The following is a 144,179-nucleotide window of genomic DNA, read 5'->3' on the forward strand; positions in this document are numbered from 1 at the left end:
TTCTTCATCTGGAGTAGTGTAGAAGTTGGGAAAAAAATAAGTAATGTGTTCTGCAAGCAGTGCTCTAGATAACTGTGTTATTTCCTGTAGAGGCGAGCCCTGGCTGTAAGAAGTGATGGCGTCTGTGCTGGATGAAGATTAAAAGCAAAGATGAAGGACTTCACCTAGAGACGTCACTGGTGAGTCAATGTGTTACCTGTACCCTGACACTATATACTGTATACTATATTCAAACAATGTAAAAAACATATAGCCAGCTCACCATAAAGGAGTTCCTCTTAATGCAATAGTCGGTGTTCACCTTATATTCTGCACGGATCCAGGCAGGGAGTATGCCCCAACAAATAGAAATATAAGAGAATTGGGATCCAGCAAAAGATGAAAGTTCACCAGAATTATAAAATCTTCTTCTTTATTTATCCATTAAATCATATAAAAAATATATGAGGAACTCCAAACAATTGGTAACATTCCAGCAAGGGACTACATGTTTCAGCACTATGTGCCTTCTTCACGGTCCTATTTGAACTGAGCTCCAACACTGACAATATATCCTCCTTTGTGGAACATATTCAAATGACCCTTAATTAAAAGCAGTGAAACAAACCAGTTAAAAACACCTGAGTAGATGGTTGAAACTCAGTTCAAAAATATTGCTAGAAAAATACATATATTGAACATGTTTTATACATAGACCAATGATATAAACATTTGGTAATAAATCAACAGTGATATGGAATAACTGCCACAAAAAAAAAAAAAAAAATATGAAAAAATACATCATGTAGTAGGCACGATCTAAATATCAGAGACAATCACAAATATAACTCTCAAAAGGAATAATATATTGAAGTAGGTTTAAGATAGAGATATAATCTTTTAAAAGCTAATAAATGCACTCTTTTTTTTTTTTTTTAAAGATAAATTCTTCTCTTATTTTCTTACTTAATATTGTGTAATAAGATCCATTCTACTGTTCAATCCGTCAGGAACTCTAGTCTCTAATAAAAAGATCCACCTACTTTCTCTAGAGAGGATTTTACTTTTATAATCACCACCCCTACGTGGTTTTGTAACCACCTCTATTCCCCTAAAGGAAAAGCTTTTTAAATCTCCTTTATGCACATTAGCAAAGTGTTTGGAAACCGCAGAGGCTCCTGCAATAGGCAAATTAACTGCATCCGACAAATGTTTTCGCATACGCTGTTTCAATGAATTAGTGGTGCAACCCACATATTGAAGCTTTAAAAAAAAAAAAAAAAAAGAGTGCATTTATTAGCTTTTAAAAGATTATATCTCTATCTTAAACCTACTCCAATATATTATTCCTTTTGAGAGTTATATTTGTGATTGTCTCTGATATTTAGATCGTGCCTACCACATGATGTATTTTTTCATATGTTTTTTTTTTTTTTGTGGCAGTTATTCCATATCACTATTGATTTATTACCAAATGTTTATATCATTGGTCTATGTATAAAACATGTTCAATATATGTATTTTTCTAGCAATATTTTTGAACTGAGTTTCAACCATCTACTCAGGTGTTTTTAACTGGTTTGTTTCACTGCTTTTAATTAAGGGTCATTTGAATATGTTCCACAAAGGAGGATATATTGTCAGTGTTGGAGCTCAGTTCAAATAGGACCGTGAAGAAGGCACATAGTGCTGAAACATGTAGTCCCTTGCTGGAATGTTACCAATTGTTTGGAGTTCCTCATATATTTTTTATATGATTTAATGGATAAATAAAGAAGAAAATTTTATAATTCTGGTGAACTTTCATCTTTTTGCTGGATCCCAATTCTCTTATATTCATACTGTATACTATATACAGCAGTCCTGTGTATAATGCCACCAGTGCTCACTGTATTACCTTTATATTATACACTATATACAGAGCTCCTGTGTATAATGTCACCGTGATCACTGTATTACCTGTACGCAGACACTGCATACTAAGTACAGATCTTCTGTGTATAATGGCACTTATGGTGACATTATTATTGTGTTTTTTTTATTGCTGATCAGTATTGTAGTATTCAGTCACTATGTGGTGGTAATATGTTGTCCTGCCATGGTGGGGCGGTATTTGTTTCTTGTAGGAGGTATTATTAAGATAATCCTTTAATCGTCCCACAATGGGGAAATTCAGAGCATTACAGCAGCAAGGCAGGAACAAGTACAGCTACAGATGCATAAAGGCATTACATTGACAGTAAGTAGGTACATATACGAAAAAAAATATATATATATAACCGGACTATCACAACTTTGGATCTATCAGTTCACTGTTTGGGTCGTTCTCCGTTTTGGACAGTGCTGGTTATACAGCCTAACTGCAGCAGGAAGGAAGGACTTTCGATAGCGCTCCCTCTCACATTTAGGATGAAGTAGCCGGTCACTGACAGTACTGCACATCTTTGTCACGGTCTCATGCATGGGATGGGAATCATTCTCCACCATGTAGCTCACCTTGGCCCGTATCCTCCTGTCGCCTACTTCCTGAACTGGATCAAGGGGGTATCCCAGGACAGAGCTGGCCGTTCTAGTCAGTTTGTCCAGCCTATTCCTGTCCCTGATTGATATGCCACTACCCCAGCACGCCACACCAAAGAAGATGACTGATGCCACAACAGAGTTGAGGAAGGATGCAAGGAGTGCCCCCTAACTCCGAAGGCTCTCAGCCTTCTGAGCAGATAAAGCCTACTGTGGCCCTTCCTGTACACTGCATCCAAGTGATGGGCCCAGTCAAGCTTATTATTGAGGATCACACCAAGGTACTTATAGGTGTCGACTATCTCAATGTCATTTCCCTGAATATTCACCACTACTGGTGGATTTTTTCCCTTGCGAAAGTCCACCACCAATTCCTTGGTCTTCCCGCAAATAATCCTAAGGTGGTTCCTCTGACACCACTCCACAAAAGCTTGGTTAGTATCTCTGTACTCTCTTTCATCTCCTCCTGTGATGAGGCCTACTATTGCAGAGTCATCAGAATACTTCTGCAAGTAGTAGCTAGATGAGTTGCACTTAAAATCCGCAGTGTACAGTGTGAAGAGAAAAGGGGAAAGAACTGTACCTTGAGGTGCCCCTGTATTGCAGATCACCGTGTCTGACACACTGTCCCGAACCTTTACAAACTGAGGTCGGTTCGTGAGGTAGTTAAGGATCCAGGTGGAGAGTTGGAGGTCCACGCCAACAAGGCCCAGCTTGTCTCTCAGTAGACCTGGCTGTATGGTATTAAAAGTACTAGAGAAATTGAAGAACATTATTCTCACAGTGTTCCCAGGTTTCTCCAGGTGAAAGAGAGTCCTATCTAGAAGGTGGATAATGGCATCATTCACACCAATGCCCGGCCTGTAGGCAAACTGGAGAGGGTCCATATCCGAGCTCACTAGAGGACGGAGACGTGTGAGAACCAATCTTTCTAGTACCTTCATCAGGTGTGATGTCAATGCTACAGGTCTATAGTCATTAAGGTCATTCGGATAAGGTTTCTTCGGAACTGGTACCACACACAATAATTTCCACAGTTGTGGTACTATACCTATTCTCAGGCTCATATTGAACAGATATGTAATGATCTCACTCAGCTGGTGCCCGCAGGTTCTGATTAGCCTTGCACTGATGCCGTCAGGACCTGCAGCCTTCAAAACTTTGATCTTATTCAGTTCTTTTGCAACCTGGATACTTGTGAAGAACAGACCCTGGCTCAGTTGACAAGTTGCAGCAGGGGGTGAGGTTATTGTAGCAGAGAGGTGTGAATGGTATGCAGGGGCAGGAGCAGCCAGTGTGTGATTAAATCTGTTAAAGAATAGATTAAGTTCATTAAGCCCCTCTTTATCTACAACCATCCTGGAGACAGTCTGTCTATGCCCAGATATAGACTTTAGACCCTCCCAGACTTCATGAATCCTTTTCTGTGACAATTTCAGTTCAATCTTTCTCTTATAATTAGCCTTTCCCTGCCTGATTAGATTCTTCAGGTCTTTCCGCACCTCTCTCATCCTGCCCTTGTCACCTGATTTGAAGGCCAACTTCTTCTCTTTGAGAAGAGCCTTTATTCCAGGCTGATCCATGGTTTATTGTTAGAGAAGCACCTCACTACTTTTGTGGGTACCGTGTTGTCTACACAGAAATTAATGTAGTCCGTTATACAGTGTGTGAGACCAACCATGTCATCACCATAGGAATCTTGCAGCACATCCCAAGTTGTTGTTTCAAAGCAGTCTCTCAGAGCATCATCACTCTCCTCAGTCCATATCCTCACTGTGCGAGTAACAGCAGGTTCTCTCTGTACAAGTGGCTTGTACACGGGTTGGAGGTGCACTAGGTTGTGATCCGATCTTCCAAGGGGTGGTAGGGCTGACGAGGCATATGCCCCTCTCACATTGGCAAAGAACAAGTGCAATATTTTGTTGTCTCTAGTGAGGCAGGTAACATACTGTGTGCAACCGGGTAGTATGGATGCTGGAGACACATGATTGAAGTCTCCCCTCCCAAAACCAGGAGTGCTTGGGGGTGAAGGGACTGCATCATGCTCACTGTGGATTATAGGACCTCAGTGGCGGCATCAGCTTTCGCAGAAGGGGGGACATATGCAGCTATCATGATTACATGCAATAGTTCCCTCGGTAAATAAAAAGGTCTCATGCCCACAGCTAATAGCTCAATGTCCTTACGGCATGTTTGTTCTTTGACCACGATATGCCTAGAGTCACACCATCTATCATTCACAAATATCGCCAGCCCTCTGCCTTTCCTCTTACCGCTCTCCCTTGTCCTGTCCGCGCGAATGAGTTTAAAGCCATCCAACGAGACAACAGTGTCCGGAGAACCTTCGGTGAGCCAGGTCTCTGTAAACAGCAACATACTGCACTCCCTTAATTCCCGATGATGTCTGGTCAGCGCCGACAATTCGTCCATCTTATTCCCGAGTGACCTCACATTGCCCATAATGACAGAGGGAAGAGCAGGTCTATAGCGCCTTCTTCTAGCTTTCCTGAGGGCTCCAGCTCTGCAACCTCTTCTCTTAGTCCTCCTTATATCTGGTAGAATGTCCTCTGGTCTATTAGCAGCATGCTGCCTTGCTGTATCCCTAAAACAGCAGTATAGCTTCTCTGGAGTAGACAATAGGGTCTTTTTCAGTTCCTGGATTTCCCAACACAATAGATCAAAGTAAAAACAAGGTAAAAAGTCCATCGAAGGTCCAGGTCCTCTTATGGTTTTCCATAGTGCAATGTCCTTTGGAGTAACAATAAAAAAGAGAAAGGAAAAATAGAAAAAATAGAGAAAAAAGGAGAGCAAAGAAGGAGCTACTGTAAAAGGCTGCCTCTCCAGCGGCGTCAGGAAGTAATGAGATAGCACTGATCCTCATTGGTCATCATATGGTGATAGCACTGATGCTCATTGGTCATCTTATGGTGGTAATATGTGGTCTGGACATGATGTGGTGGTATTTGCTCTTTGCATGTGGTATTATTTTGTCACTGTGGTGGTAATATGTGGTCTGGACATGGTGTGGTGGTATTTGTTCCTTGTATGTGGTATTATAGGTCACTATGTGGTGGTAATATGGTGTCTGGTTATGGTGCGGTGGTATCTGTTCCCTGTTTGTGATATTATTGGTCATATTAAAAATTGAAAAATAAATAAAAATTTACCTAAATTGTATTGGATATTTTAAAATATGTTTAATAGGTTAGAGTAGAGTAGGGCCCAGCCAAAAAAGTCTACCTTGTCATGGTGGCTGTTTAAAAAATCTTTTGACTGTGGACAGTTCGAGGGGTGGAAGCGGGGCTGGGGTGCAGTCTCAAGGGGGCCCTGAAAATGTTGCCAGTATTGGGCCTCAAAATACCTAGTGGCAGCCCTGATACATCCTTTCCATTCCAGTGTCCGTTGAACTCCAACCAGAGTACACCTCATTCTACTTAATGTGCTTCTGATTAGGTGATCACCTGAGACAAATCTTATTTAACAAAGGAAAGTATAAAAAACCCTGCTTGATGTTCACAATCCTCTTGTTATAGGACAAGCTGGATGGCAAAACAAGTGCTATTAATATCCCAAAATTAATAGGAATGAAAAAATAACTTTTAATCATGTCAATGGAGTTGAAAAGTCTTGAGTGAGGAAAAGAAGGGCTCAATTCTGGCTTTACTAGCAGAGGGATACAGTGAGCGTCATGTTGCCTCCATCTAAGATGGCGGTACATTATAACAAGTTCAAGCAGACATACATACATAGTAACATAGTAACATAGTTTTGAAGGCTGAAGGAAGACCTTATGTCCATCTAGTTCAGCCTATTTTTAGTGCAGCTGTTCTGCATTTTTGATCCTGGGGAAGGCAAAAAACCCACACAGTAGAAGCCAATTTTCTCCACAGGGAAAAAATTCCTTCCCCTAAGCTGGGTCAACCATCTACCTATAATATTATGTAATTCGTAACCTTCTATACTGTTACTCATGAGAAAAGCATCCATTCCTTTCTTAAATTCATTCAGTGAGTTGGCCATCACCACTTCCTCAGGAAGAGAATTCCAGAGCCTCGTTGCTCTTACCGTGAAGAACCCTCTTCTATGCTGGTGCAGAAATTGTCTTTCCTCCAAACGAAGAGAATGCCCCCTTGTTCTTGTCACAGTCCTTGGTAAAAACAGTTCATTGGAGAGATCTCTGTATTGCCCTCTGATATACTTGTACATATATATTAAGTCTCCCCTAAGTCTTCTCTTTTCTAGAGTAAATAGACCTAATTTTGATAACCTTTCTAGGTATTGTAGTGAACCAACTCCATTTATCATTTTAGTAGCCCGCCTTTGAACCCTTTCAAGTTCAGTAATGTCTTTCTTGAGCACCGGCGTCCAAAATTGCACACAATACTCCAAGTGTGGTCTGACGAGTGATTTGTACAGAGGGAGTATTATGTTTTCATCTCGTGTCCCCAGACCTCTTCTAATGCATCCCATGACCCTATTCGCTTTGGTGGCAGCTGCCTGACACTGGGCACTCCAATTTAGCTTCTTATTGACTAAGATGCCTAAGTCTTTTTCCATGCCTGATTTCCCCAGCAGTTTCCCATTTAGTAAGTAATTGTAGCATCTGTTTCTCCTTCCCATGTGCATAACCTTACACTTATCTGTCTTAATCCTCATTTGCTATTTTCCAGCCCAATTCTCCAATTTACTCAAATCTGTCTGTAGTTGCAAACTGTCTTCCTTTGTGTTAACTACCTTACATAGTTTTGTATCGTCTGCAAATACTGATATTTTACTGTGTAAGCCATCCACTAGATCATTAATAAATATATTAAATAGTAGGGGGCCCAATACAGAACCCTGTGGTACCCCACTAGTAACCCTGGCCCAATCTGAGTATGCACCATTAATAACCACTCTGTTTTCTATCACTAAGCCAGCTACCTACCCATCTACACACATTTTCCCCTAGCCCAAGCTTTCTCATCTTACTTACCAATCTTTTATGTGGGACAGAGGAGTCAAATGATTTAGAAAAGTCGAGATAAATGACATCCAATGATTCTCCTTGGTCCATTTGAGAGCTTACATCCTCATAGAAGCTGATCTGGTTAGTTTGACAGGAGCGATCCTTCATAAATCCATGTTGATATGGAGTTAAACATTTATTAACATTGAGATATTCCATAATGGTATCCCTTAGAAACCCTTCAAAAATTTTACCCACAACAGATGTTAAGCTTACCGGCCTATAGTTTCCAGGTTCCCTTTTACACCCCTTTTTGAATATTGGTACCACATTTGCTTGCCACCAATCAAAAGGAACAGACCCTGTTTCTATAGAGTCTTTAAATATAAGGAATAGAGGCCTGTCTATCACATTACTTAACTCCCTTAATACCCGAGAGTGAATGCCATCAGGGCCTGGTGATTTGTCAATTTTAATCTTACTAAGGCAGTTCTGCACTTCTTCCTGGGTTAGGCAGGTAATACTTAATGGGGAGTTTACATTATCACTCTGCATTTCCCCTGGCAAATCCTCTTCCTGTGTGAACACTGTTGAGAAAAAAGTATTTAAAACATTTGCTTTTCCCACATCGCTCTCTATGATTTCACCCTCATTGTTCTTTAAAGGGCTGACACCATCAATTTTAATCTTTTTACTGTTTATATAATTAAAGAATAGTTTGGGGTTTGTTTTACTTTCCTTAGCAATGAGTCTCTCAGTTTCCACTTTTGCTAAATGTATTTGTTTTTTACACATTTTATTTTTTTCTCTATAACTTTTTAATGCTTCTTCATTGCCTTCTTGTTTTAGCATCCTAAATGTCTTGCTCTTGTTATTTATTGCCCTTTTTACATCCTTATTTAGCCACATTGGTGTTCTCCTGTTCCTAGCTCTTTTATTTCTGTACGGTATGGCTAGCTCGCAGTGGATGTGTAAAACTGATTTAAATATTTCCCATTTATTTTCTGTGCTCCTATTTTTGAGGACATTGTCCCAATCAATTCGGCGAAGGTCCTCTCTAAGCTGACTTTGCTTTCCTGAAATTCAGCGTTTTCGTAACCCCCTTCCAGGGCACCTTACTGAAGGACAAGTGGAATTGTATTATATTGTGGTCACTGTTCCCTAGGTGCCCATCGACTCCTACTTCTGTTATTCTATCCGGCCTGTTGCTTAAAATTAAGTTCAGAAGGGCTGTCCCTCTAGTTGGGCCCTGCACAAGTTGTGACAGATAATTATCCTTGGTTACTGACAGAAATTGGTTTCCTTTCTGAAATATGCAGGTTTCAGTTTCCCAGTCTATGTCAGGGTAGTTGAAGTCCCCCAAAATAATCACCTCATTGTGATTTGCTGCTTTGTCTATTTGTTTCAATAATACATTTTCCGTGGTTTCTGTTATATTTGGTGGCTTATAACAAACCCCTATGAGGATTTTATTACTTTTCTCTCCTTGTATCTCCACCCATTGAGACTCCACCTCTTAATTTCCCTCTTGTATATCTTCTCTTAGTGTGGGCTTTAAAGTGGACTTTATATATAGACATACTCCACCCCCCTTTCCTTTTCTTACGATCCCTCCTAAACAAATCATATCCTTGCAAGTTAGCCGCCCAGTCACAGCTGTCGTCTAACCATGTCTCAGTTATTCCTACTATGTCATATTTTTCCTCATACATTACCAACTCCAGATCTTCAATCTTATTGGTCAGGCTTCTTGCGTTGGTCAGCATGCAGGAAAGAAGTTTTGCTTCATTTTTCTTAGCTTCCTCCTGAGTACCCTGTCTTGAGTCCTCTTTACCACATCTAGTATCATTGATTTGTTTGTCCTTCTCCTGCATGTTCTTGTCTGCTGTTTTTCCTCCCATCCCCTCTTCTTCTAGTTTAAAGCCCTCCTGATGAGTGTGGCAAGTCTTCTGGCGAATGTGTGTTTCCCAGGTTTTGTTAGGTGTATCCCATCTATTGCGAGAAGTCCATCATAGAGGTAATTCACGCCATGGTCCAAGAATCCAAATCCTTGCTGCCTGCACCACCATCGTAGCCAGTTGTTCACCTCTAGTATCCTATTCCATCTTCTGATGCCATGGCCATCGACTGGGAGAACTGATGAGAAAACAACCTGTACGTTCCGTTCCTTTATTTTCTTCCCCAGAATTTCAAAGTATTCGCAGATAGTTGGTAGGTCATTTCTTGCCGTGTCATTTGTGCCTACATGTATCAGTAGGAATGGGCAGTCGTCCTTGGATTTGAGGATAGTTGTTATCCTGTTGGCCACATCCTTGATTTTTGCTCCTGGGAGCAAAGACGTTGGGGACAACGAAGCTACAGACCAGCAGAGGGTGAAAACAACTCTCCACTGCCAGGAATCACCATCATCTTATTCGAATGTCACTCAGCAACCTCAGGATGACATCAAGTGACCTGCAAAAGGAATGGCAAATGGCAGCCGGGGTGAAGTGCATGGCAAGAACAGTTTGTAATAAGCTCCTAGAGGCAGGGCTCAAGTCATGTAACGCTAGAAAAAAAGCCTTTCATCAATGAGAAGCAAAGAGCCAGGCTGAAGTTTGCCAAAGACCATAAGGATTGAACCATAGAAGACTGAAGTAAGCTAATCTCTGATGAATCTAATTTTCAGCTTTGCCCAACACCTGGTCATCTAATGGTTAGACAGAGAACTGCACCCACTGTGAAATTTGGTGGAGGATGGGTGATGATCTGGGGATGCTTCAGCAAGGCTTGAATTGGGCAGGGTAATCTTTATGAAGGACTTATGAATCAAGCAGCATACAAGGTTATCCTGGAAAAACAGTTGATTCCTTCTGCTCAGGCAATGATGTTCCCCAACTCTATGGACTGGTTATTCCAGCAGGACGATGCACCATGCCACACAGCTAGGTCAATCAATGTGTGAATGGAGGACCACCACATCAAATCCCTGTCATGGCCAGCCCAATCTCCAGACCTGAACCCCATTGAAAACCTCTGGAATGTAATCAAGAGTAAGATGGATAGTCACAAGCAAGCAGACAAAGAAGAACTGCTTAAATATTTGTACCAGGAGTGTCTTAAGGTCACCCAAAAGCAGTGTGAAAGACTGGTGGAAGCAAGACGCATGAAAGCTGTGATTAACAATCATGGTTATTCCACAAAATAATGATTTCTGAACTCTTCCTGAGTTAAAAAATTAGTATTGTTGTTTCTAAATGATTATGAACTTGTTTTATTAGCATTATTTGAGGTCTGCAAGCACTGTATTTTTTTTTGTTATTTTGACCTTTTTTCATTTTCTGAAAATAAGTACAAAATTTGGTGCTTGAACATTAGGAGACATGTTGCCAGTAGTTTATAGAATAAAAGAGCTATTTACATTTTACTCAAAAGCATACCTATAAAGAGAAAAATCAGACAAACTGAAAATTTTACAGTGGTCTCTTAATTTTTGCCAGAGCCATATATAGTCATTTTTTAAACTTTCAAAATTTCAAAAAGGAAAATGGGCAGATGCAAAAGTTTGGGAACCCTTGGAGATTTGTGTACCTATATAACTTTGACTAAGGTTTCAGGCCTTAATTAGCCTGTTAGGGTTATGGCTTTTTCACTATCATCATTAGGAAAGGCCAGATGATGCAAATTTACCAGCCTTATAAAAACCCAGCCTCCTCTAAACTTGGGCCAAAAAACAGCAGCCATGGGTTCTTCTAACCAGTTGTCTAGCACTCTGAAAATGAAAATCGTGTAGGCCCATAAAGCAGGAGAAGGCTATAAGAAGAAAGCAAAGCGTTTTCAAGTTGCTCTTTTCTCAGTTCGAAATGTAATTAAGAAATTAAGAGTTAGCAGGAACAGTGGAGGTCAACATAAGGTCTGGAACACTGAGCAAAGTTTCAGTGAAAGCTACTCGTAGGATTGCTAAAGAGGCAAATCAGAACCCCTGCTTGACTGCAAAAGACCTTCAGAAAGATTTACCAGAGTCTGGAGTTGTAGTATACTGTTCTACTGTTCAGAGATACTTGCACAAATATGGCCTTCAAGGAAGAGTATTCAGAAGAAAACCTCTCCTGCGTCCTCACCATAAAATTCAGCATCAGAAGTATGCAAAAGAACATTTGAACAAGCCTGATGCATTTTGGAAAAAAGTCCTGTAGACCAATGAGGTTAAAATAGAAGTCTTTGGCCAAAATGTTCAAAGATATGTGTGGAGGAAAAAAGGCACATAATTTGATAAAATGAACATCTCACCAACCATTAAGTATGTGGGTGGATCCAGGGCATCACCACCTGGCACACCTGGGCAATTATCAGGGTCCTAGATGAATGGAGTCCATAATACTGTATGAAGCATTATATGTGGCCCATTATACTGTATAGAGCAATATATGGTGCCCATTGTAATGTATGAAGTATTATATGGTGCACATTTTACTGTATGGAGTAATATATGGGTCCCATTATACTGTATGGAGCAATGTATGGGGCCCATTATACTGTTTGGAGCACTATGTGGGGCCATTATTCAGCATGGAGAAATATATGGGGCCACTATGCTGTATTGAGCACTATGTGGGGTCATTATACTGTATGGAGAACTATGTGGGGCCAATTATACTGTATGGAGTAAAATATGGGGTCCATTATACTGTATGGATCAACATGTGGGGTCCATTATACTGTATGGAGCAATATATGGGTCCCATTATACTGTATTGAGCAATATATGGAGCCCATTATATTGTATGAAGAAATATATGGGGATCATTATATTGTATGTAGCAATATATGGGTCCATTATACTGTATAGTGCAATATATGGGGCCATTATTCTGTAAGGCACAATATATGGGGCCACTATACTGCATGGAGCACTGTGTGGATCCATTACATTAAACTGTATTATACTGTATTGGGCATTATATAAGGTCCATTATACTGTATGGGGCATTATGTGGGTCCATTATACTGTATCGAGCATTATGAAGGGCCCATTATACTGTATGGAGCAATATATGGGGCTCATTATACTGTATGGAGCAATATATGGGATTCATTATACTGTGTGGAGCAGTATATGGGGCCATTATTCTGTATGGAGCAATATATGGGGCTATTATATACCAGGTGTGTGAAAAAGTGTTTCCCCTACCTGGTTTCCTATTCTTTTGCATATTTGTCAAACTTAAATGTTTCAGATCACCAAACTAGTTTAAATATTAGGCAGAGATAACACAAGTAAACACAAAATGCAGTTTTGCAGTTTTTAAATGAAGGTATTTATTATTAAGGGAAAAAGAAATCTAAACCTATAGGGCCCTGTGTGAAAAAAGTGATTGTCCCCCTACCTTAAAACATAAGCTTACTGTGGTCTATCACATCTTTGGGAAGCTGAGTTCATATTCCCTAGCCACACCCAGGCCTGATCACTGCCACAAATTTTCTCAAGCAAGAAATCACTTAAATAGGACCTAAGTGACAAAGGGAAGTAAAGCAAAAGATTCCCAAAAGCTAGACATCATGTCACGATTCAAAGAATTTCTGGAACAAATGAGAAACAAACTAACTGAGATTTATCAGTCTATAGAAGGTTATAAAGACATTTCTAAAGCTTTGGGACTACAGCGAATCACAGTGAAAGCCATTATCCACAAATGGCGAAAACATGAAACAGTGGTAAATCTTCCCAGGAGTGGCAGGCCAACCTAGAGTGCAGCGACGACTCATCCAAGAGGTCACAAAAGACCCCACATCAACATCCAAAGAACTGCTCTTCCCTCATAACATAATGGCTCTTCTCAGTTTTGCTAGAAAACATCTTAATCTTCCCCAAGTCTTTTGGGAGTATACTCTGTGGACTGATGATAAAAAAATTGAAATTTTTCTAAGATATATGTCCCATTACATCTGGTGTAGAAGTCACAGCATTTCAGAAAAGGAACATCATACCAACAATAAAATATGGTGGTGGTAGTGTGATGGTCTCGGGCTGTTTTGATACTTCAGGCCTTGGAAGACTTTCTGTGGTAAATGAAACCTTGAATTCTGCTGTCTACCATAAAATCTTGAAGGAGAATGTCTGGCCATCTGTTTGTGACCTCAAGATGAAGCGCACTTGGGTTAAGCAGCAGGAAAATAATCCAAAACACACCAGCAAGTACACATCTGAATGGCTAAAGAAAAACAAAATTATGACTTTGGAGTGGACTAGTTAAAGTCCTGACCTTAATCCGATTCGGATGCTGTTCCATAACCTTAAATAGGTGGTTCATGTTTGGAAACCCTCCAATGTGACTGAATTACAACAATTCTGCAAAAATGAGTGGGCCAAAATTCATCCAGAGCATTGTAAAAGACTCATTGCCAGTTATCGCAAAAGCTTGACTGCAGTTCTTACTGCTAAGGGTGGTCCAACCAGTTATTAAGTTTAGGGGACAATCACTTTTTCACACAGGGTCCTTTGGGTTTGGATTTCTTTCTCCCTTAATAATTAAGACTTTCATTTAAAAACTGCATTTTGTTTTTACTTGTGTTATCTTTGTATAATATTTAGATTAGTTTGGTGATCTGAAACATTTAAGTGTGAAAAACATGCAAAAGAATAGGAAATCGAGAAGGGGCAAACTCTTTTTCACACAACTGTACTGTATGAAGCAATATATGGAGGCATTATACTGTATGGGGTATAATATGGGGGCGTTATACTGTTTGGAGCACTGTGCGGGGGCATTATACTGTATGGAGCACTATTTGGGGCCCACTATATCGTATAGAGTAATATATGGGTTCCATTATACTGTATGGAGTAATATATAGGGCCCAGTATACTGTATGGCGCAATATATGGAGCCATTATACTGTATGGAACAATATATGGGGTCATTATATATGGTAGGAAGCAATATATGGGGGCATTATACTGTATGGAGCATTCTATTGTCTCCATTGTACTGTATGGAGCAAAATATGGGGACCATTATACTGAATGGAGCATTATATGGGGTCCATTGTACTGTTTTGAGCAATATCTGGGGGTCCATCATTCTGTATGTAGCAATATATGGGGCTACTACACTGTATGGAGCACTGTGTGGGGACATTATACTGAATGGAGCATTATATGGGGGCATTATACTGTATGGAGCATTATATGGGATGCATTGTACTGTATGGACCAATATATGAGGCCGATTATTCTGTATGGAGCATTATACTGTATGGAGCATTAAATGGGGACCATTATATTATTTTTTTAACAAATTTTGATATTTTTTATCACTTAAATAGAAAAGAACAAGACATGTTTGTTATCTATGAACTTGTAATAACCTGGAGAATCATAATGGCAGGTCAGTTTTAACATTTGGTGAACATGGTTAAAAAAAAACACTTGTGGAATTGCACTTTTTTGCAAATTCACCACACTTGTAATTTTTTTTTCCAGTTTTCCACTACATTATATGACAAAACCAACGCTGTTGTTCAAAAACACAACTCGTCTGACATGAAAACAAGACCTTGTAAGACCATATTGATGCAAAAATGAAAAAGTTAGGGCTCTGGGAAGAAGGTGAGCAAAAATGCAAAAATGGAAAATGGCCTGGGATGAAGGTATTAAACTCAATTTCCTGCCAACTAGTCTGGGTTTCTCCTCTATTCTGCTGTTGATGACATCTCACATTGCTCAGTACAATGAAACTCAGCTGTAAATTGAACCATAAAATGTGCATGTTATTATCAGGATTATACAGCCATTCTGACAGTTTACAGTAAGTGCTGCAGCCTTATCAATGCTGAGAGTTATTTATTACTGTTTGTAGTACTTGTATTGGGAAATCCAGTGACTGATCTGCTTTAACAACCTAGGACCAAGTAAAATGTTAACTAGTTCTAATAAACTTTGTGACACATATAATAATACATACTTTCCATGAGAAAACATTGGGAACATGCTTTCTTACTTTTCTTCAATAGTGTTGCTATATAAGGGTTCGGGATCATTTACGTATAAATTACTTAAATTATCATTTTGATTTACATATGGGTGTCCGTGTCCTGGTTTATGACAAAATTCCCCACTTGTAATTAAGTCATTATAATAGCCTTTATCTTTAGAAAAATGGGTATGACGTGGTAACAGTTCTACTTTTGTGTATCTTGCTTGAAGGGTAATAAAAACATTCTGATTTTTTACTGGAATTTGTTTAGTGCCATAAGTCGAGTTTCTTAGCTCCACCGCTTTGTCAAGGAGACAACTGGGATCGATGTCTTTCAGTCTACAGTTGGCATAGTCTTTTCCCCAAGTTTCAGTGGAGACATAGCGCTTGTTTTGGAGATCTTCATTGACATTCTCATCTGATGGAGGAATATATTTAGAGAGCTCCATGCCTTCAAATATAGAAGGGACCATGAAGGTAGCATCAGATTTGTTGTCACTTGGTTTTGATTTTTCAGTATTTAAAATCTGTTTTAAAGAAGCAAAAAAGAGTTAGAGTTAAATGGGGTTAACCAGTTATAATAAAAGTGAGGGCATAGCTGGAGCCAGGGAATGCTAAGATACCAGTTAAACTCTACCTTGGTGGCCAAGTGGCCCAGAAGCCTCCCTGTCACATAATAGGACACTACTACTATGGATTTTACAGCCCGAGATCTTCAATTTATCATTCTGAAGGAGACTTTTTTTTATCAGTTCATGACCAGGATTGTTTCTGGCCAAGCATATATTCATTTTTTATTTTACATTCACTTTTAACAGGTGTAAAAATTTTAATGATTTATAATAATTTAGATATACAAATAATTTTTGCTTCTTTTTTCACAATACATGAGTGTTAGGAGTCAGATTTCTGCCCTGACTATGTAGGAATCTAGACCCTCACATTCTGCAGTCTCCTGCTCTCTGTCCACTGTAGAAGAGATTGCAGAGGAGATTGCTTTGCAACAACTCTCTCCGGAGGTAAAGTCCTTAATCCCATCCACTGAGCATGCTCGTGGGACGATCTCCCATTGGAGTTCGGCGGTCAGGTGCTCAGGTCCTGCTCCTGATTCCATTGGTCCAGCTCAGGGTTCTGGAGACTTCCGGAAGGTCACGTTCGCTATAAAAATTGCGCATGGCTGTTCCGCCATGCGCTAGTATAGTCATACTTGCTGCTGTGTGTATGTTGATAGATGCATGATCTGGTGAATGACTCATTTGAAACCCCTTTCCTTAGATATTACAACTGTGTGTGGGATTGAGTTATTTAGCCAGTATCAGCGCCAGCGCGCCATTGCTCCTGGCACACTTGCTAGCGTCAGACATCGCGCTTGCTGTTCGGCGGTGTCACTCTGCGGCACTAGTCACGCCGCGCTGTTGTAGCAGCTTATTTGGGCATCCGCTGTTGCGACGCTCGACACACGAAAAGCTACGGTAGGTCTAGACGGACGTAGTACCACCATTCTGGGCTATACTCCTGTGACCGCATTACCGCGTGTGTTACTCTGAGTACCTGTGACACTAACAGGCTCAGACTTATTGTGTTTCTCTCTGTGTTGCAGCTCTGTGAGTTAACAGAGATTGCCTGTGTACTCGGGTGACGTCAAACCCTGTGCACACTACCGCCATATTGCTCTGTCATCACCTAGCTGCGGTTTTTCTATCGACCGCACGGTGGACCCCGAGCGGCGAACACACTTTATTTATATTTTTATTTAGTGTGTTCCGCCGTTCTTAACAATGAGGTGTAAGTTTTATGTAATTTATAATTTTTTATTGCTGATATTGTGCGAAAGTACAAAGAAAATTAGGAAATATGTGTCTATTTTTAACTTTTTTTATTATTTTTTTTCCCACTATAAAGGATCATTAAAAACACTTGAAATTGCGTGATATATTGGACATACAGTATTTGGATTTGAGAGTGCAGAGTTTACTGGATTCTTTCGGGGCGCGAGGAGTAAATGCTTTTCCAGAACCTTTGTGCTACCAGTAACTTGGAAGCCCCCTTTATTATCATTGACAGATGACGGACCTAAGTGGGGGCTTTTTTGTAAATTGAGTTGAAGTTTTTATTGGGTACATTTTGTATAACATTTTTGATCACATTTATCCTGCGCTCTATGCTCCTGGCATGGTCTAAGCAGGGCACCATGGCTGGCAGACCCGGAGATCATCATGACCATCTCGGGTTGCCATGACATGGATCGAACCCTCGCAATGACATTGTAGGGGTGCTGATCAGAAGAGAGAGGGAACCCCCTACTTCTGCTAGCCTCCCAAAATGTTGCAATCAATATAGATCGCGACACTTATGAAGTTAAACTGCCAGGGGCAGTACAGGCACCACTCCTGACAGTAACAGCTGTAACTTGGCTACCATGCACAGATCTTGTGCAACATACGATCGCCATGGCTTCCCCATACATGAAAGGTCGGGAATCTCTACCTGACAGTGATATATGAGTATGTTAAAGATTGTAAAGGGGTTAATTGCTGATATCCCCTACAACTGTGGCTAGTATACTAGTCCAGTTACAGGGGAAATTCAGATTCCTGACTGTATAGACAATGTCAGGTTCTTCTAGTACCCAACAGCTCCTGTTCCCTCTCTACACCCAATGATCACATGATCGCTCCATCTGGAGGATAAAGCATCCTCAGTGCTTCCTAATCTATGTACTGTATAAAGTGCCAGTTTATCCCTGTGTAAACAGTGATCAAGAATATAAGCAGGGAAATAAACCATATCAACCAAAAAGAAAGAGAGACATACAAAAAGCAGGGATCACCTTAAACAATAGCAATTTGATTAAATAGGACACACAAGAAAACCACAAATGTATTTAAAAACAATTAAAAATGGTTACCACTGTGACGACCAAGGAAGGCAACAGCCGAGAGTGGACCCTCTGGATCACGGAACTGGAGCTCCTGGGGGTGAACGCGCCAGGTGGAGCCGACCCCTATACAGGGACCGTTAGGGGCAGACCCTCGGAAGACAGATACCGCGACAGCTAGAACCAAGAGGGGTGGCTCAAGGGACCAGAGAACAACTGGGGGAACCAGAGCACAGGAAGAAACCAAAGATACAGGACGGATTAGGAGCACAGGGCAGAGTACGGAGTACAGGATGGAGTACGGAGTATGGAGTACATGACGGAGTATGGGGTACTGAATGGAGTACAGGACTGAGTACAGAGTACAGGACGGGGTACGGAGTACAGGTTGGAGTATAGGACGGAGTTCGGGACTGAGTGAGGAGTACAGGACAGAGTACGAAGTACAGGATGGAGTACGGAGTACAGGACGGAGTACAGGACTGAGTGAGGAGTACGGAGTACAGGACTGAGTACAGAAAGAAGTTGTAGGGAAGACCCCTACAAATCGATCAGAATACCGCAAGGGGTAGCACACGATAATCAGGTGTCTCCACCATCTTGGAGACGCCAGATATACCATACGCCGCTGGATGACTGGGCGGCCAGGGCCTCTGGGCGGGCACTGCAGGGTTAAGAAACCTGCAGAGCGCGCGCCCGCGGCCTAGGGCGCCTGCCCGGGACAGCCACGCGCCGGGAGGATGGGAGCAAGGAGGAGGAGGCGGGCACAGAGCAACGAGCCATGGGCGGGTAAGTGGAGGCGGCGGCGGACCCCGCCACTGCTGGAACGGCGGCGATCACCACCGACGTGACAACCACAAGTAAAATTTGGTATGTATCTGTCAGCTGGCTCCCCACCAGCAGAGCTACACAATTTTGTGCAAGCAACTTACACTGCCTGCATTGATGGTTTAGAACAGAAACATAAGTGCATAGCAAATATGGACTGCCCAGTCATTTATAGTCTATGGACAATAGACTATAGTCCTTAAAGTAATTAAAGGGAATCTGTCAGCATTTTTTTGCTATCTTGATTGAGAGCAGCATGATGTAGACAAAGAGACCCTGAATCCAAGTATGCATGACTTAGTTTACCGTTTGCAGTGGTTCTGACACAGAGATTTTAGATTTAGAAATGCAGCAGAGCTGAGAAAGCTAACCCAGCCCACACCAGGCATTCCATAGACAATTTCTATAGACAGTGATGTACTTATCATGGAAAGGGGTGGAGTCAGACCAGGAGACATATGCTGCTGTGTCCTAGCAATAATAAGCTCCTGGTGCTAAAATAATCATTGCAAGTTAGCAAAGACACAGAGCTTGATAAGAGAGGCAGTGCTGAAAACTGAGTTTCAACCCCTACAGCATGCTGTCTTCAGATTACATAGTGAAAACCTGCTGACAAATTTCCTTTAAGAAGTAGTTACATAAATGTTTTTTAATGTATTTAGTATTCAAAACCAGATGTGTGATGTTGTTTTGGTTTATTTGCTAACCAGGTATTGATAAGGAGGAAGGGGGAGGGGTCTTGAACACTGTAATGTTTATTCCAGTTGTACATTTTCATTGAATTTCATTTTCTACATTTTGCTTTGCATATCTGTTATCTTTATATATAAATTAATAAAACATTTCCATACAATAGTTTTGGAAAAAAAAAATTCCTGAGTTTAGGAAGATCAAGATTTCTGAATGAATGGGTAACAGTTATTTGGAAAGTTATGCTTGAAATACTGTATCTATTTCCTTCGTACATTCCTTTTACAGTAAAATGCACATTACATGCATACTTAAAATTCATAACTGATATGACATTGAATGCATGAAGCATTCCCCAGGAAATTGTGGGCAAAAAAGGTGGGGTGTATAAAAGTCGGAGGTGCGTTGGCATTTGCTACAAATATGTGCATATTTTAAATTGTTGTCTGTGTGGGCTTCTACATTAAGCCCACCTTAAATATTCTGGGAGTCTGATGCCGTGGGGGTAGTGAAATTATTTGTTTTTCTTTTATATGCCAGCCAATCACTTCAATAGAATATCATCATCTTTATTCCTTCTTATCTTCTTGATATTTTACTTCCCTTCTCTTTTTTTAGTGGCAGGGCCTGGTGGACACACCATTAGTGCAACCTGTGCAGCTGTATAGGGGCCAAATAGGCACGAGGGCCCAATGTGACCTAGCATCTTATTTCTGTTTATTAGATTTTCTGTAAATGCCCTTCCTTGGGTTGAGACTTTAAAGGTGTTCTATAATGACCTATTAAATAACAAGGGGTGCAAATTTTATCTTTGTACTGAGGTGCTCAGTTTTATGTGCCCCACTCTGTTTAGGGTTTTTGAGCTAAATAGTTTTTTTGAACCTGTGAACAAATATTCAGGGCTGAATATAGATTATAGTTTCTTTATTGTATTTTGAGTGATGATGGAATATTTGGAGATTTATCTTACTACTATTAACCTGTAGAAGACAATTCATGAATGCATTTCATGTATTGTATATACATCACAGGAGACAGTGGGGTTGGAGCATATACAATAGGAGACATTGGGGTAGAGTATATAAATCACTGGAGGTATTGGGTTCTGAGCACATACAATAGGAGACATTGGCAGTGGAGTATATACATGACAGGAGACAGTGCGGTTGGAGCACATACAATAGGAGACATTGGGTTGTGGAGGATATACATCACAAGAGACAGTGGAGTTGGAGCATATACCATAGGAGACATTGGGGCAGCAGCATATACATCACATAGTAGACACTAGGACTGGAGCATATACAATAAGAGACATCAGGGATGGAGTATATAAATCACATGAGACAGGGGGTTGGAGCATATACAATAGGAGACATTGGCGCAGGAGCATATACATCAGATAGTAGATAGTGTTGAGCATTCTGATACTGCAAATATCGGGTATCGGCCGATATATTCGCTGTATCGGAATTCCGATACCGAGTACCGATATTTTTTCAATATCGGATACCGGAATCAGAAGTCCCCATAATGCAATGAGCCACTGTTGTGGCTGTGATTGGCTGCTGAAATGATGTCATCATGATGCGCGGTCTGTGCGCATCATGATGCGCGGCCTGTGCCGACTGCTGGGGGGCCTGTACGGGCCTGCTGGGGGCCTGTGCCGGCTGTCGGGGGTCTGTACGGGCCTGCCGGGGGCTTTGCCGGCTGCCGGGGGTCTGTACGGGCCTGCCGGGGGCTTGTGCTGGCTGTCGGGGGTCTGTACGGGCCTGCCGGGGGCCTGTGCCGGCTGCCGGGGGTCTGTACGGGCCTGCCGGGGGCTTGTGCCAGCTGCCGGGGGTCTGTACGGGCCTGCCAGGGCCTTGTGACGGCTGCCGGGGGTCTGTGCAGGCCTGCCGGGTGCCTGTGCCGGCTGCCGGGGGTCTGTGCGGGCCTGCCGGGGGTCTTGTGTGTGTGCAGGCATCGTTCGATGGGACTACAAGTACCATCGGGCGATGCCTGCTACAATGACAGTGATTGACACATTAGCCAATGATGGGACAGTAGTAGTCCCATCATCCGGCTAATGTGTTGAATGTAAAACAAAAAAATATATATATATACATACTACATACATACTACATATATATTACATTCATACTACATACATACATACTACATACATACAACATGCTACAGACATACAGTACATACTACATTCATACTACATGCATACTACATATATACTACATTCATACTACATACATACAACATATATACTACATTCATGCAACATACATACATACATACTACATGCATACTACATATATACTACATTCATACTACATACATACTACATATCTACATACATATTACATATATACTACATTCATACTACATACATACAACATACATACTACATATACACTACATTCATACAACATACATACATACTACATTCATACTACATACATACTACATACATACAACATGCTACAGACATACAGTACATACTACATACATACTACATACATACTACATACATACTACATATATACTACATTCATACAACATACATACATACAACATGCTACAGACATACAGTACATACTACATAGATACTACATATATACTACATTCATACAACATACATACATATATACTACATTCATACAACATACATACTACATACTACATACATACAACATGCTACAGACATACAACATACATACTACATACAACATACATACATTCATACAATACATACATACTACATACAATACATTCATACAATACATATAGACATACAGTACATATAACATAGAGTACATACTCACCAATACTTGTCACATTGTTCCCCGAAGCCAGTGTCATCTATGAAAAAATATGAAAATAACAAACAAGCCATATACTCCCTGATCCGCAGAAATCCATGTGTCCCACGCCGATTTCCCGTGGAGAACAGCAGCATCAGCTGATGCGACCGCTCTCTACGGGGCTCCAGGAATCCAATGACGGGAGGTAGGTATCCTTCCGCACTGTATTCCTTCGCCACTGTAAAAAAATAGTCTCTGGTCTCACTTTATGGCAAAAGCTGCGTGGGAACTTTTTCACACAGCAATGCCAAAAGTGAGACTAGGGACTATTTTTTTTACAGTGGCGGAGGAATACAGTGCAGAAGGATACCTACCTCCCGTCATTGGATTCCTGGAGCCCCGTAGAGAGTGGTTGCATCAGCTGATGCTGCTGTTCTCCATTGGAAATCGGCGTGGGACACTCGTGGATTTCTGCGGATCAGGGAGTATATGGCTTGTTTGTTATTTTCATATTTTTTCATAGATGACACTGGCTTTGGGGAACAATGTGACAAGTATTGGTGAGCATGTACTCTATGTTATATGTATTGTATGTCTATATGTATGAATGTATTGTATGTAGTTTGTATGTATTGTATGAATGTATGTATGTTGTATGTATGTTGTATGTCTGTAGCACGTTGTATGTATGTAGTATGTATGTATGTTGTATGAATGTAGTATGTATGTAGTATGTATGTTGTATGTCTGTAGCATGTTGTATGTATGTTGTATGTATGTAGTATGTAGTATGTATGAATGTAGTATGTATGTATTGTATGAATGTTTGTATGTTGTATGTAGTATGTATGTAGTATGCATGTTGTATGTCTGTAGCATGTTGTATGTATGGAGTATGTACTATGTATGTATGTTGTATGAATGTAGTATGTATGTTGTATGTCTGTAGCATGTTGTATGTATGTTGTATGTATGTAGTATGTATGTATGTTGTACGAATGTAGTATATATGTATGTAGTATGTATGTATGTATGTATGTAGTATGAATGTAGTATGTTTGTTGTATGTATGTTGTATGTCTGTAGCATGTTGTATGTATGTTGTATGTATGTAGTAAGTATGTAGTATGTATGTATGTTGTATGAATGTAGTATATATGTAGTATGTATGTTGTATGAATGTAGTATATATGTAGTATGTATGTATGTTGCATGAATGTAGTATATATGTATGTAGTATGTATGTTGTATGAATGTAGTATATATGTAGTATGAATGTAGTATGTATGTTGTATGTCTGTAGCATGTTGTATGTATGTTGTATGTATGTAGTAAGTATGTATGTATGTTGTATGAATGTAGTATATATGTAGTATGTGTAGTATGTATGTATGTATGTTGTATGAATGTAGTATATATGTAGTACGTATGTAGTATGTATGTAGTATGCATGTAGTATGCATATTTTTTTTTTTTACATTCAACACATTAGCCGGATGATGGGACTACTACTGTCCCATCATTGGCTAATGTGTCAATCACTGTCATTGTAGCAGGCATCGCCCGATGGGACTTGTAGTCCCATCGGACGATGCCTGCACACACAGAAGACCCCCAGCAGGCCCGCACAGACCCCCGGCAGCCGGCACAAGCCCCCGGCAGGCCCGTACAGACCCCCGGCAGCCGGCACAAGCCCCCGGCAGGCCCGTACAGACCCCCGACAGGCCCGCACAGACCCCGCCCGCACACACAGACATGCACAGTGTCCGCCCACGCACCGCCCACACTCTTCCCCCCTCCCGAACTGGATGTGCAAGTAAAGAAAGGGGTTTTTTCATTCCGATATTTCTGTCCCATTGGCTTGAATGGGACTTCCGATATCGGAATCGACGATACCCGATACTTTTTTTGTATTGGGCCGATCCAATCAGATCTGATATTTCTCTATATCGGATGGTATCGCTCAACACTAATAGTAGACACTAGGACTGGAGTATATACAGTAACAGACATCAGGTCTGGAGTATATAGACCACAGGAGACAGGGGGTTGGCGCATATACAATATGAGATATTGGGGGTGGTGTATATACAATAGAAGACATTGGGGGTAGAGTATATACATCACAGGAGACAATGCAGTTGGAGCATATGTAAGGGTTGGCCAGGACTATAATCGTGGCCAGAGACACTATAGCATCGGTGTCCCTGCCTTCCCTGACAGAAAATTGCAATCTACTTTTCCAGGTTCGGGTCCCCCTGGGCACTTCCCAAGCAGTGATGACCCCTCTCCGAGGCGACTCCAAGTAACTGAGACACAGTTCATGGTAACTTGAATGGTTTCTTTACTGATAACTTCACACAATATATCCACAGTTGGCACATCATAGATTACACATTCGTCTTTACTTGCTTCCTCAGCTTTCCCTACTTTGCTGACGCATCCATACGGCACGTGCCCAGACCAGACCGTCTTAGGCTAGTTTCACACTTGCTTTTTTTTGCAGCGCGTTTTTCCCGCAAAAAAACGCATTGAAAAAACGCATACATAAGCATACAACTGCTGCGTTTTTTTCAAGCATTTTTATGAGCATGCATGAAAAAAACGCAGCGTTTTTATGCGTTTGTATGCGTTTTTAGTGCGTTTTTACCGCGTTTGCGTTTTTTTCCAACATTTTTAGGTGGCCCCTCACACTACCCAAACCATGACTTTACTAACCCTAACCCTGACCCTAACCCTAACCCTAACCCTGACCCTAACCCTAACCCTAACCCTGACCCTAACCCTTAACCAAATCATACTTAACCCTAACCCAAACCCTAAACCCTAACTAACCCTAACCCTAACCCTAACCCTGACCCTAACCCTAACCCTGACCCTAACCCTAACCCTAACCCTAACCCTGACCCTAACCCTAACCCTAACCCTGACCCTAACCCTTAACAAAACCATACTTAACCCTAACCCTGACCCTAACCCTAACCCTAACCCTAACCCTGACCCTAACCCTAACCCTAACCCTGACCCTAACCCTTAACAAAACCATACTTAACCCTAATCCTGACCCTAACCCTGACCCTAATCCTTAACAAAACCATACTTAACCCTAACCCTGACCCTAACCCTAACCCTGACCCTAACCCTAACCCTGACCCTAACCCTAACCCTAACCCTAACCCTTAACAAAACCATACTTAACCCTAATCCTGACCCTAACCCTGACCCTAACCTTTAACAAAACCATACTTAACCCTAACCCTGACCCTAACCCTAACCCTGACCCCAACCCTAACCCTAACCCTGACCCTAACCCTAACCCTAACCCTGACCCTAACCCTTAACAAAACCATACTTAACCCTAATCCTGACCCTAACCCTGACCCTAACCCTTAACCAAACCATACTTAACCCTAACCCTGACCCAAACCCCAACCCTAACCCTGACCCTGACCCTAACCCTAACCCTAAACCCCCTTAACTAACCCTAACTCTAACCCAAACCCCTAAATTCCATGGTTAAAAAAAAAAAACGCATATGCAAAAAAACGCATACATGAGCATGCCAGTGCGCACATATGCGCATCCATAGGCTATAATGGCCATTTTTAGCGCAAAACGTGCGCATATGTGCGCATGCGCTTTTTTGCAGGGCCAAAAAATGCAACATGCTGCGTCTGGAAAATACCAACGCACACCCCAAAAAAACGCAGCGCATGAAAATCGCATACATGCGCTTACCAGTGCGCAGGTATGCGCACCCATGTTAAATATAGGGGAAAAAACGCATGCGCAGGTATGCGTTTTTTTCCAGCGCTAAAAAACGCAAATGTGAAACCAGCCTTAGACTGCTTCCCAGTGTCTTCCTGGTCTAACCTAGACATGATGACAATTCCTTCTGCCTGTTTCACCCCAGACTTGAAATCATCCGCCACCTGGTTAGTTTGCCTCTGGAAAAGCATCTGACCCGTCTGTACCACTCCCTGCGAAGCTACAGTATCCGTCTGTTCCTCACTCCATCCGACTCCCGCCCTAAGATCATCCACCCAGGCTACGAGTCACAACATCTTCTCTACTGCTTTGGTTCACTAAACTGATGTCCAATGGATGTGGATAAATTGTACTGTCACTGCTTAACGTTGCGTGGCTGCTGAGCCGTCCTAGGCCTATAGCCCATGTGGATACTTTGGGCACTCTGGCCCTGTCTGAATTCACTTCCTTCTCATCTAACCTTAACTCCCAGCAGCCCCTCCTACGCTTAACCCTATCCTACTAAGAGCTCTATATACTAGAGTGCCCCCCTCTAGTGTCCAAAGGTAGCACTACGCTTTCCCTATTCTGTAGATGGCAAATCTTGAAATGCAGTAAACATTATCACCACTATGTGCAAATAAAACAAACAATAGCAATAAAACATAAAGACAAACAATGGAAATACCCAGAAAGGAGTCGCAGTGCCATTTAGCAATGAGTAATAAATACAACGTTGAACATCTTACTTAACCCCTTTACACATATACAATAGGATACATTGGGGGTGGAGGATATATATCACAGGAGACAGTGTGGTTGGAGCATATACAATAGTAGACATAGGGGTGGAGTATATACAATAGGAGACATTGAGGGTAGAGTATATACATCACAGGAGACAGTGTGGTTGGAGCATATACAATAGGAGACATTGGGGTGGAGGATATACATCACAAGAGACAGTGGATTGGAGAATATACAATAGGAGACATCAATGCCGGAGTTTGTACATCACAGGAGACAGTGGGGTTGGAAAATGTACATGAAATGAGACAGTAGGGTTGGAGAATGGATATCAAAGGAGACAGTGGGGCTGCTGCTATCTTCATCTGTGGGAAAGGAGCACATCACACGCTAACTCCGCCCACAAAATAAGTCCAGACACTGCATCAGGACGGAAACCTTCAGCACATGTGCCACAGTGTTCAGTACTAAACGCTGTGTGCACATGCAAGAAGGAGTTTAAAAGACTATTGGACAGCAAAATGTGGCCACCAGCCCAACCCTGCATTCCCAGGGAATCTGCTCGGATGTCAGGGAAAGGGCTTAAGGGCCCATTTGCAGGCTCAGGGCTCACTTCCCCAATAAGTAAATGTTAATTCAATTTAAGAATGGACACCAGATTACTGTTTCAGAAATGACCAGACAAACAGAATCAAAACCAAGTAAAAGATTAGAGATTTCGCTTCTACAATATCAGCATGCATCTATTGTGCAAACTTAACAGTGAAAGGCTTAAAGGTGTATTCCCATCTCAAAGATCCTATCCCAATATGTAGTAGGTGTAATAATAATAATAATATTAGCAGCAAATGTCTCCAGTTAGAAATGTAGTGTAGTTCTTCTGATTTGCTATGCTACTTACCATGTGCAAGGTATTACAGTAGCTTTGGTATCCATGGTTACAACCACTCACATAGTGACAGTTAGTTGCTAGTGATCGTAACCATGGATACCTAAGCTACTACAATGTCCTGCATAAGAGGTAAGCGACATGGTGAATCAGAAGAACCATACTACATTTCTATTTGGAGGTATTTGCTAATATTACATGCTATTACATATACTGCAAATTGGGAAAGGCTCTTTCAGATGGGAAAATACCCCTTTAATGAAAGCTTTTGTGGAGAGAACCCAACCTGAAGAGTAAGAATCTTTTGCTTGTTAGTGGCTTTTCATTCTGGCTCATAAAGAAGGAAGTTTGAGTGGAAAACGCTCACATTATTTATTTCAGCATATTTTCAGCTTACCAGGTTAGAAGGAAGAGGTGTCTTTGGATACAATACGTTTCTGTACAGAATAAGATAAATGGTCAGAATGGCAAGAATGAACACCGAAGCCATGACAGCCAAGATGGATCCTATGAGGACTTCCTGAGCAATTAAACCTAAGGAAGATATGTATCAAAATGAGTAATTACGTAAATACATAAAAATATATATTTTAGCTGTAGGTATATTGAATAATCATCAATATATTGTGTCCAATAACTTTAAAGGATCCTTTTAGATATACCCAGCCCTCGCACGTTGATTCGTTCCTGAGTGGTACAAAACTCCTAGAAGGAAACTATTAGTATAACTTTTGATATGTTTATGTTTATTTTTATCAAATACATACATACCTACGTATAAACACATACATATTTATGTAAACATTACATTACATTGTATATACATATGAAAAAAAAGAAAAATGGAAGGAAAATGAGAAAAAAAAATAGAAAATAAATGATATCATCTTATATCATAACTATAGAATAGACATGGACCACACATCCAAAACATACATATTGATTTATTGTGGCGAAGCAAAAATTTACAAAACAGAAAATGAGGTTATTATTTTTATTATTATTTATTTATATAGTGCCATTAATTCCATGGTGCTGTACATGAGAAAGGGGGGTTACATACAAAGTTATAGCTATCGATAACAGTAAACAAATTTACAATGACAGACTGGTACAGAGGGGAGAGGACCCTGTCCTTGCGGACTTACATTCTATGGGATAGTGGGGAAGAGACTGAAGGTCAGAGGGGGAAGCAGCTCGGGCGGTGGAGAGGCGGCAGAATGGTCATTGCAGGCTGTAAGCTTTCCTGAAAAGATGGGTTTTCAGGTTCCCTTTCAAGGATCCGAGGGTGGTGGATAATCGGACGTGTTGAGGCATGGAATTCGAGAGGATGGGGGATATTCGGGAGAAATCTTGGAGGCAGTTGCATGAGGAACGAATAAGTGTGGAGGAGAGTAGGAGGTCTTGGGAGGATGGAAGATTACTCGAGGGAAGATACTGGGAGATTAGTTCAGAGATATAGGGAGGTGACAGGATATGGATGGCTTTGAAGGTCAGTGTTAGTAGTTTGAATTGGATTCATTAGGGAATTGGGAGCCAGTGGAGAGATTTGCAGAGGGGGGAGACAGGGGAGTAGCAAGGAGAAAGGTGGATTAGTCGGGCAGCAGAATTGAGGACAGACTGGAGTGGTGCAAGAGAGTTAGCAGGGAGGCCACAGAGGAGAGTGTTGCAGTAGTCAAGGCGGGAGATGATGAGGGCATGTACGAGAGTTTTAGTAGATTGAGGGCTGAGGAAGGGACGGATTCTGGAAATATTTTTGAGTTCAAGGCGACAGGAGGTGACAAGAGTTTGGACATGTGGTTTGAAGGACAGGGTAGAGTCGAGAGTTACTCCGAAGCAGCGGATTTCAGGTGCGGGAGAGAGCGTGATGCCATTTACCATAATAAATAGATCGGGTAGGGAAGATATGTGAGATGGAGGAAAGATAATGAGTTCAGTTTTGTCTACATTGAGGTTTAGGAAGTGAGAGGTGAAGAAGGAGGATATGACTGATAGACACTTCGGGATTCTGTACAGCAGAGAGGTGACATCTGGGCCAGAGAGGTAGATCTGAGTGTCATCTGCATACAGGTGGTACTGGAAGCCATAGGACTTTATGAGTTGTCCTAGGCAAAGGGTTTAGATGGAAAAAAGTAGGGGCCCCAGGACAGAGCCTTGGGGGACTCCAACAGAGAGAGGGCAGGATTAGGAGGTAGTGTGGGAGTGGGAAACGCTGAATGTGCGGTCAGAAAGGTACGAGGCAATCCATGACAGGGCAATGTCTTTGATGCCAAGGGAAATAAGAATCTGTAGCAGTAGGTAATGGTCGACTGTGTCGAAGGCAGAGGACAGGTAGAGAAGGAGGAGGATGGAGAACTGTCTATTAGCTTTGGCTGTGAGTAAGTCATTAGTAATTTTGGTCAGGGCAGTTTCGGTGGAGTGGTGGGGGCGGAAGCCAGATTGGAGGATGTCAAGGAGGGAGTTAGATGAGAGGTGGGAGGAAAGTTGAGCATTGACATGCTGTTCAAGGAGTTTGGAAGCAAACGGGAGCAGTGATATGGGGTGAAAGCTGGGCATAGCAGTTGGGTCAAGGTTTGTTTTTTTGAGCATGGGTGTGATGGTGGCATGTTTGAAGGCAGAGGGGAAGGTACCAGAAGATAGCGATAGGTTGAAGAGATGGGCTAGGGCTGGGATGAGCGTGTTAGTGAGGTTGGGAAGCAGGTGGGAAGGGATACGGTTAAGTGCACAGGTGGGGAGGTGTGATTTGGAGATGAGTAAGCTCTCCTTCAGTGATGTTGGAGAGGGAGGTTATTAGGGAAGGATAGAGGTCTGGTATGTGGAGTGGTTGGGGAGGTGGAACAGTAAAGGTTTGCCTTGTTTGGTCGATCTTGTTTTTGAAGTAGGTGGCAAAGTCCTCAGCAGAGATGAAGGGAGTTGGAGTTGGCAGTGGTGGGCGGAGGAGAGAGTTAAATGTGCTGAACAGTTGTTTTGGGTTGTGGGATAATGAAGATACAAGGTTTGTGAAATAGGTCTGTTTGGCAGAGGTGAGGGCTGATTTGAAGGCAAGTGTAGCTTGTTTGAGAGCAGTGAAGTTGTCTGGCAGGCATGTTTTCTTCCAACGTCGCTCCACAACCCTGGATGCTTGTCAAAGTTTTTTGGAGAGGTTGTTGTGCCAGGGATGCCTATTGATTCGTCAAACTTTGCCATGAGTGAGAGGGGCGACTGAGTCTATGGCTGATGTGAGGGTGGCATTGTAGAAAGCGGTAGTGGTGTCCGTATCGTGGAGTGAAGATATGGAGGACAGAAGTAGAAGAGAGTCTGAGAGTCTGTGAGTGTCTAGGTGTGCAAGGTTTCTGTGAGGATGTGCTAGTGGCTGGACATGGGGGGCAGGTGAGAAGGACAAGGATGAGGAGGTGAGTAGATGGTGGCCAGATAGGGGGAAGGGAGACGTTTTGAGAGGTAGGGAACAGAGGCGGGTGAAGATGAGGTCTAATGTATGTCAGTCTGTGTGGGTGGCTGTGGAGGACCACTGGGGAAGGATGAGGTAAGTGACAGGAGTTTGGAGGCTGCTGGCTTGTGGGTGTCAATGGGGATGTTGAAGTCCCCCCTGATGATGGTGGGGATGTCAGCAGAGAGAAAGAGGAGGAGCCAGGTGGAGAATTGGTCGATGAAGGTAGTGGCTGAGCCCGGTGGTCGGTATATGACAGCCATTTGGAGATTAGAGGGAGAGTAGATACGGACAGAGTGAACCTCAAAAGAAGGGAGGATGGGGGAGGGTAGGGGGTGGATAGGGTTAAAGGAGCAGTTTTTAGAAAGAAGGAAACCCACACCTCCACCATGTCTGTTGCCTGGGCGAGGAGTGTAGGTAAATTGGAGGCTGCCGTAACTCAGTGTGGCAGGGGAGGCCTTGTCAGGGGGTGTCAGCCAGGTCTCAGTGAGGGCCAGGAAGGAAAGGTTGCAGGAGGTAAAGAGGTTGTGAATCATGTGGAGCTTGTTGCAAATGGAGTGGGCTGTTGTGAGTTCGCTTTCTGGCCTCCCTCTGGTTATTACTGAAGGTAGTGGAGCTGGTCAGATTGACAGAGGGATTGCAAGTTCTCTTTCTGGGCTCCCTCTGGTGGTTACTGGAGGTAATGGAGCTGATCTGATTAACAGAGGCTTGCCACCTGATAATGAGGACGACGATTGGAGATCTGGGGTTTCAGATTGGGATTTAAGACAGCTGACTCCCTCTATCCCTGCTGGTGATTTCTCCTTGCCTCCTGAGGTCTGATGTTTCCAGCTCTGTCCCTGCATGTTAAGCTAAGTGTTCATTTGCTATTCTGTTTTCATTTGATCTGGTTTTTCTATCTCAGTTTTGTGTGGTCAGCCAGCTACGGCTAGGGCTGTGCTGAATCACCGTCCATATGTTACTGCTTGTGCCAGTTTGTTTTTGTCCCTTGTTTGATTGGCTTCTTTTTGCTCTGCTTTCAGAATATACCAGAGTGCTGATATAGTGGGCGAAATCATGCGACTGCAGTGTTTTTTGCATCAGACGTGTTGGACTTTTGGCAGGGTTTTTTGCATGATTGCAGACAGCGTCTTTCCTTTCCTGTCCTGTCTAGTCAGTGTGGGCTCCATCATTTGCTCAGTCTATTTTCCTGCCTGCGTATGTGTTTTCATCTTGTCTGACAGACAATATATGTTTGGGGGCTATCTATTCCTTTGGGGTCTGCTCTGGGGCAGTTTAGATTTCCCCTTTCTTGCTTTAAGCTTAGTTAGTTCTCCGGCTGTGCCGAGGTGTCTAGGATCATTGTAGGTACGCTCCACGGCTACTGCTAGTTGTGTGGATGGGATCAGGGGTCTGCAATCCACTTAGTTACCAACCTCTCTGGTTTTCTGTGGCTTAGCTTGGGCTTGCTCTCCTCCTCGGTGACCCAATCATAACAGCGGGCATTCCAAAGTGCTCCAGAGAAAGGGAGCGGGAGGGTGGGGGTCAGTGGCACATGTTTTAAGTGTTGGGGGATTGCTGTAGTTTCTCTTAGTGTGGGAAAGATAGGGGTGAGTATTAGTGGAATGTATGAGGCGGAGGGGGGCAGGATTGGGGGATATGTCACCAGCAGTGAGAAGAAGCAGAGAAAGGGAAAGAAGGTGCGTGAAGGAGAGTGGTAGACTTGTATTATATTTTAGTAGGAGAGGTCTGAGGTTAAGGAGTATGTCTGCAGGTGAAGCGAGGTGGGGGGGTAAGAGAGAGGGCGAGATAGTTATTTGGTTTGAGGGTGCAGGGGTTTGGGGATAGCGAAGGAGATTGAAGATTAGTGGAGCAAAAACGGTGAGGGCAAATGTGAGCATGGTTAAAGAGCAGGGTAAGAAAAGAAAGGCAAATAAAATTAGAAAGCAGTGGTTATTCTTACCTTCTGACCAATTACTGGACTATTTCTGGTATTTTTCTGATGTAACACTTTAAAGATGTCACACTTCTAACCTAAGGTTCTTAGTTCAGCATTCTAACCAGACTGTATGAAGCCCACTGCCACTGGTTGTGGATGTCCGGTCCATGTCTTTTTCTACAGCTATGGTATAATATCATCTTGTTCAACATTCTTAAAGGTGTGATAAATCCATTTTGATTCAGAAGAAGACATCTGCTCCAGGTATTAAAAAAACATACTTTTTCAGATTTTGAATACACTATGACTGCATACAAGCTGAAAGGTTTTTTTTTTTTTGCTCTTTTTCTACCAGTTGCAGCCAAGTCCAGTTGCTGGGTTTGAATGGATGAATACATATTTACAAATCACATTCCTGATCATCATTCCTGACATCACCAGGCGGCTCCCTTAGCAGTTAGTTGATCAACAGATTGTTCTTCCATAGAGAAAGGTCTAAAAAGAAATGACTATCATTAGACACTATGTGGCTGATTCATCAAAGCTTTTATGCCTGAATTCTGGCATATAAAATTTTGAAAAGGCTCGTCAAATTCATGACAAGCGCTGATGTTTGCCATGTCACAAATCTTACTCCAGCCGGGACTAGAGTAGAAGCACACACACAGGCGTTCTTCACTTGTCTAACGATCCTGAATCATTAAGAGGCATGAGCCTCTTAATAAATCTCTTAAAGGGAATCGGTCAGGTGATTTATTGTTATGATACAAATGGTATTATCCTGAAATAGGGCTTGGACATCCCTTTCAGAATATGTAACTTTCATTGCTGTAGCTTCTCCAGTTTTCTTGCTGTAAGCAAGATTCAAGAGGATCTTAAAGAGAATTCAGAAAATTCACAGCCACACGACTGCTAGTCAAGCAAATGTAAATCCAAAACGAATATGCACTGTTCCCCATGCCCATAATCTATGCCTGTCCATATAACACTAACATGCATTCTACTGTACCCAGTCTCAGGCTGGGTCTAATAGGAGAAGCAGGATGGAAGGCATGGGGGCCAGTTGCTATCATCGTGTAGTAATTTTCTTGGGAAAATTAAAAAAAATTTTAAAAAAAGTTCAAATCACTCCCATTTCGCCCCATTCAAACTAAAACAATAAAAAAAACAAATATACACATATTTGGTATCACTGCATTCAGAATCGCCTGATCTATCAATATAAAAGAAAAATTAACCCGATCGCTAAATGGAGTAAGGAGAAACAAAGTAAAAACGCCAGATTTGTTTTTTTTGGCCACTGCAAAATTACATTAAAATGCAATAACAGGCGATCAAAAAATCATATCTGCACCAAAATGGTATCATTAAAACATCAGATCGACGCACAAAAAATAAGGCCTCACCCAACCCGAGATCACGAAAAATGGAGACGCTATGCTACGGGTATCGGAAAATGGCACAATTTTTTTTAAAGAAATTTTGGAATTTTTTTACCACCTACATAAAAAAAGTATCTAGACATGTTTGATGTCTATGAACTCATAATGACCCGGAGAATCATAATGGCAGGTCAGTTTTAGCATTTAGTGAACATGGTAAAAAAAACAACTGTGGGTTTGCACTTTTTTTGCAATTTCACCGCACTTGAAATTTTTTTCCCGTTTTCGAGTACACGACATGATGAAGCCAATGGTGTTGTTCAAAATTACAACTCATCCTGCAAAAAACAAGCCATCACATAGTCATTTTGTCCAAAAAATTAAAAGGTTATGACTCTGGGAAGAAGGAGAGCAAAAAATGAAAATGCAAAACCAAAAATGCCTCTGGTCGTTAAGGGGTTAAAGAACCGGAGGGCAGTGCCAAGTGCAATTTACGTACAGAAGGGAAAGTGTGCTAAAATAGAAAGAGATTCCATAGGGATTAAAACAAAACATGGAAGTCAAAATAAAGGATTAAGTATGTACTGTTAGAGAATATGCCTCCTACTTTCTAAAATGAAACAGAAGATAGGTGCAGAGTAAAGAACATAAACAGCAGAATGTAAGTCCCCGTCGAATGTAAGTCCGCAAGGACAGGGTCCTCACCCCTCTGTACCAGTCCATCATTATAAATTTGTTTACTGGTAACGATATCCATAACTTTGTATGTAACTATATCTATAACTTTGTATGTAACCCCCCTTCCCATGTACAGCACCATGGAATTAATGGCGCTATATAAATAAATAATAATAATAAAATAATAATAATAAACAGCAGAGAGATAAACCCTACCTGGTCTTTCACTAACTGACGTAAACTACGGCACTATGGCTAGACATCCAAATGAGACTGTCACCAGCAAGAAATACCAGCAGGGGAAAAGTATATAAAGCTGCACCCAAAAGGTGATAGGGCAGACAAATGAGTAAATGAAAACACCTGTTACCCTAAAAAGACTGAAGCAAAGATAACAGAAACTAAACACTAGGAGAAAAGGTGTATCTGCTGTGGCTCAGCAGACAGAGAAGCTGAATACAAAGCACAGGCTCAAGGGTTAGAACCCAAATGCATGACACCAGTGTTAGGTCCCTATCTGCCATAACATTGCATTTTTCAACAGAACTATGCTTGTGCTATTATAAACTGTTTGCATGACCTAAATATGCTACTATGGTCAGCAATATATCTGGGCTTGTCCCCCCATTGAGCGCATCTGGAATGTCATTAGTCAGCAATTACAGAGGGAGCTGTCACCAGTGGATCTTGATGATTTTCATGCCGAAGTGCATTCCATGTGGCAGAACATTCATCAAACATTAATAATCTCATTGATAAGAGCCAAGCTAGTGAGTGCGGGTATTTCTGCACATGGCGCTAATAGTCAATACTAAAGAAATAAAAATGTTTTGAAACATCTGCAAATCAGTAACATGTTTATCGATCCTGTGATTACAATCATTCCGCATCTTTTTCTTCTTGGTGTTCCAATTTCAATGTTGAGGAAGATCTGCTTTTTAGTAAAAACAGCACACTGTATGGTACAATTAGGCATTTGGATTAATGAATGCTATCACAATCTTGCCAAACAATCTACTGTAACTATTCATTTGATCCTCTGGGTCTAAATCAACTTGCCTCACCTATATAGTTTTTTTTTAAAAAATGACAGATTGTGACTGATGGCAAAAAACTGATGTGTGAAAAAGGCCTAGTGGAAGTGAGTGGGTCTCCAGAGAAAGATAATGGTCTCACTCAGTGACTGACAGCCTTTCCTGAGTGGTTGTGCACTTTACATGAAAAAGTTCTAAATTAACAAACGGGATGAAACATTTGCAGAATAAAAGATTTGAGTGAGCAAAGTGAACATCATACCTTCTATTTCCACACATTCCTGTGGACTTGAGCGACTAGTGATTTCCCCATACTTCATATTTACAGTGATGCAGTAGTTCCCAAGTGGCAAATCTGTAATATTCCATTTTGTCTCCTCTGTGTTTTCAGTCTTAATCAACTGGAAAACATAAAAGTTTAAAATTATTTAGGTAAGTTATATTGAAAGCATCAAATGTAATGAATCTATGTCATATTTATATATTTACACATAATAAGCAGACTTATCATGTAATGTTAGTTCACCCATTAACCATACATACAGTAATGTTAACCCTCATTATTGCTATACCAGATTATTTGTTGAGCAATATTTACATTATAGGGAATGTCCTTACTATGATATTGATGACCTATCATTAAATTAGTTATACAGGCTTGATGTTCAAGCTTGCAGACACTCTGTGATTGCAGACTTATCAAATCTCACAGCGTGCATATTGCAAGCTGTCAGGATTCTCAGGTGCCAGCACCAGGAACAGGCAGGCATGAGACCACAAGGATGAGATTTGCATGCAAGTGGTCACATGCCAACTAGACATGTGCATCCTCGCTCAATACAAGTGAATTGAGCAAGGCCAAATACGTCAAGTTGGAATGTGGCCTGAAGTATGCAAATCACATATGTTTGGTCAAATGACCAACTGCTCCCGACTCTGGCTCCAGAGAATCCTGACAGTGTACACTGTGCGCACTGTGAGGATTCACAAGTCTGCAGTCACAGAGAGTGTCTTGACCCTCAAGCCTGGAAACCACTTAAAAGAAGACTTTTACACAGTTTTATTATATTAAATTAGCCACACAGTGGAATAGTGGATGCAGAATTCTAAGGCTGGAGTCACACACAACGTATAAAAAGTTGGTCTGTTTTACACGGATGAGAATCGCAGAAAAGTTCCCTGAACAGTGATCCATATGTCATTCGTGTGCAATGCAATGATGCATTTTCTCGCATCTAAGCATCCGTGTGACATCCATATGGCATCCGTATGCCAAGATTTTCGCGGAGGCTTGCAAAATGGACATATAATGGATCCATGGCCTCAAATATTCGTAAAAACGTATATATATATATATATATATACACATACACTGTATATATATATATATAGAGAGAGAGCATACAAAGCTAGATAGCAGAATAGCTGATAATTCAATTGTCGGCTTCTGTAAAATCATTACAGTGACGTAAACGGTAGTCCCTGAGGCTGCGCAGACTCCCCGCATGACCTGTGGTGAACTTGACAGCGTGGGAAAATGTTCAGAAACTTTCCCATGCTTCTGAGTTCATGTCCGGTCAGGCGGGGAGGCTGCGTAGGCAGCTTCTCATTCATTCCTCCGTGGTTTACAGTCGGGGCGGGCGCATTAGCACCACTCCCAGTTGTAAACTATTTAATCCCTTGAGATGGATTGCAGCGTGGGACTTGACTGTATGGGGATAGGTATGGGATATTGTTGCTTTTTGATTTTTTACAGGAGAACAAGGGCTTCCATTGGATTGGGAGTTTAATAAAACAGCAAAAGTGCGTGTTTAATTATTTAATTAAAAGACTATTTTTAATGTGTGTGGGTTTTTTTAACCCTTTCATACTATTGGATTAATAATGGATATGTGTCTTATTGACACCTCTCCATTTCTAAGCCAAGCTTAATGTCAATTTACAATAGCAAGGTGACATTAATCCCTTATTATCCCATATGCCACCCGCTACAGGGCAATGGGAAGAGAGAGACTAAGTGCCGGAATAGGCGTATCTTGCAGATGCACCTTTTCTGGGGTGGCTGGGGGCAGATGTTTTTAGCCGGGGGAGAAATAACCATTGTCCCTCTCTGGGCTATTAATATCTGCCCTCAGTCACTGGTTTTCCCTCTTTGGCGGAGAAAATTGCATGGGAGCCGACGCCAGTTTTTTCCGTGAATTCTTTAATTTAACATCTTGCAGATGCGCCTTTTCTGGGGTGGCTGGGGGCAGATGTTTTTAGCCGGGGGGGCAATAACCACAGTCCCTCTCTAGGCTATCAATATCTGCCCTCAGTCACTGGCTTTCTCTCTCTGGCGGAGAAAATTGCGCGGGAGCCCACGCCAGTTTTTTCTGTGAATTCTTTAACACCTAGAGCTCCAAAATTTTACACACACACACTAATAACATTATTAGTGAGGGACATATATAAATCTTACAGATATGCAATAGTTTACTGTATGTAAACCGTGTCTCCTATCCTGTCGGGTTCTGCATTGATTTGACAGAAGCCGACAATTGAATTGTCACCTGTTCTGCTATCTATATCCTAATGAAATATAAATATATATATATGTGTCAATGACATATATATATATACCTATACTATGTGTATACATGTATTCCATCTATTATATTTTAACATGTCAGTGTGATTTTACAGTATAGGGCATTGAATTGCCGGGTTTTCTAAAGGACACCGATGCATATTTCTCGCAAGTCACACACAAGGTCCGTGTGTAATCCGTTTTTTTCTCGCACCCATAGACTTGAATTGGCGAGTCTTGGGTGTAATACGGCGCAAATCGCAGCATGCATGATACGGGCGAGAAAAAAATGGATGATGTGAGCTGTCACATAGATTAACATTGGTCCGAGTGCTATGCGATCGCATAGCACACGTCCGTATTTCCCTCTAGTGTGACGCCCGCCTAACTATTGTCACTATTATTGGATTGGAATAAGTCAGAACTTTACCTGACTCTGCCATAAGCATGCATGCTCAGCTTGGTAGACTGTGTATGTATTTTAAAGTGGGAGAGAAAATAAGCTACTGCTTAGTGACAAGTGGGGAAATACAAATCTAAGAAAAAACTTGCAAACATTTCCATATTCTGTTTAGCAGAGATGTTTTACATTTCTATATGTTTTTTAGACTGCAGTAAGCAGAGACTGAAAAACAGGAAAAATGCTGACTATACACTAATAACAGTTTTAATAGATGATTTGAGCTCCCTCTGTTGGTAAAAGTCTATTTGTGCAGGACTCTTCATTCCAAACAAACAATGCTTTGCAAAATATATCATTTTAGTGCTATAAAAAGAAAATAAAAGGTTGATTCCTAGTGACTACAATACATTTTTTTATATAATTTATAAACAGAACAAGTCGCTAATCTAACACACCAGACCATGGTCACTGGAGAGAAGGAGTTTCCACACAAAGAGCAATGTGTGTCGAGAATCTTTAATCACAATATTTACTTCTATTATCCTGTAACTAAGGAAAAGCAACTAAGGATGCACCACATTTTCTTGCTAACCTCTGTTTACCTCTGGGGTCTTTTTACTGCTGTTCTGCACAATCACTCAATTTGCAGGGAAACTGCTGCAGTGGTGTAGTGTGGTTTACCAGCGCACACAGCATTAGGCAGGAATTGTTGCACCTAATAATCCATGGATCGTTAACCTGTAGTCCCTTCCACCAGTCCAGTTATACTTTGTTAAATTTTTTATTTTTACTTTTTATCACATTTTAGTCTTTTATGCAACTAATTACCCTAGCCCTAAAAGTAACCATATCCCTTACCTTACTACTATCCCGAACCTTAGTCCAACCTTAACAATAGCCCTAACCCTTATCCTGTCCTAACCCAATCTCTACTAAGATCTATTCTTAGTTAGGGTTAGAAAATGTATGTCAAGATTTAGTTTACTATAACGTTGTTATTTTTTTTTTACAGAAACAATTTTTACATTTGGGACAGCTGCACCAACAGTTCTCTGCCTCACTTGTTACAAAATTACAAGTGAGAGGAGAGTTTAAAGGAATCTGTCACCCCATTTTTGGACTATCAGCTGCCGGCACCACCATCAGGGGCTTATTTACAGCATTCTCTAATGCTGTAGATAAGCCCCCGATGTAACCTGAAAGAGAAGAAAAACAAGTTATATTATACTCACCCGGGGGGCGTTCCGGTCTTGGTCCGATGGGTGTCGCTGTCCGGCGCCTCCCATCTTCTTTGCTTCCTGTCGTGGCTTCGACGCAGGCGCACTGCTCTGCCCTGTTGAGGGCAGAGCAGAGTACTGCAGTGCGCCGGTGCCAGACCAGGTCAGAGAGCTGTGTGGGAGTGCAGCTGGTGTCATCTCAGTTGCTGTTAATTGTTGCCAATGGAGGGCGCAGCAGTCAAGATGAGTTTGTCATTGGCTGCTGTGCTCTGCATAGAAATCAACTGAGATTACAAAACTGACTTTATTATACTTAGAGCTTTCTCATCAGATTGCTAACTGTGCAAAACACATCTTGACTGCTGCACTCTGCATAGGAACCAGTGTCACTGGCAGAAATATCAAAGCAGCACTTGGATGCTTTACTCATCAAGTTAAAAGACTGCCAGAAGAGCACTTACTGAGCCCCTGCGCTGCACCAAGAAGAAGTGAGTGGCAGTGAACATCAAAGTTTTAACTCCCCATCCTTGATGCTACACCTTAGCACAGCTATTTTACTAACAAGACCAGATGGCAACTAGTAATGGCCATGCAATTATACAAGGGAAACAGATGTTAAATTAAGTGATTTTGCAGGCAAGCAGTGACTAGACCACAGTTTCAGCAGGCCTGAAGCTGTGTGTGATGTAGCCTTGGCCTACAAGAATCTCCCATACAGAAATGAATTAATCTTGTGAATGAGGTGAAAATGTTTTGCACTTAAGTATGTATTTCCATTTTCCCGAGGATATAAGGCCCCCCCGTGATAAAGTTACTAGCCACCAACCAGTTACCAGTTCCTGTCTTCGGAGTAGCCTGGATGCAGATTTCATAGTGCGGCAAACATCTCGGCCGGCGAGGTGTGGTCCTGACCCAGGGAGATGCCGGCGAAAGACACACTGTCACCGTGGGCATGAATATATTGAGAGAGTTTGGCAACCTACTCCTTATCGAACCAACACAAGAGACTTTGAGACAATGGGGCCCCCGCACTAACCAAGGGCAGGTCTTCCAACAGCTGGTGCGGGGGGCGCGGGTCCTACAGGACTGCCAAGAGGGGGAGGTGCTGGGAAGAGTGGTCGCGCCTGTGGCCCCTCGGCTCGTGCTGCTGCCATGACAGACGTGGTAGCCCTGTCCGACCGGGCCCATGTACCTCTGGAGGGAGTAGAGGTGCAGGTGGAGCCGTGCTTCTCGGAGCGCCTGGCCCCTGGAATCCTAGTGGCCCATGCCCTGGCCACCGTGAGGAAGGGGACAGCCCTTGTGCGCTGTGTCAACTTGGAAGATCGAGACATCATCCTAAAACCACGCACCGAAATGTTGCAACTGGTGAAACCTCTGGAGGAAGTGCTTCCGGCCCCGGCGTTACAGTTGAAAGTGAATGCGGGAGACCCTTGGGCGGTAACTATATGTTCCATCCAAACCACTGGGTCCTCGACTGAAGAAAAGGGTCGAGCCATCTTGAGAAAATGCGAGCAGAACTTTTCGGTCTAACCCCGGCCCAAATACACCAAGTAGAAACACACCTGGGCCAGTACTGTGAGGTATTCGCCAGCCATGAAGACGACTTTGGGTGCACCACGGCAATCACGCACGGCATACCCACCGAAGGAACGGCCCCTATCAGAGAGTGATACCGGAAGATTCCTCCACAACTATACCAAGAGGTAAAAACACTACTGGGACAGATGTTGCGGAAAGGAGTAATCCGGGAAAGCCAGAGCCCTTGGGCAGCCCCCATTGTGTTGGTACGAAAGAAAGACGGCACCTTTGCAGTTCAGAGTGGATTACCGAAAGTTGAATGCATGTACCATCAAAGACTCATACCCGCTGCCCCGTATAGAGGAGTCCCTCTCGGCCCTGGGGAAGGCGATGTACTTTTCTACCCTGGATCTGGCCAGCGGGTACTGGCAGCTGCCAATGTCGGAGGAAGACCGTGCCAAAACCGCTTTCATCTTGCCCATGGGACTGTTCGAATTTAATTGCATGCCCGTTCAAGCTAGCCAACGCCCCTGGGACCTTCCAACGGTTAATGGAGCAGTGTGTGGGAGATCTCAACTTTGAGGCCACGTTGATATACCTGGACGACATCATCATCTACGCCGCCACGTTTGAAGACCACTTGCAGCGGTTGGGGCATGTGCTCAGTCGGCTGCAAAAGTACGGGTTGAAGGTAAAACCCCAAAAATGCCACCTGTTCCATACACAGATCGAATACGTGGGGCATGTCGGCTCCGCCGAGGGCGTCAGCTCGTCTTTGGAGAAGGTTGCCGCAATACAGGGGTGGCCTACTCTGGAGACGGTAAAAGATGTACAAGCCTTCTGGGGTTGGCCCGATATTACCGTCGCTTCGTAAAAACTTCGCCCACCGGGCCAGAGCCCTGCAGGATCTGCTGAAGGGGACCCCTGCCGGTGCCAATGGTTGGAAGATCCAATGGCAGGACCCACAGGAAGAGGCCTTCAGAGATCTCAAAACCAAAAGGAAAAAAAAGGAAAAGCAATATAACTACATATGGGAACTTCACAGAAATGTAAAAAGGGTAAATTTTATTTATACATCAATATCTGACACATACACAAAACAGCAAAAAACATTAAAAACATTAAAAGATGCAAGAAAATTGCAATCATCTCAAATCATGAAATAATGATATGATTATACTCCCACAGCAGAAAAACCCGACATAACAATAATGACACTGAGTAAGTATCAAACAAGCCACCTCAACATATTGGATATCGCAAACAATATATATATATATATATATATATATATGTAGTGTAGTCATACATGGACCAAAAGGTCTGTGTATGTGAGGTGTAAAAAAACGCTATTCACAGCACCATATGGGCCAAAAAAAAAAAGTTAACAGGGCAAAAAGAGTCCACACAATAATTCAATACCTGACCCAGAAAGGAAAGCTTATAGACCCTGTAGATGCATGGGGACCAAGCGATATTCAGTATGAAAGTATAATGCCAAAAAATGCTGGAAGCAGCTGGTGGGGTAGGGGAGTGGGGGGAGCAAGGCCCCTTTTGGGGAAGAAGCCGCTTAAGCGATCTGTAGGAACTTTACTCAAGTGTACGGCTGCCCCCAGTGAATACATTCAGACCAAGGTGCGTGTTTTCTGGGGAAGGTAATGGAAGAATTACATCGCTTATACGGCATCGACAAATCTCGAACCACACCATATCATCCCCAAGGGAATGGTGCCTGCGAGTGATTTAACTGGACCCTAATTCAAATGTTGCGCACCCTGGAGGACGACCGAAAAGCCCGCTGGCCCGAATACATCCCCAAACTGGTCTAGGTATATAACAACTGGGTACACTGGGTCACCGGCTACACTCCATATTCGCTACTGTTCAGCCAGGAAGGCAAAGGTATCACCGAGGTGGAGTTGAACCAAGAGGAGGAACAACCATGGACAGGAGTCTCCTCATGGGTACAGAATCACCGGTATCGGCTACAAACCCTACACCGGATCGTCCATACAAAACTTCAGGACTTGGAACATCCGGGAAAGACTCCGTCCCAACCCACCGGATTCCTAGCAGCGGAACGCGTACTTGTACGAGATCAGCACCCCCAAAACAAATTGGGACCCCGCTGGGAAGAAAGTCCCTACCGAGTACTGCGACGAGTACGCCCAGATGGGCCAGTGTATGAGATACAATCTGAAAAAGAAGGGGACCACCCCGCCAGAACAGTACATCACAATATGTTGAGACCCTGTACGCCCACAGACCCGGAACGACCCGGGGCCTCTCCTCAGGCCCCAGAACCTTCGCCAGTTATATGGAATGAGGACGATGAGGAAGACCTTCCGGCAGCACAAACGGACACTTCTAAAACTAGTATTCCAGTGGCCCCAGTCAACCAACCATCTTCAACCACCCCAGAAGACTCCACCACAGTCGAACCGCGATGCTCTGAGTGATCTACAGCCGGAAACCCCCCCGAACCCTATGAACAAGATCAGTTTGTGTGGCAGAAAAGTCTTCAACACCAAAAGGCAAGGTCAAGCCCCTCCAAGCTCTCGCCCGAGGACTGGCAAGCATACAGTATGGGTGAGTGTAGGGGGGAGAGTTCCCCCTGTGTAACTGGGCCGGAACCAAGGGGACTGTCACCAAGGTTTCTAGGGGAACTGTTTCCGGAGGACATAATTAGAGGACGGACTGGAGACAGTTCTAGAAGGAGTGGGGGCGGAGCCATTATAAAAGGGACTGAGAACGTCAGCAGGGGCAGAATACAGGATGGCAGAGAAGGAGCAGGAAGCCTAGGTGGCACCAGAGAGCAAGAAGGAGCAAACGTCGACCAGGGAAATTGTACAGGGACTCACCAGCATCAGGGAGCAGACAGCGCCGAGCCGCCCAGCAGAGGGACACCGACCGGACGACCGCGCTCACATTCTTGACACTCAGACCCACGGTTGCGGCCTGTCCGCTGCCACCCGTGGCCGCCACTGCCCGACTTCGGCCCACGGCTGCAGCCTACCTGCCGCCATCCACAGCCTGCTTGCTGCTGCCCGGCCGCCACTGTCCGGCTCCAGCCTGCTGCTGCAGCCTGCCCATCACCATCCCCGGCCTGCTCGCTGCCACCGCGGCCGCCACAGCCCGACTCCAGTCTGTGGTCTGCCTGCATTTTATGAGGGACCACAGGTTCTCTATAGGGTTCAGAACAGGTGAACAAGGGGGCCATGTCATTATTTTTTCTTCTTTTAGACCTTTACTGGACAGCCACGCTGTGGAGTATTTGGATGCATGTGATGGAGCATTCTCCTGCATGAAAATCATGTTTTTCTTGAATGATACCGACTTCTTCCTGTACCACTGCTTGAAGAAGGTGTGTTCCAGAAACTGACAGTAGGTCTGGGAGTTGAGCTTCACTCCATCCTCAACCCGAAAAGGTCCCACAAGTTCATCTTTGATGATACCAGCCCATACCAGTACCCCTCCTCCACCTTGCTGCGTCTGAGTCGGAGTGGAGCTCTCTGCCATTTACTGATCCAGCCTTGGGCCCATCCATCTGGCCAATCAAGAGTCACTCTCATTTCATCAGTCCATAAAACCTTAGAAAAATCAGTCTTAAGATATTTCTCGGCCCAGTCTTGACGTTTTATCTTATGTTTCTTGTTCAAAGGTGGTCTTTTCTCAGCCTTCCTTACCTTGGCCATGTCCCTCAGTATGGCACACCTTGTGCTTTTTGATACTCCAGTAACGTTGCAGCTCTGAAATATGGCAAAACTGGTGGCAAATGGCATCTTGGCAGCTTGACGCTTGATTTTCCTCAATTCATGGGCAGTTATTTTGCGCCTTTTTTTATCATCACGCTTCTTGCGACCCTGTTGGCTATTTGCCATGAAATGCATGATTGTTCGGTAATCATGCTTCAAAAGTTTGGCAATTTCAAGACTGCTGCATCCCTCTGCGAGACATCTCACAATTTTTGACTTTTCAGAGTCCGTCAAATCTTTCTTCAGACCCATTTTGCCAAAGGAAAGGAAGTTGCCTAATAATTAAGCACACCTTAAATAGGGTGTTGATGTCATTAGACCACACCCCTCATTACAGAGATGCAAATCACCTGATTTACATAATTGGCAGTTGACTTTCAAGCCTATACAGCTTGGAGTAGGACAACATGTATAAAAAGGATGATGTGATCAATATACTAATTTGCCTAATAATTCTGCACACAGTGTAAGATTCGGGAGGGGAGAGAGATATTTGGTTGGGGGATAGAGGTATTTGATTGTAATATTGTAAACTTCTGTGCTGTACCGCAGACGAGCCCATACATTACATTTAATTGTCTCAGTTCCCAGGGTTTTAACAGATAAAAGGTAACAAGCAGCCGGTTTAGACAAGCACACCACTAGGTAGATTTATTGAAAGTATAGTAAGTACAGATTGCTTGGGTGCCACACTGACCAGCACAACAGTTTCAGCCTCCTGGCTGAATGTCTCTATAATGTTTTGAATGTTTTCTATTTTCTGGTGAAGTCCTCCACATAACTAAGTAAAATAATTATGGTGAATGAACTGTGTATGAGTCATTTTTCTCGCAGGTCACTTTGCTGCATCCTAAAGAACACACCCCAGTACACGACAGGCACAGCGCTGCAATAGACTTGCCAGCACTACCAGAGGAAAACTGTAGATTCAGATATGCTTGTAATGAGACAAAGTTCACTTCTGTTGTGTAAGCTCTGCTGTACTGCATTAGTTCTGATCTCACTATAGAGCTGTGTGTGATTATGAGAGCAAAGTATCAGTCATTACTTAGTTTACATTAGTAACTCCCCCTTATATTTAAAATAAGCTCTGGAGACATATTCTAATACAAATCAATGTCCTGTCCATAGAACTTAACAGCTCATTAGCATGTAAGAACAACATAGATTTCTCTGGAAAAAGACATTGAATCAAAAATATCAAGATATCATATTCCACTTTCTATGACCTGCATGCTCATATAGACAGCTTAGGGGGGTTGATTCTATTAACAGATTTAAAATTGCATATACACGTAATATAATGATCTAATGTGTTGGGGTGCCCTGATTGTGCCAATATCCCGAATAGGGGGCCTAAGTAGGGTCTTCGAATGATAACATAGCACTCCCCTTTTACTTTCTACAATAAAAGGTTTGGTTTGGAATTAGATCAATTTAGTATTGATACCTTCTGTGCCAAAGAGTTTAGTTTTTCCAAGGTCCTAATGCTACTACACTCCTAAAGATTGAAATATCAACACCAAAAAGGTAAAATTGTGGAAATATGTCAATCACAGATTTGAGAAATGTTTTAATGATGTGCCAATAGTAAAATAAATGGAAACTAAATTTTCAAAACATCTCGATTTTTTCCATAAGTTTTGATTACACTGATTACTTAAAGTACATATATGTAGCTTTGTGTAAAGAGGTTTATGGTTGTTTTAAAGTGATTTATGATTTTCTAGATTATAAAAAAAAAATATTTGTAATATTTTTAACATTTTATTGCTTACATGTACTGCTGCACCCAGACTATGAGGATATTGTTGTTATTTTATTTTAGTTTTATTACAGGAGACGTGGGATTCAGAGGAAATAGGCGTTAGGCGAGTATAGCTGTGTATGTTATTTTTTAATAAAAAAGTAAACCTGTTTTGTTTTATTTCTAATATAAGACTTTATTCTTGCTATGTCTTTATTTGCCATACAACTATAGGATTAGTAATGGATAGGTGTCTTATAGACACTTCTCCATTACTAAGCCGAGGGCTTGATGTCATATGACAATACAAAGGTGACATCAACCCCACAAATATCAACCCCCCTTGCCACCGCTACAGGGCAAGTAGGAAGAGCTCAGCAAAGTGGCGAATCTAATAGATGTGCCTTTTATGGGCGGCAGCAGGCTGCTATTTTTAGGCTGGGGCGTGGTCAATATCAATAGACTCTTACCAGCCTGAGAATACCAGCCCCAGCTGTCAGCTTTAAGTAAGGCTGGTTGTCAAAATGGGGGGACTCCACCTCTTTTTTAAAATTATTTATTTAAATATTCTAAAATAAACAGCATGGGGACAGCTCTGTTCTTGAAAACCAGCCTTGCTGGAGCTGAGAGCTGAGGGTTGCAGGCCCCAGCTATGAATTTTGCTTGGCTGGTTATAGAAAATAAAGGGGAACGCAAGCCAGATTTTGTATTTATTTAATTATAGTGCAGGCGGTGAGTGATGAATACACCAATCAGCTACTCCTGCTGTCACTGTTATTAGAGGCAGTAGGTGTAGGCTGATGGGAGTAATAGCCCCATCAGCCGCCGCCTTCTCTCATTGTTATCACTTGAGTATGACTCTCATCATTATCCCTTGTTTGCGCTGATCACCAGCAGAGCAGGGGAGAATGATGCGAGCGGTCTTCAGCATCTGGCACCGGAGAACAGTGCTTACTGTACCGCTGCTTCTCAGGCGCTGGGTCGTGTCACATCGATGACATCCCAGTGTGTCATCCGTCTGCACGTGTGCGGGACGTTTTGAGGCCCGTGCTGCCGGTAAAAAAAGTGACAATTCTATGTGTGGGTCACACAAACACACGGTGAACACACAGACATGTGCACAGCAACGTACAGTAGATTTCAATGTGTCTACATATGTAAGTGTCTCCGGTACGTGTGAAAACTGTCACCACACGTACCAGAGATATGATGGACGTGTGAAAAAGCCCTTAAGAAGACTTTTGCAAGTGTTAATTTCGGTAGTTATAATTCTAATATTTACTCTACTGTACAAAACAGAATGAATCATAAGGGCTCTGTTAGTTATACATTTACTTTTCTTATCTTGTAATGCACCTACATCTGTTTGACTATTTCTATTTTAACAAGTGGATTGGTAAAAATCAATTACTCAATTTCTGCTGAGATTTAGGGAAAATATAGCCAGCAGAGGTCTTGAACTAGGAGAAAAAAAAATAATTACTGAAAAAGTTTGTCTGGTTCTAGCCCCCACTCCGAAAGAGGTTCTGATGGGGACAGGACTATAAGATCAAGGGTTCCAAAGACTAAAGGTTAATACTGGTGCTGTACCTATTGATTGTAAGGGAGAGTCAGCGCATTTACAGTAAATGTGCTAAGGATGTAAAAGATGGTTTTGAAATCTTTGTCTGCTTCAATAACCACATAAGAAACAGGCCTAATATGACCTTACTGCACACACATCTTTTTTTTTTCAGTGCCGCGTTCCAGGAGCCATATTTTTTTAAAACCATTTCTGTTGACATAGCTCTATGACAGCTTAATTTTGTGGGATGAGTTGTGATTATCAGTAGCACCATTTGGGGACACATAGAATCCAATATCTAAATTTTATTATGTCTTTATTGGAAGAAAAAAAATAAGCTGGAATTTTTGCTGTTGTTTTTTAACATTTTACATTTTATATTTGTCATTTGCTGCAGAAAATGTTTTTAACATTATTCTATTGTCAGTATGATACCAAACTTATTTTTTTTATGTATTATAAGTTTTGTAGAACAAATGCATTCATTTTTGTGTCACCGTGTTCAGAGAGCTATCAGTTTTACATTTAACCTTCACCAGACATGTGTGCGTGATAAGATGTAATTTTCTTAGTTCCATTTTGAGTTACATTTGTCTGATTGATAATGACTATTACACTTTTAAAGAGATGGAATAAACAAAAAAAAATAAAAACAATAAATTGTGGGGGTTTTTTTAAATTATTCATAAGGGTACCTCTCAGCAGATCTATGTACCCCAAAAGTAATAGCATCTATGTTACATCACAGCAGGGCCGGACTGGGACAAAAAAGCAGCCCTGCCACACAAACCCCACCAGCCCACAAACTATAACACTCCTCACATGATTGACCACAGCTGCATTTACATGCTGCACTACAGAGCTCCGATTTTCATGATCATGGGGGTCCCGGCAGTCAGATTTCCAGCAATTTTAAAGTTATCCCCTATCCAGAAGAGATTGGATTACTTGGAATAATCCATTTAAACAGCTTTCCCAGTATTTCATTTTTATTTGGCCATTGTAATATTGAAAATACTAAACCAATATTGACCCTCCCAAAGTCCAATGTTGCCTCTTTGACAACAAGACAGAAGAGGCAGTGTGCAAGTCATACAGGGTCGGCTCCAGGTTTTTGTGGGCCCTGGGTAAAAGAGTCTCAGTGGCCTCATTAACACATGCCACAATTCATAATGCACAGATACAGCAGACAAATATAGGGATAGTACAATGCCAATGATTTCACTTCTTACATTACATGAGTGATAACTATTGTACAATAGGTCAGAAACCAGACAGTATATTGCTCCATACAGTATAATGAGCCCCATATAATGCTCCATACAGAATAATGAGACTCATATAATACTCCATACAGTATTATCGGTACCACATAGTGCCCCATACAGTATAATGAGCCCCATATATTGCTCCATACAGTATTATGGGTACCACATAGTGTTCCATACAGTATAATGAGCCCCATATATTGCTCTATCTATAATGGGCCCCATATAATGCTCTATACAGTATAATGAGCCTCATATAATGCTCCATACAGAATAATGAGACCCATTTAATACTCCATATAGTATTATGGGTACGACACAGTGCTTCATACAGTATAATGAGCCCCATATATTGCTCCATACGGTATTATTGGTACCACACAGTGTTCCATACAGTATAATGAGCCCCATATATTGCTTTATACAGTATATTGAGCCCCATATAATACTCCATACAGTATAATGAGCCCCATACCTTGCTTCATCTATAATGGGCCCCATATATTGCTCCATACATAATGGGCCCCATATAATGCTCCATACAGAATAGGTCACATATAATGCTCCATACAGAATATGATGGGCCCCATATATTGCTCCAAACACCAAACAGATTGGGCCCCATATGATGCTCCATATATGATGGGCCCATATGATTCTCCATATATAATGGGCCCCATATGATGCTTCATATATAATGGGCCTCATTTGATGCTCCATATAAAATGGGTCCCAAATGATGTTCAATATATAATGGGCCCCATGTAATGCTCCATATATAATGGGCCCCATATGATTAGCCCATGTGGCAACATTTCAGTTCCACAGCAGAGAAAGGTTATGTTATAGATCTGAAACATTGCCACATGGGCTAATTAAGAGTCTGCCACTTCTTTCACAATTTTTCAGAGCGAGATAGATGTACAGTATATATACATGATATGTATATATGTACAGTATATATACAGCTATGGCAAAAATTAAGAGACCACTTTCAAATGTTCAGATTGTCTGATTTTTCTCTTTATAGGTATATTTTTGAGTAAAATGTAAATTGTTCTTTTAGTCTATAAACTTCTGACAAGTCTCCGAATTTCCAAGCAATAAATTTTGTATTTTTTTCTGACAAAGAAGAATGGTCAAAATTAAAAAAACAAACAAACCCCAGTGCTTTCAGACCTCAAATAATGCAAATAAAACAAGTTCATAATCATTTAGAAACAACAATACTAATGTTTTAACTCATGCATCTTGGCATGCTTGCCCTTTCACACTGATTCTGGCGCAAAAATGTAAGCAGTTCTTTGTTTGATGGCTTGTGACTATCCATCATCCTCTTGATTACATTCCAGAAGTTTTCGAAGGGGTTAAGGTCTGGAGAATGGGCTGTCCATGACAGGGTTTTGATGTGGTGGTCTCTTAATTTTTGCCAGAGCTGTATATATATACAGGACCGGAGAAGTGTATACAGCATACACAGCTCCACAATATATACTGTGGTAAGGAATATAGAGTGGAGCTGTATATATAGTATATAGTGTAGAGGTGTGCCAGTGTATATAGTGTAGATTCCACACTATATGCTATATACACAGCAACATAACTATATTAACACCTGTATATTATATATTTACACACACAACTCTACATTATACACTATATTAAGACAGCATTATACTATATATTATATTATGTTGCATACATCACATAGAGGTCACACATAAAGTATATATAACGTAGGAGACACCACGACTGCTAAATATATCACATTGCGACTGTTGTATATACATTATATATGTGATACTGTGACTGCTGTATATACATTATATTGGTAGTTCGGCAACTATACATAGCAGTCGCAGTATTACCTGTATAAGATATATAGACAGTTGAGTATATATTATATAGGTGATACTGTGACTGTAGGTATAGTCACAGTATCACCTACGTAGCATATACAGCAGCTTCACCTATATTTTGTATTTATAACAGTCACAGTATCCCCTATACAATGTATATTGACTGCTGTATATCTATATATATAAAAATGAATGTATGTGTGTATGTATGTGTGTATCAGCCACGCCCACTCCACATAGCCACACCCAATCACTAAGCATCTTTCATTTCACCAAAGCTGTTTAAAAGAAGCTGAGCTGTGATTGGTTGCTATGAGCAACAGTTTTCCCACTCCACCTCAGCAGACACTGACCGGGTGGGAGAAATCTAGCATCCCCAGAAACATAAGCTCCCAGCTATTGTCTGCCCCCAGAAAGGAGCAGAGAGCACATGACAGAAATGAATCACCCCCTCCCATGCGCATATCCCCATCACACATCCTCCATCCCATAGGCACATCTTCCCTCTTAAAGGGATCTCCGGTATGGAAGTTAAGGCAAATCCCTCAGCGCTCTGATTCTGACCCCAGGCCTCTCTTAAAGGGATCTCCGGTATGGAAGTTAGGGCAATTGAACTCAGCGCTCTGGTTCTGACCCAAGCCCCTCTTAAAGCGATCCCCGGTACGGAAGTGAGGGCAAATCCACACTGCGCTCTGGTGCTGGCCCCAGACCTCTCTTAAAGGGATCTCCAGTATGGAAGTTAGGGAAAATCCCTCAGCGCTCTGATTGTGACTCCAGGCTTCTATTAAAGGGATCATTGGTATGGAAGTCAGGACAAATCCATCCAGCGCTTTGGTTCTCGCCCCATGCCTCTCTTAAAGGGATCCCCGGTATGGTAGTTAGGACAGTGCCACTCAGAGCTCTAGTTCTGACCCCAGGCCTCTCTTAAAGGGATCCCCAGTATGGAAGTTAGGGCAATTCCACACAGCGTTTTGGTTCTGACCCCAGGCTCTCTTAAAGGGATCCCTGGTATGGAAGTCAGGGCAATTGCCTTCAAATGCTCTGGTACTGACCCCAGGCCTCTCTTAAAGGGATCCCCGGTATGGAAGTTAGGACAATTCCATTCAACGCTCTGGCTCTGAACCCAGGCCTCTCTTAAAGGGATCCCAGGTATGGAAGTTAGGACCAATCCACTCTGCGCTTTAGTACTGACCCCTGGCCTCTCTTAAAGGGATCCCCAGTATGGAAGTTAGGACCAATCCACTCTGCGCTTTAGTACTGACCCCAGGTCTCTCTTAAAGGGATCTCCGGTATGGAAGTTAGGGCAAGTTCCTCAGTGCTCTGATTCTGACCCCAGGCTTCTATTAAAGGGATCACTGGCATGGAAGTCAGGGCAAATCCACTCAGCGCTCTGGTTCTGACACCAGGCCTCTTTTAAAGGGATCCCTGGTATGGAAGTTTGGACTATTCCACTCAGCGCTCTGTTCTGACCCCAGGCTGACGGGATGATGTGGGATACTAGGGGTAATAGTCCAGCGGCTCTGACGGGATGTTGTGGGATATTATGGGAAGTAGTCCGGTGGCTCTGGCTGACGGGATGATGTGGGATATTAGGGGTAGTAATCCAGTGGCTCTGACAGGATGATGTGGGATATTAGTGGTAGTAATCCGGTAGCTCTGGCTGACGGGATGATGTGGGATATTAGGAGTAGTAATCCGGTGGCTCTGATGGGATGATGTGGGATATTAGGGGTAGTAGTCTGGTGGCTCTGATGGGATGACGTGGGATATTAGGGATAGTAGTCCGGTGGCTCTGGCTGATGGGATGATGTGGGATATTAGGGGTAGTAATCCAGTGGCTCTGGCCAATGGGATGATGTGGGATATTAGGGGTAGTAGTCTGGTGGCTCTGGCTGATGGAATGAAGTGGGATATTAGTGGTAGAAGTCCGGTGGCTCTGACGAGATGATGATGTGGGATATTAGGGGTAGTTGTCCGGTGGCTTTAGCTGATGGGATGATGTGGGATATTAGAGGTAGTAGTCCGGTGGCTCTGACGGGATGATGTGGGATATTAGGGGCAGTAGTCTGGTGGCTCTGGCTGATGGGATGATGTGGGATATTAGGGGTAGTAGTCCGGTGGCTCTAACGGGATGATGTGGGATATTAGGGGTAGTTGTCCAGTGGCTTTGGCTGACGGGATAATGTGGGATATTAGAGGTAGTAGTCCGGTGGCTCTGACGGATGATGTGGGATATTAGGTGTAGCAGTCCGGTGGCTCTGATGGGATGATGTGGGCTATTAGGGGTAGTAGTCTGGTGGCTCTGACGGGATGATGTGGGATATTAGTGGTAGTTGTCCGGTGGCTCTGGCTAATGGGATGATGTGGGATATTAGGGGTAGTAGTCCGGTGGCTCTGATGGGATGATGTGAGATATTAGGGGTAGTAGTCCAGTGGCTCTGACGGGATGATGTGGGATATTAGGGGTAGTAGTCCAGTAGCTCTGGCTGACAGGATGATGTGGGATATTAGGGGTAGTAGTCCGGTAGCTCTGACTGATGGGATGATGTGGGATATTAGTGGTAGTTGTCCGGTGGCTCTGGCTGATGGGATGATGTGGGATATTAGGGGTAGTAGTCCGGTGGCTCTGATGGGATGATGTGGGATATTAGGGGTAGTAGTCCAGTGGCTCTGACGGGATGATGTGGGATATTAGGGGTAGTAGTCCAGTAGCTCTGGCTGACAGGATGATGTGGGATATTAGGGGTAGTAGGCCGGTGGCTCTGGCTGAAGGGACGATGTGGGATATTAGGGGTAGTAGTCCGGTAGCTCTGGCTGACGGGATGATGTGGGATATTATAGTGAATCTGGCTATGCAGAGTGGGCGGGGCTATACACTCAGCTTTATATATATAGATATAATCATTATAATTTGTTACAACTAACCGTAGTTAGTTACTATGCCCGGGAAACGTCAGGCTCTTGAGCTAGTACATTATATAGGTGATACTGCAATTCTGCCGTATATACATTATATACAGTAGGTGATACTGCGACTGCAGTATCTACATTATATAGGTGATACCGTGACTGGTGTGTATAGTCGCAGTATCATCTATGTAACATATATACAGCAGTATCACCCATATATTGTATTTATAGCAGTCACAGTATCCCATATATAATGTATATAGACTGCTGTATATACATTATAAAGGTGATACTGTGATAATACACAGATTTAGCAACCAGTATCACCCATATAATGTATATAAAGCAGTCTATATACATTATACAGGTGGTACTGCAAGTGCTGTATATACAGAAAACTAATTTTCCATATTGAGACTCACCCAGGTCCCTGAGCAGGGGGGAGGATATAGAGCTCTGAGCTGAGGTGGTTGCATCGTTGGGCTTGCAGAGGAGCGGATCCCTGGCTGGGACTGGTGAGTACAGCAGGAAACAAAAAAAAGATGCTCTAAGGCCGGAGTCACACTGGCGAGGAATACGGGAGAGTAAGAGGCGCTAAAAGCACGCATTAGACACGGACAAATGATTCTCTATGGGGTCACTCGCACCAGGCGTATATTTCTCCTCCGTATCCTACGCTCCGAGCCACTCGCAGCATGCTGCGATTGTCAGCGTACTACGCCCGTAGTACGCCAATGCAAGTCTATGGGTGCGCAAAAAATACGCATTACACACGGAACACACGTGTGACCTGCGAGCAATACGCAGGTCTTTTGGCTGGTGAACAGGAAATGGGCCAATCCATCATCAGTAAGCCTAGACATGCAAATGAGCTCAAAAAGCGCTCCAGACATCCAGGAAGTACGCCTCCACGGAGTACAGCAGCAGCATGGCGTCCACATATATTAATGTAGAGATGCTAATTGTGCTGGTGCAGGAGCGTCCAGAAATATGGGACCCACGCGACGCAAACTATGCGAACCGCACAAGAAAGGAGGCGTCATGGAGGCGCATCTGTCGCCAGATGTACCATGACTTTGGTGACAGACCACGTGATGAGCAGCATAAAATTCGTAAGTGCAACCATAAAAATATAATTAACGTTAGCGCGCGCTATAAAATGATTTTACAATCAGCACCCCCCTTCCTGGGCATGTACTTTTATTAGCCTCATGAGGCCGTTACATTAGGATGTGACACGTGGCTTCACACAGCCATAATTAGGGGTTAGGCCACAAGCTCCTCATCCTCCTAGCCACTAAAATTAGTTTCAGGGGAGCTAATGAGACCCTGGGTATCGGCCCAATTACATATGCCACCATGGGTAGAACGCACACCCCATAAGGCCCCATGCCTAGACTACTGTTTGAAAATGTGACCTCTCAAATATGTGATTTTGCCAATCTTTCCTGTCACATTGCAGTGGAAGATGTGATGAAACGGTGGAGAAGCATCCGGGACCAGTACCGCCGGGAACGCCAGCAGCGGTCCAGGAGTGGGGATGCTGGCCATGTCAAGCGCAAATATATCTATTATGACCGGCTGAACTTCCTCGCCCCAATTCTGGCTCTGAGACCGTAAGTACATACCTCACACCACATGACACAAAAACATTACACAAAAACTTTACAGGGACAAAAATATTGATGTATTTTTGCCTCTGTTCTATTTCATAACAGAACTCAATCCAACCTTACGGATCGAGAAACGGCCTCAAAGGCAGAGCCCATTATAGATCCTGTAGGGGATGAGGTGGCTGGCCCATCTTCTCCCCCTACAAGAAGGATGGCTGAAGAGGAGGCATCACCAGAACACACAATGGCTGCCCGACACAACACACCACCAGGACGGTCTGCAGCTGCAACCTCACCCATCCTGGAAGAGATGGGCAACTTGAGCAGCAGCCCAACTGCCCAGATCAGGCCCTCCCCACAGGCTGCTCTAGCATCACGGCGAATAAGAAGAAGGCGCCAGGTCACCATTCAAGAGAGCAGGACCAATGTGGACACTGGGGAGCTGAATTACTTGTCCAGAGTCACTACAGATGATGGTGAGGAGGCCTATGCACGTAGCCTCACCCGTATACGGTCAGGCTCCGTATTAGGGGGTGTATTCAGATCCTGCTTGATGCAAGCACCCCCCCCCCCAATACCCCATATGAGGTATTTGAATTTCTGGAGAGGTGGCAGCTCTCACCAAGAAATTTAATGCGCATGAGACCATCCACACAGATGCTTGCTCAAGCAGGGTCTGAACAGCCCCTAATACGTGGGCCAACACCTCAACCCCTTCCTCCCCCTACCCATCCTTCTATTCCACAGCCCCAAATGTCTTCATCAAGCCAACCCCACCAATATGGCCACTTGTACCCACCCAGTGTTGGAGGCTGGTCCCAACCTGGTTGGGGACGATCTGGCTATCTTGGTGGGTATGAGCCACGGGCCTACCAGAGCCAACAAGAAGCCCCTCACCATCATCATTATTACTCTGGGCAGTATCACCAACAGGCCCAGGAGGCTGGACAACAACAGCATCATGGGCAACAGTATGGCCCCACACAGGGCGATGTTGGCCACAATGTCCAGCAGCACCCACAGGCTGTTCCTCCCCGTTCCCCTTCCCCTACATATGAGGATTTATGACTCAAAAATTTGGAGATGTCCAGTTACATGTAAATGGTGCTTCTAATCTAGACAAAAAAAACAGGTGTTCTCCTTCACCAACATTTAGAACATAATTTAACACTCACATTTTTAAACAATGTTTTCCAAACATATGAAACAATCCATCATGACAGGCAACGCTACCTCACGCCTTTCACACAGATATTACATGTGTGTATAAAAGAGAATATTTAAATGCGCTATACTGTTACCTGAAAGGATGAAAATACACTAATCACTTGCTAATGCATAGGAAAGGCGTGCTTGCCTTTAGTTAAGTAGTCAACTTTGTTATTAGCATTCTCTAGTAAACCAATTTGAAGCGACCAGCATTCACAATATCACGCTCTCTCAATGTCTTAACAAGTGAGTTTTGTATTTTCATCCTTTCCAGTATAGCATGCTTAAATATTGTCTGTTCTACAGACAGGTAATATCTGTGTGAAAGATGTGAGGTAGCCTTGCCTGTCATGGTGGAATCTTTCTATGATTGGAAAACATTATGAGGAAATGTGAGTGTTATCTTATTGACTTTATTTAGGTGATGGAGCTCACCCTTTGTTGCCTAATCAAGGTTAATGTAGGCATGCAGCAATGTTGTTATTGCATAATGTTTGTTGCAGTTTTTTTCTGTAATGTTAATGTTACACCAAGTTAAAGAAGGCCCAAAGGGTCATTTTGGCCATTGCCAAATTTGTGTTATGGCAAAATTATGTTTGCCTTTAAGCAAAACCAAAAAAAAAAAGCAAAACTAAAAATTTGTCTACTCTAGTTAATGTCTCTGTGTGATTTCTCACTATCCCTCACAACATACTAACAGACACCAACCAATGCAAAGAAACACTCATAGAATCATAAAAAGGCTTGAGTAATATATATTTAGACACACTTTGAAAAAAAGAAAATTATAACATAGACACAGCATTCTCTTGCCAAGAAGTTGCCCCCTCAGGTGAGATAAAGTAATTCGTGAATATATCACGCACTTTGAGGCCAGAGAGCGGTCTACGTTGAGGGATGATAGGTGGTCTCACCCTGCGCACATTGTCCGGCCTACGCACAACACCATCAGAGGAGGAACAATCATGTATCCTGGTGAAGTTATGCAGAACAACACAGGCTTTGACAACTTCATTCACATTTTGCTCATTCAACTGAATGGCAGACTGGAGTACCCGCCATTTGGCACAAAGAATCCCAAAGGAACACTCCACCAGTCGCCTAGCACGTGATAGGCGCAAGTTAAAAATTCTGCGCCTGTGGTCAAGGTTGCGCCGGGGATATGGCCTCATGACATTACGTGATAACTGAAAGGCCTCATCTGCCACAAGGACATAAGGGACTGATTGTTCGGGGGAGCCTGGTAGCTGGCGTGGTGGTGGTAGATCCAACTGGTTGGTGCGTAGCCGCCGACCCATTATGGAAGTAATGAAGACTCTAGAGTCTCCCGTCCTTCCATAGGCCCCAATGTCAACAATTATAAACTTGTATTGAGGGTCTACCAGAGCCAACAATACAACAGAAAAGTATTGCTTATAATTGAAGAATTGGGAGCCTGAGTTCGGCGGCTTACGCACCCTGATATGTTTGCCATCCAGGGCCCCAATACAATTTGGAAACTGGCAGTCCTCCTCAAAGTCCCTTGAAATCCTTAACCAGTCTTCCATCCTGGGCTCAGGTAGGACCACCTGATGGAGTCTTGTCCAGATTTCTGCACATGTAGACCTCACTATGCCTGAAATGGTTGACTTTCCAATGAGAAACTCATGGTGGAGGGCGGCATAAGACAGGCCAGTGGACAGGAAGCTGTAGAACAACAGAAATAGTACAGGTTAGAATGGCTAAAGTAAAAAAAAATCAGTTACATGCCGACCAAACTTGGTAGGAAATGAGAGAGAACAACACACACATATTTGGTGGCACAATGACTAAGTGATATGCAGTACATATTAGATGTAACATTCTGCTGTGTCAAGTGAAACATATTTTGAGTAAGATGAGGGCATTCAACTTTGTCCAAGAAGGCCAACAAACATAAATTAACACACACATTATGAACATAGAGAATGTGGTTGTGTAGTACATACCGTATTGTGAGTAGAAGTCGCTCCTCTGCAGATATGGCTTTGCGCATCCTAGTGTCCTGAAAGGTGATCCCAGGGCGCACTGTCTCCAAGAGGCGATCAAATGTGGAAATGCTCATTCGACAGTACTGGTAAAATTTGTCCGGATGCTCCCGCAGAGACGAATAGAGGCGGTGAAAATGACCTCTTGTGAGTCGTTGCCTCAAAAGTGGATGTACCCACATGCGTCTCCTCCTCCGCGGATCCACTATCACAGGATATGGTTGCCCAAAGCGCCGTGACAAAAGCCAGGTAAAGAGAACCTGCTCGGTTGTATTGAATGTCAGACCCTCTGCCATGCTGCACAAAGAACACCAACACACCTCGTGAAAGCAAGGTGAGAAATGTACAGAATGTAGGCAGCCACCTGTTTCTGAGTGTCTAAATAGGGTGCTGGCTAATGATTTAAATTGTTTGCAGGCCTCAAAACCGTTAAATGTCCATTTTGCAAGGCTGCGAGAAAATCTCGCCATACGGATTGCATACGGATTACATACGGATACACACATGCGCAAAATACGCGACCTCACCTTGCTTACGGATGACCTACGGACCACTATTTAGTGGTCATTGATCCGTATTACGCATGTAAAATACTGACCGTATTTTGCGCAGGTTAGTGTGACTCCAGCCTAACGCTGGTACTGGCCATCGTCAGACAGAAGAGCCCTGCGCGTGCCACGGCGGCCCTTTCAAACTTTTTACTGACGGCCCTGTGTACTCGCACTCATGCTTGCACACACTGACAGTGGCCGCAGCTGCGTGCGTGCACATGCAAGCTGACAAGGGACGCTGCGGCAAGTACATACTGACAAGTGCCATAGCGGCCCTTGTCAGCACATGCAAGTAAGAGAGCGTGCACACACAGGGCCTTTAGTAACATGTTTGAAAGGGCCGGCGGCCCACTTTCTATGACAGAGCCGCCAGCCCACCAGGCATCTGCCGGCTCAGCAGATTAGCAATCCAGGCCTGCATCACAGTCATGCTAAATAAATTCATACCTTCATTTTAACAATTGATGTTTCCATTTCTAAGATGTCTCTTGCGAGCTTCCCAAGATCTTGTGAAAATGTATCCTTCCGGGGCCAAAATTCCTTGGGAATTTTGGTGCTTGTATGAGACCTCGGGTGGGGAGTTAATCACTGAGAGAAGAGTGACTTGTCAGTCACTGATGGGAGGCTGGCAGTGAGTGGGGAAGAGGCTGACAGTGAGAGGACAAGAGGCTGGAGAGCTCTATGTGCAGGGATAAGACCCCTGCACTTGCAGCTCATTTGCATAAAAATTGCAAATTGCATGAGTGATTTCTCTGAACTGTTAACCTTTTGAGCACTGTTCACCATTCAGTTTAATTGACATTCTATTTTTTTCTGAAATTTGATTCAATAATGACAGTATCACATTTATTAGCTTTTTATGTTTTACTACCTTTACTAAAACAAAACTTTTTCATTACCATTTTCCGAGTCCCATAACTTTTTCATTTTTCAAAAGAGTCATGTAAAAGCTTATTTTTTTTGTCAATTCACTGTGCTAAATAAATAAATATATAATTTTATAGTACAAGTCAATATGATTACATTGATACCCAGTTTATAACGTTTTTATTATGTTTTACTACTTTGGAACGGGAAGTCACTTTAAAAAAAGCTATTTTTTTGCCTTCACATTCTGAGTGTTGTACTTTTTCCATTTTTCTGTTCATAGAGAAAAAGGAGGGTTTATTTGTACCATTTTGGGATACATGCAACTGTATGGCCGACACAGAAGAGTTCCCTTTGCAAGATTAATATAAGGGCTCTTTTCAGCCATCATAATGAGTTCCTCCTGCTTTGTAGATGAAAATCGGCCTCCTTAGGCCTGTTTCACACACCAGTTTTTGTGTTCAGTCAAAATCCGCTAAAATGGCGGATAGCGGATCCGTTTCTGAACTGACCACAACGTTTGTCACCGGACCGTTATTTTAACGGATCCGTGAAAGGAAGAATTTTACAGGAACGAGAGAGAGAGAGATTTTCCAGCCACCAGAACAGAGTTTAGGGTTAAATTTCAGGCTGAGTGAAGTCTTTCAGCCATGCGCAGTGAGAAGTGCGGATCCTGCCGCCCGAAAAAACGTTACATGCTCCGTTCGGGCATGTCAGCGGACGTCAAAATTTTGGCGGATCCGCAAAAAAACGGATCCAACAGATGGCCATCCGTCAAGATCCGCCGGTAATGCAATTCAATTGGAAAAAAACAGATCCGCCAAAAAAAATGGCGGATCCGTTATTTTTGCAAAACGGTGGATTTTGACTGATAAACAAAAACTGGTGTGTGAAACAGGCCTTACCCCTTGGGACCCTGTATGCATCAATGATATTTCTGCCCCTTTGGAATACACTGCAGAAGAATGGCATGCATGGGTGTTGTCCACAAAGGAAGCCTCTCATATATGCACAAAAAGCCCACATACAATTTGCTAGGGCCCATGCTGAAAATTATGAATACTACTGAGACTCTATACTGTGGTTTAATGAAACCTATAAATGTTTTTAAAAATGATGGTTTCAAAATTGTGTGTCAGTAGAAAGAAAAATTTATGTTGTCTTCAGTGAAACATGAAGGGGTCCTTATTTAAGGATGCATAAGTGCTGCTGTTGTCAGTGAGCTACATTTCTTTGATGGTTTAATGAATTCACAGACATACTGCTCTATATTGAAAGAGAATATGGTACCATCACTTTCTGCATTTGATGTCACGCAGCACCTTGGGACTGTGGGTGCTAACCAGGTCCCTAGAACTAGGGGTACCCTAATCTATCCATGTCTCCCAGATTACTCCTGAAGGTGGAGATGCCGAGTTCTCATGCCTTGCTATGCTCCTAAATCAACTCTTATCTGTCCCCTCCCCCACCCACAGAAGAGGGAAGCAGAAGTGTATAGGATAACACTACCAAGACAAACAAGGGAAGACAGACAGGGATAAATGAAAATAACAATCACACAAAATACACTCACCAAACAACAGAATGCAACACAGAGGAGTTAAAGGAATGAGAAACCAAATAGGAGAGGATGAGGATGTGCACAAACAAAACTTCAAGCAACAATCTCCAGAACAAATCTCCAAATGCCCACTCCAACCACGAACTACACTTCTAACTCCAAAAAATAGCAGCACTGGGTTCTCCTAAGAAGCTGCCTAGCACTCTGAAAATGAAAATGGTGGAGGCCCAAAAGCAGGAGAAGAATATAAGAAGATTGCAAATTTTGACGTTGCCGTTTCCTCTGTTCAAAATGTAGTTAAGAAATGACAGTTAAAAGGAACTGTGGAGGTCAAGATAAGGGGTGGATGTCACGAGCGCTTCGGAGGTGACAGGCTATCATCCTGCGTCAGGCTTCAGAAGGTCTGAGCGCCTGTCCATACAGACTGCTCCCTGAAACATCTGCCTCTAGGACCCAGCGTCAACCTCCTTCTGCCCTGAGAAGTTTGGATCTATTTAGTTAGAGGCTCAGCTGTGACCCAGTGTGGGTAATAGCTTAATTTCCACTTCTGCTTGCTAGAGTGTTGGACCTTTTCAGAGTGCTCCAGTTTGGTGTCTAGAATCCCTCTTCTGGTATCCGTATCTGGCGATTCAGCTAAGTGTTCCCCTGTCTGTCTCACCTTACCGTCTTAAGTTTAGCGGAGACTGCCTAGCGCGCATCTCCCTCCTGTTCCCTTTACAGGACTAGGCCACAGGGAGATTCAGGGCCCTAGGTTCCGGCTCGGCTATTGGTAAGGAACCAATATAGGGACTCGGTAGGAGTTCTAGGGAGAGATTAGATCTAGGGGTCTCCAATTCCCCTCCTTAGTGTCTGGGCCCCCTTTTCCATTTCTCTTTATGTTACACTTGGTTTTCCCTCACCGTGCGTGACATTATTACCCGCTGCACCGTTTAAAGAAGAAAAAAAACTTGTGGTTCATTTGGGCATGTGTTTTGTTTGTTTTGTGTTTGTTTTTGGTTGGGTGTTTTTTTTTCTCTCTCTATCCCTTTGGAGATGGATGCAGTCACTGAGTTGGCTGAGTGACTATGCTGTCTATCTCTGGAAGTGACTGATCTCCATCGGGAGGTTCTGCAGCAGCAGCAGCTGCAGATCGCCAGTGTTGGGGCCGCTGCTGCTGGGCCGGGTCGGCCTGAACCTAAGATTGCTCTCCCTGACAGATTTTCAGGTGGCAGGGACAAATTTTTTTTGCTTACAGAGGCCTGCAAATTGTATTTCAAACTTCGTCCCTACTCATCTGGCAATGAAGAACAAAAAGTAGGGATTGTGATTTCTTTATTGCAGGCATATCCACAATCCTGGGCTTTTTCCTTACCACAGGACTCTGTTTGTCTCCAGTCTGTGGAGGGATTTTTTGGGGCCCTGGCCCTCATTTATGACGACCCTGACCGAGTTACCTTGGCGGAGTCTAGACTTCGCCGCCTCCTGCAGGGAAACCGGTCAGTAGAGTCATACAGCTCTGAATTCCATAGGTGGGCAACTGACACAAAATGGAATTATGTGGCTCTTAAGAGCCAATTTTGTGAGAGTCTTTCTGAAAGACTAAAAGATGTTCTGGCTATGTATGAGGCTCCTGTGTCATTGGAGGCGGCAATATCGCTTGCTATACGTGTGGATAGACTCCTTCGGGATCGGTGGATAAGACCACTTTCCCCAGGTCCCTCTGGTGGGAGTCGTTCCAGTGTGTCCGGGGATCAGCCTGGCGGTGAACCTGTGTTGGGGGAGGAGGTAGGACCCATGCAGTTAGGATGGGCCGCCACCCCGTACTTCTCCTCTGAGAGTCGCAAGAAAAAAGATGTTTGTTTTTTCTGCGGGAGAAAGGGTCATTTTATTGGAGCCTGCCCTTTAGTACAAAGGCAAAAGGGTACTCGGTTAACCCATGGTGGTCTGGAGCTAGATAAGCAAGTTGTGCATTTTTCTTTTGCTTGCAGTTCTCGATTTGTCCTGTCAGCAGAGGTGGTGCAAGAGAGCAAGGCCGAGAACATTTCTGTGTTTGACAGTGGAGCTGGAGTCAGTATGGTCGACGCCGAGTTTGGCAGAACGCATGGTCTTGCTTGCTGTACATTAGCTAAGCCTATTCCCATTTTCGCCATTGATTCAGCACCACTTGTACAAAAGACTCTCACACAAATTGTTCATAATATAAAACTGAGCGTGGGGCCGACTCATTCTGAAATAATTCCATGCTATGTTTTAGAGGGGCTCCCCACTCCAATTGTGTTGGGCCTACCTTGGCTGGTCAGACATAATCCGGTGGTGGATTGGCAAGCCAGGTAAATCATGGAATGGGGAGATTACTGTCAGGAAAACTGTCTGAATGTTTTCCTCTCTGCAGTCTCTGCTGAAATCTTGCCAAGATTTCTGAAGGGCTTTGAGGATGTCTTTTCGGAGACGGGGAGTCAGGAGCTACCCCCGCATCGTGCATACGACTGTCCCAGTAACCTGATCTCCGGTGCTAAACTGCCCAAATCCAGACTGTATAATCTTTCTGGCCCTGAGAGACAGGCTATGAAGGAGTTCATTGCCAAAGTCTGGAGAAGGGACACATCAGACTCTCATCTTCGCCCGTTGCGGCGGGGTTCTTCTTTGTGAAGAACGATGGCGGCTTACGTCCCTGTGTAGATTTCCGGGAGTTAAATCAAATCACCATCCAAGACCCATACCCTCTGCCTCTGATTCCAGATTTGTTCAGTCAGGTGGTGGGAGCTAAAGTGTACTCCAAGTTGGACTTAAGGGGGGCTTACAATCTGGTTAGGATCAGAGAGGGTGACAAATGGAAAACTGCATTCAACACCCCTGAGGGGCATTTTGAGAGCCTGGTTATGCCATTTGGTCTCACTACTGCCCCTGCAGTTTTCCAGTACTTCATCAATGACATATTTCATCACTTGGTGAGCAGGTTTGTGGTGGTCTATTTAGATGACATTTTGATTTATTCGCCGGATTATCAGACACATCAGGGGCATGTTAAACAGGTTTTACAGATCTTAAGAGAGAACAAACTGTACGCCAAACTGGAGAAATGTGTTTTTGCCATGCATGAGATACAGTTTTTGGAATATTTGTTGTCATGTTCAGGTTTTCGGATGGATCCGGAGAAGGTCCGTGCTGTCCTGGACTGGGACCGTCCTGAGAACCTGAAGGCCTTGCAGCGTTTTCTGGGCTTTACGAATTTTTACCGAAAATTCATTCGGAATTACTCTGCAATTGTTAAACCCCTTACTGACATGACAAGGAAGGGGTCGGATTTTTCTAATAGGTCAGAGGCCGCTTTGAATGCTTCTTCCTCCCTAAAAAACTGTTTTGCCAAGGCACCCATACTCAGTCAACCCGATGCCTCTCAGCCATTTATTGTAGAGGTTGATGCATCGGAGGTGGGGGTGGGGGATGTGTTGTCTCAATGTCCGTCTCCTGGTAAATGGTACCCATGTGCATTCTTTTTGAAAAAATTGTCCTCGGCCGAGAGGAACTATGACGTGGGCAACAGGGAGCTGTTGGCAATTAAATTGGCATTGGAGGAATGGCGACATTGGCTGGAGGGGGCTGCCCATCCTATTACAGTTATTACTGATCACAAAAATCTCGCATATCTGAACCTGAGACAAGCAAGGTGGTCGCTGTTTTTTACAAGGTTCAATTTCGTGGTCACCTTTCGCCCCGGGGTCAAAAATGTCAAGGCGAATGCTCTGTCTAGGAGCTTCCCGGGTGGGGAGACCAAGAGAGACCAGTACCGATATTGCAGGAGGAGGTAGTTGTTTTGGCACTATATCCTGAACTGGAGGCTGAGGTGTTGGAGGCACAGAGGGACGCTCCTGTCTCCTGTCCTTCAGGGAAGCTATTTGTACCGCCCAATCTGTGCCGCCACCAATTTTGGTAGATGGCAATTTGGAGTTCGAGATTTCGAGGATTGTTGTCTCCTTCGTCGTTGCAGTACTTGGTGCACTGGAGGGGTTATGGTCCAGAGGAAAGGACGTGGGTGTCAGCAGCAGAGGTGAATGCCCCCAGGTTGGTTAGGGCATTCCATACCTCACATCCCGAGAAACCAGGTCCAGAGTGTTCAGAGGCCACTCATAGGAGGGGGGTACTGACACGAGCGCTTCGGAGGTGACAGGCTATCATCCTGCGTCAGGCCTCAGAAGGTCTGAGCGCCTGTCCATACAGACTGCTCCCTGAACCATCTGCCTCTAGGACCCAGCGTTGACCTCCTTCTGCCCTGAGAAGTTTGGATCTATTTAGTTAGAGGCTCAGCTGTGACCCAGTGTGGGTAATAGCTTAATTTCAACTTCTGTTTGCTAGAGTGTTGGACTTTTTCAGAGTGCTCCAGTTTGTTACTGGAGTTAAGTTACACTTGGTTTTCCCTCACCATGCGTGACAGTGGAAGACCAAGCAAAATTTCAGTGAGAGCTGCTTGTAGGAATGCTAGAGAGCCAAATCAGAATCCCTGCTTGACTGTAAAAGACTTTCAGAAAGATTTAGGAGACTCTAGAGTTGTGGTATATTGTTCTTCTGTTCAAAGACACCTGCACAAATATGGAGTTCATGGAAGAGTCAGCTGAAAAAATTCTTTCCTGCATCTTCGCCATACATTTCTGCTACAGAAGGATGCAAAAGAATATCTAAGCAAGCCTGATGCATTGCGGAAACAAGTCCTGTGGATTGATTAGGATCGATTAGGTTAAAATATAACTCTTTGGCCACAATGATCAAAGGTACAGTACATGTGGAGAAAAAAGGGCACAGAATTTAAGGAAAAGAAAATGTCGCCAACCATTTAACATTTGGGTGGATCAATATGCTTAGGGGTTGTGTTACAGCCAATGGCAAAGGGAACATTTTACGGGTAGAGGGAAGAATGGATCCAATGAAGTTTCAACAAACTCTTGATGTAAACATAACACCGTCTGTAAAAAAGCTGAAGTTGAAAAGAGTATGGCTTCTACAAATAGATAATGATCCTAAAACACGTTAAAATCCACAATAGACTTCTCAAAAGAAGGAAGCTGAAGGTTTTACAATGGCCCTCACAGTCCCATGATCTGAACATCATTGAAAATATGTGATGTAAGGGGTTGACACACTTAGCTGCTTCCTCAGGTAGACACAGGAACCATTCTGGTCGAGAATCACCTGCTAGTTTATTGAGGATGACATAAACCTTGGCAGGGTTCAGCAAAATAAACAGAGCCTTCCTGACATAATGGTAAACAAACAAAAACTCAGTCCTTATGAGTCCTTTAGCTGCAGGGTTCACCTACAGTTTTCCCACACAGTCCTTTAGCTCCTTCAGGAGCTATGTGTTAGTTCCTGCTCTCCAAATACATAACACACACTGACTATCATGGCCAGGTATTTAACACCCATTTGATGGTTAGTCACATAACCTTGACTTCACACAGGTCCTGTCAGGCATCTTCATGTGGAGATACGGTGGACCTCCGCCCACCCGCTCTATGAAGGTCCACTAAAATCAGCCCATAAAGTAAGTTCCTATTAACCCTTTCAGCACTTAGCATGCTGGAGGCAAAAACACTCTGGTTTTACATCACTGACCGCAGTATGCGCAGTGACACGTATCTCCCTTCACATACTATGCCAGTGACTCTGTCACGTATTCCCCCCGTTTGCCCAAAGCTGAGGATTTTGGCACCGTCAGATATCAAACAGGGAATTCGGGAGAGAGCATCCGCATTACCATGTAACCTCCTTGGCCTATGCTCTATGTGAAAAGTGAAGTCCTGAAGGGCTAAGAACCACCTAGTCACCCTGGCATTCTTACCCTTCCTCTCTCTTAACCATCGCAGAGGGGCATGGTCTGACCCTAACTTAAACCTATGACCTAGCAGGTATTACTTCAGGGTGTCTACCACCCACTTTATAGCCAAGCACTCTTTCTCAATAATGGCATAGTTCTTCCCATAAGCAGAGAGTTTCCAACTCAGATATAGGATGGGATGCTCTTCACCATTTATTTCCTGTGACAGCACGGCTCCAAACTAACCTCTGAAAAATTGGTCTGGACTACAAGTTCTTTGCTAAAGTCTGATGCAATCAGAATCGGGTGCTTACACAGAGCCTGCTTGAGTTCTTGAAATGCCATCTCTTTGTCAGGAGTCCATTTCACCATCGTCGACTTGATGCCCAGACGGAGATCCATTAACAGAGCGGCAATTATGGCAAAATTTGGGATAAAACACCGGTAATACCCCACAATCCCAAGAAACGCCCTCACTTGTTTTTGTATAGTGATTGCAGCCATTTCTGAATTGCCTATATCTTATTCAGCTGGGGCTTGATCTCACATCTCCCGACAATGTAGCCTAAGTACCTGGCCTCCTCCTTCCCTTTGGCACACTTCTTTGGATTTATGGTAAATCCTGCTTTCCTCAATGCTTCAAGGATCACCTATACCTTGGGCAGGTGCGAATTCCAGTCAGGGCTAAAGATCATAGAATCATAGAATCGTAGAGTTGGAAGGGACCTCCTGGGCCATCTGGTCCAACCCCCTGCTCAAAGCAGGATTCGCTAAATCATCCCAGTCAGATGTCTGTCCAGCCTCTGTTTGAAGACTTCCATTGAAGGAGAACTCACCACTTCTCGTGGCAGCCTGTTCCACTCATTGATCACTCTAACTGTCAAAAAGTTTTTTCTAATATCTAATCTGTGTCTCCTCCCATTCAGTTTCATCCCATTGCTTCTAGTCTTTCCTTGTGCAAATGATAATAAAGTTGATCCTTCTACAATGTGACAGCCCTTTAGATATTTGTAGACAGCTATTAAGTCTCCTCTCAGTCTTCTCTTTTGCAAACTAAACATTCCCAAATCCTGCAACCTTTCCTCATAAGACAGGGTTTGCAGACCGGTCACCATTCTGGTCGCTCTTTTCTGAACTTGCTCCAGTTTGTTGATGTCTTTTTTAAAATGTGGTGCCCAAAACTGGACACAATATTCCAGATGAGGTCTGACCAAAGAGGAGTAGAGGGAAATAATGACTTCACGTGATCTAGACTGTATGCTTCTGTTAATACATCCTAGAATTGCATTTGCCTTTTTTGCTGCTGCATCACACTGTTGACTCATATTCAGTCTGTGATCTATTAGTATACCCAAGTCTTTTTCACATGTGCTGTCACTTAGCCCTATTCCTCCCATTCTATATATGCTTTTTTCATTTTTATTGCCCAGATGTAGTACTTTGCATTTCTCCCTGTTAAAAACCATTCTGTTAGTTGCTGCCCACTTCTCCAGTTTATTTAAATCTTTTTGAATCCTCTCTCTCTCTTCTCTAGTATTAGCTATCCCTCCTAGCTTTGTGTCATCAGCAAATTTAATCAGTTTACCCTCAATTCCTTCATCTAAATCGTTGATAAAGATGTTGAACAATACAGGGCCCAGGACAGAGCCCTGTGGTACCCCACTTGAGACATTCTTCCAACTGGATGTGCAGCCATTTACGACCACTCTTTGGGTCCGATCACTAAGCCAGTTATGAATCCACCTAACAGTTGCCTTGTCCATTCCATACTTAGTCATTTTTTCAATAAGGATTGTATGAGAGACTTTGTCAAATGCTTTGCTGAAGTCAAGATATACTATATTTACAGCATTTCCTTGATCCACCCAATCAGTGATACTGTCATAGAAGGAAATTAAGTTAGTCTGACATGACTTATTAGTTACAAACCCATGCTGACTCTGTTTAATCACTTCATTCTTATCCAGGTATTGACATACATGTTGTTTAATAATTTGTTCAAAGATCTTTCCTGGTATATAAGTCAGACTCACCGGCCTATAGTTGCCTGGGTCCACCTTCTTCCCCTTTTTGAAGATAGGAACAACATTTGCTCTTCTCCAGTCTTCTGGCACTTCTCCTGTTCTCCAAGAATTTTCAAAGATTATGGAGAGGGGTTCAAAAATTTCTTCTGCTTTCTCCTTCAGTACTCTGGGGTGTAATTCATCTGTACCTGGAGACTTGAATTCATTTAGGTTAGCTAAGTGTTTCCTCACTATCTTTCTGTTTATAGATATCCTGGATTCTTCTATTCCCTTAATAGGACAGTGAATAACAGTTGATGTTACATTTCCTTTCTGAGAGAAAACAGATGCAAAATAGGAATTTAAAAGTTCAGCCTTCTCAACATCCTGTCTTACCATTTCATCATTTTCATCCTGTAAAAATCCTATAGCATCTTTGACTTTTCTTTTACTTTTGACATATCCCCAAAATCCTTTATTATTGCTTTTGACATCTCTTGCAAGCCTCAATTCATTTTCAGCTTTAGATAATATGATTTGTGTCCTGCAGGTTCTGCAGACAGCATTATATTCTTCTTTAGATATGCCTCCCTCTTTCCATTTTATAAACATTTTTTTCTTCCTTTTTAGCATGTGCTTAAGTTCTGTGTTCATCAATCCTGGTTTCCTTAAATGCTTCCTATTCTTCCCTCTTTTCGGAATTGTTAACAACTGTGCTTTGAGAATTTCATTTTTCAAGATTTCCCATCCCTCCTGGACATTTTTGTCTTTTAGGATATCCAGCCATTGGATCCCTCCAATTCTCTTTCTGAATCCCTTAAAATCTGCCTTTCTGAAATCTAACCTTGACGTCTGAGTCTTCACAGGTCTTCCGCCTCTAGTTATCCAAAATTCTAAAATAGCATGGTCGCTACCTCCTAGGGTCCCAGCCACTTTTACCTCCTCAACCATTTCCTCCCTGTTTATAAGGATTAGATCCAAGGTAGCAGTTCCCCTTGTTTTCTCCCTTACCTTTTGGAAGATAAAGTTGTCAGCAACAGAGGATAAGAATTTCCTTGACCTGTTAGTTTTGCCTGAGAGAGATTCCCAACAAATGTCTGGATAGTTGAAATCTCCCATGACAACTAAGTCATATTTTTTGGAGAACTTGGCCATTTGATGCATAAAGAGTTCATCCATATCTTCAGCTTGCACAGGCGGCCTGTAGTAAATGCCTACAATGGTGTCCTTTCCATTGTTCTGTCCTTGTATTCTTACCCAAACAGTTTCCACAGAACTCCCAGTCTCTGAAGCTTCAATCTCTGTGCAGATATACTTGTTTCTAACATACAATGCGACACCCCCTCCTCGTTTATCAAGTCTGTTTCTTGCAAATAAGTTGTATCCTTCTAGTCTTGTATTCCAATCATGTGTATTGTCCCACCATGTTTCAGTGATTCCAATGACATCATATTTCTTTTCCTGTGTTAGTAGTTCCAATTCTCCTTGTTTGTTGCCCATGCTTTGTGCATTAGTATAGAAACATTTTAGTTTGTGATTGGTTTCTCTTTCTCCAATATTTTTATTAATTAGATTCTTTCATCTTTGTTCTTCCTTTCCACTTCTAATAGCAGAGTTCTCAATAGCATTTGTCAGGTGTATGGCTTTTTCTGGTCTTTTGCTTCCCTTCCCATGTTGTTCTAGTTTAAAGCTCTCCTTACAAGTGTAGCAAGGCGACTTCCAAATACATGCTTTCCAGTCTTCGTAAGGTGCACCCCATCTCTAGCAAGTAGTCCATCGTATAAGTAGTTCACTCCGTGATCCAGAAATTCAAATCGTTGCTGACGGCACCATCGACGTAGCCAGTTGTTCACCTGCAGAATCTTATTCCACCTCCTTGTTCCATGGCCATCCACTGGGAGGATGGAAGAGAAGACCACCTGCGCTCCCAGTTATTTCACTTTCTTGCCTAAGTCTTCAAAGTCTCTGCAGATGGTTTCCAGGTCGTTTCTTGCGGTGTCATTTGTCCCCACATGTAGTAGCAGGAATGGGTAGTCATCTGTAGGTCTGAAGAGTCCTGATATCCTGTCAGACACATCTTTAATTTTTGCACCTGGAAGACAGCACATTTCTCTTGAAGTTATATCCGGTCTGCAGATAGCGGCCTCTGTTCCTCTCAATAGGGAATCCCCCATGACCACCACTCTCCGTTTCTTCTTCACAACATTTTTCTTTCTCCATCCGGGAGGACTCTGAAGGCGTACAAGGTTGTTGTTTGTTGGCAAAGTCTTATCCTGATGTATTTCTTCATCGTTTTCCTGCGTGAGAGCCTGGTACTGGTTCCTGAGCAGTATGGGTGCTGACTGCCTCCTGATCCTCCTGCTTCTCTGGGTCACATGTCTCCATTCCTCTGTTTCTTCAGGTGCACTTCGAATTTCTTCTCTTTCTGTAACATGAAGAGATAATTCTGCTCTGTCTAAGAACTCTTCACCTTCCTTAATGATCTTCAACGTAGCTAACCTCTCTTCGAGATTTTGCAACTTTTCCTCCAACAGGGACACAAGCTTGCATTTGTGGCATGTGAAGTTTGGCTTTTCCACTGGTAAATCTATGAACATGTAGCAAGAAATGCAGCTCACCAAATGGCTCCTGGCCTCTTCCATCTTGAGATTTCTTAAAAATGATGAAAGATGAGCCAAAATTCGCGCGCCGACAGGCGAGCGGTTTTTCCGATTTCCTCTTTTCAGCAGCAACGGCCAAAACCCAGTGATCGTTGAGCTCGCAGAGACTCTTCACTTATCCCAGAAGGCACTGGGAATATGCAAATGATCTCCTCAAGACTCTTCCCCTGGTTTTCCGATTTCCTCTTCTCAGCTGCAAAGGCCAAAACCCAGTGATCGTTGAGCTCGCGGAGACTCTTCACTTATCCCAGAAGGCACTGGGAATATGCAAATGATCTCCTCAAGACTCTTCCCCTGGTTTTCCGATTTCCTCTTTTCAGCTGCAACGGCCAAAACCCAGTGATCGTTGAGCTCGCGGAGACTCTTCACTTATCCCAGAAGGCACTGGGAATATGCAAATGATCTCCTCAAGACTCTTCCCCTGGTTTTGTCATCCGAATAGGCTACGGCATATTTCTAATGTGTAGCCAAGATTCAATCCATCACCCTCTGGAAGGTAGCTGGAGCCCACTGCAGTCTGAACGGCATCCTGGTGTACTGAAAACACCCATCTGGTGTTGAGAAGGCCGTTTTCTTCTTGGCAAACTGGGGCATGGGGATCTTCCAGTACCCCTTTGTCAGGTTGAAGTTTGTGATGTACCTTGGGAGTCCCAGTCGCTCACTGAGTTCATCCATGTGGAGCATCGAGTGCGTGTAGTATGGCCCAGATTGGGGGGTGGTCCACTGCTTACCACGAACAGACGACACAGACACGAGACGGAGGCAGATTTCAGGTACAACAGGTCCGAGTTTATTGGCCGTCCTCCTGACGACCGCAGCAATACACCACAGCACTTCCACAGCTCTCTGTATTCAGGCCCAGGTACCTGCACCTTCCTTCTGTCGTAGTGACGTTCCTCACGGCTCTTTCACTGGGGCTGCCCTAGGCCTATCTACCGCTAGTGCTTCACCAGTCCGAGGTCATTGTCAGTTTTTACCCACGGGGCCTCGTCTGTTCTGCGGTTCTTCATGTCGTGGCTTTCCTCCAAGTCCCCTGGTCGAGCTCTCCACCGCTGTCCGTTCTTCTTTACTGTCTCTTCACCTCCTGAGCTCCTCCCAGGACTGGAACCCTCTGGAACCCTCTCCTGTCCTATTTATTTCCCTCCTCGGGAAATCCCCTCCTGGGTTCCTGTCTCCCCGCCCCCCATGACTAAGCGGTTTCTAAAGCCCTAAGCTGCTGTCAAGTCCTGAACTACGCTCCCCCCTGCCATCTTCTGGTCAAACTTAGGTATTGCACTCCGATTCCATTTTCCCCAGCTGTTTCCCTTCTGTCATTGCCAACATCCGTCTACAGTGCACAAACCATCCCTTCTCCCTACAGACAAATCCGTCCGTCAGGTCATCTTCCCTACAGGCGCGTCAAAACGGGACACCTCATTGAGCTTGCGACAGTCTTTAAAAAGCCACCATTCACTATTGGGCTTCGGTGCAATGACAATGGGACTTGACCAGCCATTTCTTGATTCCGCTATCACTCCAAGGTCCAGCATTCTCTTCACCTCATTGGAGATTATCTCTTGGCGTGCTTCGGAAATTCAGTAGGGTTTAAGCTTTACCCTTATGGGTTGCCCTCCCAGGGCGGTGGGGTACTCGGTACCGGGCCCAATGAGCTTCAATGGGAGATGTCACGGCAGCTGGGACCCGGCCCATGGCCCTGGGCGCCCATTTGTAAAAGGGGAATGTTCAGTGTGCTTATGATGATTAGAGTCTATGAATGAATGAATGAGTCGTGACACCACCTGTGGTGTTCGGCAATGAAGATGTTAAGCCGACGCTGCAGACAGATCCTCTGGGACAGATGGTGTGGTGCAGAAATGATGTTATAGCCCTCCACAGGCAGGGCTGTAGTCCCAGGGCAGAGTAGGTGAAGTGACACGTAGATGGTGTAGTGTCGGGCGCAGGGGATTTAGCAGTGCCGGGCAGGTTGACGCAGGAAGAAGTGGAGGACACCAGGGCATGTAGTTCCAAAGCTTTACTCACAGTCTGTTGAGGCACAAGAGCCCGCATCCGTGGCGTGTCCTCCGGGTCAGGAGCTCAGTCAGCTTCCAGGCAAGATAAAGTACTCCTTTCCAACACTCCGCCAACATGTGCCTTTTCTGAACGTCTCCCTCTTAGCGCCTTTAGTGAAGTACTCACAGTACTGAATTACATTGGAGTTCCTCCTGTCAGATGTTCCTATGAAATCTACTTGTACAGCAGATAGCTGTAGCCTGCTTCGGGTACTCCTTACTACCTAGTCCCGGCTCACTCACGATTCTGTTGTGCTCCCAAGTCTGGTGTGGGAAATAAAGTGGTGACAACTTCTATTCCTCCAGTGTCTGCTGCAGGACCATTAGTATCCATACAACCTCGGGGACCCGACCCCGGCCTTGCGCTTAGAACTTGGGAAGGGTTCTCCTCTAACCCTAATCCTTAGTTCTCTTCTTCTCCTCACGTTCCGTACTAATCCTTTCCTTCTTATGGAGAGTCAGGCTTTCTATCAATGTTCCTTTCCTTGTGTCAGCAGACTCAGGTCACTGAGGTCGGCTGCAGCACTTCCTTCATCCATCCCACTCAGGGGATCTTCACTCCTCCTCTGACTCTGTCAGACTGACTAAATCCTAAACTCTTCTCGCTCCTTTGATGCAAACTAAACTCCACCCGCCTCCCAGCACGCTTCATGTTCCAAGCAGGGAGCCACCAAAGGGTGCTTTGCTACATTACTATGTTGTGTGGGATGCAGGTGTTGGAATGTGGTCAGGTGTCCCCACCTTACCTGGATGGTGGGGTACCACACCTCAGGAGGAGGTGCAGTACCTCTGTGGCGACTGAACCCTCAGGGGCGCCACACTTACATTCAGCTCAGTTCACACAAATGTATTCCACGACCTGTGTGACCTTGGCTTGAATGGCGAGAAGCCAGTGGAGGCCTGTGGGACTTCTCTGATAGAAAAGAGCAAGAACAGGAGCAGAAAGTCCCAATCCCGACTGTCCTTCTCAACGACCCTCTTGAGCATGGCCTTCAAGGTCTTGTTGAAGCACTCCACCAGCACATCGGTCTGCAGATGGTAAGTGGAGGTTTGTAGCTGGGTGATCTGGAGGATTCTGCGCAGCTCCCGCATCACTTTGCTCATAAGTGGGGTTCACTGGTCCATCAAAATTTTTTTGGGAAGACCGGTACTGGTGAAAATATGGACAAGTTCCCGGGCTATACTCTTAGCTGAGGCGTTCCTCAGTGGCACTGCGTCCGGGAATCTGGTCACGATGTCCATAACCACTAAGATGTACTCATGGCCATGTGCTGATTTAACAAGGGGACCTACCAAGTCCATAGCAATCCTCTCAAAGGGGATTTCTATCACAGGTAAGGGCACTAAGGGGCTTTGGAAGTGAGAGGTAGGAGCAGTTATCTTAAGGTGGGGCAGGACCTATAATAATTCAGGATCTCTTGGTAACACCCTCTCCAATAGAACCTCTGTAAGGTTCTCTCCTGAGTTTTCTCCACCCCCAGATGTCCACCCAATACATGGGAATGGGCCATGTCTAAAACCCTCCACCAGTAGGGTCCTGGAACTGCTCCACTATCTCTCCTCCCCTCACTTTGATCACCCGATACAATATCTTGCCATGTTCTACAAAATGAGGAAACCTGGAGTCTGCCCCCGGCTCTTGAGCAACCCCATTGCATACAGTCACATTCTCAAATGCCCCCTTCAATGTAAGGTCCTGAAATTGAGCAGTCCCAAAGATGAGCAGTTCCAAAATTCTCTTTGGGCACCTCTAAGTCAGGGAAGCTGGGCTCCTCTATTACCGTCTCGTCCTTCTCTCCAGCGAGGACGCATAGGGGAAACGCCTTCAGAGGGGCCTGGCTTTTGACAGATGTATTAAATCCTTTCCAACCCCAACCTCATGGGCTCTATCACCACAGTCTGTTCCCATGGTTATGCTGGCTACAGGGTAGTCCCTGGCTTCTCCGTGTATGCAGTGGACTCCCACAAACTTATTAGGGATTAACTGGTGGGGCAGTGCAGCGCTGATTAGGGTCAACAGACTTCCAGAGTCCAACAGTCCTAGAACCTTTACCCCACTGAAGGACATGGCACACGACTGGGGTCTCTCAGCAGATTGACAGGCCACACTGCAGGCCAGGTAGTCTTTATAGGAGCAGCACCTACCTAAGCTACAGTCCATAGGCTCAGGGGGCATATGACACCGGGCGGTGACGTGTCCAGAATTGTGATATCGCCAACAGACCACATTCTTCATAACAAGCTTAGGTGACCCCTCAGCAGGGTTGGGACACCCCCCAGTTGTGGGTCTGGCCACCCTCCATGCTGAGCCTGCCCCCTTTTGGGTATCCCAGTATGGGGAAGTAGTGAGGCCTGGTTTCCCGAGGGATTTCTCCACAACCTGGTATCTCTCAACCAGGCAGACTTTTGCTTAGGCACATTTTTCTTTTTGCAATTTTTAAAGTGTAAAAGATGAAAAAAATAAATAAATAAATAAATATATATATACATATATGTGTATATATATATATACACTGCTGAAAAAAATAAAGGGAACAGTTAAACAACAGAATATAACTCCAAGTAAATCAAACTTCTGTGAAATCAATTTGTCCACTTAGGAAGCAACATTGATTGACAATCAATTTCACATGCTGTTGTGCAAATGGAATAGACAACAGATGGAAATTATTGGCAATTATCAAGACACTCTCAATAAAGGAGTGATTTTGCAGGTGTGGACCACAGACCACATCTCAGTACCAATGCTTTCTGGCTGATGTTTTGGTCACTTTTGAATGTTGATTGTGCTTTCGCACTCGTGGTAGCATGAGACGGACTCTACAACCCATACAAGTGGCTCAGGTAGTGCAGCTCATCCAGGATAGCACATCAATGCGAGCTGTGGCAAGAAAGTTTGCCTTGTATGTCAGCGTATTGTCCAGAGGCTGGAGGCACTACCAGGAGATGGGCCAGTACACCAGGAGACGTGGAGGGGGCCGTAGGAGGGCAACAACCCAGCAGCAGGACCATTACATCAGCCTTTGTACAAGGAGGAACAGGAGGAGCACTGCCAGAGCCCTGAAATATGACCTCCAGCAGGCCACAAATGTGCATGTATCTGCACAAACTATTAGAAACCGAGTCCATGAGGATGGTCTGAGGGCCCGACGTACACAGATGGGGGGTTGTGCTCACAGCCCAACACCATGCAGGATGCTAGGCATTTGCCACAGAACACCAGGTTTGGCAAATTCGCCACTGGCACCCTGTGCTCTTCACAGATGAAAGCAGGTTCACACTGAGCACATGTGACATACATGACAGAGTGTGGAGACACTATGGAAAGCGATCTGCTGCCTGCAACATCCTTCAGCATGACTGATTTGGCAGTGGGTCAGTAATGGTGTGGGGTGGCATTTCTTTGGAGGGCTTCAGGGAGAAGCAGGAGCTGCAGAGTAGACTGTGGGCCAGGAGGGGCTGAGTATGACGGGGGCAGAGGAATATTCACCTGTCCCTGTTCCATCGCCGTGCATCACTGTGTCTCCGGGTCCTCCTGCTGTGACCTTCAGCAGAGGGCGCGATGACGTAGTCAGTGCGCGCCCTCTGATGAACGTCACTGCAGAGACCCAGGAGACAGAGTGGACGACGATGGAGCGGGGACCGGTAAATATCGCCAGTGCCGGGGGCTCAGGACACTGGTACCTGGCTCCAAGAGATGGAGAGGTATGTCATTTTTTCTTTTAATTGCAGCAGCTGCAGCAGCATATGGGGGGTATTTATGAAGCATCATCTTGGGCCAGCATTAACCCTTGTGCAGCAGCAATATATGGGGGGTATTTATGGAGCATCTTATGGGTCAGCATTAACCCTTATGCAGCAGCATATGGGGGGTATTTATAGAGCATCTTATGAGGCAGCATTAAATCTTGTGCAGCAGTATATGGGGGGTATTTATGGAGCATCTTATGAGGCAGCATTAACCCTTGTGCAGCAGCATATGGGGGGTATTTATGGAGCATCTTCTTGGGCCAGAATTAACCCTGGTGCAGCAGCAATATTTGGGGGGTATTTATGGAGCATCTTATGGGGCAGCATTAACCCTTGTGCAGCCGCATATGGGGGGTATTTATAGAGCATCTTATGGGGCAGCATTAACCATTGTGCAGCAGCATATGGGGGGTATTTATAGAGCATCTGATGGGGCAGCATTAACCCTTGTGCAGCAGTATATGGGGGGTTTTATCTATGGAGTATCTTCTTGGGCCAGCATTAACCCTTGTGCAGCATTTTATGGGGGGTATTTATCTATGGAGCCTCTTCTTGGACCACCATTAACCCTTGTGCAGCACCACCCTCCGCTTATACATGAGTCAATAAGTTTTCCCAGTTTTTTGTGGCAAAATTAGGGGGGGTCGGCTTATACACGGGTATATACGGTAGATGTATTTATTTATATGTATATTATATATATATATATATATATATATATATATATATATGTATTTTTTTCAAATCCAACCAAGGACAACAATTGCAAGGAGATTGTATGTTCTGCCCGTGTTTCCAATTTCCTCCCACGCTCCAAAGAAATACTGATAGGGAAATTAGATTGTTAGCCCCAATGGGGCAGTGCCAATGATGTCTGGAAATCACTGTGGATTTAATGGCGCTGTATAAGTTACTAAAATAAATAAAATAAATTACTGTCTGCCTCATTCCTTCTGCTGTGTTTTGTCGCCCTCTTGTGTTCCGCTATTTTATTTTACCTGTCTTTTTATCGATTGTATGTTACCTGCCTCATAAAATTTGTATTGATTCCGACTAGTTTTGGCTATACCATTTCTTGTAGGTTTTTCCATATAAGTAATGGTGCACTCGGAGGAAAGTTAAAGAATAGATCAATTATTTATTTACATGGCGTAATGTCATCCTAATGTGATTCCCTGTGGCCCGATGTGTTTTGCACTGCTTTTTCAGGGAGCTTCTGGGGAGGGAACAAGTCAAGTTTATAAAGAGAAGTGAATTAGCTGTAAGGCCCATAACCAATACCTGTGGAAAACATTATTTGAGGCACCACTGTATTAGCGGTGCATGCGTTCATCATTCACTTCTGCTGTCAAAAGGCGCTTCCGACTCGTGAGCATGCCGTGGATACATAGCACCTTCATTTCTTGTTGTTGGCTTTGGATATACTTTGTACAGTCTTTCTCTGGTATACTTATCATACTTAGGGCTTTCTGGAGACATGTGCAGGGACGGACATAACATTGAAGCAACTACAGGGGCCCAAAGTGTAAGGGGCCCACTTCCACCTCCAAATTAGTATATAGCTTCTGTCACAAACACATTATTGGACTGCAAACAGCTCATACTGTGTACTACAGTATGTTCTTGCACATGCACAGGGGATCACTTCTATTCTGTCCACCCCTGGATATAGCAGTAGAGAAATAGTTGTAGAAGAGCTTTTGAGCTGAATGAATATACATATGAAGCAAAGGGAACATCAGAGCCTGCCAGCCATTTTTTAGAGAAAATCAAACAATTTAAATTGAGAAATCTTACTTTTTACAAGCCACAAAAAGAATAATGAATAAGGGTCTGCTTATGTGTCATATACCTTAACAAAACATTTAGAGGGGGTGATTCATTAAAGTGTTTACGCTAGAATTTTGGAGTAAAATTCCTTAATAAGTTGCAAAATTTTTATGGCATTTTCACTCCAGGCTTGGCCAGCTATGCCAAAATGGGTGGAACATGCGTGAAATAGGGCGCTACTAAGTTCACCTGTCAAATTCATGAAAAGTTACCCCACTAAAGTTTGCATAACTTATGCTAGAAATTTACTCCAGTCATCCATTGCCGGAGGCGCATGGCACTTGTAAGATTCACCTTATTCATTAAGTGGTGTGCACCTCCTAATGAATTAGGTGTATCTTACTCCAGTTGTCCCTCCCTGTTCTTTAAAGAAGCCCTCCTCCCATCAAAGTTTTTATCCTCTTAATATATTCCAGTCATCATATTATACAACACTGTGCACTTACAATTGCTTGTTTTGCCTTTCTACCCAGTAAATTCTTCTCTTTTCTCTGCTCTATGTGGAAACAGGAAGCCTCTTGTCCCTGAATTTAACATTCCCCTCTTCACCTTCTGACCCAGCTGCTCCTTCCTCCTCCCTGCCAGGGACTGTTGCAGTGACTTATGACTCATGTTCTGTCCCCACATGAGGCGAATGGAGGTGTAGCTGATTGGGGCTCGGAGAGATTCCTACCTTCCGTTTCCTCAATGCAGAGCAGACAGGACCATTGTTGCTGTTTTGTTGTTCATGCGTCCGGAGAGATGATACACACCAGATATTGTGAAGTCCAGACTTGTTTACTGGAAATCTGGACATACGGCGTATGATTGGTAATGCAGTACTTCTCCAGAAATGCAGGTGTAACAACCCAAGTGATACAGCGATGTGTGTGCAGCAAGGTGTGCAGCAAGTTGATAGCAAGATGATTCAGCAAAATTGAGCAAATTGTGAGTGGTCAAAAAAACTGATGCCTTTCACAGCCTGGTAAGCGTGTCTCTCCCAGGAGAAAAAGAAACTATTATGGCCACCAGCAGGAAGAGGAGTCACCTGACCATGAAGTTGAAGGCATGTATTAAAAATAATTAGCTGCAGTCTGCTATACAGAAAAAGGACAGCAGGTGGCAGCAGACCAAATGCAAAACTGAACACAAAGAATGGTAACATAACACAACCATATAAGCATACAATCATAACCTTAGATGGAACAGCACACTCCCCGTCTGAAATTCCGTAAGGGAGTTCACTATATTAATGTTTTTTGTTTAAGTAAAGTTCAATAGCCTAGAAAGGAAACACAAATATGCATGCAATAATAACAACTTCAAACGAGGTAGATGACAGTCAGTTCCTGAGACAATCCAATGGTACCCATCTTCGGATCGGAGAAGCCGCACTCGGCCAAACTGTCTCCGACCCAACGGTAATCCAATGGACGAAGTAGTAGGGCACTGTTCTGTTCTTGGTTCATCCTACCGGAACGTCCTCAATTGGCAGTGATTTATGGTAAACGTGCTAACCGTGACAGTCTTTGTCTGCACGTGAGCTGAGATAAGATCTCGCAATGTGGACTAACCTTGCTACAGTCTTAAGAAGTTTCATCCCATTGGAGAAGTATTTGAAGCTTTGACAACTGAGGCTGGAGGTTGGTTTAGTGTTCGTCGCCAAAGCACTGACCTCGGAGCGGACTTCTGGATCGCCATCCGGATCCTGGATGCTGAAGACTTCCTGGACACATTCACTTCCCTTCTGTTCCAACAGAAACTTAGGACCTGAAAGCCAAGAAGAGTTAGCAAAGGATCTTATAGACATAGGTCTAGTGGCATGGTCAGCTGGATTAAGTTCAGATGGGATATAGTGCCATTGTTCAGGCTTGGAAGACCTCCTTATTCTCTCGATGTGGTTACTGACGTACACATAGAAGCGCCTTGTTTGGTTGTAGATGTAACCTAAGACAACCTTACTGTCACTGTAGTATTGCACATCATCTATGTTGGTGCCCAGCTCGTGCTGTATAAAGTCTGCGAGTTCTACTGCAAGCACGGTCGCCCAGAGTTCAAGCCTGGGAATAGTGTGATCAGGCTTGGGAGCCAACTTGGCCTTGCCGAAGACGAATCCAACGTGATCTTGATTGTCGGGACCCGTCACCTTCAAGTTGGCGACAGCTGCAATGGCTTCTGTGGATGCGTCTGAGAAAACATGGAGTTCCGTCCTAGTGCTAGCAGCAAGTGAGGTTCTGGCGTAGCATCTCAGTATGTGGATCTCATCCAAGGCACACAAAGACTGCTTCCAGGTTTCCCATTTTGATTCCTTCTCAGGAGGGAGTGGGGTATCCCAGTCCTTGACGGTTTCGGAAAGCTGTCTCAGAAGGGATTTACCTTGTATGGTAATTGGTGTTACAAATCCCAGTGGGTCGTATAAGCTACTCACCACTGACAGGACACCACGTTTAGTGAATGGTTTGTCTGCACAGTTGATATGGAAACTGAAGATATCGACTGACAGGTTCCACCTCAAATGAGAAACTGGGTCTGAGCAGAAAAAGTAAATGAATGTGCATGCAAAATGTAATTGCATATGAACACATGACCTTTACACAGAGAAAACCAAAAGCAAAACACAAAACAAATATCCTGGAATAAAAAAGTAAAAAAAAGTAAAAAAAAGTAAAAAAATATGTTGCAAAAATTGCATGAAGGTAGTAATAATAGTAATAATAAGGGTATTTAGTTAACATAATTTTGATCAAAATAATGTAGAAGCCATCCCGCCACGTCACGGCAACCCTTGTGGGACAGTCCTAACTCTTGTATTTAAAACCTTTCCACTTGTCAAGTGACGTGAATGTGAACAAGGACAGAGGGACTGAACCACCAGTAATAGTATAGGCCAGACAGGATGGATTTTCCAACTCAGAAACAGGGCGGTCACACCCTTATATGCACAGAATGCACAATGGAACAAATGAGAAACTGGGTCTGAGCAGAAAAAGTAAATGAATGTGCATGCAAAATGTAATTGCATATGAACACATGACCTTTACACAGAGAAAACCAAAAGCAAAACACAAAACAAATATCCTGGAATAAAAAAGTAAAAAAAAGTAAAAAAATATGTTGCAAAAATTGCATGAAGGTAGTAATAATAGTAATAATAAGGGTATTTAGTTAACATAATTTTGATCAAAATAATGTAGAAGCCATCCCGCCACGTCACGGCAACCCTTGTGGGACAGTCCTAACTCTTGTATTTAAAACCTTTCCACTTGTCAAGTGACGTGAATGTGAACAAGGACAGAGGGACTGAACCACCAGTAATAGTATAGGCCAGACAGGATGGATTTTCCAACTCAGAAACAGGGCGGTCACACCCTTATATGCACAGAATGCACAATGGAACAAATGAGAAACTGGGTCTGAGCAGAAAAAGTAAATGAATGTGCATGCAAAATGTAATTGCATATGAACACATGACCTTTACACAGAGAAAACCAAAAGCAAAACACAAAACAAATATCCTGGAATAAAAAAGTAAAAAAAAAGTAAAAAAAGTAAAAAAATATGTTGCAAAAATTGCATGAAGGTAGTAATAATAGTAATAATAAGGGTATTTAGTTAACATAATTTTGATCAAAATAATGTAGAAGCCATCCCGCCACGTCACGGCAACCCTTGTGGGACAGTCCTAACTCTTGTATTTAAAACCTTTCCACTTGTCAAGTGACGTGAATGTGAACAAGGACAGAGGGACTGAACCACCAGTAATAGTATAGGCCAGACAGGATGGATTTTCCAACTCAGAAACAGGGCGGTCACACCCTTATATGCACAGAATGCACAATGGAACAAATGAGAAACTGGGTCTGAGCAGAAAAAGTAAATGAATGTGCATGCAAAATGTAATTGCATATGAACACATGACCTTTACACAGAGAAAACCAAAAGCAAAACACAAAACAAATATCCTGGAATAAAAAAGTAAAAAAAAGTAAAAAAATATGTTGCAAAAATTGCATGAAGGTAGTAATAATAGTAATAATAAGGGTATTTAGTTAACATAATTTTGATCAAAATAATGTAGAAGCCATCCCGCCACGTCACGGCAACCCTTGTGGGACAGTCCTAACTCTTGTATTTAAAACCTTTCCACTTGTCAAGTGACGTGAATGTGAACAAGGACAGAGGGACTGAACCACCAGTAATAGTATAGGCCAGACAGGATGGATTTTCCAACTCAGAAACAGGGCGGTCACACCCTTATATGCACAGAATGCACAATGGAACAAATGAGAAACTGGGTCTGAGCAGAAAAAGTAAATGAATGTGCATGCAAAATGTAATTGCATATGAACACATGACCTTTACACAGAGAAAACCAAAAGCAAAACACAAAACAAATATCCTGGAATAAAAAAGTAAAAAAAAGTAAAAAAATATGTTGCAAAAATTGCATGAAGGTAGTAATAATAGTAATAATAAGGGTATTTAGTTAACATAATTTTGATCAAAATAATGTAGAAGCCATCCCGCCACGTCACGGCAACCCTTGTGGGACAGTCCTAACTCTTGTATTTAAAACCTTTCCACTTGTCAAGTGACGTGAATGTGAACAAGGACAGAGGGACTGAACCACCAGTAATAGTATAGGCCAGACAGGATGGATTTTCCAACTCAGAAACAGGGCGGTCACACCCTTACTTTTTTTTACTTTTTTATTCCAGGATATTTGTTTTGTGTTTTGCTTTTGGTTTTCTCTGTGTAAAGGTCATGTGTTCATATGCAATTACATTTTGCATGCACATTCATTTACTTTTTCTGCTCAGACCCAGTTTCTCATTTGTTCCATTGTGCATTCTGTGCATATAAGGGTGTGACCGCCCTGTTTCTGAGTTGGAAAATCCATCCTGTCTGGCCTATACTATTACTGGTGGTTCAGTCCCTCTGTCCTTGTTCACATTCACGTCACTTGACAAGTGGAAAGGTTTTAAATACAAGAGTTAGGACTGTCCCACAAGGGTTGCCGTGACGTGGCGGGATGGCTTCTACATTATTTTGATCAAAATTATGTTAACTAAATACCCTTATTATTACTATTATTACTACCTTCATGCAATTTTTGCAACATATTTTTTTACTTTTTTTTACTTTTTTATTCCAGGATATTTGTTTTGTGTTTTGCTTTTGGTTTTCCCAGGTTCCACCTCAAGCCTAAGCTTCTCCGCACAGGCGGACAATCTGGTCCCAGGTCTATGTCCTTGAATCCTGGTGCATGGTCACTTGAATCAAAGGCTCTCATGACAGCCGTACTGTTTGAAGCAATTTTGTGCAATCTAAGCTTAGCTTGGTTCAGCATACCTTGGGTCCTCTTGAGTAGATCGATAGCCGCTTCTTTTGTGGGTAGAGATTTTAGTCCATCATCTACATAGAAGTCTTTCTCTACAAAGTCTTTGGCATCTGTTCCATATTCGGTCTCTCATTCTTGAGCAGATCTCCACAGGCCATAGGTTGCCACTGCTGGGGAATGGCTGTTCCCAAATACGTGGACCCTCATGCGATACTCCACCATCACTTTGCTGGGGTCATTGTCCATGTACCACAGGAACCTGAGGAAATTCCTATGGTCCTCTCTGACTATGAAACAGTGGAACATCTGTTCAATGTCAGCGGTGATGGCAATGGGCTCTTTCCGGAACCTCATCAACACTCCTACTAGGTTGTTTGTAAGGTTAGGACCCATGAGGAGGACATCGTTGAGAGATACACCTTGATGTTTGGCGCTTGAATCAAAGACAACTATAATTTGCTTAGGTTTCCGTGGGTGACATACTCCGAATGAGGGTAGGTACCAGCACTCCTCGTTTTCCTTTAAGGGAGGCGCTGGCTCCTCATGGTTATTTCAGAATATCTTGCTCATGAAGGTGACAATGTGTTCTTTCATCTCCAGTTTGTTGCTTAGTGTGCGCTGGAGAGAGTTGAATCTGGATAAGGCTTGTTCACGATTGTTCAGGAGTCTTACCCTGATAGTTCGGAAGGGTAGGGGAAAAACCCAGTGATTAGTCTCGTCCTTAAGGAACTCATTGTCCATTATCCTGACAAATTCCTTGTCTTCCATTGACGGGGCTACTTTGTTGTCATCCTTAGTTGTATGAAACACTGATCTTCCCAAGTCGTCTGCATAGGGAGAAGGAATGACATCAGGCAGCTGTACTGGATCTGGAAGCTTCTCTTTCACATCGTAGTGATGAGGGCAAGGTTTGCAGAAAGTAGCTCGTCTGTCTCTGCGTAAATAGGTCTTAAAGGAATTGACTCTTGTTCGGTCCAAGCACACATTTCTTATGATTACCCACCCCAAGTCGAGTCTCTGTGCATAGGTGGCGTAGTCAGGACCATTGCACTGTTGGCGGACCTTATGTATCCTTAAATTGTCTCTGCCGAGCAGAAGTAGGATTTCAGCATCTGAGTCCATAGGTGGGATAACGCTGACTAGGTACCTTAGGTGTGGTTGGTGGAACGCAGCTTCCGGGGTAGGGATCTTATCCCTTTGGTCGGTTATTTGATCGCATTCAATTAGCGTAGGTAAGGGTATTTCTACGCCTCCGTTGACAGGAGAAGCAATGAAACCTTGTGCCCTTCTGCCGCTAGTCTCTATGCGGCCTAAGCAAGTGTTCAGAGTATAGGGCATTGCTGGTCCCTTGATTCCAAAGGCTTCAAAGAACTTAGGCCCTGCTAGGGATCGATTGCTCTGATCGTCAATGATGGCATACATTTTTACAGCCTTCCCTGGTTGCCCTTCTGGATAAACTCTGATTAGGCATATCCTGGCACAGAATTTATCACTTTGGCTCTCCCCACATACCTCTGAGCATGAGCAGGAGACAGCCGTGGTAGAATTAGCGTTATTCTGTGGCTCCCCGCCATGGCTTGTAGCCGGACAAGAGGTAACTGCGACTGCTGGATCGCTGGTGGCTGAGGTTGGATGCAAAGCTGATGGGTGTTTGCCACTATGACACTCTTCACACTTAATGGCAGATTTACAGTCCTTGGCCATGCATTCTAATGAGGCGCAGCACTTGAAACATACCCCAAGTTCGCTGAGGATTTTCTTGCGCTCATGCATGGTTTTGGACCTGAAACCTCTACATTTGTTCAATGAGTGTGGTTTTTTGTGAATGGGACACTCACGATTGAAAGATTTATCTCTAGATGGAATAGTGTACTGTTTATCGGCAGTTACTGCAGGTGGTGGCAGGTTAGTCTTTCTGACACTTATACTGCTCCTCAAGTCCTTGCGCCTATGTGTGACGCTTTCATCCTTTGATGACGGTGTTGCTGGAGCTGCAGTGTTAGACTCCAAGAAGTCTAGGCTAGGGTCGTTCCTCATTTGGGCCTGTTCGTCGTCAAACTTGCAGAACTGATTGAATGGAGGAAAGGTGACATCATGTGACTTTTTGTACCTGGAAACGCATACTGCCCACTAGAGTTGAGCGACTTTTGGTTTTTTAGGGTCGAGTTTCGTTTCGTGAAACCCGACTTTTCCAAAAGTCGGGTCGAGCAAGATCGTCCGATTATAGGGAAAAGTCGGGGTCGTCCCGAAACACAAAACCCAATGTAAGTCAATGGGGAATAAAAGTCGGCAGTGAGAGGAGGACAGGAAACACACCTACAGTGCCCATTTGAATGCCAAAAGCATCAATTCTTCTTACTTAAGCTTGTCAACCTTAATTAACTTCATAATACAAGTTACGCACTGAAAAATGGGGGTTATTTGGCTAAAGTTGTGGGGGGGGAGGGCTGGCTCCAGGTTTTCATGTGCCCTGGGCGAAAGAGCGCCCCTTTAACACATACCACAACTCATCATGCTCCGATACGGCAGAGAAATAGCGGTATAGTACAATGAAAAATACTTCACTTTTTACATCTCATGACGAGGCCCATCTATTTCTCCATACAGAATCATTGGTCCCATATAATGTTTGAAGCAGTATATGATGAGCTCCACATAATGCTACAGTGTATGTTGGTCCCCATGGATGAAGCTCCACTGTGTTATGGGCCCAAATAATGCTCCAAACATAATGGGCCCCATTTCTAATGCTCTAGTGTATAATGGGCCCTGTAAATGCTGCTCCAGTGTCTGATGTCCACCTTTGGAATGTTCCAGTGTATGGTGGGCCCCATCTATCATTCTCCAGAGTATAGTACTCCCCAAAAATTGCTGTCCCAACATTGAAAACAATCAAATAAGTCTCCTCGCTAGGGAATCCCTGTACTAGTCTGGACTCCTCGTCGTCCCCATCTTCCATCTCACTGCACAGTATTTCAACCTTGCAAGTGCTGTGATCCTGAGCAAGCAGGGGGGGCCCACTCGTTGGCGACGGCACTGGCACAGGGCCCCTGATAGTACGGTGGTGTGTCTGATGGCGGGTGGGCCGAACCTGCACTTTCATCTGCAGCTTCCTCTTTGTCACCGTGTAAGATGGAACTGTATATGGGAAGGGTAACCTGAGTTTCATCAGGGTCAGATTCAGGCCGTGTAGCGTGCGAGGGGAATGTAGTGGTCTGGGTCAATGTACCAGCAGATTCATCGAGCAGTGGCTGGGCATCAGTGCATTTGTGTCGCCCCCAGCAGTACGGTCGCCACAGTGGCATTACCTTCCTCCTAGGGAGTGTTAATTCGACTCCACCTGGGAAACCTCAACCATGCAAGCTACAGAAAAGATGCACAGATTTCAAGCTTAATTCCGTTAACGAACGAGACTCCGTCATGCCCCGCGGTCCGAGTCCGGCTTACTAGAGGGACACGTGAGGCTCTGGCACATGAGATTGGCCAATAACTGGTGTGTCATGCCCTTACATGTCCGTGGCTGCATGTGCGCTACACTGAAAAGGCCAGCGTTTGTCGCTTACAGGTGAAGATAACCCGCTGAACAACGTTAGTGATGGGGATCTGTGATTACAATTATTACCTGCGAACGCTGATTTCCCAGTAAGTGCAGGTCAACCGCAGTTCCGGAATTAGGCCTAACCGTCATTCCTGAAAAAATGAAAAACTTACGTGTGCAAACCACAGGTGCTGTAGCTTGCTTAACAGCTCGCCAGCCGTTCTCAGGCCCAGTATGGATTACACGTGATTGCACAAAGGTGAGAAAGGGTAGTGTATCCCCGGATAACATGTATGGATAGCGTACACATTCAAAATATATGTCTATACATCAGGAGGCAGGCTCAGACGGTGTTAGGCCCAGTATGGCTTGCAGGTGATTGCAAAAAGGTGAGAAAGGGTACCGTATCCCCGGATAACAAGTAAGGATAGCGTACACATTCAAAATATATGTCTATACACCAGGAGGCAGGCTCAGACGGTGTTAGGCCCAGTATGGCTTGCAGGTGATTGCACAAAGGTGAGAAAGGGTACCGTATCCCCGGATAACATGTATGGATAGCGTACACATTCAAAATATATGTCTATACATCAGGAGGCAGGCTCAGACGGTGTTAGGCCCAGTATGGCTTGCAGGTGATTGCACAAAGGTGAGAAAGGGTACCGTATCCCCGGATAACATGTATGGATAGCGTACACATTCAAAATATATGTCTATACATCAGGAGTCAGGCTCAGACGGTGTCAGGCACAGTATGGATTTGACGGCCCAGATTACACAGCAAATGAGCAGGGAGAGGTAAAGATTGCAAATGCTGGGGCCCTGCCCAAGCAAGGGGGGCCCACTCGTGGGCGTCGGTACTGGCACTGGGCCCCTCATAGTACAGCGGTGTGTCTGACGGCGGGTGTGCACCACCACCGTCAGAGACACTTGATTGCACTATGAGGGACCCTGTGCCAGTGCCCGCGCCCAAGAGTCGGCCTACCCACCTGTCCAGGGCAACGGCACTCGCACGGTGTCGTGCGCTAGGTGGTGACCCCGGCCATGGGGGGGCAGCACAGTTAGGGAGTTTTAGAAAGTGGCATATGTTGATGTTGGATATTCAGCTGATGCAAAAGGCGAAATAGGTGAAGTCCCAGGAAGAGGTGGATCAAAGCAAGCCATTTTTCTGTCACCCTATGTGTCATCAGGGGAAGGTGGGACAAAATCCTTGGAAACCCATGCATGGTTCATTTTAATGAAGGTTAGATCATCCACATTTTGGGTTGACAGACGGGTCCTTTTTTCTGTCAGGATTGATCCAGCTGCACTGAAGACTCTTTCCGATAGCACACTTGCAGCTGGGCAAGCGAGCTCCTGTAAGGCATATTGGGCCAATTCAGGCCAGGTGTCCAGTTTAGCGGCCCAATAGTCAAAGGGGAATGACCTGTGTGGGAGAACATCGATATGGGAGGAAAAGTAGTTTGTAACCATAGTTGACAACTGCTGTCTCCTGTCACTTTCCATCGATGCAGTATTACCAGTTGTGTGAGCGGTACTTGAAAAATCAGTCCACAACATTGTCATGAAACCCCTGTCTCCAACGCCACTTCTGCTGTGTGCACCACGAACACCACTGCCAAGCTGCCCCCGGCCCGTACGGCTTGTGTGAGAACCATCACCGCTGCTGTGTGCTGGGAATGCCTCAAGCAACCGATTTACCAGAGTTGCTTGTTTATTAGCCAATATTAGGTCAAGGTTCTCCTGTGGCATGATGTTTTGTAATTTGCCTTTATAGCGTGGATCCAGGATGCTGGCCAACCAGTAGTCGTCATCGTTCATCATTTTGGCAATGCGGGGGTCCCTTTTTAGGATCCGCAAGGCATAATCTGACATGTGGGCCAATGTTCCCGGTGTCAATGATGCACTGCGAGTGCTGGTTGGAGGAGCACTTTCTGGCAAATCCACATCCCTCCAGTCACGCACAAACCCTGTACCAGACCTTGCCACGCCAACATTTTCACTTGCCCCACGAGATGCATCCTCCTCCCCTAAGTAATCATCCCCATCATCATCCTCCTCCTCCTCTTCTTCCTCCACCTCATCCAGGAGAGGTCCCTGAGCAGACAATGGCTGAATGTCATCAAGGATTCCCTCCTCCTCTTCCTCCTCATCAACATTGGCTGCAGACGCCTGCTCCTTAAGGTGCGTCAAAGTTTGCATGAGCAGACGCATAAGTGGGATGCTCATGCTTAGGATGGCGTCGTCTGCGCTTACCAGCCGTGTGCATTCCTCAAAACACTGAAGGACTTTACAGAGGTCTTTCAGCTTCGACCACTGCACACCTGTCAACTCCATGTCTGCTCTCAAAGTGCCTGGCCGTGTATCCTCCCACAAATGCATTATGGCCTGCCTCTGCTCACACAGCTGCTCCACCATGTGCAGGGTGGAGTTCCACCTTGTTGCAATGTCGATAATGAGGCGGTGGTTGGGAAGGTGGAGCAATCGCTGCAGCTTCTGCATACGAACAGAGTGTACAGGCGACCGGTGGATGTGCGCGCACAGTCTTCGCACCTTCTGGAGCAGGGCTGTTAACTCCGGATAATTTTTGAGGAAGCACTGCACCACCAGGTTCAAGGTGTGAGCCAAGCAAGGTATGTGGCTGAGTTTTGAAAGGGCTATGGCTGCCACAAAATTACGGCCGTTATCACTAACTACCTTGCCTGCCTCAAGATGTACACTGCCCAGCCATGACTCAGTTTGTCGCTTCAAGTACTCGGCCAGCACCTCGGCGGTGTGTCTGTTGCCCAAACACATCATCTGCAACACAGCCTGCTGACGCTTTCCACTAGCTGCTCGATAGGGGGACACATCGTGTGCAACAGTGGCAGCTGCAGATGGAGTGCTCGTATGACTGCGCTCTGTGGACGAGCTTTCGCTTCTGGAGGAAGAGGAGGAGGGTCCAACGCCTACAGCCAACTGTTTCCTATACCATGGGCTAGGCAGCACTGTCCCACAACCGCTGTCCCCTGTGGACCCTGCATCCACGAAATTAACCCAGTGCGCAGTGATGGACACGTAACGGCCCTGGCCATGCCGACTGGCCATGCATCAGTTGTGAGGTGCACCTTTCCACTCACTGACTGCTTGAGTGCATGGACAATGCGGTCTTTCACATGATGGTGGAGGGCTGGGATGGCTTTGCGAGAGAAGAAGTGGCGACTGGGTAGGTCATAGCGTGGTACTGCACAGGCCATGAGTTCGCGGAAAGCTGTGCTTTCCACCAACCGAAAGGGCATCATCTCAAACGAGATTAGTTTGGCAATGTGGGCGTTCAAACCCAGTGTACGCGGATGAGAGACTGAGTACTTTCTTGACCTACTCATAGTGTCTGGGAGGGTGAGCTGGACTTGAGAGCTGCATATGGTGGAAGTAGCGGTGGACAGGGCGGACTGAGAGAGGGTTGATGATGGTGATGGAGTTGTTGTTCTTTCTGATGGCCTAGAATCAGTCTTTTGTTGATATAACAGTGGAATTCCCTGACTGCTGTGGCCTTGCAACGACACCTCAACATTTGCTGCTGTGCTAACCGGTGGGCTTACAGTGGGGGAAACAATGTAGCATTGCTGACTACTTTCGTTGTGATCAGTTGCACATGTGGCACTTGAGGTTTGGTGTTGTGTCCACGCTTGCAAGTGCATGCTGGTTAAATGTCTAAGCATGCAACTGGTATTCAAATTTTTCAGATTTTTCCCTCGGCTAAAGGTCTTTGCGCACTTCTTACAGATAACCTTGGCCTGATCATGAGGATTTTGTTCAAAAAAGTGCCACACTGCACTCTTCCTACTTTGGCAGACATTTTGCGGCCTAGCACGCTGTGATCTTTTGACCCTCTGGACAAGCTGTCCAGCAACTATTTTGATGTTTGGAACCTGTCTTTGGAGTGGTCCAGGCCTGCCAGATAACAGCTGTTGCGATGTCGATGTCTGCTGTGGATGCTCCTCATCTGAGCTATTGGAAGCAGCACCCTCTTCCCCCAATGGATGCCAATCTGGGTCAACAACTGGGTCATCCATCACCTCCTCTTCCATGTCATGTGCACCTTCCTCTGTGTCACCGTGTATGGTGGTATAGTGTGCGGGAAGGGGCACCTGAGTCTCATCAGGGTCAGAATCTGGCTCTGTACACTGCGAGGACAATGTAGTGCTCTGAGTGAATGTACCAGCAGAATCATCCATCAGCGGCTGTGCATCAGTGCACTCCATGTCAGATTCATCTTGGCCTGGGTAATTCACCATTTCACTTGATAATCCAGGCATGGTATGTGAAAACAGCTCCATGGAGTAATCAGTACTATGGCCTGCGTCATCCTTCAATCTTGGTTGGGGTGAAGGACACAAGGAAAGGTGTGGTTCATGAACATGAGCCTCCAATGATGACTCAGTGCTTTTACTTTTTACAACTGAAGAAGAGGAGGCGATAGAGCTGGAGGCTGAGTCAGCAATGTAAGACAAAACTTTTTCCTGATGCTCTGGCTTTAAAAGCGGTTTGCCAACTCCTAGAAAACTAAGCGTTCGAGGCCTTATGTAGCCAGACGATGACGCAGGCTCAACACCTCCTGCATTCGGTCCTATTTTGCTCTTGCCACTACCATCAGATCCACCACCAACACTATCATTACCAGCTGCCAACCCCCGCCCAATTCCACGGCCTCTTCCACCAGACTTCCTCATTTTTGGTAGAAATGTAGACAAAATCCAACAAACTATATAGTAATGTAAAACAAGGTACAAGGTGTCTATAGGACAGGGGAGATTTTGAATTTCTGCAGACACTTGTGGACACTGGACACTTTTGGATTGTGTGAGGCCCACTGAATATCTGAGCGCTCTGTCACAGGCTCGATGGCAGAGCTGTGACCAAAGTCACTAGAGGATAAGGGAAATTTTGAATTTCTGCACACACTTGTGGACACTGGACACTTATGGATTGTGTGAGGCCCACTGAATATCTGAGCGCTCTGTCACAGGCTCGATGGCAGAGCTGTGACCAAAGTGACTAGAGGATAAGGGAGATTTTTAATTTCTGCACACACTTGTGGACACTGGACACTTATGGATTGTGTGAGGCCCACTGAATATCTGAGCGCTCTGTCACAGGCTCGATGGCAGAGCTGTGACCAAAGTGACTAGAGGATAAGGGAGATTTTTAATTTCTGCACACACTTGTGGACACTGGACACTTATGGATTGTGTGAGGCCCACTGAATATCTGAGCGCTCTGTCACAGGCTCGATGGCAGAGCTGTGACCAAAGTCACTAGAGGATAAGGGAGATTTTGAATTTGTGCACACACTTGTGGACACTGGACACTTATGGATTGTGTGAGGCCCACTGAATATCTGATCGCTCTGTCACAGGCTCGATGGCAGAGCTGTGACCAAAGTCACTAGAGGATAAGGGAGATTTTGAATTTCTGCACCCACTTGTGGACACTGGACACTTATGGATTGTGTGAGGCCCACTGAATATCTGAGCGCTCTGTCACAGGCTCGATGGCAGAGCTGTGACCAAAGTGACTAGAGGATAAGGGAGATTTTTAATTTCTGCACACACTTGTGGACACTGGACACTTATGGATTGTGTGAGGCCCACTGAATATCTGAGCTCTCTGTCACAGGCTCGATGGCAGAGCTGTGACCAAAGTCACTAGAGGATAAGGGAGATTTTGAATTTGTGCACACACTTGTGGACACTGGACACTTATGGATTGTGTGAGGCCCACTGAATATCTGAGCGCTCTGTCACAGGCTCGATGGCAGAGCTGTGACCAAAGTCACTAGAGGATAAGGGAGATTTTTAATTTCTGCACACACTTGTGGACACTGGACACTTATGGATTGTGTGAGGCCCACTGAATATCTGAGCGCTCTGTCACAGGCTCGATGGCAGAGCTGTGACCAAAGTCACTAGAGGATAAGGGAAATTTTGAATTTCTGCACACACTTGTGGACACTGGACACTTATGGATTGTGTGAGGCCCACTGAAAATCTGAGCGCTCTGTCACAGGCTCGATGGCAGAGCTGTGACCAAAGTCACTAGAGGATAAGGGAGATTTTTAATTTCTGCACACACTTGTGGACACTGGACACTTATGGATTGTGTGAGGCCCACTGAATATCTGAGCGCTCTGTCACAGGCTCGATGGCAGAGCTGTGACCAAAGTGACTAGAGGATAAGGGAGATTTTTAATTTCTGCACACACTTGTGGACACTGGACACTTATGGATTGTGTGAGGCCCACTGAAAATCTGAGCGCTCTGTCACAGGCTCGATGGCAGAGCTGTGACCAAAGTCACTAGAGGATAAAGGAGATTTTGAATTTGTGCACACACTTGTGGACACTGGACACTTATGGATTGTGTGAGGCCCACTGAATATCTGAGCGCTCTGTCACAGGCTCGATGGCAGAGCTGTGACCAAAGTCACTAGAGGATAAAGGAGATTTTGAATTTGTGCACCCACTTGTGGACACTGGACACTTATGGATTGTGTGAGGCCCACTGAATATCTGAGCGCTCTGTCACAGGCTCGATGGCAGAGCTGTGACCAAAGTGACTAGAGGATAAGGGAGATTTTTAATTTCTGCACAAACTTGTGGACACTGGACACTTATGGATTGTGTGAGGCCCACTGAATATCTGAGCGCTCTGTCACAGGCTCGATGGCAGAGCTGTGACCAAAGTCACTAGAGGATAAGGGAGATTTTGAATTTGTGCACACACTTGTGGACACTGGACACTTATGGATTGTGTGAGGCCCACTGAATATCTGAGCGCTCTGTCACAGGCTCGATGGCAGAGCTGTGACCAAAGTCACTAGAGGATAAAGGAGATTTTGAATTTGTGCACACACTTGTGGACACTGGACACTTATGGATTGTGTGAGGCCCACTGAATATCTGAGCGCTCTGTCACAGGCTCGATGGCAGAGCTGTGACCAAAGTCACTAGAGGATAAGGGAGATTTTGAATTTGTGCACACACTTGTGGACACTGGACACTTATGGATTGTGTGAGACCCACTGAATATCTGAGCGCTCTGTCACAGGCTCGATGGCAGAGCTGTGACCAAAGTCACTAGAGGATAAGGGAGATTTTGAATTTCTGCACACACTTGTGGACACTGGACACTTATGGATTGTGTGAGGCCCACTGAATATCTGAGCGCTCTGTCACAGGCTCGATGGCAGAGCTGTGACCAAAGTCACTAGAGGATAAGGGAGATTTTGAATTTCTGCACACACTTGTGGACACTGGACACTTATGGATTGTGTGAGGCCCACTGAATATCTGAGCGCTCTGTCACAGGCTCGATGGCAGAGCTGTGACCAAAGTCACTAGAGGATAAGGGAGATTTTGAATTTCTGCACACACTTGTGGACACTGGACACTTATGGATTGTGTGAGGCCCACTGAATATCTGAGCGCTCTGTCACAGGCTCGATGGCAGAGCTGTGACCAAAGTCACTAGAGGATAAGGGAGATTTTTAATTTCTGCACACACTTGTGGACACTGGACACTTATGGATTATGTGAGGCCCACTGAATATCTGAGCGCTCTGTCACAGGCTCGATGGCAGAGCTGTGACCAAAGTCACTAGAGGATAAGGGAGATTTTTAATTTCTGCACACACTTGTGGACACTGGACACTTATGGATTGTGTGAGGCCCACTGAATATCTGAGCGCTATGTCACAGGCAGAAATTGGCTAGTGTATCACAAACTACAAGGTGTATGTAGAATTGGGCAGAATAGGAATCTCCCTAGAGTGCAGGTCTGTAAGAACGGAACATGTCCTCGACTTATTCTCACAGAGTGACACACTGATAGCTTCACTGTGGCTGTGATAACAGCCGTTACACGGTACTGTGTGAGGAGCGTACACCGCTGTATGGTGTGAAAAAATGCACGCTCAGTACCTCAGCAGGACAAAAAAAAAAAATTGGGATTGCTTTTAAAAAAGCAGTTTGCGGAGCAGTGGGTAAACAGCAATGCAGGAATGTCAGGAAGCCTTAGAAGGCAGCCCAACAACCAACACCACTGATACACCACTATATAGCCTCCCCTTGCACTGCACAGTGACTGGTGTGTTGTACAGGCAAAATCGCTAGCAGCAGTAGCAGTTTTTTTTTCTTCTTCTCAGCAGGACAAAAAAAAAAATTGGGATTGCTTTTAAAAAAGCAGTTTGCGGAGCAGTGGGTAAACAGCAATGCAGGAATGTCAGGAAGCCTTAAAAGGCAGCCCAACAACCAACACCACTGATACACCACTATATAGCCTCCCCTTGCACTGCACACACAGTGACTGGTGTGTTGTACAGGCAAAATCGCTAGCAGCAGAAGCAGTTTTTGGTGTCTTCTTCCCTGCCTAACGCTCTCCCTACAAAATCAGCAGCAGCAGCAGCTCTCTCTATTCTGAGATCAGCATGAGTAACATGGCGGTTGGCGTGCACTCCCTTTTATACCCCCTGTGACGCCCACCAAAGCAAGCCAATCACTTGCATGCCCTTCTGAAAGATGGTGGTGACCCGTGCCTATGTCATCACGTTGCCCACAGTGTCCGTGGATCCTGATTGGCTGAAAAAGAGCGCAAAACAAACTTTTGAAACGCGACTTTGGCGCGTAAGTCGCCGACCTCGTGGCCGACCTCATCCTAGGGTCGGGTTTCGTTTCATGAAACCCGACTTTGCCAAAAGTCGGCGACTTTTGAAATTTTTCGACCCGTTTCGCTCAACTCTACTGCCCACTTCTCTTGCAGACTATGCGGCAGCTTTGAGACGATTGGGTTCACCCCATGGGCAGTGTCCAGGTAGCATAATCCAGACAGACGAGGGTCTCCTTTTGCGAGTTCCAGTTCCATAAGCTGATCGCTTAAGTCCAGAAGCTTGTGGGCTTCCTTAAGGTTGATCCTTGGAACGTTCTGCAGTCTCTTAAATAGGGACTTTTCTATGGCTTCAGCGCTGCCATAGGTTCTTTCGAGTCTCAGCCAGGCAGCAGCGAGACCTGCTTCAGCTTGCCCCAAGTAGACGGTCCGAAGACTCTTGATACGGTTTGTGGAGTCAGGACCCAACCATTTTACCATGAGGTCGAGCTCCCATTCTGCAGATAGGTTGAGGTCAGCAATGGTGGCCTTGAAGGTTGCTTTCCAGGCTCTGTAGTTCTCTGCACAGTCGTCAAACTTCGAGAGGCTAGTGCTGATTAGATCTTTGCTCACCATAAACCTGGCTAACTCGGGCATATCCGATCCTTCACTCCTTGTTACCATGTTAGCTTGTGTTGCCTTTCAGGCGTATAAGCTGTGTGGCATGGAAGGGTGAATTGTTCCCGGGTAGAATGATGTGGCTGCAGGGTTTAGCTGTGGTTTAACCTCTGGAGATTTCGATGACAGCGGCTTGAACTGTGGAGATGGACTGGAGTGCATTTTGTGGTCGTCTTGTGATGATTGCTGCACCTGAGGGGACACATTATGGCGTTGGTCTTTGGTCTCTGCAGATGCTGTGGGTAACACTGGCACCGTAAGTTGGGCTGACTTGGATGTTTCCAAATTGTTGGGTTGAACGTCGCTGTAGGTGTGTGCTGCAGATATCTGTTTCTGCACATAATCACTGGTACGGACAGCTGGGTCCTCTTCTTCCAGTGGTGGTAGGAAAATCGGGTCGAGGTTTTGATTCAATGCTTGCTCGAGTATTTTTACTTCAGCTAGCGCGATTTCTTCCTCCATTTCTGTTTGAAGAATCTTTGCCCGAGCCTCTGCTTCTGCTTTCTTGGTTTCTGCCTCTGCTTCTACTTTCTTGACTTCTGCCTCTGCTTTCTTGGCTTCTGCCTCTGCTTCTACTTTCTTTTCTGTGTAGGAGCGTCTTAGTTTGGATCGCTCTGCGTTTAAGCGGGCCTCTAGGATTCTGTCGCTGAGGGCTGAAGTTCTTGAGCAGGATGATTTGTATGACCGAGAAGAGTGTCTGGATGAGCCTGACCTGCGGGATCTTGATTCTTGCAGAAGAGTAATACGGAGCTCCGTTTTATCTTTGGCGTCTTGCACGGTGGCGTCCCTTTCTCTGTCTGTGGAATCTACTTTGCTTAACTTTGATGAGGCTTCATCAATATTGGAGTCTTTTAGGAAGGTGGCGTACCTTGCGGACAGTCTCTTGTGTCTTCTGTTGGCCGTGTCTAGCCGTTTTACAGAGTCCTGTAGACTCGCTGCATCATTTTTGTGGCGTTGGATGCTTGACATGAGGGAGGTGACTCGTTCCCATAGGTCGTCCAGGTTGTCAGTGAACTCATCCTTTGTACTGTGATAGTTTTCGACAGTCTTTATGGTTGGTTTGACAGAGCGTCTTGGTCGTGAGTCTTGGTCTGTTTCTGAAGCTGGCTCTGTTTCCCCCTCTTCATAATGGACAGTATCCGGTAGTATTTGCTCTTTTTCAGCAGTGGGAGACTGTGCAGGGTCTTTTTCGGCCATTTTGATTTAAGGTGCACTGTCTCTTTATGAAACTGAACTTTTGAATTGAGGGCTGCAAATCGCAGTGCAGCTTAGTTAAGATGTCCTGACGAGATCCCCAATGTGTTTTTAGAGAATTGTGGGGTTTTGCAGTCCGACAATCTGCAGCAATGTTGTATAATATACAGTCTCTATGTACAATGCGATCTGGGGTGACACTGCAGAGTTTCTTAGCAGAACAGGGCTGCAGTATGTGAGTGGGCAGGCGGGTTAGGATCTAAGGGTGAATTTTGCCAGGCTTCAAGGCAGTTTTTTGACTGTTCTGTCCCCACATGAGGCGAATGGAGGTGTAGCTGATTGGGGCTGGGAGAGATTCCTTCCTTCTGTTTCCTCAATGCAGAGCAGTCAGGACCATTGTTGCTGTTTTGCTGTTCATGCATCCGGAGAGATGATACACACCAGATATTGTGAAGTCAAGACTTGTTTATTGGAAATCTGGATATACAGCATATGATTGGTAATGCAGTACTTCTCCAGAAATGCAGGTGTAACAACTAGTGTTGAGCATTCCGATACCGCAAGTATCGGGTATCGGCCGATACTTGCTGTATCGGAATTCCGATACCGACTTCCGATATTTTTTCAATATCGGAATTCGGCATCGGAATCGGAAGTTCAAAGTTGATTGACAGACTGACGTCATCATGATGCGCGGTGTGTGCGCATCATGATGCGCCGTCATTTCGGGCCTTCCGGGGGTCTCTGCCGGCCTGCCGGGGGGCTGTGCCGGCCTGCCGGGGGGCTGTGTGGACTGCCCGGGGTCTGTACCGGCCTGCCGGGGGGCTGTGCCGGCCTGCCGGTGGTCTGTGCACCCTGTGGGGGTCTGTACCGGCCTGCCGGGGGGCTGTGCCGGCCTGCCGGTGGTCTGTGCACCCTGTGGGGGTCTGTACCGGCCTGCCGGGGGGCTGTGCCGGCCTGCCGGTGGTCTGTGCACCCTGTGGGGGTCTGTACCGGCCTGCCGGGGGGCTGTGCCGGCCTGCCGGGGGGCTGTGCTGATGTCCGGGGGTCTGTGCAAGCATCGTCCGATGGGACTACAAGTCCCATCGGGCGATGCCTGCTACCATGACAGTGATTGACATATTAGCCAATGATGGGACAGTAGTAGTCCCATCATCCGGCTAATGTGTTAAATGTTAAAAAAAAAAAAAAAAAAAAAATACTACATACATACTACATGCATGCTACATACATACTACATGCTACATACATACTACATACATGCTACATACATACTACATACATGCTACATACATACTACATGCTACATACATACTACATGCATGCTACATACATACTACATGCTACATACATACTACATATATACTACATACATACTACATATATACTACATACATACTACATACATGCTACATACATACTACATGCATGCTACATACATACTACATGCCACATACATACCACATACATACTACATACATACTACATACATACTACATGCTACATACATACTACATATATACTACATGCATGCTACATACATACTACATGCTACATGCATGCTACATACATACTACATGCTACATACATACCACATATATACTACATACATACAATACATTCATACAATACATACATAGACATACAGTACATATAACATAGAGTAACATACTTACCAATACTTGTCACATTGTTCCCCGAAGCCATTGTCTTTTCCGGAATAAATATTAACATAACAAACCACAAAAATACTCACCCACGATCCGAAGCAGTCCACGAGTGTGTCCCACGACTATCTTGGGTAGAGAACGGCAGCATCAGATGATGCTGCCGTTCTCTACGGGCTGCAGGAATCCAATGACGGAAGGTAGGTATCCTTCCGCACTGTATTCCTCCGCCACTTAAAAAAAAAAAAGTCCCTAGTCTCACTTTATGCCATTGCTGCGTGGGAAATTCCCACACAGCAATGGCATAAAGTGAGACTAGGGACTTTTTTTTTTTTAAGTGGCGGAGGAATACAGTGCGGAAGGATACCTACCTTCCGTCATTGGATTCCTGCAGCCCGTAGAGAACGGCAGCAACAGCTGATGCTGCAGTTCTCTACCCAAGATCGTCGTGGGACACACTCGTGGACTGCTTCGGATCGTGGGTGAGTATTTTTGTGGTTTGTTATGTTAATATTTATTCCGGAAAAGACAATGGCTTCGGGGAACAATGTGACAAGTATTGGTAAGTATGTTACTCTATGTTATATGTACTGTATGTCTATGTATGTATTGTATGAATGTATTGTATGTATGTAGTATATATGTGGTATGTATGTAGCATGTAGTATGTATGTAGTATGTATGTAGCATGCATGTAGCATGCAGTATGTATGTAGCATGCATGTAGTATATATGTAGTATGTATGTAGCATGTAGTATGTATGTAGTATGTATGTGGTATGTATGTAGCATGTAGTATGTATGTAGCATGCATGTAGTATATATGTAGTATGTATGTAGCATGTAGTATGTATGTAGCATGCATGTAGTATGTATGTAGCATGCATGTAGTATGTATATGGTATGTATGTAGCATGTAGTATGTATGTAGCATGCATGTAGTATATATGTGTTATGTATGTGGTATGTATGTAGCATGCATGTAGCATGCATGTAGTATGTATGTAGTATGTATGTAGTATATATGTAGTATGTATGTAGCATGTAGTATGTATGTAGCATGCATGTAGTATATATGTAGTATGTATGTAGCATGTAGTATGTATGTAGCATGCATGTAGTATATATGTAGTATGTAGCATGTAGTATGTATGTAGCATGCATGTAGTATATATGTAGTATGTAGCATGTAGTATGTATGTAGCATGCATGTAGTATATATGTTATGTATGTAGCATGTAGCATGCATGTAGCATGCATGTAGTATGTATGTAGTATATATGTGGTATGTATGTAGCATGCAGTATGTATGTAGCATGCATGTAGTATATATGTAGTATGTATGTTGCATGTAGTATTTATGTAGTATGAATGTAGCATGTATGTAGTATGAATGTAGCATGTATGTAGTATGCATGTTGTATGTATGTAGCATGTAATTTTTTTTTTTTTTTTTTTTTTTTTTACATTTAACACATTAGCCGGATGATGGGACTACTACTGTCCCATCATTGGCTAATGTGTCAATCACTGTCATGGTAGCAGGCATCGCCCGATGGGACTTGTAGTCCCATCGGACGATGCCTGCACAGACCCCCGGAGCCTGCACAGACCACCGGCAGGCCGGCACAGCCCCCCGGCAGGCCGGCACAGCCCCCCGGAGCCTGCACAGCCCCCCGGCAGGCCGGCACAGCCCCCCGGAGCCTGCACAGACCACCGGCAGGCCGGCACAGACCACCGGAGCCTGCACAGACCCCCTGGCAGGCCGGCACAGCCCCCCGAAAGGCCCGTACAGACCCCAGAGAGGCTGTACAAGGGCAGGAAAGGGTTTTTCTTATTCCAATACCGGAAGTCCCATAGACTTGAATGGGACTTCCGGTATCGGAATCGGCGATACCGATGCTTTTTTTAAAGATCGGCCGATACCATCCGATACGATACTTTGAAGTATCGGACGGTATCGCTCAACTCTAGTAACAACCCAAGTGATACAGCGATGTGTGTGCAGCAAGGTGTGCAGCAAGTTGATAGCAAGATGATTCAGCAAAATTGAGCAAATTGTGAGTGGTCAAAAAACTGATGCCTTTCACAGACTGGTAAGCGTGTCTCCCCCAGGAGAAAAAGAAACTAGTAATGGCCACCGGCAGGAAGAGAAGGAGTCATCTGACCAGGAAGTTGAAGGCATGTACTAAAAATAATTAGCTGCAGTCTGCTATATAGAAAAAGGACAGCAGGTGGCAGCAGACCAAATGCAAAACTGAACACAAAGAATGGTAACATAACGCAACTATATAAGCATACAATCATAACCTTAGATGGAACAGCACAACTCAGGCTGGTTTCACATTTGCGTTTTTTAGCGCTGGAAAAAAACGCATACCTGCGCATGCGTTTTTTCCCCTATATTTAACATGGGTGCGCATACCTGCACGCTTGTAAGCGCATGTATGCAATTTTCATGCGCTGCGTTTTTTTGGGGTGTGCGTTGGTATTTTCCAGATGCAGCATGTTGCATTTTTTGGCCCTGCAAAAAAGCGCATGCGCACATATGCGCACGTTTTGCGCTAAAAATGGCCATTATAGCCTATGGATGCGCATATGTGCGCACTGGCATGCTCATGTATGCGTTTTTTTGCATATGCGTTTTTTTTTTTTAACCATGGAATTTAGGGGTTTGGGTTAGAGTTAGGGTTAGTTAAGGGGGGTTAGGGTTAGGGTCAGGGTCAGGGTTAGGGTTGGGGTTTGGGTCAGGGTTAGGGTTAAGTATGGTTTGGTTAAGGGTTAGGGTCAGGGTTAGGGTCAGGATTAGGGTTAAGTATGGTTTTGTTAAGGGTTAGGGTCAGGGTTAGGGTTAGGGTTAGGGTCAGGGTTAGGGTTAGGGTTGGGGTCAGGGTTAGGGTCAGGGTTAGGGTTAAGTATGGTTTTGTTAAGGGTTAGGGTCAGGGTTAGGGTCAGGATTAGGGTTAAGTATGGTTTTGTTAAGGGTTAGGGTCAAGGTTAGGGTTAGGGTTAGGGTTAGGGTCAGGGTTAGGGTTAGGGTTAGGGTCAGGGTTAGGGTTAGGGTCAGGGTTAGGGTTAAGTATGGTTTTGTTAAGGATTAGGGTCAGGGTTAGGGTCAGGATTAGGGTTAAGTATGGTTTTGTTAAGGGTTAGGGTCAGGGTTAGGGTTAGGGTTAGGGTTAGGGTTAGGGTCAGGGTTAGGGTTAGGGTTAGGGTTAGGGTCAGGGTTAGGGTTAAGTATGGTTTTGTTAAGGGTTAGGGTCAGGGTTAGGGTTAGGGTTAGGGTCAGGGTTAGGGTTAGGGTTAGGGTTAGGGTCAGGGTTAGGGTTAGGGTTAGGGACAGGGTTAGGGTTAGTTAGGGTTTAGGGTTTGGGTTAGGGTTAAGTATGATTTGGTTAAGGGTTAGGGTTAGGGTTAGGGTCAGGGTTAGGGTTAGGGTTAGGGTCAGGGTTAGGGTTAGTAAAGTCATGGTTTGGGTAGTGTGAGGGGCCACCTAAAAATGTTGGAAAAAAACGCAAACGCGGTAAAAACGCACTAAAAACGCATAAAAACGCTGCGTTTTTTTCATGCATGCTCATAAAAATGCTTGAAAAAAACGCAGCAGTTGTATGCTTATGTATGCGTTTTTTCAATGCGTTTTTTTGCGGGAAAAACGCGCTGCAAAAAAAAGCAAGTGTGAAACTAGCCTCATACATGGAAAATTGACCACCTGTTTCTACATAGAGCTTAGAAGAATTCAGCTAATCAGTTTTTAATTATGTAATGCCATTGACCTAATGGAAAAGAGAAGAATTAGCTGGGAAGAAAGGCAAAATGAGCAATTGTAAGTACACAGTTTTATATAATATGATGATGTCATTGCCCCAACCACATTTCCCTTTCCTCACGATTGATACCCTATGACCAGTCACCATTTATAGCTCACCATTTTATTCAACTTCATAAACTTACACAAACGTACTATAATAATAATCTGCCGTTTGTTGTAGAAGTGATTATAGAAGGATTGATATTGCTTCATACAAATGTATGTGTTTCATTTCAGGTTTTACCTTTGACGAAGCTGACACATTAATAGAAAAAGACATTTTCTTTTGATGATCAGTGCCAGTGTACTTGAGGTGATGCAACAGCAGTGGCGCAGTGATAGATACTAATATGGTGGTAGATGAGGCAGTCACAGTCAGCGCTGGAGCGCTAATAGTTGCTGAAAGGAAAAGAAGAACCGACTATATTTGGATAATCAGAATAAGCTCAATACAAACAGAACAGCTGACATATGGTTCATTGCTATGGCAAAAACATGCAGTTCTTTTTGGACTAACTTGCATGAGACTATACCTGTCAAATTTTCTGGATGGTCTGGGAATCTACCAACAATCAACCATTCCCAAAAATGTTCATTTTTTATTCAATGAAGAGGAGGATGAATGAACTCATGGAGATCAACATCCGACACTGCGGAGACACCATCACGTGTTTCTCAACGCAGTGATTCTAGAGCACTGCCCCCATCCCTTATGGGAAATATGCAAAACATGCAAAACAGAAGCCGCGGAGACACCATCACGTGTTTCTCAACGCAAGCAATGACCAGCCAGGTCTTTCCCTGGGAAGGAACAACCACGGGAAGGGCAGTCTCCAATGAAGGAAACCACCTATGCCAAAACATGGTATCCATCCACAGACAGCTGTTTCAGGGTATTGCCCCTCATCAGTGTGGAGTAGGAAACTGGCTGGTAGGAGCAATGCCTAGTAAAAAGACTATGAAGAGGAGGATGAATGAACTCATGGAGATCAACATCCGACACTGCGGAGACACCATCACGTGTTTCTCAACGCAGTGATTCTAGAGCACTGCCCCCATCCCTTATGGGAAATATGCAAAACATGCAAAACAGAAGCCGCGGAGACACCATCACGTGTTTCTCAACGCAAGCAATGACTAGCCAGGTCTTTATCCGGGAAGGAACAACCACGGGAAGGGCAGTCTCCAATGAAGGAAACCACCTATGCCAAAACATGGTATCCATCCACATACAGCTGTTTTGGCTTCTGTTTTGCATGTTTTGCATATTTCCCATAAGGGATGGGGGCAGTGCTCTAGAATCACTGCGTTGAGAAACACGTGATGGTGTCTCCGCAGTGTCGGATGTTGATCTCCATGAGTTCATTCATCCTCCTCTTCATAGTCTTTTTACTAGGCATTGCTCCTACCAGCCAGTTTCCTACTCCACACTGATGAGGGGCAATACCCCGAAACAGCTGTATGTGGATGGATACCATGTTTTGGCATAGGTGGTTTCCTTCATTGGAGACTGCCCTTCCCGTGGTTGTTCCTTCCCGGACAAAGACCTGGCTGGTCATTGCTTGCGTTGAGAAACACGTGATGGTGTCTCCGCGGCTTCTGTTTTGCACATTTTTTATTCAATGGCACTATGCAGACAAAATGGCCACCGTAAGGAATGGGAAGTGCTTAATCAGTATAATGGCGCCAACCTGACACTGTCTGTAGGTTACTATGCACAATTCTGCTGACAGGTTCACTTTAATGTGTGTGGATGCATTTAAAGTGTACACTAAGTATGTGTGTTAATTGTGAATACCTGTCTGTGTAATGTTTGTATGTATGTATTTATCAGGAGGAGTAATGTATAGGAGTATCCATTGGTCTCCATTGTCATTTACATGTTGTTACATGATGTTACATTTAAAGTCTTATGCAGATGGTATGGTGTGGAATTTACAAACTACTATTCCTGCAGCAAAATCCAAACTGTTGGCAGAAAAAATGCTGCACAAATTGTGCGTTTTTACATTTCTTTTTGACGTGTTTTCACTTTCGTTTTTTTCCTGCTCATTTAAATGAGTGAAAATGCTGCCAAAACGCTGAAAGAATTGATATGCTGCAGATCTGAAAAAAATGCTTTCATGGTTCAAATCAGCAAAAAAATAAACAGGCAGCACGTGCAGGAAATTTTGAAAATCTCATTCGCTTTGCTGATACTGTAAAATGCTGCTTTTTTTTCTGCACCAAAAAAGCAGCGTGTGGAAAAGCCTTAAAACAATTTATGCCACATTCTCATTTTGTAGTTCACAGAGCAATTTAACACATCAAAGAATGAATCATATCCTGGTTTTGTAGGACGTATCACATCATAGGCAACAAAAAGATTTCATCAGCTTACTGTCTCGTAAGATTTTAAATTCTTCGCTGAATTCCCACGAGGAACTATCAGTTCCATTCTTTGCTTTAACTTTGGCGAATATCTTTTCATAAACGTTCTCTTTCTTCAACAATTCTGCTGTCATATTGCACAAGTTCTTCATTTTGTCACAGTTTTTCATTCTTTGCCACTCTTGAATACCATATCTGAAAGTTGATAAGACAACCGTTATTTATAATCCTTACTGCACTTTTTCATATGTGCTGGACTTGGTTGTGACGATTCTGCGTAAGTCACCGATGTAGTGATGGCAAAAATCTGCTGAATTCTATTTGTTACCAGACTATCCTTATTGATGTCATTTCCTTCCTATCTACCGAGTGAAATTACCCAAACTGCAGGGTCTTGGTGCTCAGTTTATAGGTCGCATCATAAAGAAAAAGCATTGCTTTTAAGGGATTGTAATGTATAAAAATAATTTGAAACATCTAATTACATTTTGCCCTCTATACTATCCGGCTATAGAGAAGAGAGCCATAGAGGATGAACGGAGCAGCAGTGAGTATGATCGACTGCCGCACGTGACGCTGGTCATCAGAGGGGATCCCAGTGGTTGGACTCCTACTGATCTAGCAGTTATCACCTATCCTGTGGATAGTTTCTGACTTACTGCAAGTTATACTTATTTAGGTCTCTGTTTGAAGCTGTTAGTGCTATTCTTTATAGTGTCCTATGTATTACCTATGTGTGTCCTCAGTTGCCATCTTGTGGCCATATTTATTTCCACATGCCAAAACTTTAATTGTCCTTTTTGCTTCAGTATTTGCTGTCTGCATTGTGTATTCTAATGGATAAAGGTATTTTTTTAAGAAAAAATAATAATCCAAATCTGTCAAAGGTGATCAACTATAAGAGGAAATTCCAGTTTTGTGCCAGCGTCCTTTACATTTAGGCTGTCATCACATATGGGGGATTTGTTGCAGAATTTCTGCAGCCGTTCTGTGGCCCACTGATGCCATTGGGATGCTATCAGTGATAGACAAGTGTGGGGAATTTCGATCTGTGACTCGGATCAAAAAGTTATAAAAATCTTTGCTGAGTAGTAGCTTATTTCTGAGGGTTTGAGGTCCTGAGACCCTCAATGGTTCTTCAAACTGCGGGACAAAAGCTTTCAGTTTAGTGCCTCATTCAGACTTCGGTCCATGGTGTTACCTTTCAGAGAAAGTCACAGAGGTAAGTGCCAATGGAGCACAGCAGGGTACAGATCCATGGACGTGCTATCGTACTCATCAGTCACTTTGCGTGTACTCATGTTGTGCACTTCTGCCCCAAGCGTTGAGCACTTTTTTTCATTGTAAAACACATTATTCCCAATACTTAAAGTCATTACCACAGGATTGGCAGTAACTGGGTGACCAGTGGGTGTCCGACCGTTGAGGTCCCCCCGTGATTCTTAGAATGGGGCTTTGAAATGCTCATTAGAATGAAGTGGCCGCCCCAGTCCATACACTGTTTATGGGATGGCCGGAGGTAGCCATCAGTCCCATCTTTACAGACTAGACAGTTTTGCATATTTGCAGCTGTTTTGGTCAGGTATCTCCACTGTCTTCCTGCCTTCTTCTTGTCTTTTCCGTTCACTCTCTCTAGGCTTCTCCCACCTCTCTTCCTTATATCCTCATTGCCCCTCATTATCCTGTTTGTCTTTTGCAAAAATATCACTAATAGCACTAATTTCAATTTTACACCATATGCTTTGCTTCTCTTCCTGAGTCGTTTCCACTAAGTCTGTACAATAGTTGTAAAATGACTGCCTTGATATGACCCGGCACCATGACTTTCCTAATTATCTACTGAGACCTGCTTGCAAAATGGACCATCATTTTTTTGTTTAATGAACATGAATAGTAGAACTCCTGCAACACACCTCAAAGGGAATCTGTCACCAGATCTTTGCTTCATCATCTGAGAGCAGCGTAATGCAGGAAAATAGACCCTGAACCACTGATATATCACTTAGTCCATACTGTGTTTTTAGATTTAGCAGAGCTCAGAAAGCCTTCCCCGCCCACACCAGGCTCTCTATGTACATTGCATATTGACAGTGAGCTGCTTATCAGAGGAGGGGACCAGGGCTCACATGCACTATGGTCCGGGTAGTGATAATCTCCTGGTGATAAAACTTTCATTGTATGTAGAAAACAGCACACATCGTAATAAGTGACACATCCCTGAAATCTGTGTCTCAGCTCCTTTCTCATGCTGTCCTTATATTACATGGCAAAAACCTGCTTCCCTTTTACACAGTACCGCTTTACATAGCCACGCTATCCCAACTGTGTGTGATCCTACGGTCTCCATCTATACTGCTAGCTCTGCCTGCTCTGTATAAGGTCTTAGAATTCTGACATTTTTGGGGGGACTATACCACAGTGAAATGATATCTAAAACAATATATTGTTTGTTTTTGGATTTAGGGATTTATCATTGTTGTAACAAGATGCCCAGCAGTGAAAAATTCAGCAAAAAACATGTCATAAAGTTTTAGGATCTACAGTTCCTAAGATGTGTGGACTCTCCTATATAGATTTAAAAATTCAGGAAACGTCTTCTCTAATGGTGGCAGACTGGGCTCAGGGAAGAGGAAGAAAACACAAACCATACCATTGTCTTGAGTGCCATATATGTAAACGAGATACGTACAGTTTGTACTTTATATCATATCTGCAGGTGGGTTGTCCATCACATGTTGTTTCCCAATGCAGCATTGTGCAAAAGTTTGAAGAATTGAAAAACACCTTTAAAACTTCCAACGTTGTATGTACACACGAGACATCTAAGGAGAAATAACACAAATATATTTTTTACTGCACTTCTACATATATCTGTTTCTACTTCTACATGCTGTCAGTTATTGTAAATCACAGGTGAAGCTTCCATGTGAACACATCTGTAAATAAAGCCAAGGTCACACCATGATAATGGATGACATCTGAAAGATAAGTTTGCAAACATTATACAAAAAGGCATATATTTAAAGGGATATTCTGTTATAGGAAGTTACTTCCTATCCATGTACATTGCCACTCTGTTCAAACAGGAACAAAAATATCCAATTCTGCCAGACAAGAGTCTTTTTGGTTGAACTCTCATTGATCAAGAACGTATTTCCTAAAACCTTTGGATATGCTACAACTTTTTTATATTTGGAATATATTCAGAACCATGAATGTGTATGTTATTAGATATTAGCAGATCTGGACGGTATACAAGGAAGGACATACCAAAAGTTCAACCTGTGTGCAAACTATTTTAGAGGAAAGGGCCCCTTACTGCCTATGCATTGAGCAGGGAGTTGGACACGATGACCATTGAGGTCTCTTCCAACTCTAACATTCTATGATTCTATGATGTCTGTTCCCAGCAGGTCATATACATCTCCTGAAGTCCCATATCAGGTACACTCGGATTAAGCAAGCAGTCATGGGCATTCTAAATCCATTTTCCATCACAAACTACTGTTGCTGGGGAATATTTGAGGTCTCCCATACATGTTAGATTCTTGGCTAGTCTCCTAAGATTCCTATAAACATTGTGAACATGGCGAAAATAATGTTTTATTTCATTTTTTTACTTTGTTATATTTTATATTTATTTAACATTTTCATAGAGAAAATAAAACAACAAAACAACATTAGTAAGCGAAAAAACAACACAAAAATTACAGCTACTTCCTATATTACCAATCATAAGTTAATACGGGAAAAAATGGGGCTAACGATTGTACCAATACCAGGGAAGGTGGAGTTACATGAACATTCCAACATATATATTCCAACAAAATTTAGCGTTTCCGTACGGTCGCCGCACACATCAAATCGCCGCATTCGGACGCATCTGCATACAACACATGTCTGTTGTGAGTTCATTTTCCCCTTCGTCACTGAGGTCTGGTGTACTCCCTATTCTGGTAAAGGAAGGTAATGAGCCTGATTATCAGGCACCTGAGTCTAATGAGGATGACTGGCTGAGTGGAGTCACGAACTGGATATAAGGCTGCCGACGCCCTTCTGCCCTGCGGGTGATTTCTCTGTGGACTTCTAGGACACCAGTCTGATTCCTGCTCCTCTAAAGCTAAGTTTTCTGTTTCGCCTGTTAGCTTTTTTGTTTTGTTTTTTTGTTTTCCTTGCTTTTCTGTATTCTGCCATTCCCTTCTGGGGTGAGCTGAATCTCCTTTTGCCTGTAGCTCTGTCTTCAGAATATTCCTGAGTACTGACATAGCTTTTTTGAAGCCCAGCGTCTTCAGGACCTTTTTCACTGACAGTCTGTTGGCTCTTATTTTCATAGGGTTTTTCACAGATTGCAGACAGCAGCCTTCCTGTCCTTTTCTATCTAAGTTAGCTTGGGCCCCGTCTTTGCTCAGTCTATCTTTCTGTCTGTGTTAGTATTTTCATCTTGCTTCACCGTCATTATATGTTGGGGGCTGCCTATTGCTTTGGGGTCTGCTCTGGGGCAGTTTAGATTTCCCCTTTCTTTCTTTAGGCCTATTTAATTCTCCGGCTGTGATCGAGGGGTCTAGGGCATCGTAGGAACCCCCCACAGCTACTGCTAGTTGTGTTGATAGGTTCAGGGGTCTGCAATCCGATAGCTGCCAACTTCTCTGGTTTTCTGGACTTAGCTAGCATTTCTGTTTTTGCCTCCCACGGTGACTCAATCATAACACATGTCCCTGGATACCTAATGTTAAAGATAGGTACGCAGGGAAATGCTGGACGCATGCGGCAGTAGACGGAGCATGGACGGAGCTTCACGGAGGAAGGAAAGAAGGAAATGGCTGCCTTCTGCAGCCCTGCTGAACGCTAGTGTGAAACTAGCCTAAGATACCCCTACAGTGAATTCCTCCCCAGTATCCTCCACACACTCAATATGATAACCCTACTGTACTCGACCCATCAACTCCCCCAGAAAAGTATGGAAACCTCAACACAGTATGATCACCCAACTATGACTTCCTCAGACACATCTCTCCACACTGTATAATACACCCACACAGCTCTCCACACAGGATGATGGACCCCATACAAACCTTCACACGTTATAATTGCTTGCATACAGTATAAAGGTTCACACATAGCAATCCAAATTTTATAGCCCCCCTCCATATAGTATAATGCACTCTGCATAATCCTCCATATAGTATACTGCAGTCCCCATAGTCCTCCATATAGTATACTGCACTCCCCATAGTCATCCATATAGTATACTGAACTCCCCATTGTCCTCTATATTGTATAACGTGCACCCCACAGTCCTTCAAATAGCATAATGCACCCTATAGATCTCTATATAGTGTAATGAACTCCCCAAAGTCCTCCACATAGTTTACTGTACTCCCTGTAGTCTTACATAGAGCATAATGCTCTCCCCATAGTCCTCCATACAGTATAATGCACTCCACATAGTCCTCCACATACTATCATGCACCCCATAGTCCTTCATACAGTATTATGGCTCCCACAATGTTGTCATTGATTTAAAAAAAGAAAAACATACAATACTCACCTCTTCTCCTCGTTCTCCTGCTGCTCTGGTCTCTGCAATGAGCATTCTGAAGCACCGTAGATCTCAGTGTAACGGGCGTGAAGACATCACTACATGGCGCCTGCTGCTCTGAGACGTCAGATGCCGATGAAGAATGATTGGAGAGGGAGCATTAGCTGATGCTTCCTCTTTCATCATTGCTTTCAACTATCGGACCAGTTGAACTTGCTATGACAGGTGACTACAGCACCAGGCCCCTCTGGCTCATGGGCCCCATAGCAGCCATGTGGCCTGCCGTCACTAGTGGCAATGCAGGGAGATCGTATCTCCCAGCTCTGCTGCAAAGTTTAACTGTGTCGGTACACTGCACATGAGTTGTAGCTGAGGATGCAGATCTTGTTGTGGTTTCATCACTCTGTGTCTGTGCGGGAAGCCACAATGTAGCCTCCTCATCTTCCTTCTCCTTCACTTCTTCTGCTGAGCTACTCAGCTGCATGCCTGTGGATTCACACCAAGTGGGATCTACAACCTCATCATCATCCTCTTGGTTCTTGTACACCTCACCCTGAGAATCAGCATCTTCCTGCCCTGATATCACGGTACGGTCAATATATGCCTCAGGATCACCTCCATCCCTGGGGGTTGAGGTGATGAGGGTCTGGATTCTGTTCAGATCCTACTTCTTCCGGCAACATATCCGAATGTAAAAGATTTTGGGCATTGGTGTAGGTGCTCTCCTCCTCTTGAGTCTGTGAATCTTTGGAACAAACCTCCGATGCCCATGGAATAGAATGTGTGAACAGCTCTGCAGACTCGACAATCTGTGGTGTCCCACAGATAGTTGGGCAGTTGGAGAGTTGAGACGTGGGGTAAAACAAGAGTAATTGTGGTGCCACCTTTGAGGACTGTACTGTGTGTGGTGTTAAAGGGAACCTGTGAGCAGGATTGTGCACAGTAACCTACAGTGTCAGGTCGATGCCGTTATACTGATTAAAATGATACCTGGGTTGATGAAATCATATTGTGGTTGTTGTTTAAGCTTTGTTTTCAGTTTTGAGTTAATGATATGCTCATGCTCCGGGGCATCCTGTGGAGGGGCTTTATGTGGTCTCTAATTAGCTATTCATAATGCAACTGCTGACAGGTCACTCAGTGATCCGCCCCATAGTTTACATAATAAGTATTATATATACGTATTGAAAAAAAAAACCTACTGCAGACAGGCAACAGCCGTGGCTTCTGCGCTGCAGCAAAATCGCAAATGTACTGTGTATATAATAAAATAAAATTCCTCCTCCAAGATGGCGCTGCCGGTACTTACGCAGTGGCAGCTATTGGCGGTCACCGGTAACTTCTACTGCGCAGGCTCCAGCGGCGCCATCCTGGAGGAGGATTTTTTTTCTCCAGCAAGATGGCACCGCCGGTGCCTGTGCAGTAGAGGCTATTGGATCACCGATAGCTGATACTGCGCAGGCGCAGGGGGCACCTTTATCATATGGATTTTTTTTTAGGAATATCAGGAAAACTTCAAACATATTAATTACAGTGGGAATGGAAAGTATTCAGACCCCTTTACATATTTCACTCTTTGTTTCATTGCAGCCATTTGGTAATTTCAAAAAAGTTCAATTTTTTTTCTCATTAATGTACACTCTGCACCCCATCTTGACTGAAAAAAAAACAGAAATGTAGACATTTTTGCAAGCCTATTAAAAAAGAAAATCTGAAATATCACATTGTCATAAGTATTCAGACCCTTTGCTCAGGCACTCATATTTAAGTCACATTGTCGTGATACTGCAGTGCAGTATAGCGCAACCTCCACCAGGGGGGTGCTGGTGAGGGAAGAGTCGTTGCACACACAGCGTAGCAACACTGAGCAGCAGCACAAGCACCACCAGTTGGCGAAAGAGTGGTCAGACGAGCCGAGTTAGAAACAGTCAGTAGCAGAAGCACCAGAAGTCATAGCACTACACGTGGTCAGAAAGAAGCAAGGGGATCAGCAATGGTTGGAAGCGGATACGACAATGACAAAAGACAGAAGCAGGTCCGAATGCAAGCCAAGTCAAAACCAGGGATTTAGAGACAGAGGGAATAAACAGACATGGGGCAAGTCAGGAAACAAAGCAGGTCAAATCAGGATATACCAGAGTCAGATACAGTTTCCCCATGCAATCGGACTACATGCTGCACAAACAACCTTGACAATGTTTCTGCTGAGGGTAATGCTGCCAAGGGAATGAAATGGGCCTGTTTTGAAAATCTATCCACCACCACCCAGATCACAGTATTGCCCCTGGAAGGTGGAAGGCCGGTAATGAAGTCCATGGAGAGATGAGTCCATGGCCTATCAGGAACCGGTAAAGGTATGAGTTCCCCAGCCGGCCGGTTATGCGAGCTTTTGAAACGAGCACACACCACAAGCAGAAATGAATTTCTCGACATCGGGCCTCAGTGAAGGCCACCAAAAAACCCTGGCTACTGCCTCTCTAGTGGCCGTGATACCGGGATGAGCACTCAGCCTAGACTCATGAAACTCCTGCAGAAGTCTAGGCCGCAATAAATCTGGAACAAACAATTTATCCCCTGGCCTGGTTGCCGGAGCTAGGAACTGAGCTCTTAAAATTTCTTGTTCCAATTCCGATGAGACCCCCGCCACTACCACCCCTGGGGGAAGAATGGAGGACGGCGGCTTGGGGAGAGACACCAGGTCAAAACTTCTGGACAGGGCATCTGCTTTAACATTTTTGGACCCCGGTCGAAAAGTAATGGAGAATTGAAATCGTGAAAAAAAAAGTGACCAACGGGCTTGTCTAGGAGTAAAGGGGGTTTTACACTAAGCGATATCGCTAGCAATATCGCTAAAACGTCACTGGTTTTGTGACGTTATAGCGATATTGCTAGCGATATCGCTATGTGTGATACTTACCAGCGACCGGCTCCCCCGCTGTCCATCGCTGATCGCGCGAGAATGCCCGGCTCCATTTCTCGTCGGGCGCTTCCTGCTGAGACTTCCTGCTGTGACGACGAGCGACGCTGGACGCGGGCGGGAGGACGCAGGATCGCTGTGTGTGAATGGTAAGTATCGTGCGCTGCGTCGCTGCTGCATCGCTGTGAGATCTTTCTGTATGAAAGCTCACTAGCGATCATTTAGCGATGCACCAGCGATCCTGACCGGGTCGGATCGCTGGTTGGATCGCTGGTGCATCGCTAAATGTAAAAGGGCCTTAAGTCTCTTAGCAGATTCAAGATATGCCAAATTTTTGTGATCCGTGATAACAGTGATAGGGTGAGCCGCCCCTTCCAAAAAGTGCCTCCATTCTTTGAATGCCAGCTTGACCGCAAGAAGTTCTCTATTGCCTACATCATAGTTTCTCTCAGCTGAAGAGAACTTCTTGGAGAAGAAGGCACAGGGTTTGAGATTAGTAAGGGTGGCCAAACCCTGGGATAGCACCTCCCCACCCCCACTTCAGAAGCATCCACCTCCACAAAGAATGGTTTGGACGGGTCTGGTTGGACCAACACCGGGGCGGACATGAAACATCTCTTAAGAGCTGAGAAGGACTCCTTAGCAAGTACAGACCAATGTTTTACATTAGCCCCCTACTGGGTAAGATCCGTGAGTGGTTTAACCACTTGTGAGAAACCTTTAACGAATCTCCGGTAATAGTTCGCAAATCCTAAGACGCGCTGGAGCCCCTTGAGGTCTCGAGGCTGAACCCAGTCAGCGATCGCCAGCACCTTCTTAGGATCCATACGAAACCCTTCACAAGACAAAATCAGCCCCAAAAAAGACAGTTCCTGTACGAAAAATGAACACTTTTCCAATTTAACAAACAATTGGTTCTCCCTGAGTCTCTGGAGAACTGTCCGTAGGTGTTGCAAGTGAGACTGACTGTCCGGGGAATACACCAAAATGTCATCCAAATAAATGTTAACAAAACGGCCTATCAGGTCAGAAAACACAACATTGATGAAGTTCTGGAAGATAGCGGGTGCATTAGTTAACCCAAACAGCATTTCCAGGTTTTCAAAGAGTCCTTCAGATGTGAGGAACGCAGTTTTCCACTCATCCCCTTCCGGAACCCTTATCAGATTGTAGGTCCCCCGGAGATCGAACTTGGAGAACCATTGGGCCCCAGCTAGCTGGTTACATAAGTCTGGGATGAGGGGCAGCGGGTAAGTGTTCCTAACCGTTATCTTGTTAAGTTCCCAAAAGTCGAGGCATGGCCGCAAACCACCATCTTTCTTCTTCACAAAGAAGAATCCTGCTGCCATGGGTGACACAGAAGGCCTGATATGCCCTTGGCGGAGACCCTCAGCTATGTACTCCTTCATAGCTTGGCGCTCAGGCCCGGACAAATTGAACAATCGAGCCTTAGGTAACTTGGCTCCGGGTACTAACTCAATGGCACAATCGTAGGGTCTATGTGGTGGCAGCGCCTCAGCCTCACTTTTGGAAAAAACGTCTTCGAAATCCTTCAGGTACTCCGGAATACCTTCCAGACCGACAGACGACACAGATACGGATTTAACAGAGTTAGCAAGAGGTCTTAGGTTACAACATTTATCCTTGCATCCCCATTGAGTGATCTCCCCTGTCACCCAATCAATGGTGGGATTATGGCGTTGAAGCCAAGGCATATCCAGTACCAGTCCTGCAGGCAAGTTATCTAACACAAGACAGCTTAATTTTTCCACATGAGTGGGACCCACTTTTAGAGAAAAAAGTTCAGACCTGAAACAGATACCGTCCTGGGTAAGAGGGGACAAGTCAATTGCCACAAGTTTAATAGGACCTGAAGCCTGACTGTCCCTATCTTATTAAGAGTCATAATTCGGGTATCAATCAGGTTCACAGCAGAACCACAGTCAACAAAAGCAGTAGTCTGAACCGGACCATTACCAAGTTCCAGTTTCACCTGAAGCACCATTTTTGCACGTGAGGAAAATTGTACCTGAAGGTCTGGGTAGCCTCTTTGACTACTGCCCAGACCTAGTCAATTCCCGCCATCTTGGAGGATGATGGACAGGAGGGGCAGTCCTTTTTCCAGTGTTCAGATTCCCCACAATAGAAGCACAACTGCTTCTCCCGACGGCGTTTTCTTTCCTTCTCCTCACAGGTGACAGCGCTCACCTCCATAGCCAGAGGAAGAGTCCGGGTCTCACCTCCACTGGAGAATAATGGTGTTTCAAGTTGCATAAGACCTCTTGCCCGCAGTCTGCGATCCATGCGAACCGCTTGAGTCATGGCATCCTCCAGGGAGTCAGGTGGAGGATGGAGTGCCAGGGCATCCTTCAGACATTCACACAGGCCTCTACGGAACAGTCCCCGAAGGGCGGCATCACTCCAAGAAATCTCAGCTGTCCAACCTCTAAATTCAGAACAGAACCACTCAGCCGAGTGCTTCCCCTGACAGACAGTCATCACCTTGTCCTCAGCCAAACGCACTCTATCGGGCTCATCGTAAATAAGCCCTAAGGCCTCCAAAAACGCATCCACAGTCATTCTCTCCAGGGCAGAAGAGGAAAGAGAAAATTCCCAGGCTTGTGGGGCCCCCCTAAGCAGAGACATAACCACCCCCACCCTCTGTTTCTCATCCCCAGAGGAGCAGGGTCTCAAGGAGAAAAAGAGCTTACAGCCCTAAATTCATTTTTTTTTACCAGCAAACGTATCTGGCAACTTAACCGGAGATTCGGGTGGGACTAAAATGACATCTCTATTCCCCACCTGCTGAAAGCCTGCGGAAAGCACCCCCTGAACCGAGTCCGCAACCTGCCATTGGGACTGGGCCAGAGCTTGGTGTTCCAAAATTAGCTTCTGCAGTGACTGAGTCAAGCATTTCACCTGCTCAGATAAAGCATGCTTTGAGTCCATGCTGCAGCAATGAGGAGAGAAAAAAAAAAGTTCACGGTCAGTTATAATGTCAGGAACATAGCACTGCACTTGCTCACCGAACCAGTGCGCGTGTTCTGAGTAAGACAAACTGTGCTCAGCGATACCTGTGGAGCGGGCAGCAGCAGAGAAGGTGCATGCTTCAAACCAGCAGGACCTAAAGCATGTGACTGCTGGGGGCGTGGCCTAAACCTCAGAGAGCTAGGAGCTGCAGGAAAACTCCTAGCAGGGTAACTACGGGACAAAGTTACCAAGGGGCATAGACAGGCTGGGGTCAAAGCACAAGATAGCACGACAAAACCAGAGGATAGACAGAACGGGGAGTCAGGACATAGCCAATGAGTCATACCCTGAGATAGCTGCGAAGTACAAGAGAGGCGAGCAAAGAATAGTCATGACACAGGCAAGGAGTCATACACAGAGAGGGTAGAGCAGTACAGAATCAACAGGCAAACTCACAACGGGGGACAGAACCGGGTCAGAACTATATAAGCAAGCTAGAAGACAACGAACAGGCACAGGTACACAGGGGTCAACACACTCGGCCAAAGGCAAAAGTATAACTGACGGGGATTGGAGATTCCAAGGGCTACAAGAAGCTCTCCCTGAACCAAAGAGAGGCCACAATAATTAACCCCAGGCGTGCAGGTCAAAGCCTGCACTGGGCTCAAGACATTAACCCCTAACGTGCAGGTCAAAACCTGCACTGAGATCATGACAGGGACCACCAGAAGTCTTCCTAGACCTGGCCGTCCAGCCAAACTGAGCAATCGTGGGAGAAAAGCCGTGGTGAGAGAGGTAAAGAAGAACACCAAGTTCACTGTGGCTGAGCTCCACAGATGGATTAGGGAGATGGGAGAAAGTTCCACAAAGTCAACTATCACTGCAGCCCTCCGCCAGTCGGGTCTTTATGGCTTAGTGTCCTGACAGAAGCCTCTCCTCAGCACCAGACATATGAAAGCCCACATAGAGTTTGCTAAAAAACACATGAAAAACTCCCAGACTATGAAAAATAAGATTCTTTTGGTCTGATGAGGCGATGATAGAACTTTTTGGTGATAATTCTAAGTGGTATGTGTGGACAAAACCAGGCACTGCTTATCACCTGCCCAATACAATCTCAACAGTGAAACATGATGGTGGCAGCATCATGCTATGGGGTTGTCTTTCAGCTGCAGGGACAGGACGACTGGTTGCAATTGAGGGAAACATGAATGCGGCCAAGTACAGAGATATCCTGGATGAAAACCTCTTAGGCCTGTTTCACACTTCAGTTTTTTGGCGTCAGTCAAAATCCGCCAATTTCCGAAAAAAACGGATCCGCCAAAAAAGGGGCATATCAGTTTTTTTCCCCCATAGACTTACATTAGTGGCGGATCTTGACTGACGGTTTTACCGTCTCCCGGGCGGATGAGACGGACTCTGCAACGTTTTTTTTTTGTTGACGGTCCGCTATTTTGAACTACGCATGCCCGGAAGCTTTGCTCTGGGAACATTTTTAACCCTGAATGCCGGTCCGGGATCGGGAAAAATTCTCATTCTCTCTCTCTCTCTCCTTTTTTCCAGGCAGAGGTTCCTTTAAAATTCAGCCTTCGCCGGATCCGTCAAAACAACGGTCCGGTGGTACACGTTGGTGTGAAAACGGAGACAGATCCGTTTTCCGCCATTTTCACAGATTGCAACTGACATCAAAAAACATATGTGTGAAACAGGCCTTACAGAGTTCTCTGGACCTCAGACTTGGCCGAAGGTTCACCTTCCAACAAGGCATTGACCCTAAGCAAACAACTAAACTAACAAAGGAGTGGCTTCAGAACAACAATGTGACCATTCTTGACTAGTCCAGCTAGAGCCCTGACCTAAACCCAATTGAACATGAAAATGGCTGTCCACCAACGTTCACCATCCAACCTGACGGAACTGGAGAGGATCTGCAAGGAAGAATGGCATAGGATCCCCAAATCCAGGTGTGAAAAACTTGTTGCACCATTCCCAAGAAGACTCATACCTGTACTAGCTCAAAAGGGTGCTTCTACTCAATACTGAGCAAAGGGTCTGAATAATTACAACCATGTGATATTTCAGGTTTTCTTTTTTAATAAATTTGCAAAAATTTCTGCATTTCTGTTTTTTTTCAGTCAATATGGGGTGCAGAGTGTACATTAATGAGATAAAAAATTAACTTTTTTTGAATTTACCAAATGGCTGCAATGAAACAAGGAGTGAAAAATTTAAATGGGTTTTAATACTTTCCATACCCACTGTATATACACAGTACATATGAGACTATGCGCAGGTGCCACAGCTGGTACCTGCCTGAAGAAGGGTTATTTTTTCAATATGTATATATGATATTGAGTATTTAAACTAGGGGGCAGGTCACTTAGGGATCAGTGACCTGTCAGCAGTCTTCATTATGAATAGCTAATCAGAGCACCACATGAAGACCCCCCCAAAACCCGCCCCAAAGCACAAGCATATCATTAACTGAAAAATGAACATTGATTAAACAACAACCACAAGATGGATTTCATCAACCAAGGTATCATTTTAATCAGTATAACAGTGCTGATTTAACAGTGTTTGTAGGCTATTGTGCTCAATCATGCTGACAGGTTCCCTTAAAGGTGGAAGAAGAGGAGGTGTGGCCACTTTATGCAGCGCTTGCCATCCACTGTAGCACATGCTCTTTCTGGACCTCATCTACAAGGCATAGATGAGGGTATCCCACAAGCTCACTGCCTTAGGGTAACCCTGGACCCTGATCTCTCCTTCAAAACACATATCCATGCCCTTTCCACTTCCTGCCAACTACAACTCAAAAATATTTAATGGATCCGTACATTCCTTAATCAAGAATCTGCAAAAACCTTAGTTCATGCATTCTGCATCTCCCGATTCGACTACTGCAACCTCCTGCTTTGTGGCCTCCCCTCTAACAGTCTCGCTCCCCTCCAATCTATCCTAAACTCTGCTGTCCAACTAATCCACCTATCCCCCTGCTATTCCCGGCCTCTCCTCTCTGTCAATCCATGCAATAGCTCCCCATTACCCAGAGATTCTAGTTCAAAACCCTAACCATGGCATACAAAGACATCCACAACCTGTCTACTCCATACATCTGTGACCTAGCCTCCAGGTACATACCTGCATGCAATCTTCAACCATCACAAGAGCTTCTTCTCTACTCTTCTCTTATCTCCTATTCCCACAATCGCAGACAAGATTTCTCCAGTAGATCCCCTCTACTCTCAAACTGCCTACCCCAACATATTAGACTCTTGCCTACCATGGAAACCTTCAAAAGGAACCTGAAGAGCTACCTCTTCCCACAAGCCTACAATCTACTGTAGCCATCCTTCCACCATATTGCTGCAAGACCAGTTTTACCCTCACCTACTGTATCCTCACCAATCCATTGTAGACTGTATGCCCTTATGGCCAGGGTCCTCTCTCCTCCAGTACCAGTCCGTGACTTGCATTGTTCAAGATTTTTATACTTGTTTTTGTTGTGTATACCCCTCTTCACATGTAAAGCGCCATGGAATAAATGGCGCTATAACGCTAAATAATAATAATCATACAGTTGCGTACCTGCTATAGAAAGGGAGTCTAGTAGCACATCCAGTAACAGAAGTTGTCAAAATGCTGCAAAATTATACTATTTCTACTCTGCGGAATTTGATGCCACTTTAGTGATGTGTGGCAATAATTTTTGGAAACGTCTGGGCTCCAATATGTATCTACTTCATGTGTGTTGTTTGAATTTGGCATGCTCTCAGAGCACCAGAAGTAAACACTTGTCACTCATCCACCTGTTAATGATCAATGTTTAAGCTAGAAATGCTGGTCTAAGCCCTGTCCCATGCATCCATGCCGTACCATTATGCTATTTGTACTCTGGGTCAATTGATGCCACTTTTCCTGGTGTCTGCCCCTAAGTTGAGCGGTTTTGGCAGCTTTTTGGCCCCTCTGAAGGTGTTGTCTACATATTTAGTTTTGCCTCCCATTAAATTCAATGGGGTTTAGATACGTTCACTGAACTGTTCGGCGAACATCAGGACATTCACTGAACCAAACCGAACCTTGAAAGGTTTGCTCATCTCTACACAGGACTTGTTTCCAAAATGCATCAGGCTTGTTTATATGTTCTTTTTCATACTTCTGAATCTGAATTTTATGGTGAAGATGCAGGAGTAGCTTTCTTCTGATGACTCTTCCGTGAAGGCCGTATTTGTGCAGGTGTCTCTGAACAATAGAACAATGTATCACAACTCCACAGTCTGCTAAAGCTTTCTGAAGTGCTTTTGCAGTCAAGCATGGGTTCAGATTTGCCTAGCTAGCAATTCAGCTCTCACTGAAATTCTGTTTGGTTTTCCAGACATTATCTTGACCTCCACTTTTCCTGTTAACTGCCATTTTTTAATTACATTACGAAATGAGGAGTGGGCAACTTGAAAATGCTTTACTATCTTTTTACTATAGGATCCTTCTACTGCTTTGTGGGCCTCCACCATTTTCAATTTTTAGATGCCAGGCAGCTGCTTAGAAGAACCTATGGTTGCTGTTTTATGGCACAAGGTTAAAGGAGGCTGGCTTTTTATAAAGCTGGAAAATTTGCATCATCAGTCCTTTCCTAATGATGATGGGGAACAAGCCATAACCCTAACAGGTTAATTAAGGTCTGAAACCTTGGTCAAAGTTAACTGAGCATACAAATCTCCAAGGGTGCCCCAATTTTTGCATGTGAGCAGTTCTGTTACATATAGGCGATCTGATCATAACCTGTATGTGGCAAAGCTGATCGTATTATGGCAGGTTCTAGTCTCCCGTGGAGACTATTAATGAATCCAAAGGGAGTTTGTAGCTATATTCCGCGCTGCCGCTTTAGACAAATTCCAGGAGAATGCTGTATGATTGCAGTGGTTTTATTCTACGCGTTTCAGGGGTCTCATGCCCCCTTCATCAGGTGGTATTTCCTGATGAAGGGGGCATGAGACCCCTGAAACGCGTAGAATAAAACCACTGCAATCATACAGCATTCTCCTGGAATTTGTCTAAAGCGGCAGCGCGGAATATAGCTACAAACTCCCTTTGGATTCATCATTTCTTTGGTCACTGAAGACCTGTGGATCTGCAGCAGCCGCTACCTACACGCTCTTATCTCATCCTAACCAGGTGAGCATATTTCATGATATACTGTCTTTTGTAACGTGGATAAGACCCTATTGCGCTTTTTTGTCTCCCCCTTTTTTTGCAATAGTGGAGACTATTAAAGCATGCCAAAAGTAAAAAAAAGAAAAGAAAAAAATTTTTACATATTAAAAAAATAAAAAAATCTAAAAGTTCAAATAACCCTCCTTTCACCCCATTCAAAATAAAACAATAAAAAAAAATCAAACATACACATATTTGGTATCACCATGTTCAGAATTGCCTGATCTATCAATATAAAAAAATAATTAACCGGATCACTAAACGATTTAGTGAGAAAAAAGTCAAAACGCCAGAATTAGGTTTTTTTTTGGTCACCGCAACATTGCATTAAAATGCAATAACGTGTGATCAAACGTTTGTATCTGCACCTAAATGGTATCAATAAAAAAGTCAGCTCGGCGCGCAAAATATAAGCCCTCACCCAACCCGAGATAATGAAAGATGGAGACGCTACTGGTATCTGAATGTGATGCAATTTTTTTTTTTTTTTTTACAAACTGTGGAATTGTTTTTCACCACTTAAATAAAAAAGATCCTAGACATGTTTGGTGTCTGTGAACTTGTAATGACCTGGAGAATTATAATGGCAGGTCAGTTTTGGCATTTAGTGAACATGTTAAAAAAAAAAACACAAAAAACAACTGTGGGGTTGCACATTTTTTGCAATTTCACCACGCTTGGAATTTTTTTCCCATTTTTGAGTACACGACATGGTAAAACTGATTGTGTTGTTCAAAAGTACAACTCGTTCTGCAAAAAACAAGCCCCCACATGGCCATTTTGATCATAAATTAAAAAAGTAATGGCTCTGGGAAGAAGGGGAGCAAAAAATGAAAATGCAAAACCAAAAATACCTCTGGTCGTTAAGGGGTTAAAATACCATTTACAGTTTCCTGTGTTACGGAATTGCAATGTATCCATGAAAAATAGATGCTATAGTGTGGCTCCCTTTAGCATCCGATTTTCTTTTTGCGCACCCATACAATTGAATGAACGAGTTTCATCCAATACATGGTAGAAACTATTGCTTGCTGCAATTTTTTCCACACTCAGATTTGGTCAGTGAAAAAAAATTGCACATGGGCACTGCCCCATTGAATAATATTGGTCCGAGTGCATAAAAATACACGTGTGTGAACCTGCTCATACTAAATCAGAAGGAAAGTCTTTGCTAGAGGATTATTTCATTTATGACTCAACGATTATTTTGACACTATCACTCACTGATCAGGCAGGTACAGAGGGACGGCTCAAACTAACTCCCAATAAATAACTTTAAAAAGCAGAGTAGAAGAAAATATCTTTTTTCAGCAAAAAAATATGAAAAGGCATAGATAAATAAAAAATAATACTTACATAAACAGCTCCACATGCACAGTTTCAGGAGCAGAACCATCTTGTTTGTAGGTGAATTTTGCTCTCAGGTGCTTTGCATGACAATTTCACTTCTCTCTCAGTTAGCATAGGAAAATAACTTCTCCATTTTAGCAACGGAGATCACGTTCTCTTATCTTTCCTTTATTATTATATGGGCAGGTCATCCCTCTATGAAGCTACATTTGCTTTCTAGAATGACAAACTACAAGTTCAGCGTTTTCAAATTTTATACTTTGAGTAATAATTAAAGGGGTTGTCCACTCTATCTTTATTCAAACAAATGTGTTAGGTACACGATTAATAAAATATAGGTATTATAGGTTCTTCTCAGACTACACAGCTCACCTGTCCACAATCTCCTGTCCACAAAATGGTTGCTGGTGGAGGAACATATGACCAGACCTGTTCATGTAAAATGAGAAAGCTGGCTTTGAATTCGAAGATACTGATAGACAAGTCTGTTTACATGGTCGTCTACCAGCAGTCATGTTGTGGAAGGAAAAACAGTGCAGAATGTGAGGAAGGCTGCACTAACAAATTCAGGATAAACCCTTCAATACCTAACACAACCTTGGGAACACCAAACACAACCTTATTCCTTCATCGCCATTTTAAAACTGTCATCAATACTAAGGTAATAGCGCCCCCCCAAAAGACCTGACTCTGATGTCACTATTTAAGGGACAAACCGTTCATGGGATGCAGTGAGTAACTGGAGACAGAGAAGGGGTTAACAAGGATTCACTGAACAAGAAATAACACGTAGTACTCCATGCAGGGAGGTAAAGACAATCACAAAAAGAATATACAAGAACAAGACAACTTATCGGTTATAGTTCTGACTGGGGAAAGGCTGTAAAATCTCCCGGCGGCGTCTCAACTGATGTACAAAGTCTCTGGCTCTGCTACAGAGATACTAGTAGCACTGCTGCCCCACAGTACTGATGGATTCAGTTCTTCTTGACTTGGATGCGCCGGAATGTGAAAACAGTCCTTTATGTGGATTCCTCAGAAATGGCGCCGGGCACGGGTCGTGAGTACGTGTACAGGCCGCAACAGACCATGGTCTTTTGGAGTAGTCTCTAAGCAGTTTGTCCTGTATCTCAGGTAGAACCAGGGTATCCAACCGTGCGGGAACAGATGGTAACTTAATAGCATCATGAGAAGTCTTAAGATCAGCACCCTGAGGTATGGGAATAGTGGAGTTGTCAGTGCAAGCAGTGGAGAAGGAGTCAACCGTCTCCTGTTGCCTTCCTGCCAAGTCTGACCCGTTCCCACGCTCAGGTCTCCTAATATACTCTGCGCCCCCTGCTACCTGACAGAAAGGTCTCTCCCTTTCAGTGGAAACCTCCCCCGCCAACAGAGATGACAGCCCCTATAGTTCCGGCCTTAAAGGGCACCCACACCGCCGACTCCGTCTCAACTCATCTTCTTACAAATATACCACTAATAAACCATCCTGATGTCAATATACCACTTTTACTTCATATGGATAACTCTGCGATTGGTGTAGGAGTAGTTCTCTCATAAAATTCCTCTGGAGCAAAATGTCATCTCAAGAAGTAGATGTAGATGAGACAGAGTTTTCAACAAGTGATGTTGTTAAGTCAACAAGTCTGGAGGACCAGAGTGTGGAAGTGGAAGATGAGGTGGTGGACAATGAAGTCACTGACTCAAACTGGGAAGGTGCCATGCAGAGCAAGGAGAGCAGCACAGAGGCAAAGGGATCCGCAGCACGAAACAGGCAGGAAGAGACATGGGCAGGCAACTATTCACCAGAGCACCCACACGCGACAACTTTCCAGACCAGGGGTTAGGTGTTCCCTAGTTTGGCGCTGTTTTAAAGAAAATGCGGACAATAAAAGAATGGTCATTTTCATCCTGTGCTGTATGAATATTAGCAGGAACCTGACCACTCACAGACTGACCACCACAGCACGTCATCAGAGCACCCAACCAGATGGGTCAAATGCCTTGGTCAACAACACAATCAGTGTCTGTGGGTGACATTGATGCCTGTTTCCCTGTGCTATGTGCTTGCCAATCCCCTTTTCTGGACACAGACACGGATACCTCCACTCCATACCACTCATTGCACAGTCGCAACCACCATCAGCAACCACATAAAAATTCTTTGTCCCAGCCCAGCATTCAGCTGTCCCTAATCTAGGTGTTAAAACACAAATGGAAATATCTAGCCACCCACCCACAGCTCCAAACACTCCAAACAGGCATATTTCCAGACTGCTTACCCTGAAAATGTTGCAGTTCAGGCTTGTTGAGATTGAGGCTTTCCGCAATCTCATGGCGACAGCAGTCCTTCATTATTCCATCCTAAGTCGCCGCTATTTTTCCCAATGTACCATCCTCGCCTTACGCCAGCACGTGTCCCATAACGTTACCCATGCTGTGACCAACACAGTTACTGGGAAAGTCCACTTATCGTCCAACATGTGGACAAGTGTTTTTGGCCAGGGACGCTACATTTTCTTGACAGCTCACTGGGTGAATCTGGTGGAGACCGTGACAGTCAGAACCTGGGATGGCACACATGCTACTAATGTCGAGGATTGTGGGCCCTAGTTCCATCAGGGTTTCCTCCACCTTGTACACCAGTTCCTGCACCACCTCCTTCTCTTCATCCTCCATCTCCAAATTGTCATCTTGGAGCACATAGTCCATATCAGTCGAAGCTGGAAGTTCTGCAGCACTGCCTTGGTGAAACGTCAACAGACGGCTGAAACCAATTTGTTTAGGTCACAAACAGCACACCACTGCAGAGTTATGGAAAGATATAACAGAGCAGACAGATCTGTGGCTCTTGCCACTGAACCTACAACCAGACATGGTCATGTGTGATAATGGCTGTAACCTTTTGGCGGTTCTGAAGCTTGGCAAGCTCACACATGTACCATGCATGGCCAACGTGCTCAACTTAGTGGTTCATCGGTTTCTAAAGACCTATCCAGATTTGCCTGAGCCACTTGTGAAGGTATGCCGCTTGTGGGCTCATCTCCGCAAGACAGCTACAGGTGCTGCCGGTGTGGCAGTGCTGCAGCAGCGTTTTCAAGTGCTATCTCACCAACAGTTGTGCGATGTGACTACGCGGTCTCTCCACATTACAGTGAGGAAAATAAGTAATTGATACACTGACATTTGCAAGTTTTCCCACCTACACAGAATGGAGATGGCTGTAATTTTTAATGTAGGTATACTTACACTGTGAGAGACCATAATCTAAAAATAAAAAACAGAAAATCACATTGTATTATTTCTACATTATTAAATTGCATTTTATTGAATGAAATAAGTATTTGGTCACCTACCAACCAGCAAGATTTCTCAGACCTGTTAGTTTTTCTTTAATAATCCTCCTACTCTGCTCTCATTACCTGTATAAAAGACACCTGCCCACACACTCAATCACAATCCAACCTCCTCTCCACCATGGCCAAGACTGAAAAGCTGTCTAAAGGCACCAGGGACAAAAAAATTGTAGACCTGCACAAGGCTGGGGTGGGCTACAGACAATAGGCAAGCAGCTTGGTGAGAAGGCAACACCTGTTTATTAGAAAAAGGAAGAAACATAAGATGATTGTCAATCTTCCTTGGTATGGGGTTCCATGCTAGACCTTGCCTCATGGGGTAAGGATGACTCTGAGAAATGTCATGAATCAGCCCTGAACTACACGGGAAGACCTAGTCAATGACCTGATGATAGCTGGGACCACAGTCTCAAACATTACCATTAGAAACATACCACACTCTCATGGATTAAAATCCTGCAGGGCACTCAAGGTCCCCCTGCTCACACCAGCACACATCCAGGCCCATTTGAAGTTCATCAATAACCATCTGAATGATCCAGAGAAGGCTTGGGAGAAGGTCATGTGGTCAGATGTGACCAAAATAGAACTTTTTGGTATCAACTCCACTCGCCATGTTCAGAGGAAGAACAAGGATGTGTACAACCCGAAGAACACCCTTCCAACCATGAAACATGGTCTGGAAAACATCATACTTTGGGGGTGCTTTTCTGTAAAGGGGACAGGACCACTGCCCCATATTGAAGATAAGATGGATGGGGTCATGTTTAGAGAGATTTTGGCCAACAACCTCCTTCCCTCAGTAACAGCATTGAACATAGGTCATGGCTGGGTCTCTCAGCATGACAATGACCTGAAACACACAGCATTTCAAAGTCCTAGAGTGGCCTAGTTTCAAGAGGGAGTCAAGTCCTCCTGGGGGGTATAGAGTTAGAAGGTCACTACGTATTGTGAATTGCAGATTTTCCATTTAGCCTGTGTGTTTGTGTTTCATATTAAATGGATTTTGCTTCCTGTGGTGCTTAACAGGTTAACAACCCTTTCTTTGCTGGTTAGAAACTTGCAGCTCCCTCTCACAGCTGTTCCTGATCTGGTATTTTCCTCTTGCTATAAAATCTGGCCAGACCTTCCCTTCCTCGCCAGTAAAAGTTTTATTTCTTTGCTCCTTGGAGTTGCTGTGCTGAGTTGGAGGTTGTTGTTGCAGCTGGAGATTGTTATATGCTGTTTTTGGGTCTATGCTTTACTCATTGTTCTATTTCCATTTGGTTAGCACATTTCCATCTTTCCCTATATACCTCTCTATCTTTGGGTGAGTGTTTTTGTCCATTAGTTGCTTTCTGTTATCCCTGATTGTCTTATGTGTTTACACGCTAGCATTTCTGTAGCATGGCTCCTGGGGAGGGGGAGGGTACAGCTTAGGGTATAACAGGAGAAAAGTAACTATACAACCCAAGGAGCTTATCTAGATGTGTGGTGAGCACTTTGAACCCCCAAGTGTTTCACAGAAGTTTATAATGTAGAGCTGTGAAAATTAAAAAATCATATTTTTTCCACAAAAATGATCTTTTTGCCCCAAAATGTTTATTTTCACATGGCTATCAGGAGAAATTAGACCCCCAAAGTTGTTGTGCAATTTGTCCTGAGTATGCTGATATCCCATATGTGGGGGTAAACCACTGTGATCGCCTTACTGCGATCTTTGGGAGGTAGAATGATCAAATCCACATAAGGTGAAGAATTGGTCTTATTTTTTATGTCGTTCCTCGTGCGGTATTAGTGATTAGGTGGCTTTATTTTTCAGGTCGGTGCGATTACTGCGATACCAGATTTATTCCTTTTTCATGTTTAGCTTCTGTCACACACTAAAAGATGCTTTTTTTTGAAAAAATTTTTGTAAGAAATTTTTGCATCGCCGTATTTTGAGAGCTATAATTTTTCCATATTTTGGCCCACAGAGTCATGTGTGGGCTTGTTTTTTGCGGGACGAGCTGACATTTTTATTGGTACCATTTTCGGGCAAACATTTTTTGATTGCTTAGTATTCCAATTTTTGTGGAGGCAGATTGAACAAAAACCAGCAATTCAGGAATTGTTTTTTCTTTTCCCCTCCTTTCCGTGTGTGGTAAAATTGGTAAGGCAGCTTTATTCTTTGGGTCACTACGATTACAACGGTACCTCATTTATATTTTTTTATGTTTTGGCATTTTTTAACCCCTTCCTGACATCCGACGTACTATCCCGTCCATGGGACCCGGGCCCCTATGCCCATGGACGGGATAGTACGTCTACCGCGATCAGCGGCGCCCACGTGGTGAGCGCCGCTGATCGCGGCCGGGTGTCAGCTGATTATCACAGCTGACACCCGGCACAATGTGTCAGGGGTGGTCACGGACCGCCCCCGACACGTTAACCCCTTGCACACCGCGATCAAACATGATCGCGGTGTACCAGGAGTTAAAGGGAAGCATCGGCAGGGAGGGGGCTCCCTCCGTGCTTCCCTGAGCCCCCCACGGCAGCGCAATGTGCAGCGCTGCTGTGGGGGGCTCCTTTCCTGCAGGCCCTCGAATACAAGATGGCGACGGGGGCCTTCGGGGGCCTGCAGGAAGCTGGCTTCCTCAGTGCCTGCAAAGCGCAGGCATGAGGAAGCCTTCTGCACTGCCTGTGACAGATCGCTGATCTGTCACAGTGATCTGTGATGTGACAGATCAGCGATCTGTCACAGGACAGTGATGTCCCACCTGGGACTATTTAATAAGGTTAAAAAAAAAAAAAAAAAGTGTTAAAATAATTTAAAAAAAATCGCCAAATAAATTAGAAAAAAAAAAAAATATTCCCCTAAATAAATCCATTTTTTGGAAATAAAAAAAAAACAATAAAAGTACACATATTAGGTATTGCCGCATCCGTAACGACCCGCCCTATAAAACTGTCCCATTAGTTAACCCCTTTAGCGAACCCCTTAATTAATAAAAATAAAAAACAAAGCAAAAAATAATGATTTATTATCATACCGCCAAACAAAAAGTGTAATAACGCGCGATCAAAAAGACGCATATAAATATCCATGGTACCGCTGAAAACGTCATCTTGTCCCGGAAAAAACGAGCTGCCACACAGCATCATCAGCGAAAAAATTAAAAAGTTATAGCTCGCAGAATAAAGCGAAGCAAAAATAATTATTTTTTATATAAAATAGTTTTCATTGCATAAAACCGACAAAACATAAAAAAACGACCTAAATGAGGTATCGCTGTAACCGTACTGACCCGAAGAATAAAACCGCTTTATCAATTTTACCGCACGTGGAATGGTGTAAACGCACCCCCCCAAAAGAAATTCATGAAACGCTGGTTTTTGTTCATTCTGCGTCCCAAAAATCGGAATAAAAAGCGATCAAAAAATGTCACGTGCCCAAAAATGGTACCAATAAAAACGTCAACTCGTCCCGCAAAAAATAAGACCTCACATGACTCGGTGGGTCAAAATATGGAAAAATTATAGCTCTCAATATGTGGTGATGCAAAAACTATTTTTACAATAAAAAGCGTCTTTTAGCGTGCGACAGCTGCCAAACATAAAAACCGCCATAAATAGTAAATCAAACCCCCCGTTATCACCCCCTTAGTTAGGGAAAAATAATAAAATTAAAAAAATGTATTTATTTCCATTTTTCCATTAGGGTTAGGGTTAGGGCTAGGGTTAGGGTAGGGTTAGGGTTAGGGCTAGGGTTAGGGTTAGGGCTAGGGTTAGGGCTGAGATTAGGGTTAGGGGTGTGTTGGGGTTCGGGTTGGAGTTAGAATTGGGGGTTTCCACTGTTTGGGCACATCAGGGGCTCTCCAAATGCAACATGGCGTCTGATCTCAATTCCAGCCAATTGAGTGCTCCAAGTCAAATGGTGCTCCTTCCCTTCCAAGCTCTGCCATGCGCCCAAACAGTCTTTTACCCCCACATGTAGGGTATCAGCCTACTCAGGACAAATTGCAAAACAATTTTTGGGGTCCAATTTCTCCTGTTACCCTTAGGAAAATAAAAAATTAGGGGCAAAAATATCATTTTTGTGGAAAAAAATGATTTTTTTATTTTCACGTCCGAGCGTTATAAACTTCTGTGAAGCACTTGGGGGTTCAAAGTGCTCACCACACATCTAGATAAGTTCCGTGGGGGGTCTAGTGTCCAAAATGGGGTCACTTGTGGGGAGTTTCAATAGTTTAGGTACATCAGGGGCTCTCCAAACGCACATGACACCCGCAGACCATTCCATTAAAGTCTGCATTCCAAAACGTCACTGCTTCCCTTCCGAGCCCCGACGTGTGTCCATACAGTAGTTTTCTTCCACATATGGGGTGTCAGCGTACTCATGACAAATTGAAAAAAAAATTTTGGGGTCAAATTTCTCCTGTTACCCTTGGGAAAATGAAAAAATTGGGGACTCATTGACCATGTTTGTGGAAAAAATACGATTTTTTTATTTTCATGCCCAGGCATTATAAACTTCTGTGAAGCCCTTGGGGGTTCAAAGTGCTCACCACACATCTAGATAAGTTCCTTAGGGGGTCTCGTTTCCAAAATGGGGTCATTTGTGGGGGGTTTCCACTGTTTAGGTACATTAGGGGCTCACCAAAGGCAACATGACACCCGCAGACCATTCCATCAAAGTCTGCATTCCAAAACATCACTACTTCCCTTCCAAGCCCCGACGTGTGCCCATACAGTAGTTTTCTCCCACATATGGGGTATCAGCGTACTCAGGACAAATTGGACAACAACTTTTGGGGTTCAATTTCTCCTGTTACCCTTGGGAAAATAAAAAAATTGGGGACTAATTGATCATGTTTGTGGAAAAAATACGATTTTTTTATTTTCATGCCCTGGCATTATAAACTTCTGTGAAGCCCTTGGGGGTTCAAAGTGCTCACCTCACATCTAGATAAGTTCCTTAGGGGGTCTAGTTTTCAAAATGGGGTCATTTGTGGGGGGTTTCCACTGTTTAGGTACATTAGGGGCTCTCCAAAGGCAACATGACACCCGCAGACCATTCCATCAAAGTCTGCATTCCAAAGCGTCACTACTTCCCTTCCGAGCCCCGACGTGTGCCCATACAGTAGTTTTCTCCCACATATGGGGTATCAGCATACTCAAGACAAATTGGACAACAACTTTTGGGGTCCAATTTCTCCTGGTACCCTTGGGAAAATAAAAAAATGGTGACTAAAAGATCATGTTTGTGGAAAAAATACGAATTTTTTATTTTCACGCCCGGGCGTTATAAACTTCTGTGAAGCACTGGGTGGCTCAAAGTGCTCACCACACATCTAGATAAGTTCCTTGGGGGGTCTAGTTTACAAAATGGTGTCATTTGTGGGGGGTTTCCACTGTTTAGGTACATCAGGGGTTTTCCAATCGCGACATGGTGTCCGATCTCAATTCCAGCCATAAACGTCAAATGGCGCTGCTTCCCTTCCGAGCTCTGCCATGCGCCCAAATAGTGGTTTACCCCCACATGTGGGGTATCAGAGTACTGAGGACAAATTGCACAATAACTTTTAGGGTCCTGTTACCCTTGTAAAAATAAGAATTGAGGGTGAAAAGATCATTTTTGTGGAAAAAATATGATTTTTTAATTGTATGGCTTTATGTTATAAACTTCTGTGAAGCCCTTGGGGGTTCAAAGTTCTCACCACACATCTAGATAAGTTCCTTAGGGGGTCTAGTTTCCAAAATGGTGTCATTTGTGGGGGGTTTCCACTGTTTTGGTACATCAGGGGTTTTCCAATCGCGACATGATGTCCGATCTCAATTCCAGCCAAAAACGTCAAATGGCGTTGCTTCCCTTCCGAGCTCTGCCATGCGCCCAAATAGTGGTTTACCCCCACATGTGGGGTATCAGCGTACTCAGGAAAAATTGCACAATAACTTTTAGGGTCCTGTTACCCTTGGGAAAATAAAAATTGGGGTGAAAAGATCATTTTTGTGGAAAAAATATGATTTTTTAATTGTACCGCTGTACGTTATAAACTTCTGTAAAGCCCTTGTGGGTTCAAAGTTCTCACCACATATCTAGATAAGTTCCTTGGGGGGTCTAGTTTCCAAAATGGGGTCACTTGTATGGGGTTTCCACTGTTTAGGTACATCAGGGACTCTCCAAACGTGACATGGCGTCCGATTTGAATTCCAGCCAATTTTGCATTGAAAAAGTCAAACGGCGCTCCTTCCATTCTGAGCTCTGCCATGCGCCGAAACAGTCGTTCCCCCCACATATCAGGTATCAGCGTACTCAGGACAAATTGCACAATAACTTTTGCAGTCCAATTTCTCCTGTTACCCTTGGTAAAATAAAAAAAATTGAACCTGAAGTATTTTTTTTGTGAAAAAAAGTTAGATGTTCATTTTTTTTTTAAAATATTCAAAAAAATTCCTGTGACGCACCTAAAGGGTTAATAAACTTCTTGAATGTGGTTTTGAGCACCTTAAGGGGTGCAGTTTTTAGAATGGTGTCACTTTTGGGTATTTTCTATCATATAGACCCCTCAAAGTGGCTTCAAATGTGATGTGGTCCTAAAAATAAAATGGTGTTGTAAAAATGAGAAATCGCTGGTCAACTTTTAACCCTTATAACTTCCTAACAAAAAAAAATGTTGGTTCCAAAATTGTGCTGATGTAAAGTAAACATGTGGGAAATGTTAGTTATCAAGTTTTTTGTGTGCCATATCTCTGTGATTTAAGGGCACAAAAATTCAAAGTTGGAAAATTGCAAAATTTTTGCCAAATTTCCGTTTTTCTCACATATAAACGCAAGTTATTTGAATGAAATTTTACCACTAACATGAAGTACAATATGTCACGAGAAAACACTGTCAGAATCACCGGGATCCATGGAAGCGTTCCAGAGTTATGACCTCATAAAGGTACAGTGGTCAGAATTGTAAAAATTGGCCCGGTCATGAACGTGCAAACCACCCTTGGGGGTGAAGGGGTTAAACAATAAAAAAATTTATAGAAAAAATAATTATTTTTGCATTTCTTTATTTTGAGAGCTATAACTTTTTTATTTTTCCGCTGATGGAGCTGTATGGTGGCTTGTTTTTTGCAGGACAAGATGGCGCTTTCAGTGATACTATATTTATTACCATTTGTTCTTTTTTATCGTGTTTTATTATACTTTTTTCAAACGGTATGATGGTACTACTTTTTTGTGTTTTTTTTTACGGCGTTCACTGAAGGGATTAACTAGTGAGACACTTTTATAGATGGGATTTTTACAGATGCGGCGATGCCAAACATGTACTTTTTTATTTTATTTTTTTACATAAAAATGTGTATTTTTTAGGGGATTTTTAAAAAATTATTTTTATTTTTAAATTTTTTTTTACATATTTTTTTAAAAAATGTTTTCTTTTGCCTTGTCCCTTTATGAGACTTTCACTTTCACTTGCAGGTATAATACATTGCAATGCTGGAGCATTGCAATGTATTATACCCTATGGAGAAACTTTTGAGACCATGCTGTGAGCATGGAAAAAAAAATGGAAAGAGAGGCGCAATGAGTGTACCTGTGTTAAAATTGGCTTCCCTAACTAAATAAACAGGGTGCTCACCTTGGGGGAATGTGCCACCCTTGCACAACTCCGGTGTAAACGTTAGTGGTGGGTGGGGAACGTCTCCTCTCACCTAGGGAAGAGAGAAAGATGGTTCTGAAGGATTCCAAAATCACCCAGTTTTTTCGGGTGGCTCCAGGCCGCCACCCCAAGAGAAAAAGGGGAGAAGGGGGTGTAGGGGAAGTGGATGTTCCAGAAAAGGGGGATACTCCAAATCAGGAGACCACATTGAAGAGATCAAAAGTCAGCCAGCCCCAGAAGGGATTATATGGCGCCCCTGAGGCTCAGTCGCCACAGAGGTACTGCACCTTCTCCTAAAGTGTGGTGCCCCACCATCCAGGTAAGTTGGAGGCTCCTGACCATGCTCCAACACTCGCACCCCACACATTAGAGTAGTTCAGCAAAACCACATTGCTGCTTCTTGCTTAGAGAGAGGTAGAGCACCTTTGGTGGTTCCCTGCTTCGAACACTAGACCTGCTGGGAGGTGGGTGGAGTTGAGTATACATATAAAAGAGCGGGACGGTTCCAGGATTGAGGTTCAGTCTGACAGGAGGTTGAGTAGGAGAGGAAGCCACTCGGGAGGAGTGGGGATCCCTGGAAGAGGGATGGAGGAAGGAGTGCTGCAGCTGCCTCAGTGACCTGAGCCAGCTGGCACGGGAAAGGAAAGGAAAGAAGGAGAAGGACATTGAACTGAAGCCTGAGCTTCCATAGAAGGGAAAAGACAAGTATGGAACGTAGGAGTAAAAGGGAACATAGAGGACGTGGGTTAGAGGAAGAACCCTGCCTAGAAGTTCTAGATGCAAGGCCGGGGCCCGGTCCCCGAGGTTGTATGAACACTAATCGTTCTGCAGCAGACACCGATGGAGTAGTGGGCTGTAAATGCACTACTCCCATCTAAGACTTGAGGGCACAACAGCAATATGGATAGAGAGCCGGGACTTAGGAGTAGAGAGTCCCCGAAGCAGGCTACAGCTGTCTGCCGTGCAAGTAGAGTTCTTGGGAACATCTGTCAGGAGGAGCTCCAGTGTAACTCGGTACTAGGAGATCTTCACACTTAAAGGCGCTATAGAGGAGACGTTCAGAAAAGGCACATAAGTTGGCGGAGTGTGGAAGGGAGCTTTCCATCTTGCCTGGAGGTTGACTGAGTCCCTGACCCGGAGAACGCGGAACAGAAGTGGGCACTACAGACTGTGACTAAAGCTTTGGAACTACATGCCCTGGTGTCCTCCATTCCTTCCTGTGTCCGTCCGCCTGGCACTGCTACATCCCCTGTGCCAGACACTACACCATCTACGTGTCTCCATATCTACACTGCCCTGGGACAACAGCCCTGCTTGTGGAGGGCTATAACATCATTGCTGCACCACACCATCTGTCCCGGAGGATCTGTCTGCGGCGTCGGCTTAACACCTCCCTTGCCGAACACCACAGGTGGCGTCACAAACTATTCATTTAACTACATTCCACCATTCACATCTTCCTATTACTTGGGCGCCCAGGGCCACGGTCCGGGTCACCGCCGCTGTGACACATCCCACTGATACCGGCCCGGTACCGAGTACCCCACGGCCCTGGGAGGGCGACCCAATTAGATGTAGTAAAAGAAAGTTGCAGCGAAAGAGAATTGGGGATCTATAATCTTTCCAAACATGTTCTTACACAGGAGGAGAAATCTCTTTTGGGAAAGGGACTCTCCTTTTGCCCCACTGTGGATTTAGACACTTTTTCATTATATTTGGATCTCAATTAATTTTTCTGGAAACTCACCATACAAAGGCACTTTTTATTGGAAGAGAAAAATAAAAGTAGAACTAATATTCAAGAATTCCCTAGCATTCAAGAAGGATTATAGCCCATTAAGAACATGTTACATGTTGATGTTAGGAATCCTAATGATAAATTGTATCCTCTTCATCATAAGGGGTCGCATATTGAGACATTCCAGCAACTTGTTTTGAAAGAAGTTAGGGCAATTTCTCAACCAAAAAGGAGGTGCAATTTAAGTAGGGGTGAAAGAGAAGCTATTACCTCTATTAGGGATAATGAAAATATTGTCATACGTAGTGCCGACAGGGGGGGGGGGAGAGTTATAATGGATAGGGCATGGTATATAGAGGAAGGGAGAAGGATTTTGGAAGATGTTGATCTTTATGAGAAATTAGAGGATGATCCTAATATCAAGAATTCTTTAATGAAGGGGGCTTATGAGAGGGAAATCATTAATAAAAAAGAACGCAAATTTCTTGATATTGCACAATATAAAGTACCATTTCTTTACTTTCTACCCAAATTGCAAAAGGACCCGATAAACCCCCCCAGGCAGGCCCATTATATCAGGCATTGGGTCTATAACATGCAAGCTATCTCACTACGTAGATTTATTTCTACAGAAATATGTAAAACAGTTAAAATCTTTCTTGCGGGACTCATCGCAACTTATCAGTGAGCTGAGGAATTTACCCCCTATGAGGGGATGCATCCTGATAACATTGGATATCACAGCCCTTTATAACAACATATCACATGAATTAGGCCTCAAAGTGGTTAATGACTGTTTAATGAATGATACTACCATGCCAGTTGAACAAAGGGAATTTTTACTGAAAGCCATCTCGTTCATTCTGAATAATAACGTGTTTTCCTTTGAGGGGGAACTCTACCGTCAGTTAAAGGGCTGTGCAATTTGGACGAGATTCACACCAAGTTATGCTAATTTATTCATGGATGCGGTGGAGTCCGTCCTCATTGCGCAGCCCAGTATTGAAAAAGATGGGGTGGCCTTTTACCAAAGGTTCATTGATGATTTGTTCATTCTGTGGAGGGGGTCGGTGGAAGAGGCAGAAATATTTGCTAATAATCTAAACATGAATGATTGGGGATTGACCTTCACAGCTACCATTTCAACTGATTCCATCCAGTATTTGGACTTATGGGTGCGCTTGAAGGCCTGGGGATGGTATCCACTGCTACACATTTCAAACCGGTTGATGTCAACAGCTATTTGAGGTTTGACAGTGGGCACCTCCCTGGGTGGGTGAAGAATGTGCCCTATGGCCAATATTGGAGAATAAGGAAAAATTGCACTTTTGACCAGGACTTCCAAACCGAATCCAGAATCCTCAGAAAGAGGTTTGTGGAGAAAGGATATCCAAAAAATCTTTTAAAAGATGCTTATAAAAGGACGTGTGATTTTACACAAGATTTATGTAGAAAAAAGATGGAGGAGAAAAATAAAATACCTGGGGTAAATATGGAGAGGAGTAAATGGAGTTTGATAACTACCTTCTGTCATTCTAGATCAATTGTGCGTAAATTGTTGGAGAAACATTGGTTCATTTTACAAGGAGACCCTCTTTTGGCCCCAATGATTCCCGTCAAACCAAATATTATTTATAGAAAAAATAGAAGTTTAAAAAATTTGTTAGCACCAAGCAACATAACGTGGAAATATAAAACGTCATATGAAAATGATAATGGCAGCTGGGGCTGTTTTGCATGTAAAGTACCCAAATGCTTGTGTTGTGGAGTGATTCAGGATAAAGCAAGGAATTTTCATTCTAACACCACTAATGAGACATTCCAGATCAAGCATAGTCCACGTATATAATCTATCTGTTGGAATGCCCTTGTGGGCTCCAATATGTGGGAAGGACCATCCAAACAGCACATGCAAGATTGAACAAGCACAGACAGAACATCCGTTCGGGCTACCAATTACATAGTGTGTCCCGACATTTTGCAGGGAGTCATAATAAGGATCCAGGGAAGATAAGATTGACCATTATTGATCATATCAAGGAATCTGGTGATGAGAGGCTGAGTAACCTTATTAGAAGAGAAAGTTACTGGATGTTTAAGTTGGGGACGTTATATCCAGAGGGACTCAATCTCACTATAGAAAAAGTCTCCAGGTAGGGTCAACAGTTCAGTGATTATTATTGATTTCTCTTTTTATGTGTAAATGGTAAATTTTTAATAAAGAAAAAAAATTTTAAAGGGAAGAAGAGAGGAAGGGAAAGGAAGAGGAAAGAAAGAGGGGAGAGAAGGGAGAAGGAAAGGGAAAAAGAAAGAGAAAGATTAAAAAAAAGGAAAACATTTTTAATAAAAAAATTTTTTTTTGAGTAGTGTTTTTTGTTTTGTTTTTTAAAAAGGGGGGATGGACAGGGTTTATTATTGGTTTTCTATGGACTATTGATGTGGTTGAATGTTGTAATCTGCAATATGTACAATGAATTGTGAAAAAGTTTTTTTATTTTATTTTAATGGTTTTATTGGGGATGTAATGGGTTAACGCGTAATACTAAGGGGAGGTTGCATAGGATTGTGGTTTGTTCCAATTGGGGCTACCTTTAAAGGCTGTAACAATTGATGCTTCCTTCATTCCACCTGAGGAAGCCGGCTGTGACCGTGGAAACGCATTGTGGGTATTGGAGGAAGATTAAAATCTGAGTTTTAAACTTTTTTATTGGTCTTTGCCTCTCCTTTAGCGCTCTTATAGACCGCTTTTTTGCAGTACCATGCTGTGAGCATGGTCTCACAGGCTTTCCATAGCTAGATGACCCAGGGGGTTTTCATGAGAACCTCGGGGTCATCATGGTAGAGATCGGGCCCCGCGATTACATTGCGGGGATGCCGATCTGAGCCAGAGGGAACCCCCGACCCTCTGCCTCCCCCCCTGAATGCTGCGATTGCGCTCAATCGCAGCAATCAGGGGGTTAACAGCCAGGGCCGGGCGTGGACACCGCTCCTGGCTGTAAGTGCAAGAAGCTCAGCAACTGGCAGCGCTGAGCTCCTGCGCTTTCCGGGCAGGAGATGCTGAAATTCAGCAATTTCATCAATGATCGGTCAGACAGATTAACTGATCAATCGCAGCATTCTGGGTGTGGGGACAGACGGCAAGGGTTCCTGCTCCCCTTGCCATGCCTGTCAGCTGTCATAGACAGCTGTCGGCACTGAACTACCACGGCGTGTTCACATGCCGTGGTAGTTCAAAGGCATAACAGGCATTGCCCGTCATGATGTGGCAACTGACATCCTGCCATGACGGGCTATACCATAAGAGGGGTAGAGTGTGAGCTCATATTTTTTGCGAGGAGCATTATGTTAATAGTCTATACCGCGGCTCAGTGTAGGTCAGACATTTTTTATTCAGGAGCATTATAGTGACTGCTATTTTTAAGGGTGCTGTGTCAGGATGTGATGCAGAAGAACATGGAGGTCTGCAGAGACGAGCTGTGGATGAGAAAAGTCATCATGGCATCTGGACAAGATGGAGACTAAAAGAAAGAGAACAACTCTAATCATAGAAGATGTCACAGGTAAGATACCTGGATGTAAATGCTCATATGTCATACTGCCTGCGTCTCCTCAGTACTGTGGTTCCTGTATGGTTTGTAGTCTGATGATGACTGGTAACAACAACTCCCAGTATCTCCATTTTTAAGGACATACTGGGAGTTGTAAGTTCATGGTACACAAAGGTATATGGGGTTGACCGAACGCTACAATTGATATACCGTGAACTGATGGTGGTTCAGGTGATGTATTTATGTACTGATGTGTGTGCGTGTCTCTGTTTGTGTGAGTCTGCAGATTGACTCTTCAGAGAAGAAGAGGTCTAGAACTCTAGTGCCACCTATTGGAAGTAGCAATCCTAAAAGTCAATGTCGACCCTTTAACGAGCCTTGTTACATGACTTAGGATAAAGGCCAAACCAGAATCTCAATTTGCAGACACTGTGTTTCAGGGTACTGCCCCTCGTCAGTGCAAAGTGTGAGATCTGGTTTGGCTGTGTGAAAAAACGTAAAGGAGCACACCAGCAATATATAATATAATAAATCGAAACTATAATAAATTAGCAATGTGTACCTTTAAAGTTGGATGGCAGACCATCCGGTATCAAAATGAAGAACCAAAACTACCATGTGATGTACACAGACCACAGAAAGAAAATTGTGTGAATATGGATAAAGAAAATCCAAGGGATTTATCGAAAAGAATAATGTTTATTGTTATAAATTCAAGCACAATGCACAACAATATAAAAAACAAATAAAATGATTAAAAATGTGGCACAGAAAACACCTCAATATATTGGTAATATCATACTTAGATGTATTAACCACTGCAGGAAAGGATTTTTTAATGGTAAGGGAAAAAAATTTATGTAATGATCCCCAATAAAACAGCAGAGAAAATATATATATATATACACTCACTGGCCACTTTATTAGGTACACCATGCTAGTAACGGGTTGGACTCCCTTTTGCCTTCAGAACTGCCTCAATTCTTCGTGGCAGAGATTCAACAAGGTGCTGGAAGCATTCCTCAGAGATTTTGGACCATATTGACATGATGGCATCACACAGTTGGCGCAGATTTGTCGGCTGCACATCCCTGATGCGAATCTCCCGTTCCACCACATCCCAAAGATGCTCTATTGGATTGAGATCTGGTGACTGAGGAGGCCATTTGAGTACAGTGAACTCATTGTCATGTTCAAGAAACCAATCTGAGATGATTCGAGCTTTATGACATGGCGCATTATCCTGCTGAAAGTAGCCATCAGATGTTGGGTACATTGTGGTCATAAAGGGATGGACATGGTCAGCAACAATACTCAGGTAGGCTGTGGCGTTGCAACGATGCTCAATTGGTACCAAGGGGCCCAAAGAGTGCCCAGAAAAAATTCCCCACACCATGACACCACCACCACCAGCCTGAACCGTTGATACAAGGCAGGATGGATCCATGCTTTCATGTTGTTTACGCCAAATTCTGACCCTACCATCCGAATGTCGCAGCAGAAATCGAGACTCATCAGACCAGGCAACGTTTTTCCAATCTTCTACTGTCCAATTTCGATGAGCTTGTGCAAATTGTAGCCTCAGTTTCCTGTTCTTAGCTGAGAGGAGTGGTACCCGGTGTGGTCT

The 144,179-nt window shown here is 43.9% G+C and overlaps 1 protein-coding gene and 1 long non-coding RNA gene across 2 annotated transcripts; both read right to left on the bottom strand.

The window, feature by feature from the left end:
* Window positions 1-15,171: 15,171 nt before the first annotated feature.
* Window positions 15,172-28,507, bottom strand: LOC141089627 (uncharacterized). The gene is made up of 2 exons (XR_012232352.1): window positions 28,377-28,507; window positions 15,172-15,929 (listed from the first exon to the last, which is right to left on the bottom strand). It is a non-coding gene; the product is annotated as an uncharacterized lncRNA (long non-coding RNA).
* A 5,639-nt stretch (window positions 28,508-34,146) lies between these two features.
* On the bottom strand, window positions 34,147-111,282 carry LOC141089653 (interferon alpha/beta receptor 1-like). The gene is made up of 5 exons (XM_073576138.1): window positions 110,997-111,282; window positions 108,318-108,502; window positions 106,182-106,336; window positions 36,681-36,819; window positions 34,147-34,175 (listed from the first exon to the last, which is right to left on the bottom strand). The coding sequence occupies exons 1-5, from the start codon at window positions 111,059-111,061 to the stop codon at window positions 34,147-34,149; spliced, it is 573 nt and encodes a 190-aa protein (XP_073432239.1). The 5' UTR covers window positions 111,062-111,282.
* Window positions 111,283-144,179: the final 32,897 nt, after the last annotated feature.

Source organism: Dendrobates tinctorius, unplaced genomic scaffold (assembly GCF_039654945.1).
Source record: "Dendrobates tinctorius isolate UK_male_01 unplaced genomic scaffold, ASM3965494v1 ptg000046l, whole genome shotgun sequence".
Lineage (NCBI taxonomy): Eukaryota > Metazoa > Chordata > Amphibia > Anura > Dendrobatidae > Dendrobates > Dendrobates tinctorius.

Coding starts and splice junctions, on each gene's coding strand:
- LOC141089653 (XM_073576138.1), bottom strand. CDS start 111,061: ATGCTGCATTGGGAAACAACATGTGATGGACAACCCACCTGCAGATAT. Junction 108,503..110,996: donor TATGATATAAAGTACAAACT/GTACGTATCTCG, acceptor ATCAACTTTCAG/ATATGGTATTCAAGAGTGGC. Junction 34,176..36,680: donor GGAATGTGTGGAAATAGAAG/GTATGATGTTCA, acceptor TCTTGCTTACAG/CAAGAAAACTGGAGAAGCTA.